Genomic DNA, 112,858 nt, shown 5'->3' with positions numbered 1-112,858 from the left:
ATCTTAGGTGGTTCTCCAAATCCTTCTCCAGTATAGATGTCACTTTAATACTGAAACATAATTAAAATCGTTAAGTTTTGTTACCCACTTTTTTTATTTTCAAGTCTGATTTACTAGCTCGATATATATTTTCTGGGCGTAATTTAATTGAATGCCTAAGAAATACGTGACCGTAAATATGTGATTCCGTAATCGAAAATAACAAAAATAACAACACTCTTACAACACATATCTAAAAATCTAAATGTAATTAATTATAACATATTGCAAAACCTTTTTGAACCCGATCAATAAAATGTCTTAAGCGAAATTATAACCAATCTTCTTGTGGGCCCATATATTATCTGATGATCTCAAAACTTTTTGTCAAGTTACATTCACAAACTTAAATTTGCGTTTACAAAATTGGATTAATACTATTTTGTGTTTAATTACTTTGAGAATAAGGTTGAAATTAAGATATAGTAACCTATGAAATTGAACATACAAGGTTGTAATGTTGTCGTGATCGGTCGACATTTTGACAATTTAGTTCCCCACGAAAGTGTCATCTCTTTTTGAGGACCACCAGGCCATGTCTCGCGCCAAAAGAGATCCTAACTCAGATAAAGATAGTTTAAATTACAATTAGTGAGAAATATTTTGAGTACCTATCTATTAGGGAAAACTATGGTGAAGAAAAAAGGTTCGTTTATTAATTTTGAAGGTATGTGACGCAGAATGCCATTATATAAAACTGAAGCGATTTGATAGCGAAGTGCAAATGCAATGCAAGATAAGTTATGGAATTAACAGAACACAGTACAGTAGGTACTAGACAACTGATATAAATACTTAAATACATTTTTTTAACACATATGTAATATACATAAGAAACACATAGACTAATTTAAACAATCAGAATAATGAATACAAATATTTGTACCTTGCGAGGAATCAAACCCGCAGTTATTGAAGTTTGTGCTAAACCGCTAGACCACCTTAGTCGTCACTCCGAGATCTCTGAGACATTTGGAAAAGAAACAAGTATAAATGCGAGAGTGTTTGTGTATATGTATAACTGTTTGTTACCTTCTAACGTCTAAACGTCTTTACGGATCTTAATCCTTGACCTGAAGATACAGTTATGATGACGGACAGAAGCTATCTATTATTAAAAAAGGACTAGATTTTCTATAACATACGAGAAAGAATATTTAATGCTATATGCAATACGTTAAGTATAATATAATTAGTTTCTTAAAACTAGGTCGAATATGTATTGGTATAAGGTATACCTTATAAAAAGTATCATTTTTTAATATTAAAAATGTTAGACGGTAGGTATTTCCGTATAAACATCGCCTACGCCTATTTATGAATGCGATCTAACAAAAAGTTAAAGGGATGCCGCCGCTGTATGAAAGCATTAAAAAATAATAATCCGTTTGAGTATCAAATAATAAACTTGGTAGCAAGTGAATTTTGGGGATCGGGTTGCGTCCTGAGCCGCCGAGCCGCGAGTAAAAAAAACATTATTTTTGATACAAAGGTTCGTGTGTTCGGAATTTGAAATTTTGAACGTGACGGGTGGTGTCAGCGGCCAATTATAAAAAAGATGACTCCAGTTTCACTTTTTAAAATAAATATTATATAATAATTTAAATATTAATTATTTCATAACGCGATAAGCCATTGATAGGTTACTAACTACTACGGAGTGCAACAATAAATATAGCCAGATTATACTTTTAGTTTTTTATATATGTAAAAGGCATAGATAGATACGTATAAATCAATGGATAGGTATATTATAACGAGTTTGTATTTTTATTTCTAAATTTATAAGACGTTTAATATCAACAGATTGAATGAATTAATCATATATATTTTTCTTTTTGACGTAATATTTCGCCGGCCCTTCTCGGATTAACAAAATCATAAAAATGCTTCCACTTAATTATGCATTCATCGCGTCTGATGCACGAAACGAAATACCCCACAACAGGTTATCGAGATAATAGACGATTAAGAATTTTATCCTATATTTTTAAACTCATTAGTCGATATAGAACCTTTTTACCTCGATTTAAAATACGAACTTCTAAATACTGGCTGGTAGATTGAGACGGCGATAACGAAACAAAAATAAAAAGCGGGCTGTTTGAATATGGAACGTCACGTCAAGTGAAACGTCAAATTGTGACAGTTTACGCGCGGGCGAGCTGCGGTGTACTGCGAGACCATTGCTCCCACCTTCTGGGAACCGTGGTTCATACACTCAGTCCCATTGCAGTTAATTAAAAACAATTAAATCGCGGTATTTTTGCTGCATCACGCTGTGTATCTGATTTCATATCAAGTTGATGATGAACATATTTGATTTATATAACAAGTCATCAGGACTTCTTATATAAATCATATAACAAGTGCTATAAAAATATTTATAATTTTTTTAATGGGTGATAATGGTATGGTGCACCCGCTTGCTCTAACGGTACCTATAGATACATTGACGTTGAAGTTAGATCAGTTAGCTCGTCGTGGCACTGGAAATTAACCAATAGCGTCTAGAAGGGATCGCGGGCAGGTCGACCTGACATGGTACTACATATTGATAACAATTGGGGCAAATCCCAATTACTGGCAATCCCCTACCCCTAATCGAATATGTTCAACCTCTTTTTTTCAGCAAATGATACACCTTTTTTTACGCGTGGAAATGTATCATGCTGTGGTTACGAGGCTGTGGTAGACAATGGCCCACGTGGTCGAGTTCCTCTTCATCATCACACCTGTCGGGAACTATTCACAGTTAGCCCGCATCTGCCCACCGTGGTGCAGCAGGTGACGCATCTGTAGTAGGCTTAGTAAAATAACATCCTATGGTAGATTGAATAGGTTAATGTTAATATTCAGATTAACAATACAGTTATTTATTTTGGAAAAGATGCAAATATTTTTTTAGAGAAATGTAACGTTGATTAAACAAATAGTTGAACTGAAAAGCTGTTATAGATTTATTAATAAATTATTGATATTTGCGAGTACAAATTACAAGGCCTTTATTGTTACTACCGGAAGAAGCAGAGTATTGCCATGTAAAAAGTTGCCAAAAACAATTGTTGATTTAAACAACCCATATTTATTACTAATTAAAGTATAAGAAATTTATTTTGTCTTAGTTGAGTTAAATAAAGACCCAGATATTCTGAGTAACCTATAAAAATCGATAATTTTTTATTCATTATTTTTTAGTCTGTCTGATTAAGGAATCTCCCTCTGATACATATGACTGTACTGTACGGACAGTATTTACATGGTATTATACAGTATGTAGTATATATATTGTGACCTTTTCAAGACTAAATGGTTGAACGGGTCTTAATGAAATTTGTCATAACGATAGACTATATTACAGAGATTGACATAGGCTATCCTTATCTTAATAAATAATCTGAGACGAGGTGAAACGGAGGATGAATATATGTGCTAACGAAGTCGCGGATAATAGCTAGTCATAAATATATTACAATTAAAATTATATTTCTACAACGTCCATAGATTAGAGCTTATTATTATTTTATTGCCGCTCCAACAGACCCATAGACAAACAAGGACGTCGCGACAGCCTTCACTACTTGCAGGATGACAGACTGACGGAAATACCATTATTATGTTATCATAACGATTATTGACGGGTATTTGGGTTTTAAATTGTTATTGTGGGAAATATTGTGAATTTCCTATTGACAATACATGTGTGTTTTAGATTTTATTTCTTTAAATAAGTAATACATTCAAATAAGGATCGAATTTATCATTGAAATATAAATACATGAAAGGATATGATAACGACTATAATCTCGCATAGGACTGATCAGAAATATAGAAGATCTGTAGAAGGCGTGATGAATGTATAGTAATTTATACCTACATTGTACCTTGTGTTTCGGATCAGTTTCTTATGAATAAAATTTTAAAATTTTTATTTTATGGTATAAGAAGTTATTAACTTTCTTTTTTCTCTTTTTATCTCACTAGTTGACCTGGAGTCTAATAGCAGAGCAGAATAGGTATTAAAAAAACTAATAAATCTATAATAAAAGTATCTGGTTGGGCGATAAGAAATTCCCGGGTTAGCCGGTTAATAACTATTTATCTTATTAATGCTTAAACAACAATCCTATTGATAATCCTCCTATTGACATAAACTTAAGGCAATTATTAAACTTACAGAGTATAATTTCCAAAACCAGGACCTGTAAGTTGTGGGAATCCTTGAATATACTTCCTTCAAATCGGTATACCTAGTCATAACGTTGGCTTCCCGCAGCCGAGTGTACGAGTACAATAGAGAGCTACGGAGGGCTGAACTGAAGGCAGTTGAAGGGAAACAAACAGCCTTCCCACACCCGCGCCGTCTGTTTAAATTGAAAATATGGAATAACTTTGTAAACATCTAAGACTTTCTTGTGTCAACTGTATAGTCTTGATCATTGACGGCCTCGGTGCAATTTAGCGGCTTTACTTCCCATGGTCGCGGATTCGATTCCTCGCACGGTGCAAACATTTTTGTTCATTAGTATAATTGTTTATGGAAATACATACAAAATACGAGTATATATAGAAAACACTCAGACCGATAGAAACAATTATATATTAATATTACAAAAACGTGCCATTCGAGCGATCTACTACATGAGAAGTCGTGACTCATTAAAAGAGCCAATTATTCTTATGGTTGTTTCTCAATTTATATATTCAAATATTCTATATGTACACAAAAATCTTCACATATTTCCAAAAAAGCAGCAATATACATAGCATTAATACTCGATTTAAAGACAAACTTTCTGTTCCTAAGTATCGTTTACAATAATATACCAAAAGATATACTGGAATTACCCTTAAATAAATTCAAAACATCTGTTAAATCATATTTACTGAGCAAAGCCCATAAGTATTACTCGTTAAACGATTACTTGAATGACGAACGTGCATTGCAATAGTTGTTCATGCACGGGATTTCCATTTATTGTTAGACATAGACCTATATAAATAATCATTGCAAATAAATTGGCTATAAAAAAAATAAGAAATTCAATTGAGATTCTTGCCAGTTCTTCTCAATTGAATATGTATATTGAACTGAAAGATAGAGAAAAAATGATAATATAAAAATTTTACGTTCATAAGCGGTTAAAATGTCCTACATGAATAAAAGATTTTTTAATTTCAATTTGAATTTATTCTTGATATTAAATCATTGTACACCTATAGAATAGTGACTTCACTGACCGCAATCTTATGATAATGACTCTAAATATGATATAAGTATCAAGATTGTTATGCGCCGTTTACTACAGAAGCCCAATGCTCTGATGCGTACTAACGAAATTACGGCGGTTTGTTAAGTGAACTATGAAAATAGGATTTCTTTGCCTTCAACCCCCGCGCCCCCTCACGTCTCACAGCCCCAGGTAACGGGGTAGGATTATGGAGATTATCAAGAATTGATATCCACGACAGATGGTAGCCGTAATTACGGAGTTTCTATTCTAACTTTAATTATTGTGGCGTTTTTATATTATTCAAAAATAAATTTAAACTTTTTAAAATTTTTGTTCCTTCGAAACGAAGAAATTCGAAGGAGAACCAAAGTGGACTCCAGAGCTCTCAAAGTATGTCAGTCTGAAGCAGCATTAGAGCGGGCATATCAGCCGAGTCAGCGATGGTAGATGGAGCAGAAAAGTTATGGTGTGGAGGCCGCGTACGAGTCGACGGAGTGTCGGATCTACCTGCATGATGGACCGACGACATCAAGAAGGTGACCGGGAGTGGATGGATGTCGAAGGCAGAAGATCGCAAATGGTGAAAGGCATTGAGATAGGCTTATATCTAACAATGGATAGATCAGGACTGTGATTATCACTATAAGACTTATCGTAAGATGTGTTTCCATTCCTGAATGCTAAACAGTTATGTCCTCATACTTAGTCATCTAATTAAATATGGCAACCTTTGAATACCATCATCAAACCTATGTACACCTACCTATTTTTGTTTATTAATTAATTTTTTTATCAGTTAATTTAGGGGACTATTTGTCTTCTAAACTAAGTGTTTCTACTCTCTAGACGATTATATGAATTATATATAAAAATACCTACAATGATTGGAATAATAAGAATGATAATTGTAATGATGATAAGTATGTTAATAATACTTTTAAAAATATTATAATGATAATTTTATATTGTAGTAATTACATAGAATCGAACATAGAACCTATTGATGTATTTTGAAAAATAACGTATATTTTATTTATATTTGTTTTTTAAATACTTTTTTAGGATATTAAGACCATATTGAAGAAATACATCATGTATTTTGTGATCGTTTAACCATGTAATAAACGCTAATATGTTGTAATTTTCAACCAATTTCCAAATAGAACGATATACTATAATTTTTCCAATTACCCAATTGGAAAAATACATTCGCAAACGGCTTTTTTTAGGAATTTTTATTCCCAATATACACATCCTTTGTATATTTATTTAATTTACTGTTAATATTTTCATATACTTACTGGATAAAACAGTGCAGTAAATAGATAAAGTATATTTTTTTTGTAGTGTATCATAGAAAATTACTTTGTCAATTTTTCTCCCACAGCAAGCATTGAACCTGCTACTGAACAAAAGCGTTGTTTACACAAACACTTGTTTACATCAAACAATAACGGCGGCAGATTATCAGAGTCCACCATTTGTATTGCACAAGCGCATAATCTTCGTAAAGGAACCGCTACTGTTAAGGTACTAATTCACTATAAAGGTGCGCCGACAAAGAACATTTTTAAAGGTTTGCCATACCATAATTCTTCGGCGGCGTATGCCTTTGTTATTGATAGTTTGTTTAATATTTTCAGTTGTACTTTATAAAAAATATAATAAACAGTCTCATGTAGTATTTTTTATTTCTTTTTTATGTAATGGATGTCAAACAAACGACCCACCTGATGGAATCATATCTATAATTATATATCACATCATAGCCTATATGTATAGACATCACGTTATCATGTGAAACCTAGTGACTACGCATACGTTGATGGGAAATGGGTTTGTTAGCAATGTGCGTGACAGGTCGACCTCTACGCGGTTCACCCTGGAAAACAAATAATTTCATCACGATGTGTTAACTATTTATCCTCCACTACTGCACCGCCCGTGTATCCTAATAGCGCAGGGTACACTATTTCATTGTCATTCAAAAAAAAAACACCTATGCGTTACTATTTCAGAGGACTAAGATATTATGTGTCTTATCCAGTAAATACACCGACGAATATTATACCCTATAGCTGACACACAGCTTACAAAGCAACCTGCTTGGACTAAAGTGTCCTTCCATAAATAATAATTTCACCTGTCACCTATAAAGGAAGCTGTTGTTAGCAAAAGTCTGAGTAAAAGGTATCTCTATATAACTCTCACGAATTTGTGTATCGTTTTTGTTGATTTGAGTTATTATGTCAACTGACCCACGCAACTTCGTCTGTATCACACTTACTTGACATATATTATTTAGCCCAATTTATATTGTATATGTTATGTATTATATATAAGTTATTCTGATATATAAACATTAGTTCCGTTCAGTTGTTTTTGGGTGAAAGAGTAATAAAGAGCCATCCAATATGCACAAACTTTCGCGTTTATAATATTAATAATATAAAGGTATTTATTGTCTGGATGTTTCGACTAGGTTGCACCAGCCATGGTCACAAGCTGACTGGAGTTCAATGATGTAAATGTTTGTAGGTACCAGCAGTTTGTGCTATGATAGCAACGGTGGTAAGAACTGATTAAATATATCATCTTAACTCATATTGTATCTCAACGAGGTTCGTGGATGTAAAGGTAGAAAATAATTAAAAAACAAAAAAATGCAAATTAAATGTTTTAGTAATTATATATCAGTGGTGTAGGTAACAATATTGAAGAAGAGAATAGAAACCAAAGACTATCGTAATCTAGAGAACACAGCGTTCTTTATTCAAATAAACTTAATATAAGCACTTTTGAATAGACATTTTTTTATTCTATCACACATTCGGAACGCAGACTCATCATAATAATAAAAGATTAAAAAGGTTTTAATAATTATTTATTAAAACCTCCTTTTATTATTGGAGTTTCCAACAATCTGTATGTATATATACATATATTAACATAATATATACCCTATTAACTCTACAATTATGTACCTACGGTGCAAATAACTTAAAAAATTGGTTAAGTATTATTTGTGTTTATCCGCTACAAACAATCAAATCTTTTCTCTTTGTAATATATTAGTATAGTCAATATTTTTACGTTTCAACATTATAATTCTTTGACAATTCTTTGCATAAATAAAAACAGCGCCATCTCTCGGGTGGGGATAAAACGGCGACCTCTGCCCTTTGACATTCGCACAGTCCCCGACCTGCTAATAAAGCATTCCACAATTCGCAAGCTTCGCTGTCAACCCTATTTTTCTATAATTCTTTTAAACTCTAGATGTCGCTAAGTGTCTCGAAATTAGACTAAACAAAACTAACTAAAAGTAATGACATGTATCTTTATATAGTTAAAATGAAGTCCCTTCTTCTAAAAGAACTATGCGACGGATTTGAATACAGGTTATAGCAATAGATATAGTGACTCAAGAAGAAGGTTAATATGTACAATACATGTACACCTATGCGAAACTTGGACGTATAGCTAGTTATTTATAAATAAAATATACAGTTGGGGAAGTTCAGTACTCATTATTTTTAAGAGTCTATTGGATATACCTATGATTGTAACTAAAGTGATGACTAAGATAAAGTTGTTGTTTTGTATATATACTAGCCGAGACGTCAAACTTTGTTTTGCGATATATATTATTTCTGGATATGCCCACCCTTATCACTTAGAATTTACACCAATCTCTCCCGATGATCGCGATTCGATCTTGCAACGTACAAACATTTGTATTATACATTTATCGGTCTGGGTGTTTCCATTTTGTATACAAGTATGCATTTACAAAAAATGTATCTATGTATTTGTATCAGTTGTCTAGAATCCATCACAGAAGCTCTGCTTACCTTGGAACTAGATGGCGCTGTGTGAAATGTGTAAACAAAATTATGTTGTATATTATTTGGATTTAATAGAGTCACATGATTTAACTTAAAGAAAGAAGATATTATAATTATAATAGTCATATTCTATTTCCAAATAACCATATTGATCATTAAATAACAATTATAAGAATGGATGGAAACAAATAAAAATAAAAGGACACAACAATAAATAGGCGCCCGTTCGCCCTTCTTGGCTTACCGCGGGGTGCGACCGACGACCCCCTTGTAATAATAGTGATGTGACGACTGTAATTTAGATGGTAAGTTGTCGATTAAAACTTTAAACCAAGGGACTTTGAGCTTTAGAGACGATAAATTTGGAACAGTTTTTTATTTATTGAAATGATGAAAAATCATTATTGTACATATAATACTAGCTGTGCCCGCGACTTCGTCCGCGTGAAATAGTCACTTTGGCCAAAAAATATTTCATAATGTCACCCAAAACAGTTAAAGAAAACAATGTCATCGTTCTAGCTACAAAATTGATGCAACAAATTTTCATCCCCTATTTTATTTAACGCCCTTAAGGGTTTTTGTTTTACAAAATTTGAATGTCATAATTACTTAGGTATATTTAATATACAGCTCAAAAAATAAGTTTCAAGCTTCTAACGACGATACCTCCATACAATCTTTAATCTCCTCTTTCAACCCCTAACAACCCATTTTTGGCTTCAAAAAGTAGCCTATGTACTTTCTCAGCATCTAGACTATCTGTGTGCCAAATTTCATTTATATCGGTTCAATAGTTTTGGTGTCAAAGCGTGACAGACAGATAGACAGAGTTACTTTCGCATTTATAACATTAGTAAGAAAGAAAGAAAGAAAATTGTTTATTTGGTACACTGAAAATAATTTTTAAAATTAAATTTACATTTATATTAATAATTAGAGTACCAACTAGGTCTCCGCTCAGCATATGTCGTGACGGGGTGCCACGACGCTGGTTTTCAGCGGACACCTTATATACAATAAATATAATAAAATAATAATAATAATACACATACATACATAAATCCAGGCGGACAACACAAAGCAAACATTTACGACATACTACCATATATAAATAAAAATCAAACATAAACAAAATAAACATAATCATAAATTCTGGTGATATATTATATTACCCCGCTCTTGGAGTGCAGACACATCACGGCACAGATTTCTGAGTGAGGAGGAGTATTTTTTTAAATTTATTTTTAAAAATCTGCACAGTTAAAGAATCTTTTATAGGAGAAGGTATATTATTCCAGCACTTCGTAGCAGAATAGCGAAAACTACCACGAAACGCTGCCGTTCTATGTGAGGGGCACATCAAATGAACGCCGCGTGAATGACGACTACTGAAATTCATTTTTTCGTAAAGATATTCGGGAATCTTTTTTTACAACTTCAAATAGTAAGCTGGCAAAGTGTAGTTTACGCCGTGTTTCCATACTCATAAGGTCTTTACTATTTAAATATGGTGATACGTGGGCTCTGCGAGGTATCGGAAAACAAAATCTTGCACAAGAATTTTGAACGCGCTGTATAATCTTTTTTGTGCGAGCTAAAAGACAACCACCTATGACTGTGTCCGCATAATTCAACTTGGATACAATCAAGGATTCGCATAGATAAATTCGCATGTCCACGGATAAATACTGTCTAACCTTATATAATACCCTCAATCTGTAATAACATTGCTTAACAATATTATTTGCGTGTTTCTCAAATCTCAGATTGCTGTCCATCAATACACCCAAATTTCTAGCCTCTGATACTTGCTGAATATTAGCATTTTTTATAGTAACCACGGGGCCGTAACTATTAATTACATCTATTTGTTTTTTCGATCCAAGAACAATGAATTTAATTTTGGACGGATTTAAAACTAGACCGTTTTTTTCCGACCACTCTGCAATACGGTCCAATTCTTGGTTAATTTTACGCACAGCTGTCTCGGTTTCAGTGGGTATGAATGATTTGTAAACCTGGAGATCGTCAGCATATAAATGAAATTCAGTATCTAATATGCATCCAGGTAAGTCAGCAGTATAAAGAATAAATAGGAGAGGTCCTAAAATAGAGCCTTGGGGAACTCCTCTATTCATAACAGCAGCGGCAGATACATTCCTTATACCATTGAGATTAGTCACTTCCACCCTCTGAGAACGATCTGATAAATAACTATAGAACCACTTCAGTGCAATATCATCAAACCCGTAATATGTTAATTTCGCCATAAGTAGTTTAGTATTTAAAGTATCAAATGCGCGGGAATAATCAAGCAACACCAGAATTGCTCCTAGTCCGACGTCCTGGCCGGCCAGTATGTCATCAACCACATTCAAAAGCGCAGTAGAGGTACTCCTACCAGCTCGGAAACCTGACTGTTTCTGAGGTAAAATGTTATTTATATTAAGATATCCTCTTAACTGCATACATACTGCTTTCTCTATACATACATACATAAATCCAGGCGGACAACACAAAGCAAACATTTACGACATACTACCATATATAAATAAAAATCAAACATAAACAAAATAAACATAATCATAAATTCTGGTGACACTAGTATTACCCTGCATTACCCCGCTCTTGGAGTGCAGACACATCACGGCACAGATTTCTGAGTGAGGAGGAGTATTTTTTTAAATTTATTTTTAAAAATCTGCACAGTTAAAGAATCTTTTATAGGAGGAGGTATATTATTCCAGCACTTCGTAGCAGAATAGCGAAAACTACCACGAAACGCTGCCGTTCTATGTGAGGGGCACATCAAATGAACGCCGCGTGAATGACGACTACTGAAATTCATTTTTTCGTAAAGATATTCGGGAATCTTTTTTTTTACAACTTCAAATAGTAAGCTGGCAAAGTGTAGTTTACGCCGTGTTTCCATACTATAAGGTCTTTACTATTTAAATATGGTGATACGTGGGCTCTGCGAGGTATCGGAAAACAAAATCTTGCACAAGAATTTTGAACGCGCTGTATAATCTTTTTTGTGCGAGCTAAAAGACAACCACCTATGACTGTGTCCGCATAATTCAACTTGGATACAATCAAGGATTCGCATAGATAAATTCGCATGTCCACGGATAAATACTGTCTAACCTTATATAATACCCTCAATCTGTAATAACATTGCTTAACAATATTATTTGCGTGTTTCTCAAATCAGATTGCTGTCCATCAATACACCCAAATTTCTAGCCTCTGATACTTGCTGAATATTAGCATTTTTTATAGTAACCACGGGGCCGTAACTATTAATTACATCTATTTGTTTTTTCGATCCAAGAACAATGAATTTAATTTTGGACGGATTTAAAACTAGACCGTTTTTTTCCGACCACTCTGCAATACGGTCCAATTCTTGGTTAATTTTACGCACAGCTGTCTCGGTTTCAGTGGGTATGAATGATTTGTAAACCTGGAGATCGTCAGCATATAAATGAAATTCAGTATCTAATATGCATCCAGGTAAGTCAGCAGTATAAACAATAAATAGGAGAGGTCCTAAAATAGAGCCTTGGGGAACTCCTCTATTCATAACAGCAGCGGCAGATACATTCCTTATACCATTGAGATTAGTCACTTCCACCCTCTGAGAACGATCTGATAAATAACTATAGAACCACTTCAGTGCAATATCATCAAACCCGTAATATGTTAGTTTCGCCATAAGTAGTTTAGTATTTAAAGTATCAAATGCGCGGGAATAATCAAGCAACACCAGAATTGCTCCTAGTCCGACGTCCTGGCCGGCCAGTATGTCATCAACCACATTCAAAAGCGCAGTAGAGGTATACCAGCTCGGAAACCTGACTGTTTCTGAGGTAAAATGTTATTTATATTAAGATATCCTCTTAACTGCATACATACTGCTTTCTCTATAATTTTTGATAGAAATGGTAGAATGCTAATTGGTCGTAGATCTTTTAATTCAGTGGGTTGACTGACTTTTGGAAGAGGTTTTACTATAGCTTCTTTCCATAGATCTGGAAAAATGCCACTAATCAGCGATGTATTAACAATATGAGTAATCACACCCAATGTTCTTGGCAATGTCAAAAGTATCATTTTTAAAGTTATACCATCTGCTCCTTGTGCGTTAGTTTTAATACTATTTATTATTTTTAATACAACTGATTCATTTATCTCTTTCAAGCTGAATACCGCAGGGCAGAATCTATGATAATAAAAATACATTAATTGAGATATACTAATACTGTCATTGCCAGGGACACCAAGAAAATGATCATTAATGAGATCAGCGTCACCAAGGTGTTGTGGTAAATCGGAGCAATCCTTTTTAAAATCAACAATATTACGTTTTACGTTCCTCCAGAGGTTACGTGGATCATTCATGTTCTTATTTATGTAATATCTATAATACGCTCTTTTTTCGTTATACAAGGCAACATTAACTAAACTTTTAAGTTGTTTATAGTACTCTTTATCGACCTCCAATTTCGTACGATGACTTTTTGAGCTTTATCTCTCAATCTCATCATATCTTTAATAGTTTGTGTTATCCATGGGTAACTCCGGTCCTTTAAATACAATGTCTTTACAGGCGCATGAATATCAAATAAGGCACTAATAAGCATGTTAAAAACAACGACTGACTCATTAATATTGCCATTCATCAATAGTTCCCATGGTATGCAGTTTACATGTTCATTGAAAACGTCGATGTCAATATCACCGAGAGGCCTGTAGGTTATCCATCGAGGCACTGGTTTAGGTTTCCTTACATTCAATTCACAAGAAATAAAGGCATGGCTACTAAGATCTGGCACATAGTCAATTATAACGTTCATAACCCTACTGCTGCTGCATATTACGTCAAGTAAAGTCTTCGAATGATCAGTAAAATGAGTTGGTTTCGTTACATATTGGCGAAGATTCATATGTTCCAAAAATTCTAATAATTTAATTGCGCTACCATCACAAGATCCTAGCATATTAATGTTAAAGTAAGGATTAGATAATACTAACTTATTTAATTTCCATACCTCTGAAAACATAACATTATTTTTATAGCCTGACTGTATTTTTTAACAACAATACAGTAGGAAATTAGCATAAAGGTCGCATGGTTGAGGATAAGTGGGATTACCGTAGCCTTTTTGAAATGTGGGGGGGTTGTTCGTAATGGGGAATAGTTGTATTATGTCAGGACGACATTCATGCGGTTCTATATGGAAACTATCGTGGTTTATTACTGGTGCGTTTGCCACGATGGGCTAACTAAATCGCCATTTTGTATATCTAATCATCCTCCGCTGATGCTCCGCCAAAATATAGTCTATGTAATTAATATAGTCACTTTAATTAAGTATATAAGTATAATTACTTTGAATATTGCCAATATTAATTAATGACATTTATCTTTGTATGGTAAAATTAAAACTTATTATTGTTATAAATGAAATTACTCGTATTGTTTTAACATATAACTAGGTAATACGGTTTTAATATCTTAAAGCGATTTATTAAACTAAACTAATTAACTTAAACTTATCTTAACTTAACTGTTGTGAAAAAAGAAGAATTTAAATAACACAACTGCCATCTGCTTAACATGGTAAATATTTGTGTATGTAGAATTTACATCATGTTACACAAGATTTTCTAAAACTGTACGGATTTCGGTTATTCTTTTTATTACATACTTAATTTTATTTAATTGCCAAATATTTTGTTGATTTGCTAAACTAAACATTAAATACTCTAGTAACTATTTATAATATTGTATAAAGAAGGTAAATAAGTAAATTAGGTATAATATAAAAAGAGGTAGATGAGTGAATGAATAATATGAACATGAATAATAAATACATGACTTCAAGAATCAAAATCGTTTGTAAGAACATCGAGCGAAATTGTGTATGTCACAACACTAGTCAGTAGGGGTCGATCCTGATCCCCGATACAATTACACTCTGTGTGTAGACTCGTTACTGCACAATCTTCTCAACACTCCTCTACGAGCCCCCGTAACCGTCACCCCAAATTACACCTTATACAACAACAATAAAGTCCACACTCCCATACCAATACTATCCCCAAACTTTCACCTCTTTCAATAGGAGTTTAAACCTAAATACCTTGCGTAGGAAAGCTTTCACTTTTCAGGAATTATTTTAGATAAAACTCCAATCCAATTTCAGCTCAACTGCGTTGTGTTTAGAAACGAAAATAGCGTGTTTTACGTGAGTTTTTCCGAAGGCGGTAGGCTTAAAACTCTCGAAACCAATTCTCGAGGGTTCCAAAGGTTTAAAGCTTCCAAACAATGGATATGATATGATGGTTGGAACAATTCGATATTTAGCCGATTATAAACGTTCTCCGTAATGCTCTTAGCGAGGTGTGATTTTTGTCCCCGATCTCTTCAAATATCTTTATGGAAACAAATGGAAAATCAACTACAGAATACTATATTTTAATGTAGCTTCTGTGACGTTATTAAAATCGTCCAACGCTTGTTTATTTTAAGATCGGATTTTCAAAATCACAGTCACAGTCACTCCGAATGCGTATGAAATTAAAATAAAAAATGTTGTTAATAAAAAGTATCATTTTTTATTATTTCTGACTACGGTCAGGTGTAGCAAATAAAAATTCGGATCAAATGTATTATTTTACTAGCTGTGTCTGCGACTTTATAGGCGTGTACATATATCGAGACAGACAGACAGATAATAATTTAAGAAATCGTTTGCATTGCGTCGATAGCCCAATGTTGCTGGATAGAATTTTAATGATTAGAAATATTTAATGTATATCAAATAATATCTACAGATAAAGTACGCCTTGAGTTAGTGCAACTTCGTCTGCGGCACAGTTTTCCTGTTTTTGCAACATTATTCTTTACAGTTCCGCTTCTATTAGTCGTAGTATGACGTTATATACATAGGTTATGATCTTCCTGGTAGTATCTGTAGCATCTATACCTTTATCAAATATTATATAATATTACATAGGTATTATACATAATTTTATATAGAAATTTCCCTTACTCCAGATTATTGGACAGTATTTCAGACAAGTATGTCAGTCTCAATAGTATAATAGGGGAGATCCATTCGAAGAAAAATTCAAGTTCTCTGCTGTCGTCGTTCTCTCTTCTATTTGTAATGGTTCTGAAATGACGACCTTAGAAGACAGTTTTCCTTACTTCTCTTCTCCTACTTATACTCTTTACTATAAGTAGGGAGAACGGTCTTCTAAGGTTGTGAACCTTCGTTCATGGTATATATTGGGTTAAGTTAAAATTCCATAACCATATATACAACAATAAGATTTCGCCGACAAAGTCTACTAGTATCTAAGTTAATAAAATATTATGTAGGACATACTTATATTTTTTCTTTGAATTATACAGCTAAAATAAAAAGTATAGGATTTATCTTCTTTATTATTAAGATGGTACGATATTCAAATGATTCTAAGTTAAATCGTGAAGAATTCAAAGGTACATTTAAGAAATGACTCAACCTAGTTGGTTAATCATATTTGGTATGATTTATCAAATTATTTACCGAGAACCTTAGGTAGGTTCTAGATAGGTTCTAGATAGTAGTTAGCAGATCACTGGAAAATACAAGTTTGAAAACACAGATTAACTTAATTTAAAATAAGATAACTAAATATTATCGGTCTTGTATGTTCACGCCATATTCCACAGTGATATGGCACGAACGAAGTAGTATAGTCAGTGCCATTGTACCTTTCCATCCTATTATTTCACATATAAAATAACTAGGGGCACCTGGCTAATTTTTAACAAACTAATTGAAATTTATTATGATAACTCGTATTTTTTTCTAAAGTTTTATATTGGAGACTAATAGAGAGGTAAGCAGGCAGGCTTATTGGATAAATTTAAGTCTTAATATAATCGAATAGATAATATATGATATGATTGTACCTATTTGTACTATAGGGAAAGCATTAAGCATGGTAGAGGTATTTTATAGAAGTAAGTGTAGCTTATTGATATATAGCTTTCAGTTTGTTAGACCAAAAGCAGACTGATTTTCTGAAAATTTTGTTTTTATTTTTTAATTTGTATTCGTCTGCATTAAAAAATAAAGTTGATGTTTTATTTAGACATTTTAAAGTGATTTATCATGTATGTGTAAACCCAGTATCCACTTGAAAATGTAGTAAGTATGTATAACAGTTTCAAATGTTGTATGTGAAATGTGTAAACAACAGAAATTTGTTTACACATTTCACACAGCGCCGTCTAGTTTCAAGGTAAGCAGAGCTTTTGTTATGGGTACTTAACAACTGATAGAAATACCTGAATACTTTTTTTTGTAAATGTATACATAATATACACCCAGACCAATACAAACAATCATACTCATGAATACAAATGTTTATACCGTGCGAGGAATCGAACCCGCGACCTTTATAGTTAAGACGGTGTGCTAAACGGCTAGACCACAGAGGCCGTCAAGTATAAACTAATATGCTCGTCCAAGTGCTGACTTTTACATAAAACAACATTTAAAATGATCCAGTCATCTCTACTCCAAAGTAGGTGTACATATTGTAGCATGTAAACTGAGCTGTAAACATTGTATTGTGCATTATTAAGTGGTGTAGTGGTTACATCTGAGTGCGCACACGCAGGTCGCGCCCGCCCGCCCGTGTAACGCAGTAATTGGGTGTGTGTCGTGTGCACTCGCCCTTATACCGAGTCATCGATCAGAGCGCTTCATGTGGCTCTATATAATAGTCGTGATGGTACAGTCAGCGAGGAAAATCACTGTAAAAATATTAACCCTGGACAATTCACAGGTTGCTATCTTGTCTCTAGCTAAGGAGAGCTTGTGTTAAATAGGCGATAGATATTATTTTGTATAATTTTGTAAATAAATATAATAATAAAAGTAATTGCTGTTAGCCTGATAGATGATAGATGTAGAAACAAATAGAATTTTTATTGATATTTGTGTAAGGAACTGTTAAAACATAAACAAATTAGGTAAAATAATCTATTTATCTATCCCAACCTATTTTATTTTAATAATTTATATGGAAATAAAACAATAAAAAGGTAAATGGGACAGTATAAGCCTACTGGGTAAATAAAAATATATAGTTAATAGATTTTTATTTAGCTAGTACTAGGTAGGTATGACACATCTAAACTTGAGTTTTGTCTTCATTACAATTCACATTACATATTTAATTTAGTTTTACAGCCGAGAATCTAATTATGGATAGGTCAGTGCGAAAAAAATAACATTTTACACAATCTACCAATAAAAACGTGATGTTTTCACTATGATAACTATAACATAACTACATTATCCTATAAATTTAAAATAAGAATCCGTCGCGTCGTTTGTGCTAACGCGTTGTAACCGCGTATTTTCATTTTTCGAACGCCTAGCGTCGGAAAAATGCCGTCGGTAGGTTTGCCGTCGGCATAGTACGCCATTCGCCCCTCCACCAATCGCGGGCCCAGTACACGCCCCAAGGAGCACGAGACGGTGATATACATGAAAGCAGGGGGTGCGAGCGAGACAGTGAGCATGCGTGTGTTTATGCCGTGGACGGGGGAAATATGATGCATCGTGTATTTGTGTTGTTTTAGTATCGGTTACTGTTCGATTATTTATGTATATTTTTATGAAATGTAAGAAGTAGATTAACATAAATTTATTTTATGTATCTTTATGAAAGTACTTACTAAATTACAATTAATAATATTTTTATCTAAGATTTAAACTAAGGTAATAAAAGTCATAAAATATTAATGTTTTAGCGATTTGAAATTTTGAGAAGAAATCATTTTTGACAAGTTTTGAATTAACCCGAATCTATACAACGTTATTTTTTTAGCGTTACAGATTAATTATTTTACTATAGAAGTTAGAGCGTTAGAATACAAGGTAGATACAACAACAAAATATCTATGAGCTTGTGTGGGTGATTGTTATGTATGTGTGATTTTCATTGCTACGGAAGGGGATAGCGCGTTTTAACACGTTTTATAATATTTTCAAATTGCTGTGTTCCTTTCGCTTTTAGAGTTTAATTTTAAAATATGTGATGCAGGTTTGATTATACGTATGTATATATCTACAATAGGTAGCTACTGTAACTTGAAAATAAATGATTTTATTAAATAAATAGCAGTCATCAATGTTTGTGCGTGCGAGAAATCGAACCCGCAACCACCGAGGCCGTCCTTACTTAGTACTTTAATACTCAAAGTAATAAGTAGGTAGAGTCACTACTATATGATTAAGTATTTATACTTAGGTAAACAGAAAATTTAACACTATTTCTTTTTGCATATACGTAACTTATGATCATTGAAAAATACCTAGGTATTATATTAAAAGTAGTAATATATATTTCTAGTAGGTATATCATATAACATATTATAGGTATTATTAATGTTGTCGCTACATAATTTAAAATGTAACTATATTCCCCTTCACAATAATTATATATGCAACATGATTATATATTCAGAGTTCTTTATTTATGAATTCATAGCTTCGAGCGGCGAAGGGTACATATCATTAGGCTGTAAAAATATTAATTCCATTGTTTTCGTTACATAAAAACATTAACGGCGTTGGTAGATACCCAGCCTTATCTACACAAAGCTTGGGTAATAATTATTTATACTGTAATATATATATATATCTACCCAGATCATAATGTTTATTAAGTTTGTTTGTTTATAACACTTTATTATACAGATATATTATATATTTTAAATGTATTTACATTAAAAATAACAGGATACAATGATCTTAAGAAATAAGTTGTACAATATCACATTTGTGATAAATCCTATCACAAATGTGATTTCTTCCAGTCAACCTTCGAATGAACGAAGTATACTAAAATCATGACTTTGTTTCTTTCTTGCTATTTTTCTCTCTATCTGTGACTCCGTTTCTTTTTTTAGATAAGAGATAGGCATTTGCTGTTCTCGTGACACAATATATCTTCGCGTTAAATTTCATTAATATCTGTTCAGTCGTTTACTCGTGAATAGGTAACAAAGAAATAAACGGACACTCTTCTAATACTAGCTGTTACTCGCGATTAGGTCTGCTATTTTTTTTATAAAATATAACCTATATCCATCCTGATACAATCTATATTTATGTCATATTTCATAGAGATCCGATCAGCCGTTTAGTCGTAGAAATATAACAATCAGAGAGACTCATTTTCTAATTTATAATATTAAGCACGGATAATGATGTATTTTTTGTACATATTGCAACCCTAAAATAGATAACACTTTTTCTATTGTATTGCAAAAGTAGTCCAAGTTGAAATAAAAAAAACAACCGCGGCTTGCGGAAGACACCGCGCGTCAAATTGGCTGCATACCGGTCTAATCTGTAACCTATCTGTGGAAAGAAACGTCCTTTTTTGATGCAAAATTGTGGTGCAATTTACAAGATATCGCGGTTCTGTATTAAATGCAATAAACTTGCAGTTATCTGCTGTGGAAAATATTCGTTAAAAATAGCCCCTTTCTACTTCTACAAGACATAAAAGATGTTTACTACAGAAAGGCAACTCGTACTAGTTATTACTGAACCTGTATCTGCTTTTCTTAGAGATAATATATATAGCCTATATTTGTCCATGTGTTACAATCTATCCAATCCGTTTAGCCGTTTAGTCCTGAAAAGGAAAAAACAGACAGATAGACAGAATTTTTTAGACGGTCGCACCTCTCTTACTGTTAATAATGAACAAAATATAATGAGGTTGAAGAGTCAAATTGACCAAACATTTTACATCTCGGACGAAGCAAAACAATTTTGAACTTGAATTTATTCAAAATTCAATCATTCATAATCATTTATATTATACAAATCATTTATATTCATGTCGGATATTTTATCCTCTTATGAACGTCAATATATTATTAATATTAATTTTTTATATTTTTATTATTAATATTATATTTTTTTCCCTACCGTTCAATATATAGATCCAATTGATAAGAACTGGCATAAAACTCAAATGATTAGTTTTTTTTAAAAAGCCAGTTTTTTTACAAAAGAGTTGGTTCCACTTGTGTTTCCTCCTCTATTATATAGCAAAATAATATTGTTTTGCAAATTAATCGCTACGTTTACACATATAAACCGTGTATCTAATCTATCGGCATGCACAAAGCATTCGTTACTGAAAGCCGCGCGGATGTTGTGAGCCGCCACTGATGCGTGTAAGGCGCGGCAGCTGCGCCAGACGCGCCTTCACGCGACTCTCTGCCCTATCGAAGGGCGATGCTGATTTATCATTTTTTTATATTGCACTATCGCGAACTATAGATCTCAATGGGTAATTTGGTTGCAAATATACATTAATTAACAAAATATCAGTTATAAGCATTATATGTATTAAGCAAGTTTTGAATGCGTCTGTTTTATTAATCTTAAATGTTTAATAAAACAGACGCATTTTGAAATAGATCTATTTGGTCTCAAAAGGAATAGTACTACTATTGTGTTACTATAGATTAAAATACATACATCGGTTCTATGTCCAAATATTCTTTTAGTTAATGATATCATCTTGTACGCAATGTTACAAAACGCTGTACAAGAACAAACCCTCACGAATGCGAAACTACAAAATAAATCTATCGATGCGTAAATTAAGGATCCGACGCTATTCACCCGAGCTACGAGTACAAATAAAAAAAAATGTAAAGAAAATGGTTTAGCCCCGTGTATCTAGATGTCCCGCTGCGGTACTCCACATTGTTCTTAGACAAACACTTTCTTTGTACAAGAAAAAGTTCCATTATTTATTTTTTAGTAAATCAGCCTCGAACTCCATTGTCGGGAGCTCAGCAATTTTGATGGTTGAATTAATTTGAGTTGAAAATTTTAAATTAGCGCCCGACTGATGCATTGTAACGAAAGCTTTTATAAACATACACAGTAATCTTTTATCTAAAACACGCCAAATAGACCCAAAGTTTTTGACCCGGGGTCTCGTTCACATGGACCAGAAAAAATGACGTCTCAATCTGAGCGAAATAACCAGCCGTGTCGAATACCGTGACATGGTATCGCGAAATCACACAATAAGTAAGAACAGGCATGAAATTTAGCCGGTATAAATTAGGGCTAACTCATTCTTCGACTGAACGGCGTGACGATAGCCGCGTGGCTGCCATTGTTGGGCCGCGGCGTGTGAAAACGTTTTGTTGATTTAAGGACGTAGCACGTTTTGCCGGCCGGCGTCGCGATTGTTGCGTCAATTAATTTTGTGTGACATGAGTTAGTTTGGACTCTTTAAATGTTTGCCTTTAGATATCTGATAATGTTCACATTATTTAAGTACATGTGATTTAAGACAAGTAAAATTTGCTTAGTCAGTAATTTGACACGAGCAATTTTAATAGATCTTTTTCAATTATTCTCTCTCTCCTTTAGTTTTTCCAAAACAGACTATTAACTATTATTTTTTCAACTTGGCTGTGAGGAAATTTACGACAGATCTGACAGATATCCTTAATAACTTAAATTAATTTCAGGAGAATCTTCTATTTGCAAAAATAAATCTACATGTATGACATTGAAGCTGACATAAATTTTACGTATATATGAAGAATGAACTTGCAAGTAGGTACTTTCTGTTATAGATAGTCAGAGAATATAAATATGTGGCTTAATCAAAATATTATAAATCATGATACTTGACCCATATTCGTGATAAAGGTAGTTTAGATATATATTTTTCGTATAATATCGTATAAAAATACGTTGGAGATATTTATAATTTGCAAAGATGGGTAAGAATAAAGATAATAAAAGTAAAAAAGTATTACAATAATAAATCTCAATACAAAAAAAATGTTGCTATATAAGTAACTGAATTTTTAATTTCAATGATGCGTAATGCATAGTAAAGTTTTAGAACCCTTTCTGCTTAACCGACAACGTTTTATACCGAACATTACTATACCTAAAGTCGTGAACATAAACATTGGGTACGAGCAGGACGACAATAAAATGTTTTATCCGCACTTTATGATCCGAATGGTTCAGCAGCGAAAATAGCTACATATACCAGTATTATTATTATTGCATTGTAATAGGTCATAAAGATGTCTTATTAAGCTCTAATATATTGCTCTCAATTAGGAGAGTAGATATGCTACTTTTATATTTAGACCACATTGATAGTATTAGCATTAATATTACCATGGTATTAAAAATCTACCTAAATCGTTGTGTTTCTATAGAGTTTACTGTAAATAGTAGCTATAACAATTTACAATTCAGTGATGGTACCTATTCATAAAACTGAATAACTTTCCTAAATAAACAAAGTGTACTAACATTGAAAATAATATTTATAAAATTCAAACAAACTGTGAAATCATCTGAACAATTTGCTATGAAAATATCAGTTTTTAGATTTCCACTGCCTTTCTCGATAAAATTAATACAGTTTACTATTTTGTCTGGCTATCAGGTAATAAATAGGTAAGTGTATATAACACATAATACAGAATAATTTCTTTACTTATATTTATATAAACAATGATTGAACTAGTGAACACAGAACAGATAAACACGTTCATTAACAATAATAACTCTTTGCAAATGAAAACTTTGTTGTTGTTCAAATGTATTCCACTAGTTAAATCACTTTACTCCTAGTAAATCCACTAGCTAACAAACCCCGTAAGTTTTATACATCATTCAAAAACTGAAAACAATGCAAGTCATAGCGAAGACGCGTACACGGCTGGCGACGAAGAGTCACAGTCTCATTGCAGACTCCGATGTAGGCGTCGAGGCGTCGATACGGACGACGGTTGCACGTGTGCGTGTGAGCCGTGCTCGTGTGCGTCACCCACCCTAGGGTGAGCCTGTCGGCACAGTGAGTACAGTCTGCCCCTCGAGGCCCCGCCCCCTGCGATGCTCACACGGCTGACTTGGAATCAGATGGCTCGGCCAGTCGTAAGCGAGCCGTGACATCGTGAACGGTTCGCAGCTTCCGAACGTGCACCACTCAATACTTAGGGCATTCGATGATTACGCGCTACATTGACCATTTGGTCGCGTTTAGAAACTTGACAAATTAAAGTATTTCGGTTTTGAGTCGTCACGCGTCAACGACTATTGATCTCGAACTGTGTAGATGTATGTTTGAGTGATTTTGTGTTGCTGACTTTATGTGATTTGCGTTGATAAGTTTGTGCCGCCGGTTCAATATTTAGGTACGTGGTCCTTTGTTTTATGCTATAATATTGTTTAGGAATTTTAAACATTACCCATGTTTTGTAGAAAATACAATAAACTGTGATACACCACTTTGTCACCAAGATGCGTAGTCAATGCGTTCGTAGATTCTACGTAGGCCTATGCTACGAAAGCTATCAGTCATATAATATCGATGACCCGTATGAACATTACTGAATTATTTTTTATCTAAAAATAACAAATAAATATTCTATATAAAATGACCTACATACCTACTTGAATATAATGTAACTATTGAGGATAATCACCAGGATGTTGGTTTTTTGATAAATAAAACGTAGGCATTAATCATAAATCATTTTTTAAATAGGGTCTGATAAAAGAAAATATATAGAATATATTACTAAAGTTTAAATAAAAGAAATATGGTACTATATTATTATTATACAATAATAAAGTAGGCTGTCTACAAATGAATCTGATACAATTCCATATACCTGGAACTAGTTGTATGTTATACGAACAACAAAAATAATTATAGTTATTTCTAGTATTTATTATTAATATAGAAAATATATTTAAAAAGAAACCCATAATTATGATGTACCTAAATAATTTTAGTGGATCGCTTAATAAATTAATACCTATTTTTATCTATCTAAACTGAATATTATACCTATTTAATCAGAATATTTTTATAAAGTTTATTTAGAAACAGAATGTGAATGGATTATAAAAGTAAAATATGTACCTATATATTTGTAAAAGGCTCATATATGTGTCAACAGCAAAATTAAACGAGCAATAGAAGACATAAATTTCACTATCATCCTAAATAAAAAATACTAATTCTGTCTACAAGGGTCATATATAAATATATTCATTAAAGTTCCTATACAGTATTCCAGTTATCGTTTGATCACTAATACATTGTTGTTTTTTTTTCAACATTAATTATTGTTCATAATTTAGTACAAAATAAGAAATGTATAGTCGTACTACCTTCTACCTGTCCACATAAAAGCCCGTATCTGTAATACGATATTTTGTATGTTCTATCGACCCACTTTTTATAATACCGACTAATCTAATAATTGCCGTCCATTGTTGGATGTAATTTGTAACAGTAAATATGCGGTGTAATTGTTAGAATTTGCAAGGTAATTCGATATGTTATTTTGGTATTTATTTATATTTGGTTTATTGTTCAACTAAAGTTTTTTAGTACACATGATACATCTGTAAAGGAAATAAATAGGGATTCATATTCTATATGTACAGTATATCTAAATAATAGCATAAATTTATTATTTTAACAAATTATTACTATTTGATAATAATGGAAAAAATATTATAAAAAAGATTTCTTAATTTAAAGAGATTGAGGTAATAGGTAATAGTAATTTATTTTTTATTTTTATAAACAGATTATTTGCAATAATTACAAAAACAAAATGCTGAAAAGTTACCTGCACCGGATACATAAAATTTTATCTATGTATACGTGTCTAATAAAACTAAGTCATAACGTTTAATTATAAACTTGCAACAATCTATAATAAATTTCATTTCATCGTTTATCTACCAATACTTTCACGAGGAAAATTATTTTTACTTGTTATGTTATGAATATTAGTTTTGTAATTATAATAACACAATTAAAATTCTTACTAAATTTTAATTGTGTTATTATAATTACAAAACTTAGTTATTCGTATGTAGAGTTTATACGTAATTCTGTGTTCTTAAGCCAATAGGTTTTTTGAAACATTGAGAACCTCACAAGAGGATTTTAACCGGCTAATTCCAAGCTCAAGCCACTCGGTACAGACTTTTGTTTTAAGTTTGCCGCCTCTTGCACTTATAACTTATTGTACCTACTTTGTTTCCCTAAACTTATCAATCATCTAGATACAAAGGGTTAGCAACTAAAATTCTAATATTTTTTAATATAAATAACTGTGCTACAAGAATTATTTAATAAATTTTTATTTTATCTCAACAAATCAGGTAAAATTATTTGTCTTAAAATAATTAAGTATAAATGAGTAAATTTTCTAATTATAATATTTACTATTTATACTTTATCTAGAATTGACATTTGAAAAAAAGAATATTGACTATCACCATAAGGTCCGTTTTTATATTGATAAAATAATACCATTATCTATTTAATATTTAAAAATTTCTTCTTCGTTTTTTTTTTGTATTATTAAATATACATTATCATTTGATATTGGAGCATACATAAATAAAATACAACTTAAATAAATTAACAATATGTTTCACGAAAATCTGTAGATACACCTATTTGCTATTGCACTATATCGACCTTTCATCTCGCCGACCGAATACAATCTACGTATTGTCGAAGCGGCGTACGTCGAAAATTCGTAATTTCGTTAAATAGAGATCTCCAGTGGCATTGTCGTGCGAATAATTTCTGTGGTAACCGATATCTGTGCACAATGGCCGACAGTGACGTGGGGTCTTTAGAGATGGCTATTTTAAATCTGGTTCCTGTACAATCCTGGTGCGTAGTGCTATTTGTAGCTGTTCAAACATGTTCTTTTTTATTTTCTTAATTTCAACAACACCTATAAATCTAATCTATTTTATTTACAGAACGTTCGAAATATGTTATGCATACTCGAGGGGCGACTTTTAAAACATGTAATTATATTATCAGTATACTGATAAGTTATTGGGGATAAGTTAGTTTTACAGATGGTTTTATTTGTCTTTTACTTTTAGGTTAATTTAATAAATTTATATATAGTTACATATAAATATATTTTATTTTTTTATTATTCATTACTTCATTAATATCATTATATTTCATTCGAAGTAAAAAAACAGTAATGCAGATTTTTTTTTTGTTATTTTCCTTTACATGATATGATATAATTACCTACCTAAAATATATAAAGTAATTCATATATTTTAATAGGATAGCTAAACGATTACAGGAATACATCTTAATAATAAACACAACATATTAAATAAATTTGTATGTAACGAAAAAAAAAACAAATAGTCCGAGCATAGTGATAAAATTTACAAAAATATGACATGAACAGAATCAATAAATCGAACCGAAGTCAATTCAAGCGTGCCGACAAAGTATCGCAAAAGTGGCACTATTCAAATGTAACAAACAGTTATTATTTATACTTGAAAAGCCATCGTGTTCGAGTGTTGACAACCCTATTATGTAACAACTCTCAGGGGTGCCTCGCTGTACTTTGATATTTTTTTCTCGTGTTAATGACACATTTTTTGACAAAGAGAGACATAACCATTGACAGTTTTGTTAGTCTCGCAGTTCTCACATACTGTCATTACACGGTACATGCTAAATTGATTTGGCTACTATTCTTGTGTGGATCCTTTGACAACTTGCCGATCATATATGTCTATAATAATTTGTTGTCATAAACATTACATATATAATAATAATAATCTCAGGACAATTCACTCAGCGCCATCTAGACCTAAGTTAAGCCTAGCTAAAGCTCGTGTATAAATAAATAATAGATTTTTTTTATAAATACATACATATTATAGATAAAAAATCACGCAGACCGATCAAATCACCAGACCAAAATAACAATAATCATGAATACAAATGTTTGTGCCGTGCAAGTAATCGAACTTGCGATCATCAGAAGTAAGGCGGTGTGCTATACCACTAAACCACCGACGCCATCATATATATGTATATTATATTGCACGGAAGTTATCTCTGTAGGTATTGTCTCATATATTTCAACCACTAATTGTTTCCTTTATAATCTGGTTTTCCGTTGAGATATGGCAGTGTAATTACAAAGTCTCGAGGCATGGTTCCTTAGTATAGAATGGTACCACATGAGAGGTATCAACGTCGTCATATGATAACGTGATGTCCATAGTGCTGTTCCTGCTTATAGGCGACAGTTGCAACTTACCGGCAAATGAAACAACTTGTTTGTAATTCCAGTTTCACAAACTAAAAATATATTATGTGTACTTTATAAGTACATAAACAACGTTATTAGAGTAGTGTCAAAAACAAATAACGTGGCGGAACCTAAGTGTAAACAAAAAATACAAAATTAAAAAAATTCTTTAAATATGTTCTTGCCTACAAACTATTAACTTATTTGTATTGTGAATAAAATATCACAAATTAATATATTTATTTTAATTTATACCTTATCAATAGTCTATTACATTTTCACGAATTTTAATACCTATATAAATTAGGTTTATAATGTAGGTAACGTTACAAACCTACTTACCTATATACTCTTAGAAAATAAACAATCCATTTAATAAACAACCAAAAATATATTACGGCTTTGACTCCCTGTCTTACGTGTCTTGATAGTGTAAAAAAATAAAAATAAAAATAATCTGTGACCGTCTCAAAATAACACCTCTTTGGTCTCAATAGCCTCACCCTTCCGACGATGAGGCTTAATAAGGATTAAGATAGGGCCTTTTTAAAGTAAAAAGCTTTTCATGTATCTCTGTTATTATATATTCTTTTATTTTAATGTCGGCCGTCTATAGTGTGCCGCATACGTTTGGGATTATTTTATGATGTGTCTGATTTAATTTTATAAATACCATATACACATACCTACATACAAAGCGATATACCTAGACACATATAGAAAACAGCGTATATAACTATACATGAAATTAAAAGATGAGTTATCATCGTGGTCCTCTGGAATGACAACGCATGAGTGGTGGCACGAGTGTCACATGATAACGTGATGTCCTTAGTACTGTTCTAGTATACAGCATCAGTTGGACCGTCAGATTGTTTGCCATTCCGATTGCAAAACATATATACATGTACAATGATAAAAGCCATTACAGATTACTTTAATGTACGAATACTTTCATATATTATTGAAAGTCATCAATGAAAATTTAAAATGACGCAACAATACTCATAACTAAGAACTCAAACTATAGCAGTCGGTTTCCTCTGCTACCTTACCCTATCGAGTTTAGAACTTGGTGTGGTGATATATATGTAGACAAAGTTATACGAATAACCCAGGGCGATCGCACAGCATCCTCTAGCTAAGCAGAATCTATGGTTATCAAGTTATATGGTTACTAAACTGATAGAAACATTTAAGACGTTATTCTAATATACACAGATAACAGCCAGACCAACACAAATAGTACCTAATATTTATTAATAAAAATTTATGTATCATGCGAAATCAAACCAATGATCATAAAAGTAAGATAGTGTGCTTAATCGCTATACCACCGGCCCGTCAAGTAAACGTTAATGATCATGTTTTTGTGACAATATACAAAATATTACTTTTTAAAGATTTATATTTTTTAATATTGAGCTTGAGGAACGTATCCAAAATAAAGTGCTAATCCATCGATTAAAATTTACGTAACATTTAAAAACGTTCGAAATATAAATTCAAATTTTAAGTATCGTTAGAGCAATGATTTCATTACACCTCATCGTGTTGTTTGTTCTTTTTTTTGTTGTGTTGTGTGGCGCGGGCGGACATGGTAGCGGTCGGGCCGAGGTGAAGATGCCTTATATTGTACGTCACAATGGTAGCAGATTGATTTATCGTGCCGACCGTATCGTGCGTGCCATAACCTACTGTTGTGTGCGGTTGTCGAATCACACTGCTGTACAGACAGCAAATTGTTTAACTTGAAAAGTACACAAGAGTGCTAATGTCAAGTTCAATGATATTTTAGTAAAACATTGATAAAAATGTAAATATTTAAGCATACTTATAAATTATAATGCTATGTTAATAATATTATGTAATTCTATATTTACGTAGTTATACATAGAGTCACGTGGGGCAAGTGTGCGCAGCGGGTAAGTGTACGCACTCGAAGTATTTCAAAAACGGTTTATAGGTACGAACTGATAACACCCCTCCTCATTAGCGCACAAAAGGCTATACTTAGTGCAACTTTTTCACTGTCCGCCGGTGAACCATTTTGTTTCCGTAAGTGAGTATTGTTTCTTGCTTGAAATATTGCGATTTTTGTCTTAAATGAGAGACTCATTCCTTTGTAATATATTTATATTTTGAAATCATGCTTTATACCATCGAACAGTACATTTTATGTAATATAAGCCGTGTTTAATCTTTTGGTGATGACGATTACGTAATATTGCTCAGTTCTGGTTAAATTTTATTTTGATGGTTTGGGGTAAGTGTGCGCATACGCATGTCGGGTAAGTGTGCGCATGCGAATACTTATTTATGATGCAATTTGTTATTTCAGAGTTTAATTATACATAAAAAATGCCTCGATTATAAAAGAAATGCCGGATAGAAGTGTTGTCACAGAGGAACAGCTAGAAGCTGTTAAAAGATTAATTTCGGAGGTTGGTAGCAAACGACAGTGTGGCACCCGCAATAATGAGTGTACCTTCGTCTAGGAATGAATATGTACGACTGTCATCCATCCAAGAAATACCGAAGTTGGCCTTAGGCATTTCTTGGATGAATGACTGTGATTCAAAATCGGCGAAAGAAAGGCAAAAAGTCAATCATTGATACTGTAAGTCCTTATAAAGTAGAATTGGAAAAACAAAAAACAAGAGGAAGAATAAATTGCAAAAAAAGAAGATACGACTTGATCTGAAAATAAATAAAATGATGAGCAGGAATTATTTTGCCCACTGTGTGGAGAAAAATACATATTTCCACCGAATGAAGACTGGATCCAATACAGCATCTGTAAGAGCTGGTGGCATGAACAATGCAATAACTTTGAAAAGGAATTATTTGAACTGATGTATTATTAGGTTGAGGATGTCTATTTTCTGGTTTATCATATGAGTCTGACTCTATTTACTGTATGTTACATGTTGCGTACACTTACCCGCACTACTGCGCACACTTACCCCTATACTTGGGTAAGTGTGCGCATTTAAACAGTTTTGATTTTGTTGATTTCCAAAGAATTTGTGTAAATGATAATTATTTATTTTGCATTTAAGTTGTTGATTATTAAATATTTTATATAATAAACCTTGTTTTGTTCCAGTTAACTTCAAATATTTTATTATATGATACTTCAAACCTTAAGTGCGCACACTTGCCCCACGTGACTCTACATCTCTGTAATTTGTAACGATGTATTAAGTAAAAAAATATGTTTCTTTATAAAGAATATTGGTTTTCTATGAAAATGTCACTAAAGTTTATGAAATGTTTAAACCAACCAATCTGAAGGTATTTTCGAAACTAAAAGAAAAAATTAAAACGTATTACATACTTTAAGTACCTATTTATAATAAATTAAATCTAGTTTCAAATCAAAAACATTTATTCATGTAGAGTCTTTTGCACATGTATCTTAGTAGACACGTCTGCGTTTTGTATTATTTATTAACTTTTCTGTAATTATTGTAGAACATTTTTACTATCTCTACTTAGCTGTCAGTTTTAAATCAACGTAACAAATCACCGGCATCAGCTTTGTGCTGAACGTACAAACGGCAATGCACCGAGAGATTGTAATTTATTTCTATTCTGACAGCACTAAAGTGTATACAGTATAGTCTACCAGCGCAATCATTTTAGTCACGTCCAGTAGCACTGAAATGTAACTATAATGAATAAGAATAATTATTAAAACTAGTGGTCGCCCAGTGGTCGATACTCTACCGTAATTAATTTAAACTATAAGTTTTAACATCATTAAGGATTTATTGTCAAAGATTTGCTTTGCGTGTTAATATAGTATAGACTAGGTTCTTAATAGCACAGAAAATCGATTCGTTGATTTGACAGTTAACAATATTGACATTATTTTACATTGACGTTTTGTTATCAGTCGTGTAATATAATAGTAGTGGATGTAATATTTTTTGTTATTGATTTAATGTAATTTATATATTTAATTCCCAAAATTGCATTCTGCTCTCCTTCTATGTCTCTTATAAACTAATGTGCGAAATTTAATGCTTCTCTGTTCGCGCAATATACGTAAAAAGTGGTACAAAGTTTTTGCTTCACGTATTAATATTATGATAAACCTATCATAGTACAAATTAATTTTAATTACACTTTAACAATGATTTTTGTTGTTACATGAATTCTAATAGAATTGTGTTTTATAATAATTAATGCATACTTCAAAACTCTTTAACACGTAACTTTAGTTTAATTTGTATTTATCTTAAAAACAAGTAGGTATTGTATAATGTTATCCATAGTAAATCTTATTATTAAGCTAAAAACATCATACGAAGTCAACGACACTCAACAATTCAAAGAGCCTACTGTGCATTGCTCCCGTTTACACTAAAACTTCGTAGACACATCACATCAATGTTAATTATGTACGTATACAAGTCCTCCCCGTTCGCATTTCATTTTTCAAAAACGTAGTGAAAAGGAAGAGGCCTGGCTTTGCCGTTCGCAACTTAAATAAGTGAGTGCACTCACTGAAATAGGTATGCGTTTTTATATAATTTTAATGTGAATATCCGAACGCACGTGCCACAGTTGCGCTTTGATCTCGTTTTAAAATATACTTACATACAGTACTTTCTGAATATCTTTTTAATTTTAAAAATGGAATTTATTTTTTGATATTTGGATGCTACTCGATATTTTGTCTCTATAATGTGTTTACGAATATACGCCTTTGGTTGTTGTTTTTCATTTGCGATATTGGCAGGCAAAGGTTTTTAGACCATTCAGCCTATTTTTCAGTGGATTTCCATTTACTTAATTTATGTTTCTTTATTCTTTATTGTACACACAATTGGTGAAAAAATAACAGTAATAAAGTAAATGTAATATACAAGGGCGAGCTTATATCTAAATGAGATTTTTCCTAGAATTGTTATAAAATAATGTGGTCACTAGTTTAGTATATACGTGTATGAGAAAAGAAAAAAAATAAAAAGGAGATTATAATTATATATATAATAAAAAGTCAAACTATAAGAATGAATAGACATACATACACTTTAAATAAATAATATATAGGGCTTTAGTTAATATATAATTGCAATACCATATCTTATCTCGTCAAGCTTTCAAGCGTGTTCTTTGGCACTCTGAGTAGATTTCTTTTTATACTTTTTATTCTTCTTCATTTCAATAAATAATAACCACATTAAACACATTGAAAACCCTAAGATCAATACAAAAGTTATACGCCTGTATGTAAATATTAGTATTGGGTGAGTATCAAGCCCACGACCACTTGACACTGATTTATCTAGTGCTTTAAACCTATTGCATCAAATATTACATGATAACTAATTAAATGTATTAAAAATAGTACTTGCATGTAGGTTCTTCTCATAATGTTTTATTATATTTACGTACTCATCTGTTAAATATTTTATAAGCACAGTCTTTGTATCGTTTTTCTCTTATTTATTTTGAGGAATAAAGTGCTAACAAGAAAAACAAATTTCCCTAAACAAAATTATAATATTCTCAGAAAATTTTCTCTATATTTAGATATTTTATAAATAAAACGTCGTATGTAAATAAACAGGAATTTGAATCTACAAACATTGTAAGTAGGAACAAAAAGGGAAGCGGAATGCTATTACGGAATCTATTCGTTGGGTAAGGAGCGAGGCATTAGCACCACCTGCGACCTGCGACGCGGTAGCTGCCGTGAATCAAAGCGGGGACTAATGAGGTGAACCCAGGCGGAACCTACCAGACATCCGATCTCGAGAACTCTATGGTAATTCTGTTAGTAAGAAGCGAGAAACTAAGCTTTTTTCGGTCATTTTATGCGCTTTTGCGGCCAGTTAAACATTTTTGCAGGCAGATTGATGAAATATGAGATTTATCTGTTTTTATCTACCGATTTTAAAATAAAAGGAGGAGGTATTTAAATCGATTGTTTTTTATGACTGTTACCTCAGAACATTTTTCAATATGAACCGATATTGATGATTAATTTTAAAAGCTAGATTTTAATATTAATAAAATAAACTTTGGAATGAACTGAGGAAAGTGTCAGCAAAGACGAAATTTAAACCTATTTCCTATTTCTAGTACTACTGTATACAATAACTGTTGAACTACCTGTTGAAATATTCAAGTAGAAATGTACAGGTACATATTCTAAAATTAAATTATATATTTCATAATTTGCTTCATTCCTGAAAGCGAGTAGGCACCTATAGATCTTATGTATAGTATTACCTACTATTAGTCATAAATGAATAAAATAATAAATTAACTTAACACTTTTACAATTTTGAAAAACAATTCAAAATAAAGACTTCAAATGTCAAATAGTTGCTAATATATCACAATATACTTACGTATTATTCTCAATAAAATATTACACTATCTCTCCAACTATATATAGTCCAGGAGCTCCACCGGCGCGACTTGTAGATGCACTGTGGCAGTACCGAGCTGGAATTTAAAATGGTTGCCTTACTTTATTCCCGTTTAGAGAGCTTTGCATGCAGCTCAGACGGGCCTTTGACGCACTCAGACAGCCACTTACTTAGCGAAACACAGATTTTTCTATATTACCCACATTTATATTACGCTATTTATAACTATTTTGAGTTTCACTGTACCATTATAATAATAACATATAATAACTAGCTGACCCGGCAAACGTTGCTTTGCCATATCAAATAATATGGGTATGAAAAAATTGGGATTAGTGATAGAATGGTGAAAATTTAGGGTTGTATTTTTTAATGCTACATTATAAAAACACTAAAAAAATTGTACAGAAAATTAAAAAAAATACGTTAGGAGTGGTCAACCCTTATCATTTAGAGGTATGAAAAATAGATTATAGCCGATTCTCAAACGTACTGAATATTTATATCAAATTTAATAAAAATGGAGGAGTATGGTAACTAACATTGAGACACGAGAATTTGATATAAACGAAGACTTCTTTTTAATACATACATAATATATACAGTAAACACCCAGACCGATACAAACAATCATACTCAGGAATAGAAATGTTTGTATCGTGCTAATAATCGAATCAATGGAAGCAAGGCACACCAAATGATTGGCCAGGTGCAGCTATATATATATTATACATGAACAACACGTTGTACCACCCACACACATTGCCTTTCTGGAGGAATAAACTGCTTGACACCTAAATTAGATGATGCAGAGGTACAACTTTATTCAAAGTCTACTTCGATGATGATTCTATTCAGCATAAGTAATGTGTAAACTTCGCATAATTCCCACACACCAGACCCTAAAGTCCGAGAGCTAATTATCGTAATTAGAACCAAGTTTTTATATATAGTAACCGACACTGAGCGCTCGCTCAAAGACGCCGAGATTGCTCTCCAGATAACGACTGATTGGCCGTGATGTATCGTATTATAGACCGCCACAGCTCGTATGTGAAATGTTTACTTTGTCTTATTTTTTACTATAAATGAATATGTTTTCAACTTTGTATAAAACAAAGTCGCTATCGCTGTCTGTCCGTCCCTTTGTATGTTTAAAGCTTTAAAACTACGCAATGGATTATAAAGCGGTTTTTTTTATTAGAAAGAGTGATTCAAGAGGAAGGTTTATATGTATAATACATGTACACCCGGGCGAAGCCAGGTAGCTAGTTGCTTATTTAAAAATTTAAGAAAATGAAATGAATATATCTTTATCAGTGTTTTTTCCAGTGCGTCCGGTGATGGAAACACCACTAACAAACCCAAGTAACAAGGGAGACGATGGTAGGTTCGGTGCTCGAATAAACATACTGGATCAAATACGAGCGAAGTGTGCACACGTCAAGTGTTGCGTTTACTTCAACACACATATATAGTTGACAATATCTCTGAATACCCCATCTGGGATAACAGAGTATTATTTATTATGTTATTAATATTTAAGTCATATCATATATTTATATGTAATATATTGTAGTAGTAAATATTAAGTAGTAGAGATAAATAATCTTTATCTAAGATAAAACGTAATATCTCTATTAGTATTCAAACTGTTATAGTTTTCCTAAAATTAAAAAATATACCAATACATCTTTACACAAGGCCAAAGCCATTGTCATGTGTTTGATTGTCATCCCTTTTTAGTCACAACCGTTGTTTTATCACCTTACTTAACACGTCTAATATATTTTAAAATGTTTATTTTAAAATTAAAAAAAGAATACTACAAATATAAAATCGACAAATTGGCAAGTAAATTTTGTTGCTAATTATTTCTTCTCTATTATTGCGCCATCGACTCCAAACAAGTTGGTGGTCTACAAACAAACTCATACAGTTCACCATTAGTGTCCAAACGCCGTCACGACATTATTGAATCCACTCGAGAAGCACTCGCTTTGAGTTGGCATCAATTTGGCGACCCCAGACTCAGTTCAGCTCTTGGGCCATTGTGCCACGCTGGGGAAAATATCAAAGTGAAATTATTTGATTCGCAGTTGAAAAGATCAAATACGTGTCTCGATATTGAGCACCTGACTTTTTGATCCGTAGGTACAATATTATATATGTAACATTGGTGGCATTCAGAGGTTGTAGGCTATTTGGGATTTAGTTTTCTACCGACTTCTAAAAGCAACAGTTTGTTTTTTTATTTCGTCATGCAGTAAAAGTAAGTCGAGGTATTTATGACAATTGAAAATTTATATGATTGTTTTCTTAATTCAATAAGACATATTTTTAGTAGAATATGGAAATAAAAATTACATAGATGAAATAAGTTTTAATATTAAGCAAGATGTAAGTACTAAATCTTCAATTTGGTGCCATAGGTACAAGTTGTTTTAGCCAATCCTACAGATAGTGCGGCTAAAGCAGTTTGCTCACTGGTGAAGTGATATAGATATTAGTTTTAGGGTACAATGCGACTGGCATGTACTTTTAGTTTGTACAAAAGTCCCTGAATTACACAGAAATGAAAAAAACATGTCCTATTATATATTTCAGTTCTAAACATTATTTAAACGCGAGATTTCGCGTGTTAAAGTTATTTATGAGTTGTCATTATTTTGAGGCGTTTCTACGTCTTGGTCACAAGTCGACTGGAGATGGCAGTGGATGTAAACAATGATTACACGCAGACAAATCTGTCTAGCCGCTTTCTGGTCTTTTTCGCCATATGTCGACTACCATTAGAAAACACTTTAACGGAAGTGTATAAGTAACTAGCTACTTGCCCTGGCTTCGCATGGATGTACATGTACTATATATATAAACCTTCCTCTTGAATCACTCTATCTATTAAAAAATCCGCTTTAAATCCGTTGTGTAGTTTTAAAGATTTATGCAGACATAAGGACGGATAGACAGCGACAGCTACTTTGTTTTATACTATGTAATGATATCAGTAAATATACAACTTATTTAATGTAGGTATTTAGGTAATCAATTCACATACCGGTACATTCACGCACAGTTGATAGAAGTAAGAGAGAAAGAGAGATGTTGTCCTTGGTGTTGATTGCCTGTGAGAGGGTATTATTGTTTATATTGTGATAATTTTCTACTAAATAAAGTGGTCTTTTAGTACTTATTTGGATCAACATTTGTTGATAAGTATAAATAGCAAATCAACGGTCAACGTTCCCTATTTATACTCAAAAGCGATGGTCTGAATTGACTATTCCATCAATAAAAAGTTTAAATAATTCGCTACTGAGTGAGAAATATAAAAAATAACAAAAGATAGTATTCGTTATTGATTAGAGTCGTCATTAGATGGTACAGTCGGTGTCAAAAAAAACCCACTCACATTCATCTTGCATTCGCATGTTTCCTGTCTGCCGCCCACAAGTGTATCGCTAAACGATCATCTGACCTAATCACCGCGGACACAACATCTCAGTCAAACAATAAAAAAACAAATGAACCGACAGACATACGGACCGACTACCGTTCGGTCGCCACGATGGGTGGTACAGCCTCCATGCTACTTATCTATATTCTATCTCGCATCTAACTTCATTACTACCATCAAATCGATCATTATCGGCACTCACGAACACCGCAACTATTTGTACTATGCAACAATAGATGGCGCTTTCCAAGTAACACAATTCAGCAAGATCATCTACCAATTAGTATCGTCTGCCCCTTTTACTTTATCTGAGAGAGAATGGGACAAAACATCAAAGGAGCGTAATGACGGGTCTTGATTGTAATTGATGATGCGATTGTCTATTATCAAGTTGGGGTCGAATTTTAAACGTGGATTTCTTTGTTCGCAGGTCACGCAGCGATGGGTTGTTAGGTGCGCGCGCGCAACCCAAGTTTGGTTTTGGAGGAGGTGGGGTACATTAGTGGTGGGTTGGTTTGTGTGGGGGGTGTTAGGGAGTAAGGTGAAGTTAGCGGGGTGGCGCTTCACGGGGGCTGGGGGCGGCCGGCGCCGGCGCCCGCGCACGCCGCCACCACGCTGGTTGGCGGACTGGTCGCGCCGCCGCGGGAACCCACCACGGCGGCAGAAGCTTTTTGGAAAATGCCTCATAAAGGTAAGTGCACATATTCTTCTGTGTATGTTCAGAGACTACAGCATGGGGTTTTTCAAGAAGACAGCTTATATATAAATTTTATAGATGACAACTCAGTATTACAAATATTTTAACATCTACCGAAGAGAGTTAACTTCAAAAGTTTAGAAGTGCACAAGTAACTGTTAAAACTGCTAGCTAGTAGTTTTCAACGTGACAGCAAAGTTCTTGGGTTCTTATTCGGGCCACAAGATCTGATTTAGTACGCTGACTAACATCAATGTCAAATCGATTTTCTCTTTAAGTAATTGGAATAGCAATCCACCTTGTGATAGCCCACCTGGTGGTAAATGGTGACCATCGCTTATAGACATGAACAGCACTAAAGAAATTACGCTCTCATGTGACTCTCATGACACTCGTGCCATTCGGATTTCCTGAGGACTCAGATATCATGCCTCTTACCTAGTAATTTCACTGCCTAATTGCACCCTACAACCACAGATAATATAACATTACATACTTCAACCATAATGGCTAGTTATAAAGCAAGCTGTTTGGCGACTGAAATAGGTGAGACAGATGATTTGAAATCCTATCTTGGTTAATATGAAAGTCAGTCTTGATAATTTGCTAGTATTCTTTTCTTGGTGCACCCGTCTGAGTCTGATGGTATACTCTGGCAAAGCATTAGTGAAAGATAAATCACTAGAAACTCAGGTCAGTTAGCCCATCTTGGGAAATTCATCAGAAATTAACCAGTGCCAGGGTTCGACCTGACATGGTAGGTATATTAAATCCGATGGATTCACTAGTACCCCTTACTACCAGGGAGGATCCCTCCATTTACTAGTATTAGTACATGAAAGCACATATTACACTGGTTTTTATTTAGTCAAAGGCGAAAATATGGTGTCTGATAAATTCAAACATCATTAATAGGAGTTCTGAATAGGCACTCAACACAAATCCTAACTATTCTAGCTTCCCGAGCTGGCTGGGCTAAGTTGTGCAAGTTTGCAAGTCGTTAAGTTACTGACCTTTAAGTTGGAAGTTTGTGCCGTCTAACCGCGGTGCTAACAAGCCACTGTAGTTCCACGGTCTTGGCGTGTATGGACGATTGTAATACGGCCTTTACAATTTGTAAACTATTACTTACTAGTATTCAATAAGTGTGGTTATGTGTAATATTTATTTATTTTATATATCCGTACTAATATTAAAACCATTATAGAATAGAATAGAAAATTCTTTATTCAAATAAACTTAAATTTAAGGCCAACCTTAAATTTAAGTTTATTTGAATAAAGAATTTTACCAATAACGCACACGTGACACGTCTGGTTTTTCAAACGTTTATAGGCGGTAAACGTTTACCATCAGTCGTATGCCCGTTCACCACCATCGTAGATTAAAAAAACGATTGAATAGTCATACTTATTTTTTTATCCGCTTATTCGGAAACCTGTCTCATCACAAGATGAACGAGTAAGAAATTTGCGAGATGCTCTTTTAATTAATTTTACAACTTTTCATTGTTATTTTGTAATCTGTGAATAGAAATTACTAACTAACTAACTACTCATTAGAGTCAAATTATTAAAAACAAAAAAGCTAGTTAAAAGTAAATAAGATTAAAACGTTAGTCGTAATGACCAGAGCCATTATGCCCAATGTTGGACAAAAAAATCTGTATTGACATACAGATTTTTTACATTTTTTAACTAACTCTTCGGTGATGTAAATACTGATATCGAACAAAATATTAATATTAGAGACGGCAGTAGACTCGACTTCTGCCACGTGAGATTCAAAATATACAAGTGAAATTTAGGTGTCATGTGTTAAGTTTAGCACATCATCGATAGTCGATATTGCCTCTGACTACCCCATCTACGATAATAAACGTACATTCTATGAATGTCTGTCTATCTGTTTGTTACCATTTACAGCTAAATGTCTTAACAAATTTCAATGAAATTTGACATGAAGATCGATTGAGATCATCGTATATCGATAACGTGAGGACAGCTATAGGCTATCTTTTATCTAAAAAAACATTATATACTTCTACAATATGTAATAGTATATGGTATATCAGAAATGTAACGAAATAGACTTTGAAAAAAGTCGTCATCATTGCAAGGACCACATGTATTTAAAAGAAAAAAAGAAAAATCTTTTAACACACTTTAAAAAAACGCTTTTATCTGGAAGCCGGAAAAAGTAAAATAAATGAAACTGATTTGACAACATCGTAGCAATTCGTTAAATACTCAGTAATAGATATATCGTATATTATTATTGAAATAAAAAAAAAAATATTCGGATTATTATTTTTCAAATATGAACGAAAAAAAGAAAATAAATAAAAAAGATATTAATGATCAGAACAGAACTTGTGTCTTGGCTCTACACGAAATATAATTATATACGGAGCCAAGCTAACGGGGCATACGACATTGTGTCACTTTAGTCGCCAGATAAAGACAAATAGTCCAGAAAAACTGTTGTTGAACGGAGACAAATAGTGTTCTCACAATCGTGCAGCAGTAATTTTAATGATTTAGAGCGAGAATTGGAGTGCTCTGATTTGAAATAAGTACTAAATGTTGGTTATTCTAATCAAGGAAGCTTGTCAAGTGCACATATTCGTCAGGCATAATTTACGGGTCCTGAGAATAATACATATGCTTACCAATTGATTAATTATATTCCTAACACACAAATATCACAGCAACAGCTTACGAACCTCTCTACAATTGAATTAAATTATAAATTTACAGTAATTAAAACTTATTGTTCTGAGGTAAACTATATTTATCTCTTAAAATAAATATATAACAATGTTCTAAAACAAATTTATTATAAGTATATATACTGCCAACATGTAACGTTACAAAAAAGAAAATATTTGGAACTCTGTTCTAAATTCAAATCAAATAACTGTCATGCAGTCACTGGGAACAAAATAATTATTGCATGAACCGTTGTAATATTTTATTTCAGAAGCGTATATTTGCAGGCATTTGTTTTTATAGATTAATTTTGAAGGTTTTGTATGCACATACATTCCCGCCTTAATTAGAACAAATCAAATAAAAATTATGAGAGAAATAGTGCAGATTTCTTTTTTAAAATTTCTTAAGGGCGGTGCTAACTTTTAGAAAACGTTCAGTTAATTACTCTGTGTTATTATGTAAAATCATAGCCAAAATGGAATGGAATGTAAACCGTGTCATCTTAATATAAAAACAGCATGGATACGATATTACGATTCATTTTGTAATTGATGATGCATTAGTGCAATACCTTCACATTTGCCAGAAAGAATTTTTTTTATTGTGTAAAAAAATATAGGTTACTTTTTAAAATAGTGAAGTGAGTTTGGTGATGCCTTTTTGTAATGAAAATTTCCTGGTTCTATGTTAATTTTATTTTAATTGAAGATCACTTTTGTTTGCTGAACTAATTCTTATGCTATTACAATGAACGTTACTAATTTATCTTGTCATGGGACATTCCAAAGAGACGAGTACCGTTTTATTACTAATCTTTAAAAAGTTACAAATAAAGACGACAAAGGCGAGCGCTTTGCAACAAAAAATTACGCCTTCTATTTATTTGTTTGAAACAATCACAGAAACATTCAATCTCTTTGCGAGTCTCAATTGTTCGTCAGGTGACAAAAGAAATTAAGCTGTTTGTGGTTTTGGAAACAAGGGAAGTTACTTAGTATCGGCTTCGAACGGTCTTGTTCATTACTTTGTTATTTTGAGAGCGTAGTGGTCTCGTGGTTTAGTACCTCGACACACGAATCAAAGATCGTGAGTTCCGATCTGGTCGACACTTTTTGCGTGATTAACATAGCTTTTGACTGCTATTTCGCTCGTGTACTAAATAGGGTATATCTACTTATAAAAGTGTATATCCAAATTTAGAGATACTAAATACTTACTATAATAACTGCCTAATTTTATTAGTTGAATCATTAATATAAAAGTTTCTTTTACCAGAAAACATTTCAAATACGTTTTAATAGAATAATTCGTTTGTTTAATGAAAATTTGGTTACCATACCGACAAATATTCAAAGATAAATATATTTATAAAAATATAAATAGACATTTTAATCTGGTGTAGGACATTAACAAAATACTACTTAATCAGATATCACAAACCTTTTTTATAAACACCATATTTCACAATCTCCCGATACACACTTAGTTCTATCACAGATAGATAACATTTAGTTCTATACATCGAGATATTGTTTGTCAATGGTTGAAGTTTTTTCGTGTATCCTCGAAATGGGCGTGTCTGGATATTCGCAATAAATTATGTCAGAGCGAAACAAATGGTCCCGCAGTCCACGATCGATGAATGAAACTAACAAAGTATATGATTTATTGAGAAATGCCTATTCTGTACTGACAGGATTGCGTATATAGAATTTAATACTGTATTTTCGTCCTTAAGTCGATTATATATGTAGCATACTTAAAATAAAATACATACTCATGAGTACTAATACTGTGCGAGGAGTCGAATCCGCGACTATTGGAAGTAAAGTGATATGTTAAACCGGGAGACCACGGAAACCTTAAAAAAATATTTTATTTTATTTTTATTTCGTTGCTATAATAAATACGTTAAGGTCGATGTTGCTAAGACATCATACACGTTAATTTTTCAGTCTCGATTTCGCCTATTAGTCTGTAATTTTTCTGCCTTATATGCATAGTATAATAGGCACGATATCTTAAACCACCGGAATGCTAACGAGTGTATCACAGGCGCTGCTAGCTGTTAGTGACTGAAATAAGTGAGGCTGAGGTACCCACTCTGAAGACCTTTTACAAAGTATACCTCGGTCATTTTAGTCCGAAATCTAACCTGACACTTCAACAGTCTCGGTGGTCTAGTTTTAGTAGTAGTAGTCCGATGGTCGTAGGTTCGATTCCTCGCACGGGACAAACATTTTGTATTCATGAATATGATTCTTCGTATCGGTTTGGGAGTTTTCTAAGTATAATATGTAGGTATTTAGATAAAAAAAGTATCCATGTATTTATATCAGTTGCCTAGTATCCATAACACATCCACTAGTAACCACTGCTTACCTTGGGACTAGAAGGCACTGTGTAAATTGTTCTGAGATATTATTATTATTATTACTCTATACAGAAAAATCTTAGTTAATAACATTCCTACTGTACACAAGTATACGTGTGTACTCAATTTGAAATGTCCAGTACAGATTATTCTAAATCCACATATGGTACGTACTCAGTTTATGCTCACTATTAATAAGCACCCAAACCGGATTTAGTGGATTCAAAATGGCGTTTATTGTCACAATTAAATTCTCCCCTATAGATTTAAGCAATTCAAAAACAGATACAAAATAATAATAAGAGGGGTATTTAAGTGGGGGTTGTCTGTCTGCCAGGTGTACACTGTCATATGCAGGGTGACAGGGCGTACCAACCCTTATGTACTATGTATATATATAATGTTATAAGTGTTTGATTAATGTATTAGACTGTTTTTGTCTAATTGGAATAAAAATCAAATTTAACTGTAGAGATAAAACAAAAGAAAAAAACTGAAAACAAACAATACAAAAGAGACCCATATTAGATTTATATAGTTAGGTGTTTATAGTAAAATTAATCTGAAGAAACATTTTTTTTAATTACCTAGGCTACTAAACTACGACAACACATTGATCTGCCATATACTAATATTATATATTATTAGTTTCACGATTAATCAAAATTTGAAGACTATTGGCAAAACGTATGGTAATGAAATTGTACTTGCAGATATAGGCAATTATATCACGAGGACATCGTTTCTCGTTTTACCCAAAAAAGGCTAACGAAGTCGCGGGTAACTAGTTAATGATATAGAGTAATTAATATACAATACGATTTATTTGCGTCGAAATAAATTTATTCTCCTAATCTAAGGAAATTAAAACAATACGCACACCTACGTTCACGCCTGAAAACATTGTACAAAAATTTGAAGAACCAACCACTCTCAAAATATTACATACAACTAGAACTACACGTGAAATTTATAGCGTCGCACCCATAAAAACGGGGATTAAAAATAAATCGCTCGAATAAATTGTACCTCTGAAATTAAAACACTCCCTCGCGCGACACGCGGTACTTTGGTCGACAGTGGGTGTGACTTCGACGCAAGTCACAAGCGATAGCGATTTGTGTAGTCAAAGTGTGATATCTATAGGCAATTAAACCTACCCTCGGTTATGTACAATCGAATAGTTGTATTTCAGTATAAATTTTGTGTTATAATTAAGTGTAGTGTTTAGTCGAATATGAACGTGATGTTTAGTGAACGGATAACTATATATCCCAAATTGTATTTAAACTTATAATTACTTTAAAAATTGAAAAATAGAGTATTTTGTAATTTATTCCAAGATCTCACTATTCTTCAATCAGATAAACTGACTTATATATTAATCTTCACGCCACATTAAAACCCATCATTTTAGTCGTGAAAACGCAACAAACACACATACGAACAAATAGAGACACTTATGTTTTTATAATATTAGTATTGATTGCTATTGATTTGACAAAACGTTCATAATGTATATGATGTACAACGTTTATGATGTACACTAATCACGTATTTGTTATCTAATTTGTTTAAAAACTATATTTTAACATCACATGTATGGTAACGGATATGGCAGAGCGGCATCTGACATAGGCATTGCTATATTGTATTAATGAAATCAAATTATTGTTAACAAAATAATTATTTTTTCATTTTTCATTTATGTTTAATTTATGTAAATTGTAATTTATGTTTATGTGTTTTTTTTATACCTGTGTAATAATTGTAGTAAGTGAATCGAGATGCTTTTCGGTTATAACTTGGACGACATCCTAGTCGCAGAATATAGGGGTGTATGCCCTACGATTGTGCATTGTTCTTATAACAGCCTCGCCTGTTAGCGCACGGCGGCCGTCGATGACGCCTAACGAAAGAGGTGTGATTAATAACGGTGTTTGGTGCGAAAAATCCATCACTTGACGGGAATTTCGCTCAAAACCAACCAGTTGACGCTTATTAATTAATAGGCATTCCTATAAGTGCTTAATAGCCCTGATATAGCCACAATTTTTTATATTACACATTTGTATTATAATAGTACTTTCTAAAAAGTACTCTGTGGTGGGGTTTCACTATTTCAGTCGCCAAGCTGTTTCCTTTGAAGTGTCGAGATGAGGCCATGATATTCATGGTGCTGTTCACACGTATAGGCGACAATTACTGCTGATCATCGGATTAGCGGCCATTTTGTTTTGGTATTACAATTAATTAAAAGAAAAAGTATTTAGGTATATAGGAGTACCTAATCTTAATTGTCAATTTTATACTGGAAAAATGAAATTCCATTTTATCATCTGCAATTCTAAAACAAAAGAAATAAGCCACTGATTCTCATTCGATGCACGCGCTCGCAAAATTATACGCGAACCACAAAAAAGGGCCAAAACAATGGACTTTCTTCCCCCACCCTTTAAGGCCTTAATCAAGACCCTGCCCCAAATTCGCCCACAAATTGCATCCAATTGTTCACTTTTTACTGCGAGGCGTGTTTGTGGGGTGTGTAAAAAGAGAATTATCTGTCCGACCAACGGTTGAGCGCATCTGATCTAACGCATCCATTGAAGAGTATTGGCGTGAAAGCAACGACGAATGGGTATAATTGGGTATATTTAATTTTGACCAAAGGTTGTGTATCGCTGCCGGTTGAAACCATGCGTAATTTCACATATGATTAAAGGCTGCATATCAAATGACTGGAGTAAATTGCTTCATTGTTCAAGACTTACTTGTAAGTCGACTTAATAAATACTGCTTTATAATTAGGCATATTTAGGCGTGAAAAGGTAAATTAACACTTCGAGTAAACGGAAATCCCCACTTATCTTTACGTGTCGCTGAACCGTTTTCATATTACATGGAAAGTGTTTGAATTCGTAAATAATATTTTGATAGTGAATTCTATATTTCTACTGTATTACGTCACTTGCTTATGTTACTTACTTGATACCTATTCTGTTAATTATGATGTCAAATAGTTTGGAATTATCATTATGTGTAAGTACTTAAGTATTTATAGAAGTAGACTTTATAAAAAGTCTGCTTGAATACTGTTTCATCTATTTTAGCCGCCAATTAACTTACTTCGTAAGTAAATTATTCAATAAGAAGTTTGGCAAATTATTCCTCCAGATTGGTAACGAGTGTTATCAGGAACGTTATGCTGTTCAAGTATTTCTGTAGGCGTAGGTTAACACTTACCGTCAAGTGGCTTATGAGCTTTTTGCTATTTAAATTAAATAAAAATATATTAATGACTAAAATGTTTATTTTAGATAATGCACGCAACTGTGCTAACATAGTATTCTAGTTTAAAACTAGGTTCTATGTAATATTCCAATAAAACAATTGATAATAGGGAAAACAGAGCTTTTATATTTGCTAGTGGTCGCGACCAGTGCTCTACATTGGACCATAATTAATTTTAATTACAAGTTTAAACATTATAAAGTTTCTATTATCAAAGACTTCGTATGTGTATGAAGTGCATAATAATGCGTGTAATGTTTTTTTTTATCGATGTAATGTATTTTTTTTTTTTGTATTTTTTATGTATACTAATCTTTTCTTTATTTACATAACTTAATTGTACAACTAAGAACCTAAAATTAAAAAGCTTAAAAAAATGTATTTTTATACATTAAAAAAATATACTAGCATTTTACACTCCTTTTTAGTACAAACTATATACAGCTCCATATTGACATTTTCGTAAAATGGTTTACAAATTTTTTGGTTCACGTGGGTATTAATATAAAGCGTATGTTTGTTACAATCGTTGTGTATTTAATATATAAAAATGGCTGCCCGTTACTACTTACTGCCTCTACCTATTTACGTTCAATTACATGCACAATATATTATATCATGAATAATTTATTATTGTCTACTCTCTTTCTCTCTTACTCGTACCTAGTAAAATGCATTCCTATAAAGTCTACAAGAAAGATGCATTTCCTTGTGGCATATATAAAAACGGTGCCTTTGTTAACAAAAATACCTTCGTATCTCTTTAAGATTAGATATTTGCGGTTTTATGGCTTGCACCCCTTTTTTATGCGCCGTGAACTTTTTTTTATTATATTCGCAAAGCCGATTATTTTTTTAAACGGGTTAATTTTTTACCACTTTTGCGGAGGTAGGACAAAAAATGTTTTATGAAACGCAAGTTCTTTATGCAGTAAATATCCTAACAGAGGGTCCACTTGAAATTAAATGAATTCTTTTGTACTTTACCGAGAGTACTACAAAGTACCTTCTCCTATAGTAGGTAGATACTAAAAATGTGCAAATAATTTGAAATAGCAGACTAGCTGTTATTCGCGATTTTGTCTGTATAAAGTTTTATCCCTTATTTTTACTACATTCTATATTATTGTTCGAGATAAAAGATAGCTTCTATCCGTCATTGTGATAAACTCTATATTCCCGTCTTTATTGGGATCCATTCGCATCCAGCCGCTTATTCGTAATTATATTACCTAGTTACGATTATATTCATACAAAATCCTAAATATTATCCTAAACAGTAAAGAATAACATTTATTTAAAAGAGCAACATGCATTTTCAGCTCGCTCTTCTTGTGATAAATGCTTTCCGAATGAGCGGTAAAATAAAAAAATATTGTATGACTATTCATATGTGCTTATATTATATGATATATTACTGTAAAGTTTCATCAGTAGTTTTTGCGTGAAAGAGTAACAAACACCCATACTCACAAACTTTTGCGTTTATAATATTATTAAGATTATTTATATTATGTGGGCTAAGCAGGGGTAAGGAACCCACGGGGCTATCAACGAGTATTTAATTAAGGAGAAAATGTTTTAAAGATTTTAATGGCCGGCCTATATTGTTTAATAGGACAACAAAAGTTTATTTATAACATATTGGCTTACAAAGAGTCTATTTAAGTTTTCTCTTTGAAACGTGACCTTTTAAAGAACGTAGTATAGTAGGCACATACTATGCGTACACGAACATAAAATATTATGTAGGTAAGCTTGTATGTATGTACCATATAATCACGTCCGCGTAGAAATTAACATGTTTCTTATTAAAATAAAAAATACTCTAATTTACTTCTTATAACATTAGCTATCTCTGACTGACAGCACAGTCAAAATCGGTTCAGCCGAAGATTCAGCAAGAACAAACAGACAAATTTATCAAAATATTTTTTTCGATGTACATATGCATTCAGTGCGAAGCTGTTAATTTGAAATTACAAAAAGATACTTCAATTTTATTTATTTTATATACATATTATATTATGTTGTATTTTATCATCGGTGACGTATAAGGCGTTAGTTTATGGTAAAAATATTTGAAGACTGTTTCTAAAACCTACAGTAAATATTCAAATTTTCTTTTATTTATTTTTCATTTTTTTTATTCAATTAATTAATTAAAAAACATTTTTTGATGATTACTTTATATCATTTGTACCTCGGCATTTCCGTGTATTACACCAGATTTTGTATATTTTGATAATGTCAAATACATGGATGTTGATATCAAGCCTAGTAGGTACTAAAATGAAAAAAAATGTCATTGTCTACAGATGAATTGATGCATAGCGCGGCTATGGGGGGCGGAGCCTTATTCGGGTGCTCCTCAGCTGGTCATAGCGGTATCAACCAGCTCGGCGGCGTGTATGTGAACGGGCGACCGCTGCCGGACTCCACGCGGCAGAAGATCGTGGAGCTGGCGCACTCGGGGGCCAGGCCGTGTGACATCAGCCGGATACTCCAGGTCTCCAACGGCTGCGTCTCCAAAATACTCGGCAGGTCAGTTGGTTTTAAGTTATTTTATTAGCAATATTGATAATGAAGAATTCGGTAGACTGTGAAAGATGAGAAGTCAAGAGTTTGTGCAAAATTGTCTGAGTGGTCAATAGGTAGGAGACTTGTCATTACGTACGTCATCAGCAAATAAAAAGTATAAAGAAAATACGTAGAAAGCCTTATTTTATGTACACACAATTTAGGTAATATATACATTTCATCAGTAATAATAAGACTACAGTTGTTTATCATAAAACGTAGACAGAACACTTGAATGCCACTAATGTGGTCAAAAAATTTTTAGTTTATTGAAAATGAATTGTTAAAATAAAGTTTTGACCTTTAAATGCTTTTTAGAAAATCTCTATATATAATAATAGAGAAAAAATAGCATAAAAATAGAGCGTTACTTTATTCATTATTTTTAGGAAGATTGTATAATGTATATCTAATGGAAAAAGTTCTGGAAATTAATCTTCACCAATCAAACAAATTTCAGTTTTGCTGACATTATATAAATGCCGAAAGGTATTAAGTACCTTTGTTTGTGCAATAAAAATACAACCATACTCGTCATAAAAATAATTTTATTTTTATGACTAGTATATAACGTGAAGTTACGTTACATGCTTATTGATCTAGTTTAAAGGTATAGATTGATAAAATATTACTATCTCTCTACTGCTAATATTATCAAGAATAATAGTATAAAATTAAAAAAATGTATTCATGTGTTCGTTAATTTACAAGACATATTTGCCCCATTCAAAATTCTATATTTAACACCACTAACGCAAGCAGCAAAGCACCCATAACAATTAAAACGAACACAATTCCATTAAAAGTACGAGTGTTAAATTATTTAGCACAAAACCTATTGTGGCGTTAACAAAAGTCGTAGGATCGATTATGTCCAACTATTGCAAGATGGGGTCAAAATCTTACGACACGCGTTAACAAATTGATCGAATTCCCATAATACCGCCCAAGGGACCGCACAATGCCTCCGCGACGCTCCCGTCGTGGACAAAAATTAAACGAATATTTCAATGACTTAATCAATACAATACCAAGTTTGCATTCCCATAGTGAATTTTTGTGTTGTATTGTTTTTGTTGAATGGTAGACGTGTGCGCCGCGGGGTGACTAGGTGGGAATCGACATCGGGTGCCAATGGTATAGGGTGCCGGGCTCTAATTTCGTAGGAAATTTTATCGTTTGATTGCGATTTTATCTGGAGATCACGGAGGATTTCAGCCCTCGCCCGCCCCGGCAGTCTCAAGTGCTTATTGAAATGGCAGTATTCAATTGTTTTCGTTAATCGAAATAAACTGACAAGTGTTAAAACATTTTCGCTCTTTCGGTGAGATTACAAATTACTGATTTAAGAACTGTAATTTTATTTTTATCACATATATTTTTAATATAATAATATTCTTAACTAATAATAATCATATCTAATGTAGTAGATTATTGAGTATAAATTTTGTTTCCCTCCTGTTTAATTCAAATTTGATGTTCAGTTTTTATTTATATATACTATTTTTCTAACGTACATATGTCATTCCATCATAAGCTAGTGTAAAATTTTGCAAAACGAAATTTATTTACTATCAATACACAGATACTTGGTTATTTGAGATTACCTAAAATAGTATTTTGACTAAACGATAGTTGTTTGCTTTACTTTTTATAGCGATCCATTAAAAATCAATGAGAACAAAAATAAAAAGTTAATTTGGAACAATAAAAAAGGCAAAAGACGTCAATCAAAGGAACTAGGTTTATTTTAATATAGGGTATTCCTTTCAGGGCTGTCCCACGACCGCCCCTAAATAAAAATCAAAATAAAACATTATTTTCTAGTAATTGGCACCCCTACTGCGGGAGACTGCTTGACGCCACTTCAAGAGGATCTTATAGGAAAATAAATTTTGCTTTGGCGACCCTATATTATGTCCCATGGGGATATGTTATTATTTTGCAATGTAACATTTGTTAACGTGTTTATGAAACAAGTGCTATTTTAAGAGGATACAAATAAGAGGGACTGTGCTTGCTTTGCTGCTGTTGTAGTGTTATACGAAAAATATTTTATATATTTTGTTATAGATATAATTAAAATTAAAAAATATGAATAATGTAATCATCGGAAACGAGCGTAAAGTTATTATCAATATCCTTTTGTAACGATTTTTACAAGAGAAAGAATTAGCCTGTTAATACTTACTATGCTAGGAAAGCGGCTTTATCAAGTTCTTATTAATTTTATCTTTATTACATTACATTTTTTGATATCACAGAAAAGAATAGTATTTTGTACATCATACGAATATTTTTAATACATATACCTCTTTTCATACATTTTTATATGTGTATTATAGAATTAATACACATAAAAAATGTACGAAAAGAGTTAAATATTTCAGTTATTGCATATTTTGTTTATTGTATTACTGCATCTTTTTACATCTGTACAATCAATTTCGAATATTCTGATCAAATACTACTAAACATCAATTCGTCCAAACCACGACTGCAAGTGCTAGCGACGTATTTTTCCCACACACCCTTCCCTGGACATTCTTATCGTGCCAATTACGACGGCAAAGGGGTTTGTGCAGTGTTTCTTAGGGTTTTTCGAAAGGGCAAGCATGGTAGGACTCCTAATTAGGGACGGCCCCCGCTGTTCGGCTTGTGTTATTCTTGATTTCGATTTTTAACCGCTTGGTTGGAATTCCCGAAGTAAAATGTTCTATTCAGTGTGAATTCATTTATGTAGTGTAAATTGCGAAATGTTCTGGTAATGTTTATATAATAATTATGCGTTATGTACTTCATTATGTATAGAACTTTCGATTTGTATTTATTTTTAATAATAATCACTAAGTAGGTATGTATAATTTCGTAAGCACAAAACTAGCTTTACTTTACAGTTCTGTGTTCTCAAATCAGATTATGTTTTTTATTAGTAATTACTACTAATATATAGTTTATATGCAGATAAATACATTGTTTATAGATTAGTATAAATACAAATCAAATTGACCTGCAACCAAAATATCAAGATTGTGATATATCTTTTAAATACATATATTTTCAATATTTTGTTTTAATATTAGATACTACATGCAGAATAGTATTCTTATTTGAATGAAATATACATGTTATTAATTAATTAATAAAAAAAAATAATTAAATAAATCGAAAGGTTTTAATAATTCATTGAAACTAGAAGTATTTAAATAAATATCTAGGATATTTAAGTAAACAAATACAAAAGGCGTAATTATAACCTAAACACTCTGCGTCAATATAACTAGGTACTTCAAAAACAATCTCTGATTTGGCCCTAGAAAATGAATTTATCTCCATCCATACATCTGGCCCCCCAGCGTTTCGATCTTATATCAAATTTGCCAGTTAAATCGCCTGATAGCCACCGATTTGCTTTTATCTGGCGGCTAGTAACCGAGTAATGAATGGGAAATAGAAATTAACGACGACTACCGCAGCTGGGATTGTATTGTCGGCAATGAACGACTGATTTCGATCAATTTGTTATTGTTAGATGCGATTATTGTTGGCGACTGTTGGAAAGCTTCCGTTGATTTGTTACCGAGTTGTTTTTTAATCAATCATGTAGTATTTTCTAATAATGCTACAGCTATTAAAATTATTAATTAATAATAAGTTTGTAAATATTATATATATAAGTATGATAGGTATCTATTTGTTATTGATTGTTTGCCACCTAATATATAGTAATTAGTAATAAAAAAATGTTTACACACTGTTTTTACACACTATATTTCGAAAAGACTTAGAGTCGAGTTTCTTAGTCATACTTTTCGTCTCAGATGATGTTCCGACCTGGGGGCGTATGTAAAATCCCAGGCAGTTCAGTTTACGGCCTTAAACTGAATTGTTCTTTTTCGTATTATGAGGGTCCAAATTCAAACCGTATTCTGCCTGGATAGTTTGTCTCTGGCTGGTTAGTTTTTCTCGCGCTATATTTCGTTGCAACGTTAAGTTGAGTTTTTGTGTGTCATTACAAAATATTAATTAAATAAATGTAAATTAAATATAGAAAACAGTAATTAAGATACAATAGTTTGATATAAAAAATATTCCAGACAGTTTTATTGAATAATTCATTTATTTGTAAAAAATTAAAATCCAAACGAAATTTGTGCATCTACTTAAAATTCCGCGCAAAAAAATTCTGATTTTAATGTACAAAAAATATATATATATTTAAAATATACCTAATGTAACGTAAGTATTCCTAACATTAATGTTTTTTTATATGCATATAAATATTTGTACATTTATCTAACTAAATTGTAGATCACGGACTGAAATCCGCCAACGTCGTGTATCGTATAATAAAATTATATTTTTTAAAATTGTGTGGCTTTAATAAGTCGAGAATACCATACCAATCGCTTGTGTGAGGACGTCGCTCAACAATTAAACTCCTTAGGAAAGTTTTAAAGACTGGAAAGGATTGTCAAGTTTAAGTGTTATAAGGTAACCATCTGAATTTTAATTTATTTCATTTAATAGGAATCTCAGTAAAATCTGAAATACATGTATCTATGCAAATAAATTGAAGTATATGTTTGTAATTTTGAAGTTCACCATACAACATATTTCATTAAATGCATATACATATATAAGGTAAGATAAATGACATTAAAAAAATAAACTTCTTTAAACAACTAAATCTTTGAAACAGCTGGACCAAATTTGAGGGATACTTTCACTGTCATATGTAATGAGAAACACACATTACTTTTATTTGAGATATTTTATTTATTTTAACAAAAACTATATCCAAACAAAGTCATATCCATAATAAAATTATCATATCCCTTTAATTATAACTACCAATAAAAGACAAATAATGTACCTATATCATTTATTATAAAAACAAATAATTAAAACATTGACCTATTAACAATATTATTATTTATAAATGTTTCAATTTCTTAGTTCCACAACTAAACAACATGGGTTTGTCTAGCAGCTAGACCTTCATTTAGTTCTCTATAAGAGCTCAAAGTATGTATCTCTAAATCTGAAGCCCAATTGTGCTCTCAATGATATTCCATGTTCTTAGTGTAATTCATTTGAGATGGGAGTAGAGGATCTAAAAAACAAAAACAACATATTATATACTATAATATTAATATTTATTTACAAAAAGTATTAATTCATTAAAAACACAGCACAATAACTGTTGTTGCTGATAAATAACTATGTTTCTAAATTACTGAAGTTTAGAGCTTAGATGTAATGATGTTTGTAGTTTCATAATAAAATTTTGTGCTTACCAAGTAATCAAATTCAAAGTCCTCTAGATGTTGCCTAATGCCTCTGCTTTGCCCAAATGTCATGAGTAGCTCCAGTTCCAGTTGGCATCCACACTTATAATCTCCATGTCAGCATTACTAACCTAAATTTTTTTCCAGATTAAGATGAAGATTATTTGAAACATAAGAGAATAACTAATGGATAAATATTATTTGAAACATATGAGATTAATTACATGGATACAGATTATTTGAAACATATGTCTAAGTGTTATGGTCATTTAATATTTAAGTAAACAATTTATTGTTAGTATATAATCTGTATAATCATTAACATATTTTGCATGTCTAAAATCTTGTTTATTGTTAATTTATATAATTATATAAAAAAGATATTAAAAGTGCTTATATTATTAAACAGAATTTATATTTCACTTACCAATTATATATTTAATGAATGGTATTGTTTTCTACAGTAATATCTCTTCTTAATTTACAATGGGGTGGCATGTGTACAGTCAAATACAGCCCAATACACCCAGCATTCCAAATTCCAATTATAAAACCTAAAATATAATTAATTTAATTTAATTAATTGTCCTCGGAGGAAAGTGCCGGAGAGACTGTACATCATCAGACTGTTGGATACTTGTATACTTGCTTTCTAAGCTTTACTTGTATGCATACATTTTACCATATATATTATCACTATATCATATGGTACGATAGATGTTTATAACAGTTGAATTGTATAGAAATAGATACCTGAATATTTATTATCTATCCTTTTGTCATTGTTGTATTTACTTTTGGAGTTTTGTAACGGTTATTTGCCATGACTGAACACAATATCACTAATGTTGATAAATTTGTTTAATAATCCTATCGACATAGTCAGATTGATTTGAAATAATTACAGTACATTATACCTTAGTTTCGGTAGGTCTGTAAATTTCGATGATAATATGAGTTCGCACGCATATTACGCACCAAATCTTTATTTAGATTATAACGTTTATTTTTATGTGAATCGCCGTTTTTCAACCGTACCATCAAAAACTCCAATACTTATTCATCACACATAATTAAAATTAAAACGAAACAAAAACAATCGAAATATATTTTATATTAATAAAAACGACATAGAAATAGAAATAATAACCAAATTACAATAATTTTTAGCATTCTATAAAAGCTAATATGAAGCCACCGTAAACTGAATTGTTAGATTTATTCCTTAGACATGTCAAATGAAACGCTCATAATACGAAATAGCCGGTCAGTTTTCGGGTAGAAGACGTTCAGCTGTCATTTGACTTTTAATACGAAATCGCCAGGCAGTTCATTTAAGCCGTAAACTGAATGGGAATAAGAGTATAATACGGCCCCTGACTGTAAAATCCCTCTCAGTTGGTAATTATTTAATTTGATTTATTATTTTTAAGAATTATTACAATTAGTTTGATATTATGGGGTAGACAAGTTTAAAAAATCCCCGAATAAAAATGTAGTAAAAAAATATAAATATATTTAGGTACCTACTTAATATACATATAAAAAAACCAGATCAATGCAATCCAAGTCATGATAATAAAAATTTCTATTGTGCGAAGAATCGAACCCGGGCCCTTCGAAAGTAAGGCGATGTGTTAAAGCGCTAAACCACAAAGGCCATCATATAGTAGTTAAGTTGTCTATCCTTCAGGTTTTTATGAAAAAATATTATAAACACACATAAGCAATATATCAAAAAGCAATCCCATTATAAACAGTAAAACCGATTACAAACTGAAAATATGAAAAATACGCACAGGATGTATCTCTATTGGATAAGGAAATTACTTTAATGATTCATAAAGAGGATAAAGCATGTAAATGCATCGGTATACAAGTATACAAGGAAAACACCTGAGAAACAAAGTTCGTTGACCTCCAAAAGTCTTGAATAAACTCCCACTCAATTAAAAGGCAGTCAGTACACCCTACCACGGTTGCCCTTGTCGAAAATCTGTTCTATATAAGAGGCGCATGTGTTATAATAACGATAAACGGTAGCCTAAGTAAATAGAATCGACAGATGACAATGTCGATTTCGATTCGATAGTGTTTATTTGAGGGTTGATCGAGTTTTGTCATTGTTGTATCTGTAGTTTTGTAACGGTTTTGCGTGACTGGAAACCTGTGAACTTTGTTTCATGATTATCGAAGTAAGATTGTTTGAAATTTACCCTTTCGTAGCTGAATTGGGTGAAATAGGTAGGTAATAGGCAATTTAAGTTTATTCTTGTGATGTTTTATCAACCGACCTCAAAAGTAGGTTATTCTCATTTCGACTTTATTCTTTATATTTATACGATTCAAAAATATCACATTTTGCATTATTATTGTTTTTTTTTATTTTATATTAGCTGCCTATGTAGTAATTTGCTTTTACATATCTTATTACGATTGCTAATATTAATGAAAAAATGTTTAAAATAATACCTATTATTGTAATAATTCGTACCGATATAAATAGAAAAAGTAAGTTAATCTATTAAAAATAGCCATTAAATATTTATTAATATTTTTCCCATGTATGAATATTTTTTTATTATTTACCGTCACGGCATCGCAAGGATGCATTACATATCATTATAATTCTCGGCGTGTTCTATATAAAACGCATATGTTATACATATATCTAAACCCGACTTTTAAATCACTCTATTTTATGCTGAATACTGCATTAAAATCTGTTGTGTAATTTAAAAGATAAGCGAACAGTCAGCCGCGGTGAGATCGTTTTATATCTACACGTGTTAATAGTTTCTGTGTAATGTAATTGTTTTGTCAACAAATCTGTTTTCAGCCGTGATTTTTGTACAAGTAGATATATATAATACGTGGTTTCTTTTTTTACCTAAGTCAGTAACAATTTTATATTTTTTTCTGTTCAATGGAACCCCTGAATATAACACCACATTCATACAAGAGTTATCAATATGTCGTTCCTAATATCGACACATGTCTATCTCTCAACAATAGACTTGCATCGAGTACATCCTGTATCCAAACCAAGATACCATCTAGTACTAACAAAAGAATTACTGAACTTTATTTTATTTAACTTTAAAGCTCAAATTCGTGTGAACGGTCTCTGTTCGAACTGCTAACATTGTTTGGTTTTGTATTTATATATTTGTATGAGTCCTTGAATCTAAGGGGATAGTTTTGGGATTATGTTCGTAATAGTACTTTAATGCTTTTTGAGTGGTGGTACAGGCAGTTGAAATAATTCGATCTGAAACAGTAATGTTTGTCTAATGGGTCTCTGAACATAATATTAAGTACTTATTACATATAGGTACCCACCTAAAGTTAAAATTCATACGATTTTGAATGCCTAATAATTACGATTGCATTAAGTATTCATATTCTTTAATCATCTTTGCTGACTTTAAAAGATTTAGGCGAATTATAATTTACCTAGTTGATTTTATTATTTACCAGCTAAATTATAAAGTTTCAAATAATCATGGGATCTTAAGAAAGGAAACCTTTTTAGTAATCTATTATAATATTATACTTATTTAATTAATTTATTAAATAAAACCGAACAGCTTAAGGTTGTACCCAGTGGCGTGATTTAGCCTTTCAAGTCATGACTTGAGAGAGATCTATGTCCAGCAGTGGACTGCAGTGGAATAATGATGAATTTATATCTAGAAAAAACTATTATTTGCTTTGGTACATCATCATACCTAATATAATTTACCATAAATATATCAAGGAACCTAACAAAGAGACACTTTCTCAAATATTACGTCAAAATATATGATTTTGCATGAACTTTCTTATAGCCAAATATTTGTTTAGTTTACAATAGAATTGTTACACTTGCAAGTTTCATATTTTGCTCTTATTTGTCAAAACGATTGATAAATCAATCTCCCGATTAGAACAAATTCTATTCAAACAAATTTTGGAACTATTATAGATCCCCACTATACGATTTGTCCATTATTATCATATAATTTACAAAAAAATATCTATATATCTATACTGTGTACATACGATCCCACTATTTTCCATAATCCAAACTAAGTTCAGCTTCACACGCAGATATTACGAGACGGGGTCAATCAAGCCTCGTGCCATCGGGGGTTCGAAGCCGCGGGTGGCCACCACGCCCGTTGTCCAGAAGATAGCGGACTACAAGAGGGAGTGTCCTTCGATCTTCGCTTGGGAGATCAGGGATCGTCTCCTGAGTGAAAACGTGTGCAATAACGACAATATACCTAGCGTGAGTAGTTTTTTCTTTTTTTCAAATTTTCGCTGAGCTGATGCACTGTATGTTATTGTAAAACACGTAGTCTAATGCTTATTTCACTTTCATATTTAATACGTCTATTAAAAGGTATAGATAAACGGGTTTTAACACGAATAATTTAATGGTAAATAAAGGTATTTACCTATCTCAACGTTTCGACTAGTTAGCCCCAATTTAGAACCTTTATTTACCATAAAATTGTTCGTGTTTAAAACCCCTTTAAATATATTAATAATGTAGTCTAATAATCAATTTTTTATTGATATGCTATGTAAATAACATTTGGCAGTGTGTATAGTTACATATAGTATATTTTACGTACATAGTAAGTAGGTAGGTAGGTATAGGTAAAAAGTATACCTAAATATGCAGATATTAATTACTAGTCTTACAATATTTGTAACTGAAATTTCTTACTCATATTGACATATCAATCAAAATAAATGCAGGCAATTCGAAGTACAAGGAAATATTTATACACTAAATTTTAAATGTCAAAACACTCACAAATAAAGGACCAATTTAATTAGATTCGACAAACATATGTCCCAGTGCCCATTGTGCCGCCCTCAAAATAAGCCGGACAAAATCCAGTGTCAATTCTTCGCTTTTAATCCAATTTTGTAATATCGAAAATTTCACTTTAGATGCGACCATATGTTACTGGTCCGACGCGGGCCCATTGTCCGCGCTCCGGGTCTTTTCAAGACGGACCCTGCTTAACATAATGCAAAGAGTCTATTCTGCGAACGTTATTGATGACGGTTTATAAAATTTTTGCTCAGAATGTTTGATGGTGCCGTTTTATTGCGTTTTTGTCGTGTCCCATACAAATAATTATCTATTATAGAATTTGAAGAGTTCATAAATTCTCGTTCAATTTTGTTGTACGACTATACGATTATATGATTCTTCTTTATTTATTAACAACAGTTTGGTAATAAAACTTATAAAATGTAGCCTAATAAACAAACATTTTCAGTTTTCATTGCAATTTGAAATCAGGCACAGTTAGGTAACAGATAACTTTGTAATTGCACAGCTTCATAGTACTTTTGCATACAACGAGCAACATTTCATTTCACAATTAACGAGACTGTAAAAAAGTTAATAAAACCACGATCCGTATAAAAATATCATGCACAAGATAAATATAAAGCTGTGTGCGAAGTGACACGAGCGGTAATCGAACCAGACGTTAGCAGCGACATCTGCCCGGCCAATGGAGGCAAAAAATAACAAAGCGGAATAATATATCTTTTTATTCACGAACCAATTTTTCTGTTAATAATGTCACAACTCTAAAATCGAGTTTTTGTGATTCAGGCATCGCGCGGCATTATGTAAACACTCGGTGACACAATGGATGCCGCGGAGTGTACACAAAAGTTTTTGTACTTCGAGTGTTGAAACTGTTGGTTTTGCGGAAATGTTACCATTTTGTATCTACAAATGGGAAAGATACAAGGCTTATAAAAAGGTTTTGATTATCTTTAGCCTGGGAAATATTATCTGGTAATAGATAAGTACAATTATAAATTGTTTATGTGTTTGGAAATCTTTATTGATTATAATTAATTAATAAAGAGTATAGTAATAAACATTACACACATACATTATATACATACCTCTATAAAATTATAAGTATACATTCAGTACCTAAAATATATAATATATAAAAATAATATTTTATAAACATCTAATTCACTAAGTTCACAATTAACATTTTTATGTCTTCACACCTTTTAAATACGTCTGTAGCGTTTTTCATGTATTATCTTCTCAAATTATTTACTTCTATAGTTAATGCTATTTATATCTAGTATTTTACGGCTAAAGAATTCTTATGACAGCGCATTACAGTGTAATAGTTACAGACTATAGATAAACGCCTATAACTAATCATAAAATACCTTTAGGTATGCCATGCTCCCCCCGCGTAACGAGAGGACAAAATCGAAATACCCCCTAGAAGATTCGGCGCCAAAAGGGGCTATTTTTATGACTGTCGTACCTACGTATTCGGCCCACTGGGCAAATAGGTGAACGGAACAAGGGATATACTTACACATGTGTAAGAATGAGAGGGGTGTTTATCGTGCGTTGCGTCGCCTAGTCATAACGGTCGAATGGGCGTGATGTTTCTTACCAACTGAAAGCGGACAAAAATACGTGGAACAATCGATTAATGCTTGGAAGCAGAATAGCGTAAAACACTGTCTGCTTTTTACGGTACACTATATTCAAAATAATATTTACCCATATTTAAAATATCACAAATTACTTCAACATTGTATACAATTACTTATGATATTCAATGCCTATATTCAGTTATCTAATTAAATTCTTATCTGTTACTTCATTAAAATTCTATTCATAAATACAAATTATTAACGTAAATTACATTTACAAAGACGTTGAAAATGTGCCAATTTATTATTTATATATATTTTTTGTAATTTATCGTTTACTTATTACATTGAAGAACACAGAATTTTTAATTTAAAAATAATAGAACAAGGATATGTTCAAAGTATTATAAAGATTTATAGCTTACAATTTTAAAACTTACACTAAAGTTATTCCATAATAATGTTGATATAAAAGGATAGCTATTTCTGGTCCCTAACTTATTTAGCTCTCTTTAGATTACCGAAATTTTAGAATTAAGATTTGATAGTCATATCTTATGACTTCCAGATAATATTTTATTATTTTACTTAATAGTTGACATTTTGAGTTAACAAATAAGTATTAGTATTTAATACATATTTAACATAATTTATAGAATATTTTTTAAACATTAAAAAAAGTAGTATTGTTTGTGTCATGTCTTTCGAAGAAAAAAGACAAATTTCCAAAAAAGCACTTACGCCTCTCTTCTTTCCGTTTCTTGTACTATAATTCCACGGTTCCGCGTGAATGGTCAGAATATTTGTTGTCACTTTCACACCTACATGCAATCCGTAAAGATCTGTATTATGTCGTCTCGTTTATTTTGTCCGAGAGTTTAATGTCAACTGCTTATGATGGCATAGGAATTGACGGTTTTAACTTTACAATATTTATGTAAATTGTCTAGATCAACTTGATATCATAATAATTATATGTAGAGAGATATTTAAAGGTACGACAGTACCTAATATGCTGCTAATGTAAAATTAGGTTTAGCAGTTTTAAGGACTTATGGATAGTATAGCAATATAACAAAATATTACCGCTAATAAGTTGCTGAGCTCAAGACTCGAAAACAGCTAGAGCAATTTTTCTAATATGTCTTCCGGTTCGAAAAAGTTTCTTAAAAAGAGAAAAGGTAAAAAAAAATACCTTAATGTTAATCTTCACTTTTTTACAAACTATTTCTAGTTATCAATTTAAATACATCATAGAAGAATGTAGTAGAATCCTGTAGAATGGGGTTAAAAGGTAGAGCGAAAAGGAGTCTTCTCTATATATAATTCAAAGTTCACTCGGTCATCTAGTTTTTAATTACAAATAGGTATCTGGCAACAAAGAATAACTCAGTCACTTCCTAAGATACAAATCGAAGATCTCCAATCAACAGTTCCAGATTCAAACACCGTTAAATACGATTTGGAGACACCTAATTTAAATTTAGAATTCATGAGTTCGATCGAGCGAGCGGGGCGGCGTGCACAGTGGGCCACCGAGCAACTTGACACCGCCAAAACGCTACTGAGAAGCATTTTCGGGGCTTCGTGTAACATGTAGCGTCGTGTGTATTATGTAACATTATGTAGATACGTTTCGTTTTCATTTACACGCCGATAGAATGTAATTGGAGATATTGAACAGAGTGGGTCGGTGTTTGAACGTGGACGGAACAATTAGGTGCTATGTTGGTGCTCTTACAGTAGTTTATTTTAGTTTTAAATTCAATACCAAGGTCGTTACAGCTGAGATTAACTTGCTCAAGTTTATTTACAAACAGATAATATAGCGCTAGTTATAAATTATTTCTGTACGTTTGTTATCTTTTTACGAATAGACTGTTTTTAATGGAATTTAATATAAATGGAAATTATAGTAGAAGACAGATATAGGCAATTAATTATCACCAAAAATAAGCTGGATAGAGGTAAGGCGAATAGGGGATAAAAGTTTACGGGGATGAAGAAACACCTTATATTATAAATACCAAAATGAATCTGTGTATTTATTATATATTTACGACTAACCAGATATAAATAAAATTTAACATTCTATATTTTACCTCTAAAAAGGCAAACAAAGTAACGGATAACAGCTAGTCTCTTATAGATATATGGTATAAATAAACAACCACTTCAATCTAAATCACCGACAACAATTTAACAGCCATAATGAACTCAGTGAAAGCTCCATGAGCGAACTATCCAATCTCAGCGCCCTCGGAGAATTGCAAAAAATCTTCCCCCTAACCAAAAACGAACCCTAGCCTGAAACCGCTTTTCACCGGGGAATCAACCCTGGGTCTCCGCGGGTTAAGCGCGTACGTTAAAATGTTTATAGATAATACCAATGTAGGTAATAGTAATTCTAATTCAGAACGGGGCGGCGACCCCTTAGTGAAACTGACGGAATTTGTATTCATCGTAATAGCTTTTGTCCGGATATCTTGTACGTATCGGTTTGATGTTGAATAGCCATGGAAAAGTCTATAGAAATGGTTAAATAGTGCAGGGGATTTTCATTGAGATGCCTCTTGAAGAAATTTGTTTTGATCTTTTTTTTGACTACATTATTTGTATAATTACCACTGGGTTCAATATAAAGGTCTGTACCTACTACTTACATATGAGTGTCCACATCTAGTATTTTTGGTATAGGTAATCTATTATAATTGTTTTCTTTTATCAAAATTTATTGGCAAATACATAAGGCTAGATTACGAACTTTGTAAAAAGTCGTCTTCGTGGATACCTCTTTCTTACCCATTTCAGCGGTTAAGCGTGCTTTGTAAGATGTGTTGATGATAAGATAAGGAAGTTAAATCATCTACCAAATATATCATTATATAACAGAACGTGATGGATTTTTTTAATGGATGATTATGTAATGGCACACCTTCTTCTATGCTAACGGTTTACGCTAGTGGGCACTAGTGAAGGATGATAAGATGAACATGAGGTTCGATCAGTTCAGAGCTGATCATGAGGAATTTACCAGGAATTTATCCAGTTAGAAAACTGGGAGAACAGCGTGGAGGTTATCCTGACATTATATTGCTAGCCATGAGATCATCAGTTAACATTACTAACAATTCCCTTTCCCCTTATAACGTAACCGTTACCACTCAAAATCAGCCGTCAGTCAAGTTAAACTAAAAAGTTCGAAATATAAAGTGAACAAGCGGGTAAACGATATATCCAGAATGTTCTCCCCCATTACAAGAGACCACCTACATGGGTGGATCTCTAACACTATCGTGTGCTAGATGATCTATCGTAGCCGACTGCGAGGTAATGAGGTGCGCGCGCGCAGCCCACGTGACACCTGTCAACTGTCACTATGACGTAGGAACGCCCGCGCTCAGAGATGATCTATTAGGGCGCTATCAGTTCTCGTCGCGAAACATAATCTGTTCAGTTTTAATTACACATTACACGTGAATATTCCGATGTTATCTACACCCGAGTCATTAAGGATTCTTTGTTCTGTTTGTAGATTGATATACGTGATAGTGAATTTTTATTTTAAAAGTTATCTAGTAATCTGAGTGCTTATTTATTCTGATATATTTAATTATTGTTTATAAAAATCTAAAGGCATCTGATAATGGTAGCTTTATTAATTAACTAAGAGGAATGATGATGAAAATAAGTAGGTACTTAAACGGAATCTTTATAAAATTTATTAAATCATCTATGTAGATGTAGGTATAAGCTATAAACATCCAAATAATACTTATATTTGTCAAGAAAATGAATGTAACAAAAACTTTTAACATCGTGTCTTTATAATAACAGATTAGATACCTATATTATATTTATATAACTTCTGATAATTATAGGTAAAAATGAACTAATAAAAAATACATATGTATAATAATATTTTCCTACAAATAATACCGACTTCTGTCAGGACAAAATTAATTCTGTAAATACATATCTCAATAATAAACAAAAAGCGTTTAATAATACGCGTAAACGTCCCAACAAAAACTAAGCAATTACTATAGTACTAAACTAGTAGCACTAGTAAGTACTACCACCTGACTATTCTAATATTGTACATAGAATTTTTTATCTCGTACTTAGAAACTTTTATGTTATTAACATTATAAAGACGAAATTGTGAGTATGGATGTTTGTTATGCTATTTATTAGATATATAGATTTTGATAAAACTTAACAGTATTATAGCTTATACAGCAGAACAATACATATAATTAAAAAAAATATCATGTCTGTTGAGCGAATTGTGTATAATAATAAATGTTAAGTAAAGTAAGTAAGTGTGTTGCAGCTAGTACCATAATATGAGAATGCCAGTCCCATCGTAAGTACTTCATATACCTAATATTATCTACATTGTAAATTAAACATCAACATTATTTATTAAAAAATAAAACTTCAACAAGGTATAGGCATGATGAAAAAGAAGGAAAGTGATATTTCGTATTATCATATCAGTTTACCGGCTCTTGTCATATGTTCGGTACCGGTCCGTGCTCGGCTGTCACGAACTTGAAATGGTGTCGGTTGTATCGTGTTACATACTTTGGCTGAGCCGTGTTCGGTAGTTGTATGATCAACGGACCAGTCATTTCTTCTTTACATTTATAAAACAACGACCAGTCCCGGCTTCGCACGGATGCATTACAAATCTTTAAATTTCTAGGCTTGTTCTATAGTATAACATGTATTATACATATAAACCTTCCTCTTGAATTGCTTTATCTATTGATGAAAGCGATATTAAAATCCGTTGCGTAATTTAAATGATATAAGCGAACAGACACTGGCGGCGAAGTTGTTTTGTACTATGTAAAAAAGATTGTAAAAATCGTGATGAGCCAAAATCATAAACAAAAAGTCTGTTCTAGGGTTAAAGTTTCACGTAAAAGAGCTGAAGGAAATATTATAAAGTATACACAGAATATGTTCTTAAACATGGGCCCATTGTTAATAGGTACTTTTTTATCAGAATTTTCAATACAGTAATTTATAAAACAAACTGTAAGAACAGTAATATATATAGATATTATAACAACACAAGAACAGTAATATATATATTATAACAGTAATATATTATTAACCACAAGCTTGAAACTTTCCATTGAGCGTATTCCATGTTTGATTCTGTTTTAAGCAGCGCCGTTTTCGCTAAGCTTACGCGTATATCCTATACATTTAAAAGCGTCCATATTTTTTTTAAATCTCGCATAAAAGCCCCTGTACACGCACACACGCAGCCCGCTTCTAAAACTGTTGAAACTTTTAGACCCTTTATACACATCGCTGATCACTAATTCGGACTGCTCGCTCGAAAAAGGGAATAAGTGAAAATAAAACAGCGTTGGTTGCTCTAAAAACATTATAACGTTTACTTTTATTGTAATTATGAATAATATATTATTGACTTGACTCTTGTGCTATTGTCCGTTCAAATGGCTATGAATTACATTTTTAAAATTCAATATTCGATTGCATAGAAATGCTAACAGAACAGACATGCTTCACCTACGGTTATCAATTCCATTTTCAAAATTCAAAATTCGATTACGTAGAAATACTAACAGAACAGACATGCTTTACTTACGGTTATGAATTCCATTTTCAAAATTCAATATCCGATTGCATAGAAATACTAACAGAACAGACATGCTTCACCTACGTTTATGAATTCCATTTTCAAAATTCAATATTCGATTGCGTAGATATACTTTCAGAACAGGCATGCTTCACCTAAGGTTATGAATTCCATTTTCATAATTCAATATTTGATTGCATAGAAATACTAAGACATGCTTTACCTACGGTTATGAATTCCATTTTCAAAATTCAAAATTCGATTGCATAGAAATACTATCAGAACAGACATGCTTCACCTACGGTTATGAATTCCATTTTCAAAATTCAATATTCGATTGCGTAGAAATACTAACAGAACAGACATGCTTAAACTACGGTTATGAATTCCATTTTCAAAATTCAATATCCGATTGCGTAGAAATACTAACAGAACAGACATGCTTCACCTACGGTTATGAATTCCATTTTCAAAATTCAATATTCGATTGCGTAGAAATACTAACAGAACAGACATGCTTAAACTACGGTTATGAATTCCATTTTCAAAATTCAATATTCGATTGCGTAGATATACTTTCAGAACAGGCATGCTTCACCTACGGTTATGAATTCCATTTTCAAAATTCAATATTCGATTGCGTAGAAATACTATCAGAGCAGACAGGCTTCACCTACGTTTATGAATTCCATTTTCAAAATTCAATATTCGATTGCGTAGATATACTTTCAGAACAGGCATGCTTCACCTACGGTTATGAATTCCATTTTCAAAATTGAATATTCGATTACGTAGAAATACTATCAGAACACGCATGCTTCACCTTCGGTTATGAATTCTATTTTCAAAATTCAATATTCTATTGTGCAGAAAAACTCACAAAACAGAGATACTTCACTCAGAACAGAATATTTTTTGTATGAAACTGTGTAACCAATTCTATGTAGCATTTTTATTTGCAAGCAATTATTTACATTCACTCATTTTAATCATTGTCTACCATAAACAAGTGCTATTTTATAGTACAATTTTTTATGTTTTAGAACCATTCCATTTTGATTTTATTCTTATAAGGGCAGTGCCAGTTTCCTTTAAATGTATTGTTAACAATTTCTTACAGTCTAATAAGAAAATAATTGTGAAAAAATACTCGTTCCCTTTTGTTTGCTTTTACGAGATTTTGCCTATATATATTTTCTTTTTTTCCTTCCATTAAATTCATATCTGTACAAGTCCTTTGTCTACGTATGTCTATCTTTATATAGTACGGCCTTTATGTTATACATTTAGATTAAAGATATGCTAGCTAATTCCCAACATATAATTTATCAAAGAAACATTTTACACTTATGTATAGGTACATATATAAAATGCGGACATTATATACCCTTCCTTTTCTGAAGTTACGAATTATGTTAATTGTTTTTTTATGGTCACGACTATGAATATTTTAACATGCTCTCGATTTTTTATCTCTACATTTTCTTCTAGAACAAATGGTACTTAATGTTTTCAGATAGCGCGACTATTAATGTACAAAGCCAATTAGTCGAACAAATTCTATGAATGTTGAATAAAAAACAACAACAGCTGCGTGCATTCTCGCGTAATAATGCGAAAGAACACACGATTAGTTGCTCGATTTCTCAAATAATGACATCTGAACAAATACCCTAGCAGATATCGAGTAAAAAAGCGTTTTAACCTCAATTCTGAACACGCGCCCAGCATATTTTTTTATTCAATATAAGTCACTAGTTATAGCTATCTTCACTAGAACTGAACAAATTTCGATAATTCTTTTGCAAATGCAAAAGTGCTTCTCTCCAGTTGTATTTAATATAGTCTAGTTATATTTTAATAGGTATTAAGAAACCATCCAAGAAATATAGTTATAGACTATTAAATTTAATGTTATACTTAGCAATTTACAAATAATATTTGTTTCGCATTTGTTATTTTAAAATATTCTGAAAAAATAGTATATTTTTATATGAATTCGTATACACCAATAAAAACCTTATTTCTGCTTAACCGTGTTAATAATCGTTTTCAGAATCGATAAATTAAAAAATAAAACCGTTAGTATTCTAATATGGCCGCGTACTTTCTTTAATCTTTTCGACGTACTTACATATCTGATTGGCCATTGCGCTGTCAGATACAGAATCACTGTTTTAAATGCACCGCTTTTATTGGTGCGCTTGGATGTTCGAATTTCAAAATGTTTTCGGCGTTTTAAAAATGGAATACCTTTTTGTAGTGCTATCTGATAATAATAAAAGCTGTAATTGGATTTGTCAATTGTGTATTTTAAAGTTTTGATCTGATGTGACCTTTACAGTGTGATTAGTGAACTGGTTTTATTTCTATATGACTGTCTTTCTCACGGCATCTTATAGGTATACGTAACTATGTTTTTTTATTTACATATGCTTAATTATTTGAATGTCAATTTGATGGTGTTACCTATATATTTTTTTATTAATAATTAATATTAATCCACGCAATATTTAGTAAAAGTATAAATGTAAGCCATGAATGCAATTATAATAAAGTACCTACACAAAAACCTACATATTACAACTAAATAGAAATGACTAGTTATGTACCGTGATGCTGCTCACATGTGTTCGGATAAAAAGTAATCTATACAATCCAACTTATATTTTTCTTGTATACCTACTAAAGTAACAAACATCTATCCTTATTAACTTTCACTTTTATATTAATACTAATACTTAAATACAGTAAAAAAGATTATCCCTTTCAGGCGTTTCAGGACGTCCCTATGATTTCGGTTTAACGTATTTGCACCTGAGTTGGTCCTATCAGCGTACACATTATCTTCCATTAGCGCTACATGGGATTAATTCAGACGTTACAGCTGCCACACACTGAAATAGTCCGCTTTCATAGACAAAATAGGTTATTTTACGGTTCCCGTATGCAAACATTGACTGTGGCTTTATAAATAGAATGCTTAAGTATTTTAAGGTTATGGGTGAGATTACGTTTTTTTTATATGTAGCCTTGTTTTGTAATACTCTAAAACAAATATAATATCTTACTAATATTATAAACATGTAAGTTTGTGAGTATGGATGGATAGATAATAGGATGGATATTTGTTACTCTTTCACGCAAAAACTACTGAACGGATTTTGATGAAACTTTACAGTGGTAAGAACACATATATAATTTCATGCGGGTGAAATAACGGGCATAGCTAGTACTTAATATTTCTGCAATACGTATATCGCATAGCAATACATAATACAATGATTCACCAAATCTAAACTGTTAGAGATTTTTTAAATGTAGGTAGATATGTATTAGTCTTACACATTTTGAGACTTATTAAAATAAATCCATTAAAAAAGACGTTATTCTAACTACTTAGTTTCAGTAGGTATTAATAATGATTTAAATATTGTTAAATCGATAATAGAAATTTACTTAATTTACTTAAATTCTAATAAGAATCAATTTCATTACGTCTACACTTATAAATACAAATCTTAATCGATCATTTACACCAACTGCATAATCCTTTAATATTCTGAAATTATTAGACTATAAATATCTTGTAAACATAAACTAGAATATTACAATTTCTAAATCGTGAATCAAAACCACTAATTACGTAAAATATGGTTTCTGAATGTACATTACGGCGATATTATCTATCTATATATCTATCTCTATCTATATATCTATCTATAGAAAATGCTAAAGGACTGCCTCATTATCATAATTTATTTTCGTCACAATACCACAGAATTAGATTACACTGTGACATAACTATTCATAAAAGAACGTTAAAACAGTCCAATGACCGATTACATCTCAAATTCCAACAGACCGAAGTACGAATTCACGATTTTGTAAGCGCATCTCCCCAAACGGGCGATTTCCCGCCCCGACACAGAGAAAAATACATTTTCGCCGTTGCCAATGGCAACAAGAAAACAGATAGATATTATATCTAGAGGCTCCCCGGGTAAAATGTATAACTATATCAACAGTTGAGTAGGTACGACGTGTTAAAATGGGCATACATAGGGTTTTATATTTGTGTGAGTCAGGTTTTTACGCATGCGTGCTTTTTTGGTGAAAGTAGATAGATATTGGGGTTTTTAGGCCCCAGAGGGGTGTTCCGGGGGCAAAGGGGAGGGATGCCCTAATCTGTGTCCCTTTGAGGCTCCCGATTGGAATTTAGTAATCATATTAGATTGTAAATTACACGTGTTTTGAACTTAAAGGGTGGGGTCGTTTGCTAATTTGTTTCCTATTAGAAAATAGTTATTTACATGTTTATTTACATTATAATGTTAGTCTGTTTTTATTGAAGATTCTTTATATATACTTTATATAAATATAAATATTTTTTTGTAGAGATCTTAAAATATCATTTATCTATCAATTAATATGAAAATCACTATAATAGAATTGGTTTGTAAAGTAAACAAACTGACCAGTAACCGTAATGAAATATTTATTGAACTAACACAAGAGTGATCTGTTAAATTATTTTTTTATATCAGGATTCCAAATCACACTTATTGCACTTATATAACTCTTAACAATAATTGTGTGTCATTACCTGTGCTGGCATTATGTACCTCCCGTGTATTCTTTATGTGTTTCTGAAGACTAAAGTGTCATGCCTCCATACCATATAATTTCTCTGATTTTCTTATTTATATCTTCAATAGGTATCATCAATAAACCGCGTGCTTCGAAACCTGGCGTCCCAGAAGGAGCAAGCGGCATCGGCGCAGAATGACAGCGTCTACGAAAAGCTTAGGATGTTCAATGGCCAGGCAGCGACTGGTTGGTGGTACCCTGGCCTACCCACCGCGCCGGCAGCGCCGACGATACCTGCTCCTCTACCTCCCCAGCTGAACAGGACGGGGAACAGCGAAGAACATAAACGAGGTAAGTTTCTAATTAGATTCCATGAAACAACCATTCTTCTGTCTTTGCCAGAAGTAGACCGTAAAAAGTCGTTTGCGTGGTTACTCTAGCCTCTCCTATTACACCCGATAAGCTTGCTTTGTAAGCTGTGCTTGTAGGGTGCAGATTAGGCAGTGAAATTACAGGATAAGAGGCAGATATCAACGCATGTGTGGTATCGCGAATGTCACATGATTATATGCTGTCCGTAGTGCTATTCATATTTATATATATATATAAACGACAGTTACCACCTGTCAATATGTGCGCCATTGGTTTTTTAATATTCCAATAACGATACCATAGCGTTCAGAAAGGTCAAATTTTTATTATATTATTGAATCTGATAAATGCCAGCACATCCGCAAAAGCAGCGACACCTAGTGGGTCCAATTGGGTTTAAAAACCATCCAGAAATCCATTGAAAACTGAATCACAAAATTTTATCGAAATTGGTCAAACAAATTGTTCTTTAAATTATAAAATGATGCATATATATAAATACCTACTATGGTGAAATGTAGCAATAATTTGAAAAATCTTTGGTCAGTTTTCATTCTTATATGTATATGAGTTGTAGCAATGTCACACAAAGTAGTAGGTAAAATTATTTTAATTAAGTGTAAATTAATCCTGCTTTAAATATCCTATTGGAATATTAATGGATTCAATAATATATGTATCATATTGGTTTTCGATATTATATATTTTAATTACCACTTAAATTTCAACCTTAGAAAATTGTAACATTTAAGAATGAACTCATTTCTTCTAAAATAGCCCGCAACGCACTTGAAATTCCCTTGGTGATGCGGGTACGTAATCACTTACCATTAGGTGAGCCACAAACCTGTTTGTCCCTAATGGTATAAAAATAAAAAATAAATTATCATTGTCCTTTTTAATTTTTTGAGATTAAACATTGTTATCTCTTATTGATTTCTATCAGTGTCACACAGCCGAACTGTTGCTTCAGTAAAATTTAATAGCCACTATATAAACAAGTTATAATATATTTTAAAATAATAATACATAATTCTATTGAAACTACAAAATAGGCACAGACAGAAATAAAAAAATCCACAAAGGATATAATCTGGCGTGCCGCAACAAGCTCTAGAGGTGTTTGGGAAGAATGCGGCAACAACGAGCCGTGCACCCCCTACTTACCCCCACCCGCCCATTCAAGAAAATGGGAGGTGGGGGTTAGACTGAGCAGGGTTACTCGCCCGTTTCACGAATATGTATAGACTACTACCAATTGTTTAGATGAGAACCACTCAATGGTAATCTTTAGTAATAGAAATAGAAATGCTTATTTTATACAATTTAGTTACTAAAAGACTTCTCTTTCTAAGCGTCTATCCTTAAAAAGTTAAAGAGCTAGATGTAGTAAGCACTTAAGTACTTATCCTAGTAAGCAATTATCTGAACACTGACGCGAGAGTTCCACAAGATCTATTTTCGTAAAAGAAAAGTTGAAAAATATGGGTCATCGGGTAAAGTTTCAAGTTCTTTAAAATATGATTATTGAAATCTTTTAATGTTTTATTTGACATTTCTTTAACTTAAAAAATCTTGTTACAATTTTACGTATTTACAATTCTAATACAAGGTTGTAATTCGCGACAAAAAGATGAAATCTCGAGACTGGAGCATAAGCTATAAGTAGGTACTATAATATATTTTTAATAAGTTTTCTATATTAAACGAATAATTTAGAACCCATTTATTAAAATTTTAGTAAATTTAGCAATTTCATTTAGAAAATGAGTAATAAAAAATTATAATGTCTAATATCACACGAATAATGATTTTTAAGAACTAAAAATATTTTCAAAGAAAAGACATAAAACTTCTATTATGATAAAACTAGTTCAGGAATCATATTAAAATAAAACACCAAAGTCTGAACATACTCTAAAAATTACAGTTTAGTGTTTTATTAATTAGATGTCATTTACAGTTAATTTGGTTTTCATAAATGAATTGGGTCATATATGAGAACGTAAGATACAGTACGAAATATTAAAAAAAATTATTAACTCGTCTTCATTTACCAATATATTATTTATTCATAGATTTTCGCAATTACCTACTTAGTAATATATATATATATATGAACATGCAGATTCATTCACTTGACAACATTTGGGTATTTTATTCGTTTAATCAAAAATGAATTATCTCAACTACCTACATAGAAACATATAAAGGAACCTAATGTACTTAAGAGAGCGTATCTTTTTCGTTCGGTGTGTAAACATCAACGAGTAGACATCCTCCCGTGACTTCACTTAACTGACCGAATTATCCCTAACGCCTTAAAGTTAAACGTTAAGTAGGATCGACTTCTGCTTTTCCCTTGCCCGTAGGTCATTCGTGCATTACGCAACTGTAGTATACGATTAGTTTAGTGGATAGATTCGTATGTATCAACATTGACAATTGTGGAAAGCTTCTCTGCATCTCTCTGTTTCTTACGAAATTTGTTAAGAAAAAACCTTTTGGGATCTTGAAAATTCAATCAATAGTCATGAATTACTAATATTATAGATACAATGTTATATCCTTTTTTCTGTCTGTTTGTTTATTACCTTTTCATGACTAACCGGCAAAACCGATATTAATCAAAATTGACATGTTTTGACGTATAGATAGATTGTATTATGAGGATCAACATAGTCTCGAAAAAAACAGACGAGGCGCAGGTAACTGGACATAAGATAATTTGTTCCAGTGATAAGGATGAAGGTGCAAATAAAAATTCGTATGTACATGGTTTAGATAGAAATAACCGTTAATGATAATTTACTTACATCACTTACCACAGTATTTGAATTTCTCATATGTAGTTTCAAAATGTCTATCACAAAAGAAAAAATATAAATAAAAGTTTTACATTGAAAGATTGAATATTGAACCAGACAAAAAAAAGATGTTATTTTATTGTAGACGAACACAATTCAGCACTCAGAATAAAATAATATCTAACTCTTTCTCTAAAGTTACTCACAAGTATGTATCGACTTAAAGTTTCTCAATGTGCGAACAGCTGAAATAGTCTAACGTGCGAATGGATTTTCACGCGCTTTTCACGTGAAAGTATGCCGTCGGTGCACGTGACACGAATGTCTGGAGACACTTCAAAGTGTAACGGGCGGCCATTTTTAGAAACTTTAGCCGGGGATGTGCGGCGCCACTCGTCTTTGATGTTTTGTTCGGACTTGGGGTACTGCCGCTTTTTATTTTAAGCGCTGCAACATTTTGTTTTGGAAGTTTCGTTGTGTTCAGTTACAGAATACAATGTTCACTTCAACGAAGTTACTTAATTGTTCCTTCGTTGTACAAATGAAACACTGAATTCTGATTTCAGACAATAACTTAGTATATCTATATCTACCTATTGCTTGATATTGTTATTTATTGTTAATTTAATAACAAAACTTACTTAAAAGTCACAAAAATATTCGAACTATGTATTATATAATAATATTCGAGTAAGAGTTTATTTATCATCGAATTATTAGTGAACCTAATGATTGCACATATGTATGAATATTTGTGTTTCTTGCATTAATAATGTTTGTTAACGGTGTTTGCCATTCCTTAAATACAAGGCTGTGACACAAGTCAAAGTCGTTCAAAGTCATATGGCCTACCAAACTACACGCTCCTAATCAATTTTTTGTATTGATTGTAATCTGTTTTGTGTGATAATAAATAAACTAATGAATTAATAAGGAATAAATTGATACGAAAAAAGGAAATGTCGAAATGAAACCTTCAAACCAAGCCGTTTACCCACCATGGTAACAGTAGTCTAAATCCTTTTCGTATGAGGCAGACTAAAGCAAAGCATTGGAACTACATATATAATTAGCTCTTATTACAATGAAAATATAGAAATATTTTATGTTACTGACGACATTGTGATCAAATTATTTCACAAAAACCATACATCCATATTCTACATATATTTAGTTCAGAGGTTTTAATTTAGCAACTGTATATATTTACGGAGCCAACGATGTCGGCTTAATTAACTTTGGCGCGCCATTCAGTCACAAATTTGATTCCCGGGAGGTGCTTGTGCCGCCCAAGCCGGCTTGCTTGTTATAATTATAATTTACCTTCAGCTGTAGGTACACCCGAACTCAATGAAATGTTATTGTTATTTCAGTTTTATTGCGATTGAATTAATTTTCTTTTTAGCTATAAACCGCAGCATCGGTACTTGTGAATAAACAAAAAAAAATTTTTAAATCCAAGCCATATCTGTCAGTCTAAAATGACCAATTACGTACTTATAAATAATTTCTATCAGTATTAAGCCAACTGTATAACAAATACGCATTGTACCACCCATACAAAGTCATATCTGAATACAGGTATTTTGATTTAATTATCTTATTCTTATATTCTAAGTACATATTTAAATAATGTCAATCAAATAAAAAAATACTCTATCCGAGATCAATGATTCGGAAGTTTAAAAAATAAAAATGACAGAAGAGGTTGACGAGCGAAAGCTCACTGGCGGCTGTAATTTACCGAAAATACCCGATACCGATATATCTATGAACCTACATTGTATTGTAATATGACGAATATTGTAACAATGCAGGTACATATACAATTTATGACGTTATCGTTAGGTACGAAAAGATTTTAAATTAATACAACAAAGCTATCGATTTTTATTGAAAACTCAACGTCAATTGTCCTTTATCTTCGGACGTTATCTCATTCAAATTGTTTCCGCTTTTATATGAAAACAAATAAATTTATTATAAAATTGTTTTATTTCAATACATACATTACATGCCCTTAATTATAGGAGAGACCGTTAGAGTCTGGTGGTTTATTCCTCCGACCGAGACATAGAATTTTAATAAATGACAACACAAAAATCTTTTTGCTAGTTTATATTTTTAACTGACTTTCTGGTGATGGCAATAGAGACCAAATAATTTAGCAGACGTACAGAGCTAAATTTATACTAGGGTCCGAATCAAACACAACCGACTACCGCAAATCGTCCGCTAATAAGTATACTGAACTAATTAGTTTAGTTTCTATCGAATTGTTAAATTGTGGTTGCAATAGTTGGACAATATAGTTACTATTCGTATTGTAGTTACCATTTTTTATTTATTATTTCCTTCATCTGCCATAGAGGTGCAGTCTACAATCTAAGAATCTAAATCTGCAATCTAGCCCACAATATTAAAAAAAAATCTTTATGAATTCAATAAAATTAGTAGTAAACTATTGTCTGTCGTATATGATTGAAATTATCAAATCTTATAAGATTTAGGAATCACTAAAAACTCGTTTCACACTTCTAGTAGGAAATGTGGTTTCAATTAGTACCAAAAGTTTGTAGAGTCACTCGCACTAATACTTTTACATAAATACCAAATATACTCAATACCAAAGAAATTCCGTAAAGATTGACAGGTGATAGAATCGTTTCAATTCATAGTCTGAAGGACCTCTTCACAATCAATTAAAAATGGTGCCATTCCGAATAATAGGTACATTTTAATTGTTTATTGAGTGAGTTTCATTGCAACGCGGTTGTGCAATCGAATCTGAAATCAAGTGTCCTCCAAGGCTGAAACAACGCGTGTCGTGGCGTGTTTAAAACATTGTTATAAACTCTATTATTATGCAGTTTTAGTGTAATATCGTAGTGATATTGTATGTAATTAATCGCTTAGAGGGTATTTAATGGCGTATTGTTAAAATATAGTGGTTAAATTACAGTTTATACTGTACTAGCTTGAATTAGACGTTGTTTGGATTTCAAAGTCTACTTTGCTAAAAATGTACGTATATATGCTTAATTATTGATTGATATTCGATACGCAGACAATAGACAGATTTTCATATAATTTTGAAAGCGTGTATAATTAAATAATAAAAAGGAAGGACTATTATATTAGTAAGTAGTATATTTAGTAGAATACCTAATGTTGTTTTCTATCAATCATGGGTAATAAATAAAAACAACATTATTAGCAGTACAAATACTCAATAATCTGGATAATCTGTATAAACAGAACCGATAATGATTCTATTACTATTTAGTGAGTAGAATGTTTTTTTAAAGCTTTTATTGGGCTGGTCACTTTTTGAGAGTCATCTAGAAACCTTGCACCATAGGCCGTAATTAAATCACAATAAAATCCCCAGCATCCCAAGAGATCATACATTAGTGCCATCAATTGACTCATTTGAACTAACAGTAATAAAAACCAAACCTCGCCCCACTGTAACTCTGATGGCCCTACCGGGGACATTAAGGGGATGGTTGATTACAAACAACCGATTTAACTTGACCTTTCCCCTTGGTGACAATAAAATAATCATAAAAATCTATTTACAAAATATATTTATTGAAAGGCCGTTAAAGATAGCATACAATTTTAATAGTCTTTGATAAATTCACAAGATTTTTTTATTATACTATTTTTATTCATGGATACCATATTTATTTTATACTGTTATTATGTTATCTATTACGATAAACCACCATTGATTTTGGCAAATCTAATGATTCTACACATCTAGTGTGTTTCGGCTAAATGCCTATTTGATCATTCTTATTTATAAATACAACTTTGAACAGCAATGCCAAATAATTAGATTAGATTAAAAGTAATTATTGTTTTTCCATATTTACCAAAAGGCATGAAAATTTCTTTTGAGGAGGCATAGCGAAATTAGGCAGTTGTGCCGTGTCCGGTTGATTGGGCCGATTCAAAAGCGATAGCGGTTTACGAAAATAATATAATATGATTTCAGATCTATGATCATAATTAATCTATTTGAAAACCTATGTAATACGTAAAAATAGACATAATTAATATTCGTTTTGTCTATTGAATTGATTCCAAAGAAATTCAAAATAAAATAATTTTGTAATCTTAGTATTTACTGTGGCATGTTAGTATGAAAACTAAAGGATATCTTTTTAGTTATGGCTCTTAATACTATAATTATTATAATTTTCAATTAGACATTTTGTCACATTATGTCTTATTAGTATTGAGTTTGTACACTTGTCAAAACTAAGGTATATACAAACAGACTGAAGTACTCACTTAAAACTTCTTGTATAACAGTTACATAACAGTTGCAAAATTGTTTAACTATATTCTTTTAATATATCCGTCCAGATACTTAATACAAATTACAATGTGACTCGCAATAAATGCGCGTATTACAATCGATTGTAATCGAATACTCTTGTACTCGATTGATTGTAAGACGCCGGTGCTCGGTGCGCGGTGTTCGATGCGCGGTGTTCGATGCTCGACGCTCGCTGCCCGCCGACCACGGGACAGCATCCCGCGGCCCGTGAGTGACAGTATCGATCTCACATAATCGTGGCGGCAATCGCCCCCACCTACGACCGTCCTGTTCGCCCCGATAACTCCAATTCCGCCTTATCTCCCCGAGTCCCGACTTTCTTCGCTCCCCTTTGTGCTTATTTTCTCCAATTTTTTCACCGCCCCCACTTTTATTTCGTTCCTTTCTTATTTTCTTACTACTATTATTTTCTCTTATGTATTTTTCGTGTTTCATCCTCCCTCGGCCTTTTTGTTGAATATCGAGGAAGTTTTTTCTTCAATCATTTGTAGGTCGTTATTGGTGGGATTGTGGCTAAGTGCCGTCGACTCGAATCGATTTTTATAATGAATTCTTCCTTTATATTCCATAGTACGCTGCTGAAACAAGTAATAATAAGTGATTGATAGAATTCTTGATTACTGTACAATGAATTACAACGAGTGTTTTAGGATTTATATAAACATAAAATTTAGTAAGTATTTGTATTTTTTTATAAATGGGTAAATAATGTCCATTCTGATATAATAAATGCGGAAGTGTCTGTCTGTTTTTGTTATTGTTGCGGTGAACAGATATCTAAAATCAAATCTTTTGTATTACAAGGTCTCATTAGTGGTGCCGTCACGCGGTAAAGGCGTGAGCACACCGTCGCAGTTGTCGAGTGATCAATCAAAATTGTCAACCGATTGGAAAGTTCGCCATGTTTTGCTGAGCGAATGTCCCGCATCAATCATATTCGAGTGAAATGGAACGCGTCTCGGGTGTGCGCTTATGTGAAATGGAACGTTTTGTCTTGTAGTCTAATACAGGCTCGCGAGGGGACTGTTAGTACTGTGGACTAATAACCATTAGCAATGTGGTTATACCTTTAGCGCCGATGGGTGCAATTCCATTATTATGCATTAAAAAAAATCATGACATCTTATTCGTCTAAAATGGGGACGCCTCATGCGTAGCCATTCTTAGTCACAAGAAAATGTGATATCCGTAGTATAGATCATGTATATAGGCGGTTATCACTTACCATCAGGTGGGCCTTTAGCTTATTGGCCATTCCAATTATATGAATAATATCCTTACAAACACACCACATAAATTAGACACTTAAATTGTAACTTAGAACAAAATAATGCATATATGAAATTATGCTACTTTACATTTCAGCAGTTTCTTCCTATTCTTATTATCCCTTTTTACACTTAGAGTCATCTAATGATTACTTAAGTAAATTATAGATTTAAAAAAAAAACACTTAATTACGAGCGACCCTACCTAAAATTTTCCAGCATTTTCTATTGTATATTTTTTACTACGAAATATAATGTAAAAACGTACGAAATTTTTGTACATGAAACTGACGTACCAAACAGTTTTCAGGACAACATTTCAACACTACAGGTGGTTGCATAGACTCAATTTAGGTTTCATTTTCCTGCGGAAGTTCCGAACTAATTTAAAACGTAATGTTTATTTACTCTGTGGTGAAATTAATACGAATTATTTTATATGCTGTTTTAGAACTGAAAGATATAATTACTGCATAGAGGTGTATACTACACCTCTATGCAGTTAAGTATCATTATGTATGAATATATACTAGGTCTATATTAATAGTATAAAAAGGAAAAATGTGATAATTTGTTTTAAATGACCTCCGAAACTACGGGACCGACACGAAAAATTCTTTTATCATTATAGAATATTTTCGAAAACGTTAGGGATACTTATGTAAACTTCGATAACTTAATATATCGTTACAATTCTAAAAGTGCGTTAATATTTTATTTAAATAAGTAAATAATTTTAATTTGCATCTCAATATTGTAATAAAGTACATAAATAAACTGTAGTAGTCTAGTATAAAATACTTGACGCGGTCATTATTTATATGTATAATTAGTAAAAATCACGGGATCTTACCACGTTTTATATTTATTCAGCTGAGTTCCCTATAAATATAAAACGTGGTAAGATCCCGTGATTTTTACTAATTATACGTATACATAAATAAAGTAGGTCATTTTTAATTAAAATTCATAGTATATTTGTAGACCTTAATTTTATGTAAAGATTATCTAACTTTTTATTTTAATTACCTATTCAATCCACATATACCTTATTTACTTATATAGGTGCCATAAAACTAGCGTTTTTATTTGGCAGTAAAACGTCTCATGGCTGTATTCTTGAGAGTTATAACCTAGGGTTGGATGTTGAGGATAATTTATATGTCAGGTTTTTGGGCCGACGAGCAAAAACGCCGGTAACAATACTAAAAGGACGTGAGATAAATAAGAAAGATTATATAAGTAAATATATTAAATAATTACTTATATTAACAATAAATAATACCTACATGTTGATTATATTAAACAGATTTAATTATTTAATAACCACACATTATATGTCATATTATGAGTCATATTCATGTACATATATATCAGTAATTACAAATTAACTCACTTTTAATCGATTTCAAAAAAGGAATAGGTACGACCGCTGTGTTTTCATAAACATAGCCATAAAAGAGACAACAGTACTTTTACAACACTAATTTTGATGCAAAATATGCAATCATATGAAACAATTTTGAACAACAATTAAATGTAAAATAGAATATAATAGTATTCTCATTGTTCTTTCGGTTCGTATAAACATTTTTCTGTTATTACAATATACACAAAATTCTCAAATTGAGATTGAAATATCTTTAATTTTGCTACACCTTGTATACGATTATTCCCATTTTACATAACCAAAGTTTCTAGGGATTGTAGTTGAATAATAAATCTGCATATCGCCAGGGATGTTCGACAAGCAGACTCTACTCGTACTTAGTGATTGGTACTTACATGAGCACATGCCCATCTAAACAGCGTATGATCAGAAAAATGTGACAGATTGCGTAACAGTCGGCCCATTCAGTGCGCCCATCAGCCCGTGTACACATTACTAACTCGGGAATCGAACCCAGACTGAAGTGGTCCGACCATAAAGCAAATTAATCAATTAGCTAGGGGCATGTCGACAGCATTACGAGTAACATTTAATTTTGCTACCGCCCCAAGTTACTGCCACTTGGGGTATACGACTATTATAAGTAGAACCCTTTGGCAATACAAATTGTACCGTCGTGTAGTTCAGTGGATCGTTTAGAGATAATTTTTGTCTGTAATTCTGGGGTAACAATTTTGTGCAATTCTGCTTACGCATTTGCTTGATAGTTGTCGAGAGCAACGTTTTGTTGGAGTACTTTGTGTTGATAGTTTATGATGAAGACCCTTTTGATCCGACTTCAAAAAAATACATAATTTGATTCATAGTTAATCAATTTGCAACTGATTTTGATTATTCTCTTATCGATCATATACTTGACCCTAGATGATCAGGTTTTGCGCGAATATTTTAATTTTGTATTTTTTTTTTATAATAGATGCTCTTCAATCCGAGGCGGGGTCAGACGGCAATAGCGAACACGCGTCGTCAGGAGACGAGGATTCGCAGATGAGGTTACGACTGAAAAGGAAACTGCAGAGAAATCGGACCTCCTTCACCAATGACCAAATAGACAGCCTGGAAAAAGGTAACATTCATCTATGAATAAATATAATCTAAATATAAACGCGAGTAGCACTGACTTCACATAAACTTCACATAGACTTCACGTAAATATACTAGCTGTGCCCGCGTTTTCATTTTTATCAAAATCCGTTCAGTAGTTACAGTAGTTCCATACTTATAAACTTTCGCATTTATAATATCAATAAGATTTGGTACGTACTCTAAATTCATAAAAGCTGCCCAGTCAGTAATTTATTAAATCGGCCAAGGACTTTTGAGTTTATCTATTTTAAACAAAACACCAAATGTAAATTTCAGTTCAGGCGTGTGCACCATTCTATGTTGATCTATTAAAAAACAAATTATTAATATAGACAATTGGCTCTCAGCACAAATTACTTTAGAAGAAAGATATTTACCTGTCCTAGAGACAGGTAAATATCTTATTTCTTCTAAAATAATTTGACTCGATTTTAACTCGATTATCTATAATAATCTTTATTTTACTGCTCACAAGGAATTTTAGCATGTAAATAAATTATATTTATACTTTTAATTTATTCCTTGTGAGAGTCTGGTGTCTGAACAAGGTCGAAACCTGTACCACAGTAATGTGTATGTTATATATTATTGATTGATGATCGGGTAATTAGGTTATTAGGTAGCAAACGGAACTAAAAAGAACTCCACCTTATAATATTACTAGCTAACCCACGTGACTTCGTCTGCATAACGCTTATCATTATATATCGCCCAATTGACATAATATCTTTTTGAATTATAATCTATGTGTTATTCTGATGTATAAGCTACGTTTCTGTAAAGTTTCATCAAAATTCGTTCAGTAGTTTTTGCGTGAAAGAGTAACAAACACCCATCCATACTCACAACACGCTATATATTAAATAGTTAGATTATATTTTGAAACACTTGATGTCAAATCAGTAAGCCGAAAATCTGGTACACATCGAACTGCAGCAAGTGCTCCCTTGAGTCTTAATAAGCTCATTTCTCCCTTTCATCTTATTTATTGTTTGCTTGCAGTGGTATTAGTAAATAAATATTGTCCCGCAGTTATTAGAAAATAAATAAACATCAGTGTTTGTAGAACTCTCGTCGGCTGGCACTGGGGCCAATTATTGTCTGTGGACAACCGTAATCTCTCTGTTTTTATTTGTTTTATTGCATTATCACATTTGCTCCAATAGTAATAACAGTTTTATTGTAGGTAATATAGATGTATCAGGGATTTCCTTTCCTTAATATTTATAGTAATAATAAAACATTTTTTTATATAGGATACGATAAATCATACATATGTATTGTTTATGAGGGGAAGAATAACTTTGACGGCCTCGATGGTCTAGCGGTTTACCGCCGCCGCCTTAATTCGAATGGTCGCGAGTTCGATTCCTCGCACGGTACAAACATTTGTATGTATATTAAGTATGTATTTACAAGAGTTGTCTAGTACCCATGACACAAACTTTGCTCACCTTGATGGCGCTGTATGAATTATCGTACAATATTATTTTATTATTATTAATAAAGATTTTTAATTGCATCATACCTACATATTATTACAATATGTAGGTATGATTTTTAATTGTAGAATACAATTAATAATTGTAGAATACTTTTTACCCAAATTCTCGTGGGCAACGTGGCGAATTATAGCTGGTATAAAACATTTTCCTATAATATTTCTACAAAATTGTTTATTTTATTCACTTTGTGTTTATGTTTGTTTGTTCTTTCCTGAGGTATACCGCCAATAGTTTCAATATCACAACACACATATCTAATTCAGTTTATACGTTCACAGAATTCGAAAGAACCCACTACCCCGACGTGTTCGCGAGGGAGCGACTTGCTGAAAAGATCGGATTGCCTGAGGCACGTATCCAGGTAAAATAAAATCCAGTTTAAACAGCGGTAAGGTGGCTGTATCGATACCATAGATTAATTGTCCATGCCTCGATCACTAACAACTGAATACGAGAGCCACGAATACATAGACAATATGGTAAGACTGGTATATCTACTGGTAATATATATAATATTTAATATAACTTATTAATTAACTAGTTATAATTAATAACATACTAACAATAATAATGTTTTTGTAGAAAAAATTTAAATTCTATATCAAATATCTAACTTAAATTTCATAGCGCTGACAATGTTATCTGATTGAACAGAGATTAAGTGCGTAGCGGTTTCTATGTTGATTGTCGCATGCCTAATCCTTGTTGTTAATTAAATATAAGTAAATCAATATTTATTTAAAAGAGCAACACACAAGTTTCTTGTTTATTCTTCTTATGATGAATCTGCATGTCAAATAAGCGGTAGAATAAAAAACTTGACTATTCAGTGCTTGTAGTTCGAATAATGATTATTTCTATTTCTAATAGATTGGTTAAAAACTCAAACTTTAACAAACTCATCTTAGCTTAATATATGAGATAGTCATAAACTTATTAACGTTTTACAGTTCACTAGCTGACCCGCGCAACTTCGTCTGCATGACACTTACTTGTCATTTATCATTAGATATAGTTCGCCCACTTTACATAGTATCTTCTTAAATTATTGCCTATGTTATTCTGATGAATAAGCTATATTAGTGTAGAGTTGAATCAAAATCCGTTCAGTAGTTTTTAGCAATGAGTAACAAACATCCATTCATCTATACTCACACATCATACAAACTTTCGCGTTTATAACGTTATTAAGATTGTTATTTCCGAGCTAGACTTTGTACGAAGTCGTATGCGTATGTACCTACCTCTGTCTCACCTACATCAGCCACCAATCAGCTTGTTTCGTAATAAGCGTTTCGGTTCAAGGGTGAGATATGGGAGTGAAATTTTAGGGTACGGCATGACATCTTAGATCTCCTGAATGGCAACGCATAAATAGTATCCTGGACGTTACTTGATGATCTTTTATCCGTTACCATTCAAGTTCAATTATATGAACAGTGCTTGCCAATTATCAGGTGGACCTTGAGCATGTTTGCAATGCTAGTTACATAAAAAAATCGAAAATTTCTTTTACATTAAGAAGCCCTAATGAGACAGAACTGAAAATACTTGTATATCTAAATTAGATTTCTTGGAGTTTATAGTTTTTTCTTTGATGGATAGACCTTTATTTATAAAAATAACTTAATACTAACATATCGTAGATACTAATATTTAATATTATGTCTAATTTTTATGGTATATGGGTTGAAATCCGCAGAGCAAATAATATACATGTATTTTGTACAAGGCTCACAATGTTATACGCTATATGCTATAAAATCAACGATACAGTAGAGAACAGTTTTTACTACTTTTCTAACATATTTAATGTCTTGTTTTCTATTCAAAAATATATGGACCAGATGATAGTTAATTTTTTTTAATATATTTATTCGTTGCAGTTTATTTCATTATCCAAACAAGTCTTATAACTATTTTTCAAAAAAAATATAACCGAATAACGTTTTGACTGCATAATAGTCAAAACGTATTTCAGTTATATTTTTTTCCGTTCAAACAAACGTATGTACCTGATAGTATAGACAAAAGTTAATTGATAAATGAGGTCGTATATATGTCAATCAGGGAACCTTACGGTTTTAAATAACGCTCACTATGACATAGGCGGTTTAATAAAACCGTTCATAAGGGTCTGTTTACACTGTATGTTTGCGTAGGCGCGGGCCGCATGTAGATGCGTCTTCAGCAAACAAGCTAAAAAAACAAGGGTGAAATCCCCGTTAGGCGGCGCTCGCTTCGCAAACACACATATTTTGACCCTATAATATATATTTATATGCATATGGATATCTTATTGACGCATTTTTTATGTTTATATTTCCACTCCCCATATTTTATATTTTATGTATAATAAATATTTATTTTTATTGATTTTATGTGAACTTCCTTGTTCTGTTGAATATGGATTTATCTCACTTTATTTGCCAATATTAAAGTTCACCATTCTAAAAAAATATTTAAAAAAATTACTATATTTTTAATTACTTACTGTACGACCCCTCAAAATAATATTCTATGTAATGTTACTTAGAATAAAGCAATAAAATCATCATTAAATGAATTTTAATCCAACGTCCTAAATAGAATATATATTCGATATCACAATAGTATATATTTTTAATATCAATAGATTATGTAAAGGGTTTTTAAATACCCGTGCCAACCACGTCACAACACAGGAGTTGCCAACAATTTAACGTTTTATTTATCAGGGTGAGAAACTTTAGACAACTTTTATAAAGACTCCCAAATAACCGCAAATACAACCAATTCATCAGAATAACCCAATTCCAATCGTTCTTCTTATTTAATCTATAGTTTTAAGTTGCACAATAGTACATATTTTTAATAAAAAGGCTTTAAGTTATCCGGTGCCAACCACGCGGTCCTGTGTTGCCAACAGTTTAACTTGTCATTTATCACGGGGCGAAACTTGGCGCAACTTTTATAACGCTTTAATGTAATTTTGACTGCAACCTTTTAAATGTTTTAAAGCACTTTAGCGCTGATTTAAAATAAATCGAATTACGTTTAGAGTGTTCGGTGATGACGCCATTTTGAAAAATTAATCTTAATTGTTTTTTACCCTTTCACTATTTAGAGTGAAATAGATTTGAACTAAGTTTACTTAAAGTATATACTAATTGTTATTGATAAATGTAAAAGTGATTTGTGTATTTTAAATTACTTGTAAGTACTACTTGAGAATTTAACTAATTCAAAATTAAATAAAATGTTACTCTAATTGTTAGGAAATTTATTATGGTTATTCCATTTGAAGTAATAAAAGAAGATTTACTTCGTCTAAAAGACGTAGATTATATAATCTGCCATTACATTTGGGTTACGTAGTCGAAATCGTGAAAAATACTAGTAAATCGACAAATTCCCCTACATAAACACTTTCAGAAAGCTATTCAACTTTGTACTCTATGAAACTTCTACGAAATTAAATTAAGATCTATCTCTATCTACTTAGGGTCTAAAAATACTAGACGTAAATATATTTCTCTAAGTAACAATAAAAGATTTCTGGGAATATAACTGACATGGATATAATTCAGTCTCATTTTTCATAAATATGATAATGCTTAAACTACATGTAAATTAATTCACATAATAAATATGTTGATATTTAGTATTGGTACGTATTTAATAATTAACGTAAGAGGCTTCAATTGTAATAATCAACTTAATGGATTCACTGAAAATGTAGTCACGCAATGGATAATTAAGCGATATAGGTGCTACAATAGTACAAAGACAAAACTCGTGCATAACATGGAAAGTACGAAACTTTCGTGCGCAGTTTCCTTGTTCAGATGAAAAAAGGACAAAATGGCGGCGACATTGTTTTCGGCGACAGAACGGGGCTAAGCTGTTACATTAACCTCTCGACGGCGGCTGTTAGTTAACATTCGTGGAAGTACGCCGGTGCAATGTTAGCTCGTACGGTCAACAAGTACCCATCTGTAGGGTTGTCACCTGAAGGAAATTTCATTGTTACCTAGCCGACCTGATAGACATTGTTCTGTTTTATTGAATACACGAACTGTCACCAAATAAGACAAATGTCAAACGCGAATAAAATAGTTGTTTACTTTTCTGAAATATTACTTTTTTTCGCAGTGTTCTTAATGATTCGTTTCGAAAGAACCATCACTATACAAAATACAAAAAAACAATAAAAATATATGAATTAAATTACAAGTTAAGCTTATAAAAAAGTGTATTTATACATCTATAATTTTGGTTTCATAATTTGTAATTGTAAACACGACTGATTTTGACAGTTATTAGTGTTTTTGTGTGTTATAATCTGTTGTTATTAAACACAACAAATAACACACGAAGCAAAATAATATAATAATTATATTTTAAGATATCCAAATAAAATCGGAACATTACACCTACTGTTATAACCCTACATGGAAATTCCTCTACAAACTTTTAATAACTTTGCATTTTCTGCTCTATTGGGTAGCAATAAGGTGCAATATTGCTTGCTACCCGCATACAAGCTTTAAGGAGTAGCGTGAACATGATTTGGTATTCAGTAGGACTCCACCACGTGTTGCCTTGGGTTCAAGGCCTGTAGAGAAACCATGATATTTGGCTACCCGATGACATGAACGAATCCTTGTGCGACCGCTGCGCATACGTAAATAGGGTTAGGTTAAGGGTGGAATATCCTACCCACATATTGCTGTCTTATATACCAAAAATTTGAAGAAAAGGTTTTTAGACACTCTCAGTATTTTTGGGGTAGAGAAAAAGCACTGAAATCTCACTGAAAAATAAGTGCCTCGATTATATTTCAGTGAGAATTTATGTGATGCCACATATATAAATAAACCGCTACTAAATTCTTTGCATATAATAAAGAATTTCATGTCTCATTAGATAATAAATATATAAAAAAAATACATACCAACATTTAAACGTTTCATTTAAATAAGTCTTTATTTAGATTCTAATGAAATTTACCCAAAATGGAATACTTACATTTATTAGAGTTATTCTTTGTAATAAAAATAATAGACATTACGGAGACTAAATTCCATCATAATTAAAGAAACTACTAAATCAACCATAAATCTTTTATAACTCTTTATTATATACTAGCTGAACGCACCGCTTCGTACGGGTGTACATGTAGGTATTATTATTCATATAAACCTGACCAAATGACGACCTCGGTGGTCTGGCGGTCTAGCACACCGCTTTACGTCCGATGGTTGCGGGTTCGATTCGTCGCACGGCACAAACATTTGTATTCATGCGTATGATTGTTTGTATCAGTCTGGGTGTTTTCTATGTATAATATGTATATATTTACGAAAAAAAAATATCTATGTATTTGTATCAGTTATCTAATACCCATAACACGAGCTTTAGCTAGCTTAACTTGGGTCTAGATGGCGCTGTGTGAATTGTCCTGATTATTATTATTAAACCCTCCTTTTGAATCACTCTATCTATTGTTAAAAGCTGCATTAAAATCCGTAGCGTAATTTAAATGATCTAAGCGAACAGACAACGGAAGCGACTTCATTTTATAGTATGTAGATACATAGTATTTACCAAAGTTTTACATATACTATAACTATTTAAATTCCCAATAATTTCTACGGGAGCATTGCCACAGCAGCCAAGGGTGAGGTATCGATCCCGAGCCTACAGGAAGCGGGCGTGCTTCCGTTCGGGAGGGGTGTGTTTTGAAAAATTGGCATCCACCGTCGGTCCACAGCCTTTTTACTTGCAAAACAAACTAAAATAAACCTTAACGTCCACAAAATAAAAATACACCAAAGGTTCTAGACCTCTGACTTGAATAACTACACAGATTTTGTGGTGTTAGAATGCTGTTCTGATTTATCTTGTTTTTCTGTTTTTCTTCAATGTAGGTACTTTATTGTATTCATTTATTTAAAGGCACGTACATTATGTATTTAAGATTACATACTTTATTAAAATGAAGTAAACCGTAATCGTGATATAATGAAACTTTAAAAGAAGTTAAGATCAGTTTAATCTAAACGTGAAAATGTTAGAAACAATCAAACAGACAGAGATACCTTTATTATTTATAACAGACATTTATTATTTAGTATAATATATAGAAATATATATTCATAATGAGCTCTAGATAATAAAGAGAAAACTTTATAATGACGCGGAAACAACCCTTTCGGTATTACAGTCCATAACAAACACGCAAAACTGCGAAAATGTTCATTGTTTTAAATTTAATTTAATTCAATTTCTTTATTTAGTATATTAAGAATTGACAAATATATATATAATCTTTAAAATATTACTTAAGAAACCTGATTATCAAGGCAAATAATTCTCAAATAATCAAATTACTTAAAAATTACAAATTATTAGAATAATACAATATTTTATATAATTTGTGATTAGGTGTAAATTACCTTGCCAATATTGAAATTATATGAAATTTAATTATTTATTATTTTTTTGTCATTTAAATACCAATGCGAGTACATTACATAATAAACAAAATTAAACATTCCTTTGATTATTCTAAATTGTTTAATAGTATGTAGTCATTTATGAAATTATGAATGGGATAAAGAAGAGAACGGTTGGTGATGATTTATGAAATGATATATATATATATATATATATATATATATATATATATATAAATATCCCCTTGGGCACTTTGTGGCTCAGACGTGCCGTATAGGTAGTTTTTTGTTGATCCATTTTCACTTGTTGATCCGGAGGCCTTTTGTTGATCTAATGCCAGCTGACCATATATAAATGTTGATCCGTTTTGAGCCACAACTGTCACGACGAGTAATAATAATAATTAAGCGATTTATACACGATTTTATACAAATCCACCTTTTTGGCATACGAGCACTTCTTGATCCAATTCAAACGGGCCAATCAGGGTGCAGCATTTGCCAAGGGCTTCCTCATTGGCACGTTTGGGCTACTACATTATGGCTACAGTAACTTAATAATGTCTAGCTAGTATTTCAAGAATAATAGTCTATCTAATCTAAATATTTATAGAAATCAGTCTGGAGTAACGTGACTCCAGATCAAACCTCAATACTTATTTACTTATTATTTTTTGGACGGGAATCTTTTCTTTTGTAACAACGTTACTGAGCGAATAAAGAGAAGACGCAACGGCGTATCCATCATATATAGTATGGGGGCGTCATGATCTCCCCCCCCCCCCCCTTAGCCCAGGACTTAGGTAGACCACTAATTGAACTAAAAAATAATGAAACAGCAAATTTTTTGCACGATCGGAGTGTTGGTGCAGTAGTATTAATTATAATTAAACATTGTTACTTAAAATATAACAGTTAAAGTACTATAACACTAAAAGCAAAATAGGTATTTTCAAAATACTTTTTCAAAATAAATTACCCTTTGAGTTTTTGTCCAAACCTCAGATATTTTATTTATTTTAGGTATATCAATCATTACATAGTATAGTATAGTATAAAACAAAGTCGCTGTCGCATCTAACAAGTACATAAATAAAGAAAGAAGACTTTTTGGCTCTGAATATATTTCAAAAATCAATTACTTGTGTTAATCAATTTATATACTCGTTCTTATTTCATAGTACTTGTTTTGATCCGAATATATACAGATACCGTAACGGTCTATTAATTATGAATTTATTATACCTAACCTAGATATTTTATTTTGACGAAACTCCGTGTAGTAGTAGTATCCGATAAGGGTATGCGAACCCTAAGTATTATTTCAAAATGACCAGTAATTTCGAAGAAATAAGCCTTTGAATTTTGAATTTTGATTTTAATAAGCCTTTGAATCAACTTACCAAACGGACGCTCAAGGTTCGATTCAATATTCCCGCCACCGATTTTTTTTTGTTATTTTTTTTTTTGTCTTTATTCTAATTTTAAATTAACTATTTTAATAATTAAATGAATTTAATAGAACAAAACGTTGTTAAGTATTCAATTAATTTTAATTTACATTACCTATTGTACTTTCTAAATTGTAAAGCAGCTAACAATTATAGTAAGATCTTATAAATAACTAACACAACAAGTAAAACATTTTAAATGTATTTTCTTTATTATTACAAATATTTTTTATGCATAATATAATATAATTATAGCGATATAACAGAAAGATGTGAAAAATGGAGAAGGACAGTAAAAAAGTTACAAATTTAAATAATGTTGCCGCAATTTCTGTTTAAATGAATTTATTACATTATTATATATATTAGGCATACGACTAGCCTTATGACTGTTACTTTTTTTTTAATCTATACATCTATACATGTAAATAAAATTTGAGTGTCTGTTTGCAATATTGAAATAACCGTTTTTACTACTTGCATATGAATATAAATACGGTACATACACCAAAATAACATATTTTACAAGTTTTGTCTGTCTGTCTGTTTGTTCCGGCTAATCTCTGAAATAGCTGGACCGATTTTGACGGGACTTTTTTTGGCAAGTAGCTGATGTAATAAGGAGTAACATACGCTACTGTTATTTTAGAAAAATAAAATAAAATTTCACGCGGACGAAGTCGCGGGAACAGCTTGTTTTTAATAAAAACATCTTTTTTGTGGTACTTGAGAATGTTGAAGCCTGTTGTTTGTAATATTGAAATAACCGTTTTTTACTACTTGCATATGAATATAAATACGGTACATACACCAAAATAACATATTTTACAATTTTTGTCCGTCTGTCTGTTTGTTCCAGCTAATCTCTGAAATGGCTGGACCGATTTTGACGGGACTTTTTTTGGCAGGTAGCTGATGTAATAAGGAGTAACTTAGGCTACTTTTATTTTAGAAAAATAAAGTTAAAAACCACGTGGACGAAGTCGCGGGTACAGCTAGTGTATAATATATTAGAGATACCTACGTGTTTTTTTATTGATGACTAGCTGTACACGGGATTTCGTCCGTGTGGAATTTAACTTTATTTTTCTAAAATATAAGAAGTTAAATTCCACGCGGACGAAGTCGCGTGTACAGCTAGTTGTCGGTAGTCTAGCGATTTAGCTAGCACACCGCTTTGATTCCTGCTTGGTGGTCGAGGGTTCGATTCCTCGCACGCTGCAAACATTTGTATTCATGAGTATGATTGTTTGTAACGGTCTGGGTGTTTTCTATGTATAGATAATATATATGTATTTACGACAAAAAATCTTTGTATTTATATCAGTTGTCTAGTACCCATAACATAATCTTCAGCTAGCTTAACTTGGGTTTAGACGAAGCTGTGTGAATTGTCTTGAGATTACTATTATTACTATAATAAATCTTTTCAAATCAGCCGATGTTTATTTTTGCCATAATACGTGCTGTTACCATGTGATAATATTACGTACGTACTTATTAAACTATTAACTTATTATTAAATTATTAACTATTTATACTGTTTTAAATGTGATGCGTTCATTATTTATATTTCCTTTGAATTAAAGACAAATGTATATATGTATATACATTTATATAAACTTGCACACTTAGTTGATCCAGCCACGATCCGTAGATATTGCTGATTCCACTGTCTCTCTCTTTCTACCACTATCTTTGTATTCTAATATGCGATGTTGCCGTTCCGGCCGAGACCATGCGTTGTTGCCAAATGTATTCGTCGATAGTAGTAGATACTCGATATATATTTTTTCAACAATTTCCTGCAATAGTGAATCCGTATCGGCAAAATTTTTTAAATGCACAGAGATTTTTTGGCTCTGAATATATTTAAAAATCATTTACTTGTGTGTTGATGAATTTATATACTAGTACATGAAGTACCTAATACTTGTTTTGATTTGAATAGGTAGCGATATTATGAATTTATTATACGTAATCTAAAGATTTTGACGAAATAAAAGTAATTAGTTATCTGTTAACCTTGACTTCATGCTGGCACCAATATTATCAGATGATGAACATACTCTTCGAAAACTTACAGCAGAAATATCGTGTTTGGACTCATTAGATAGGTCTCGATGAATAGAGTTTAAAAAACTTAAAATAAATGGTAAATTAGAAATAATGTATAAATACCCCTTACGTAAAATTCAACCACTTTAAACTTAATAATAATAATAATTAGGAAAAGAGAAAAGCTATACATGCACTGAAAGTAATTGATGCCTTCCACACAATATTTTCAGTATTAAACAACTCTGTTTGTTCAGTAAAAGTGTAAATACACTGGTAACCTTTAATCATATTTTATATGCAAACATTACATATACAAACCCTAAAGTTTTATTTCAGAATAGCCAGTAGTTTTCAAGAAATAAGTCTTTGAAATTGTACGTGTAACTTATATATATACTAGTTTTTTCACCATAACAAACAACACCAATATGGCCTAGTTAGTAGTTTACCTGTGTACCAATTAATAATAATAGTAATCTCAGGACAATTCACACAGCTTCATCTAGACCCAAGTTAAGCTAGCTGAAGATTATGTTATGAGTACCAGACAACTGATATAAATACAAAGATTTTTTTGATAAATACATATATATTATCTATACATAGAAAACACCCAGACCGTTACAAACAATCCTACTCATGAATACAAATGTTTGCAGCGTGCGAGGAATCGAACCCTCGACCACCAAGCAGGAATCAAAGCGGTGTGCTAGCTAAATCGCTAGACTACCGACAACTAGCTGTACACGCGACTTCGTCCGCGTGGAATTTAACTTCTTATATTTTAGAAAAATAAAGTTAAATTCCACACGGACGAAATCCCGTGTACAGCTAGTCATCAAAAAAAAAAACACGTAGGTATCTCTAATATATTATACACTAGCTGTTCCCGCGACTTCGTCCACGTGGTTTATAACTTTATTTTTCTAAAATAAAAGTAGCCTAAGTTACTAGGTAGTAGCCTTATTACATCAGCTACCTGCCAAAAAAAGTCCCGTCAAAATCGGTCCAGCCATTTCAGAGATTAGCTGGAACAAACAGACAGACGGACAAAAATTGTAAAATATGTTATTTTGGTGTATGTACCGTATTTATATTCATATGCAAGTAGTAAAAAACGGTTATTTCAATATTACAGACAACAGGCTTCAACATTCTCAAGTACCACAAAAAAGATGTTTTTTCTATCAAATAAACCGTTTTTATTAAAAACAAGCTGTTCCCGCGACTTCGTCCGCGTGGAATTTAACTTTATTTTTCTAAAATAAAAGTAGCCTAAGTTACTCCTTATAAATCAGCTACCTGACAAAAAAAGTACCGTCAAAATCGGTCCAGCCATTTCAGAGATTAGCCGGAACAAACAGACCGACAGACAGACAGACAAAAATTATAAAAATTGTTATTTTGGTATATGTACCTTATATATATTCATATGCATGTAGTAAAAAACGGTTATTTCAGTATTACAAACAGACACTCCAATTTTATTTATATGTATAGATGTATAGATTATTATTTATTTATTTATTTATTCATCCAAAATAATACAAATTGTGTAGGATAACGTAATAGTAACATTACAGTAAAATTTTGTCAACAACATAATAGTAACTTAAACATTAAATCTCGGTATATCTATAGACTAGCTGGCCCCAGCGACTTCGTCCGCGTGAAATTTTATTTTATTTTTCTAAAATAACAGTAGCGTAAGTTAATCCTTATTACATCAGCTACTTGCCAAAAAAAGTCCCGTCAAAATCGGTCCAGCTATTTCAGAGATTAGCCGGAACAAACAGACAGACAGACAGACAAAACTTGTAAAATATGTTATTTTGGTGTATGTACCGTATTTATATTCATATGCAAGTAGTAAAAAACTGTTATTTCAATATTACAAACAGACACTCCAATTTTATTTACATGTATAGATGTATAGATTAAAAAAAAAGTAACAGTCATAAGGCTAGTCGTATGCCTAATATATATAATAATGTAATAAATTCATTTAAACAGAAATTGCGGCAACATTATTTAAATTTGTAACTTTTTTACTGTCCTCCTTTTTTCACATCTTTCTGTTATATCCCTATAGTTCTCTCTATATTTTCTGTTTTTCTTACTTTCAATTTGAGACTGTACTTATAATTTGATTATCGGATCATTATGTATTTATTTATACATTTATGGGTTATATATTTATGTATGTATATTGTTATTTTTTTATAGAAATGTATATTTTGCTTATCTTTATTATCTTTATAAATCTTTTTTTGACATTTCTTATTTATATTAGTGCACCGCCAATAATCTTTCGCTGCACCACTCATGGTTGCCTGGTAAATAACGCGGCAAGATATTAAGTCCGCCACATGTACAAATTTTTTTGTGCATTAAAGTTAAATAAATAAAAAAAATACAATACTGTTTAATGAAAATGCGTATTGTCTAGTGCTTTGAGATGTATCAAAATAAGGTCAACAAAAAAGTCCGTGATGGTATATGTCTATCTCTCAAGGATAACCAACAATAACCATTTTTTATCTTTTACATTTTACGGGAATTTTTTTTATCGTATGTTTCCCTTAAAATCATGTAAACTATGCTATTATGTCATAATCTAAAGAAATAATAATATTTTATAGTGAAATATCCACTATAAAATAGTAATGTAAGTAGCAATGTAATTCGTTACGCGCGAATCAGCTGTTATAAGGTCAAAGGTCGGTGCACCCCGCGTATTTGATAAATAGTGCTTCTCTGGATGTCTTTAAGAGAAAATGGCAGTATGTACGTGTATATGTACAAGTCCTTAAGTGTTAAGTTTTTCAAATGTACAATAAAGAATAAATATTTTTAAGTACAGTACTTACGTACATTAATATAATACCTACTTTTTACTTGTATCTATTGTCTATCAAAATTAAATTATAAGTTCTTAACTTGACCACGACTATGTGACCCTCTCTTGGCGCCAAAACGAGTGAAAAAATGAACAGCATACGACGACGACGCATACCTATAGAGTGGAGCAACTGCTTATTCAGTTTTATTCAACTATTTAGTCCCTCCACCGTTACAATGAATGGAGGCGGATATTATAATGTATGTAGCATTGCGAATATAAAATATCTAGATTAGGTATAATAAATTCATAATTGATAGACCGTTACGGTATCAGAGCCAAAAAGTCTTCTTTCTTTGTTTATGTACTGTTAGATGCGACAGCGACTTTGTTTTATACTACACTATGTAATGATTGATATACCTAAAATAAATAAAATATCTGAGGTTTGGACAAAAATTCAAAAGGTACTTTATTTTGAAAAAGTATTTTGAAAATACCTATTTTGCATTTAGTATTTGAAATACAAAACACAAAACTATTTTTGTTTTTAGAGTGACATTTCTATGAATTCACTGTCGATAGCGAGCGGTGCGATGGAAAAAGATAACCGTTTATAAAAATATAATAAATAGCCCTGGACAATTAACACAGACTGATACTGAACTGATATAAATAGATATTTTTATTTTGTAAATACATATATAATATACATATAAAACACCCAGACCGATGAAAACAATCGATGACCGATGAGTACAAATGTTTGCACCGTGCGAGAAATCGAACCCGTGACCATCGGATGTAAAGCGGTGTGACCACCGAGGCAGTCGAAATATATAAATAATCTTATGAATTTAATTTATTCTAATTTGTTAGTGTGCGCGGGGTGCGGTGTACGGTGCTCCCCCCTGCCTCCACCGTTGCTGGAGCTTGCATGTATGGAGCATTGCGAATATAAAATATCTAGATTAGTAAATTCATAATTGATAGACCGTTACGGTATCTATATATATTCGGATTAAAATAAGTATCGCAGTAAGGACCAGTATATAAAGTGATCAACACAATTAATTGATTTTTGAAATATATATACAGAGCCAAAAAGTCTTTGTGTATTCAAAAAATATCTAATTTGTTTGTGTGCGCGAGGTGCGGTACGGTGCAGGGGGGACCCTGCCTCCACCGTTGCTGGAGCTTGCATGTATGGAGCATTGCGAATATAAAATATCTACATTAGTAAATTAATAAATTCATAATTGATAGACCGTTACGGTATCTATATATATTCGGATGAAAATAAGTATCGCAGTAAGGACGAGTATATAAAGTGATCAACATAATTAATTGATTTTTGGAATATATTCAGAGCCAAAAAGTCTTTGTGTATACCAAAAATTTAGCCGTTCGGAGCCATTCAGTCACGAATTATTAGTAAAAAAAGTGTCGAGTATATCATACTATCGACGAATATATATGGCCGCATCGCAAAATAGAATGCGACGTTGCCATACCGCCTGAGATATACGCGATAGGTGTGAAGTTATTCAGTGCAAAAGGTGGAATCAGCAAGTGTTTCGCTTGTGGCGTGATCAACAAAGTGCCCAAAGAGGTGTTTATATATATATATATATATAGATAGAAACCACTCTACGCATTTTTAAGTATACCCCAATATTTATATATCTATTAATTATATGTATTTTGTATTTGTCTGCATCCATTTTGGTATGACGTCCCGAGTTATAACAATGATATCTATTAGGTACAGCGGAACAATTACGGAGGCGGGTACTTGTTGAGAATAACAGCATTATGGTGAATCCCATTTGGTACGGAACCCTTCGGTAACTTTATTTCGTCTCAACTATGAGGGTAGACACCAGGGTTGCCAATTTTAAAACATTTAGCGTCGCAAAAACATATAAAAAATATTAAATTAATCCCAATTAGCTCCCTAACCTTATATTTGTAATTTGATCGATTTCAATAAGACAAAATGTCATACAACTAACTTATACGAGCCTGATAATATGTATGTACTGTATGTAGACCAAGTAATCTCGTACAGCTGACACCCCTGTAAGGCACACAATTTATAAGGCATAACGTTGAGGCGGGAAATGACTGTCATCGCTGTCGAGGAAAAATATCTATAGACAACTAGGGAAAACGTCATATTTTTACCGAAACGTTAAGCTGGGTACACAGAGATTATTTCGCGTCTGTACGTAGGATTTACTTGTTTTGTTTCATGATATTTCAGAATCTATAATGGATTCGTATTTCGATACTCATTAAATGTATATAATCCACATATTTTTATAAGGAACTTTTTTAATTAGTAACTTTTACGTATATAACATAATTTTTAGCTACACGTTATATTATATACTTACTGTCGTGTTTTTTTAATATCTTTCCATAGTACATATTATTTAAAGTAAATTAGAAATCATAATTTCCTAGTATGATACAGATTCATTATTTTAGTTTAGACTAGCAACCGTCCCGTCTTCGGTTAAGTAAAATTATCTAGATATATCTAATGTATTATAATGAAATAACAATCTATTTGTGTATTAATTGCATATAATATAAGTTAAACAAATTTTAAGATCGAGAGAAGAGGTTTGTTTTTAAACAATAATAAAATTCGTCCTTATTATTATATTACCTTAGATAACTAAAATAAATTGAAGAAATGTTTTTTCATTTTCACTTCAGTAAATTATAACACAAAGGTACATACATATAGCCAGTATAGCCACGTCCCAATGAACCCTGCCTATTTTCGCGAAGGGTTTTGCGAGGGTTCGAATAAAATATTGTCGGCAACATTCTACCGATTCTGTTGGAGGCCGAAGCAATAATATTATGACATATTGCCTCTTGTATGAATTGCGACCTCTTTGAACACGGCCTGCTCGAAAAAGTTATTTTTGCTATAATATTTATGAATGTTTGTTATATTTTAGCTAAGTAGGATCCACCTACATATAGGGGGTATTATTTCTACATATTTTTTTTTATATAATCGAAATGGCAAACAAACTGACAGCCCTCCTAATAGAAAGCGGCAAACCGTCGTATCGTATATATATACTTACATGAACAGCACTACGGCCGTAACTTTATCGATGTACCACCCGTGATACCACTCCTGCGTTGCCATTCCAGAGAAGTAAGATGTCATGCTTCTTATGGTATAATTTCACTGCCAAATTTAACCTAGTAGATTTTAGTTTGACTACATATAGTAGGTGTTGCGGGTAAATGATACGATGTTGTTGGTCGAGACGATGTATATTACAGATGATAGTAGACTGACAATATGTACATAGAAATAATGATCTTATATACTAAATAACAATAGGAAAATGTAAGGTGGGGTGACACAGTTTAGACACAGCAGTGCTTAGTACACAATATTGAATTTGTCTTACTAGACATTATTAAATGCAATTATTATTTTGATGTATCTAGGTAACTGTGTCCCATAGTAGGTATATACATAGAACATACAATAAACCTGAATAAAGCCATTGCAGTGCCTTTATGTACGTAATAGTTTATTTTTGATTATCTACATGTTAAATTAAGTTTAATTATATATACATTTTATCTTTGTTTTTGTTTACATTGTAACTGAAAATCACTGAATAGATATAATTATTTCTTTCTATAGAGCTTACATGTCCCAATTTTCCCCGTACGTTTAAAAAATATAATACGTAGCTTAGCTAGCTGGTTACATAAGTAAAATATTGATGGTGTAAAATTTTGTTAAACAAGTATGTCTGCATCTATCTATATACGCATTTTTTTATGAACTCTCCGAATCAGTTTAGGATCTAAACCTCACTTTCGTTGGCAAATTGCCAAGTTTTTCGTTTATGTCTTTATTTTAAGTACGTCACGTAGGTACAGTAGTGGTAGTACCTATGTACCTATGTTTTTACACAAATAAGCGATAGCAAGAAATAATGATTAAGTAAGTAAATAATTCGATTCCTTGGTAACTTTATAATACTTGTCATTGGATAAATGGCTTATTTTTAATAACTGATACTTTTTGATGATATATTAACATTTATATATTTAGAAATTTTAAACAATAATAATAAACCCGGATAATTCACACAATGCCATCTAGTCCCAAGCTAAGCACAGCTTACTAGACGATTGATATAAATACTTAATTTTTTTTTTCAAAATACATACATAATATGCATAGAATAGACACAGATCGATACAAACAATCATACTCATGAATACAAATGTTTGCACCGTGCGAGGAATCGAACCCACTTCCATCGTACATAAAGCTTATTAAATAATAGAATACTAAAATTACTATGTATTTACCTACATGTTTGAAATATCACTACTGATCACAGCAACAATAATTTAGTAATTATTTGATAACAAATAATACTTATAAAAGCGTTCACAATATGAACAAGGCCTTTCTCGTTGGCGGGAAGGCACGAGCGCCATATTGCCATCGCCATGACAGTCAGCGGCGGAAGTGACGCGCACGTGAGGCTACTTCCGGGTACATGTTCCGTTTCACGCAATTCAATGTCACAATATTTTGTCCATTGAAACTTCTCCGTAACTTATATAGGCTTTCGGCTTTTATCTGTAAATGAAAAGCCAATTTAACGATTTCATCTATTTAAGTAAAATAGGCTCAAAATATGCATACTTATGTGGTTAAGTTATTATAATAATCCTGGACATTTTACACAGCGCTATATAGGTCTATGCTAAACATAATTTGTGTTATGGGTGATACACATCAGTTTTTTAATATTATAACAAATACTCAAATATTTTTTTTATAATTATAATGTACATATATTTACTACGTACCTACTTGCATAGGTTACGTATCTATAGTTATATAGCAATATACCGTATAACATTAGTTATAGTGCGGATAAAATGTTGTATTAAAGTGATAATATTTTATGAAGAATATTTTTAACAGTTGTTACTCTACTACTACTATTATACCTACCTATAAATACGGTCAGAAATGTATTATAGTATGATTAGATTTAGTTTTAATATAATAATTATATACCATAAAATACTCTAATTTCCACTGAACAACAAAAGTAATCCAGTAATATATATATTTTTCATAATATAAAATAAAGTCGCCGCCGCTGTCTGTTCGCTTGTACCTTTTAATTTACGCAACGGAATTTAATTTCGTTTTCAGCAATAGATAGATTTAAGAGAAACGTTTATATGTATAATACATGCGTGTTATATATATAGTACAGAACAAGCCGAGAAATTCAAAGATTTGTAAAGCAACCGTGCGAAGCCGGGACGGGTCGCTAGTTATATTACGCACACCTAAGTATAATTATCTTTGTTCATCAGGTTTGGTTTTCCAATCGGCGAGCGAAGTGGCGCCGTGAAGAGAAGCTTCGGAGTCAGCGGAGGGACGCCCCAGCGGCATCACCCCCCGCACCACCCGCACCCCGCCTTCCCCTAAATGGGGGGTTCAACTCCATGTACAGTCCCATACCGCAACCTATTGCCACCATGGGCGATTCCTATAGGTAAGTAGTCGTTGTACGTAGTTTTTTTTTAAATATAAAAAAAAACTTATTTTCTATATTAATCACCTTTGTCTCAGATCAATTGTCATGCGAATATAATGGTTCATTTTATAAGATTTATTTAATTAAATGCAATGTTATATTAATATGTAATAATTAATTTACATTACTTTGTTTTCGTATTTTTATTGCAACTACAATAAATACCTAGTTTAAGTTGTATGTGAGTAACAGTGGTTCTATTTTCATAAAAACCTGTAAAAATAACAAATACCGGAGAAAAAATAATACACTGCTATAGCTACTGCCATACACATAACGTAGCGCCATCTATCATCGAGCAGCGACACTAATTAAATTGCGCGCGAAATCGACCGGCAAAGGTCGCGCCTTCTTACGTTTCCCGCCATTGCACCGAGACGTTCCGAAGTTGTGAACCGAAGGTCGCTCGACTTTCCACTCGAATTGATTTTTAATAGTGAACTACGCTTTAGCTTTTGTCGTCGAACAAATTAACTTAGTCGAACGAGAAGTTTCTCCTTTAGTTTGCATCGTTGAATAAATTTACACTTGTTAGTTTTTCTATGATCACGACACCTGATTTATCTCAGGTCGTTTTTTTTTTGTAAAATTACAAACAAATAGTTATAAATTATTTTCCGTACCAAATATACACTGAGATTTTACTTTTTCAAAATAAGAATAAGCATATATTAATGAACTCGATATATCAAGGAAAAATAGACATGGTTTTTATTTGTAACCAACGAAAATTATAATGTAATATAAATTTTTACATGTTTTTCGCGGTATGGCAAAATCATATTTCTATCACCATACTGAGGTAGATTTTATACCAAAGCGTACCGAGTCATATAAAGCTGGTCATATAAAATCGAGTACCGAGTACCGAGTCATATAAAATCATATAAAGCTGGGTGTCAAGCAGCCAGCTTTAAATGATTTCTTAGCAGTGAAATTACATATTGCGGAGCAAGACGTCATAGTCCTCCGGAATGTCAATTCGAGCGTTATATGATAACGTGATGTGATAACGTGATAACCGTGATGCTATTCATTTATATAGGTGACGGTTCTCACTTATCAGGACTATCAGTATGTTTGCGATTAAAAATAATTTTTTAAATCATTATTTATTGTATACTACGAAATATCAATACGAATTTACATTTTGTTCTTAAAGTACGAGCGTGGTTCTAATTCATTTTTCTATATTCACTGTGCGACGTATTGACAGTGCGCTTGGTTCCGACAGTTCGATGTCGGGCGGACTCACGTCGTCGTGCCTACAGCAGCGTGACGGGGGTTACCCGTATATGTTTGGCGACGTGCTCGGCAGCGGGGGATATTCCCGAGCGCCGGCGGCGCACCAACAACACGCTGCCTACTCACAACCTCAGGCCACGGGTGGCACCGGTGAGTGGATTCGATGCTTTGCATCTTACTAATATTATAAACGTGAACATGCACGTTTGTGAGTAAGGATGGATTGATGTTTATTACTCTTTCACGCAAAAACTACTGAACGGATTTTGCTGATACTCGACTGAAATATAGCTTATACATCAAAATAACACAAGTGCTATGAATTTCATGCAGGTGAAACCGCGGCCACAGCTTGTACAGTATATTTAGTTGTAGAATATAACGTATGCTATTCACGGAGAATGTAGTTATCTATAGACTTTTTTAGGATCAGACAATTTGCTTTAAGTTTATTCATTAGGCGTATGTTTTTTAAATATTAGTATAGATAAGTACGAAAAGGCATAAATAAGTACATCGATGTACTTTTACTGTAATTACACTGATTTAAGACAATGAAAATTGGAAATAAAAATAATATACCAAACCGCGTGGCCAGTATAGTAATAGTGGACTGAAACTTCCTTCCATCTATCTATCTCTCAGAAGATCTGCTGTGGGATGATAATGGGTAATTGCAATCACGATGCTAGTACAACGTAATAAATACCTAATGCCTACTGAATTAATTGATAAACTTAGTTATTTAAGTTACATTTTACAAGTAAAAACAAACACAACCCCAATAATTCATGCAATTATACAAGTTACACTTAGATAAATAATACTGAAACTACAATAGTATAAACATTGTTCATCATTAAACAAGCGCGCGCTCTCGAAAAATGGGAAAGAAATAAATTTGATTTATCAATGGAAAAGAAACGGGGAACCTTGAAATATATTTACCAACTTTGTAACAAAATGTAAAAAAACGCTGACACAAGAGCAAGGGGCGTCTGTATCGCAAGACCACGACACGGCGATGAAACAAAAAAAAAAATAAGGAAAAGAGAGAAAAATAGACGCTCACGGCCCGATTGGATTTGCCGTTGTCTGTTCCTTGCAAATAGCTTTTAAATTGATTTTGAATATTGAACCGTTTTCATTAACAAATACGTTGTGAAATTGCAGGGGACCTATTTAATTTTCTATCTCTTTTAAATGATTATTTACATCATGCATTGTACAGAAGTATATAAGTGTCACGATATGCGATCTAGTACCTATATGTACTTCGGTTGTATATAGTCGCTAAAGTTAGACTCGAGTGTCTTTTAAGTTCTCAGTGTCTCAGCTGTAACTATATGCTGAACTCACTGTACATTTTACTTATAAGTGTCTGTAATAGACAGATAAAAAAAGTATATCTTAATGCGATTTCATTTGAATCAGTTTTATAAAGATAGAAAGGACTTGTCAATAATATGGGCCTATTAATACATAAAATATACTGTTTCAATAGACATGTTAATTTACTTTATCATATTGGAATACCGTATATAAAATTTTAAAATGTGTTTTTAAAGCAACTTTAATGTTAAATACATATATTTAAAATGTTGGTTAACCATTGACAATGATTTTGTAACTTTAACATTACAAATAGGTACATTTCAATTTACATAAATTTGTAGATAAAAATTATCATGATAATTTTCTACTATAATTTTTACTAAACACATACATTATAACGATATAATCTTTACGAAGATGACTGTATTATAGAGACGTGTAGTTGACCTATAATAGTATAGAGGAACTATTACTATATGAATATTTCTATGCTAGCAGTAACATGTAATATTAGGTACTCTACTTACTACTTAGAATAAGGTTACTGATTGACATAGAATTTTTGATGTTGAGGGTTGATTTTCTTTGAGGGATGATAGTGGAATTGTACACGCGTCTGCGCTAACGGTACATGCTGGCGAGGCACCAATGAAGGATGACACAATGAGTATGAGGTCAGGTCAGTTAGCCCATCTTGGCAAATGGCAATTTACCACGATGGTTTCCAGGGGCGGTCAACCTGACATGGTCCATTGCTAGCAATGGGGTTACTAAACCAGATTACTAACAACCGTCTTCCCCCAAGACTTCGGATTATATTTCGGTTTTTTATCCAATACTTAAAAATGGTAGAGATGATATTTAATTTTCGCCATATTATTACGAATTAGGTCAATAAATTTCGCCAAATATTTAAAAATAGAACTTACAAAGAAGACTCATAAATATAATAAATTCATACAGAAAACGAACCAAGAGGCGTTGGTGTTGCCATTGTTTTAAAAAGCAGTAACTTTTCCATTTAATATTATATATCATGTGGCGGACATTTTTAGCCGTAGGTGGCGGAAAGCGGTATGAATTATTGTTGTTAGGGGCGTTTCGCGGCATTGTTCCACTGCCGAGTTTTCAGCGCCGACCGCGAACAAAAGAGTTTTTCACAATTCAAAATGCACGCTCGCGTTTCATTTACCCTTTTGCGCTCTTTCGACGGCTGCATTTCCAGCTTCGTGCGGTATTAAATAATGCGGATTTGTTCTACTTTTCGCTTTTTAGCATCATTCTTTTTAGGAGTCTATGGAATATCTACCTACTTTCCATTTAAATCTCTTTGCAATTAGGTAGGTATAACTGATTAAGGTTAATTAATTAAATATATTTTTTTAATAATGTGAACATCTATGTAACAAAACATTAAATATATTATAGTCGTCCAACCCAATAGCAAGTAGGTGGTGGCCTACATATATTAGTAGAACTACGGACATTTCTTTATCATGTAACGCCAGTGACGTCACTGATGTGATTCCGAAGCGACAGGATGTTACGCCTATACACATCCTGGATTTCACTGCATTATTTCACCTTTCAACCGAAAAAAGCGAGCTGCTTGGTGGCTGAAGTAGGCGAGATTGTTACTGTTACTAGATTATTATTAAATAGGTTACAAGTAGTTGCTTAATACAACTGACATGTACCAAAATACTAATTAAACATTATATTTAGGTGTCTCAACGAAATGAAATATATTTTCTAAAATTAAATTCTTAAAATATATCTAAGTATGTACCATATGTTGAAGGGGGAGATGTTTAGAGTAATATTTACTAGATTATATAGGATAATTTTGTCAGAGAAACATAGAACTACGAGTACTATAGAGACTATTACTACAATAATAATTTAAAGTATCTACTTCTATTTTAATATTTCATTATATTTTTTCACGTAGTGTTAACAAAACTTTATAAACAAACATATAATAACGTGTACCTCTTTGTTGGTTCAGCAACGTATAACACACTTTATTTATTATATATACTACATAAAATAATTAAAATAGTAGATAAATATACATGACTTATATAATACAAAAGGAGCGCTCCCTAAATTTCATCCAGATTACGCTTAGGTGGATAGAGTGGTAAGATAAGAAAAGTTATACTTTATTTATTACTACAAAAAATATTAAAATATGACAGCTCAACATAAAAGGAAGAACGATAAAGCAACAATTTGCACACACAACATAGTAAGCGTCATAAACAAGTGTGAGGGCATAGACACAATCCATTGAATAAACGAGTCTCGCAGGAGCGTCGCGTCGGTTAGAGCCGATAATAACGTGTAATGAATGTAAACGGTACCCCCTTCGCGCGACGCTGCGCTGCCGGAACGGAACCAGGGTTGCCATCCTTAAACCTGTACAACTGATGGGAACGGAATATTAGTAATATGTACTAGAACTCAAAATCATATGTCTAATCTCCTGGAAACCATTTACGCAAGCGGAAGCTACACTTAATTTTTTTAATCCATGTTCTTTAACATGGATTAAAAAAAATATCTGTAGCTTGTACTAGTTTTATTTCTTGTCTCATCGCAATTGGCTAATTGAACTAAACGGTTGGGATCTGATGTAAAAGAAACTACAATAATTTAATGTTCCTAATGTTCAATATGAATTAAGGATTATATATCTTTGACTTCTTGCTCATATGAAGAAATTATTTGGTTCTCCAAAGTCGTATTTTTTTTTAAATAATAATAAATTTAAAATATTTAATAATTAAATTGTGCCTGCAATGAAATACTAGATTTACATTTACTAATACATTTCCATACATCAAAATCTCCTACAAATCTGTACAACGATTACAATAAAAACCCTGAACAATTCACACAGAGCTATCTCGTTCCACTCTAAGCAGAGCATGTGTTATGGGTAAAAGACAACTAATATAAATAATTAATTAAAAATATAAACACTATTTTTTGTAAACATATCACATAGAAAACACATAGGCCGATAAATACTGTCATACTCATCTGCGACCATCAAATCAAATCAAATCAAAAATCGTTTATTCGTGTAGGACATTTTAGCCGTCTAGTTTATTGTATATTTATCCCTACTGACCAGTTCATCGGAAGTCAACCGTCAATTATGTCCTCGTAGGCTAGTAGGAACTACCGAAGATTAAAAACCTATTACCCATATGAGGAGTCTGTTACGGTTGGCATCCCTGAACGGAACTGTTATCTCGGCTCCGCACGCTGTGGGGGCGCGCTAACCGATCGGGGAAATAATCATTATAAAGGGGCAAGTTTGTTTGCCCCAAATGCAACATACAACTCTTCAACAAGAAGTGACAACAGCTTAGATTTTCTTTTCATTCATTTTTAACATGATAGTTTTATTCATAAGCCGGTTAGAGGATTGTTAGTAGGTAATGAGGATAGTAGCCCCATTGCTAGCAATATATTCTAATTCGAACTCAAATTCAAGAATCGTTTATTCATGTAGGACATATATATATCAATTTCAGGTCCATCTTCACGCGGTCCCCCTGGAAACCATCGCGGTTAATTTCTGGTAAATTCGCCACGATGGGTGAATTGACCTGACTTCATGCTCATCCTATCACACCGTTCCATTTAAAATAGGCATTCATTTTGTAGAGTTACGTCCTCCGACCTTACACATCGCATTGCATGACCCATTTGCGCTATTGCTTCTTTTTCCTTCATTCTACCTTTTTTGATAAGTGTTATGCACTGATATTTAGTGATCTGTAGCATTCCACAATAATCGGTCTATTTACATGCAATAGAAAAAAACCGCGATGTCCAGCATAACGCGACATATTTAATATCGAAAATGTATTTATAAATTTGATTAACATAACTCTATGTTTTATAATTATAACGTTGAAAACGCAGCCTCCCTAATTCCTCCAATTGTGTACATGTATATACACGTCTCGTCACGTCACAGAGCCGTTGATAGCTTTATGACGGGCGCAGCGGGACATAATCAGAGCCGGTGAACACCACGCCAGATAACGCGATTGTGTGTAATAAACGGAATGCAATCGGAATCCTATTAGACAGACGCCGATACTGATACATGATGTTAATAGGTTTCGTATTAGATACTGCGAGCATGCCGCTCTCCTACATTGCACATATCACACATTGTAATACTGATGAATTTGATTGTTAGCTTGAACGTGTTGAGATTAAATGATTTTTACAATTTATATTAGTAGGTACTTTAACTTCATTGAACACGGGTAGGCTGGTTAAATAGAAAAAAAAACAATTATTGTTGGATAGACGAATTAAAGAAGGCTATTATAAATCACGCTATGACCAATCGGAGCCGAGTATTAAAAAATGTTGCGTTTATGTTGATAAGTCGTCGTCGATAAACAATTATGTATTATTGCATGATACTATGAATTGTCCACATGGACAAATTTTATTACATCAAAAATACACATATAACTTACCCTTATTTTTTCCAAATATAATTAATACATATAATATACCTTCACCATTTTTATGCCAGACAGGCTTCTCAGAGATATGACGATGTTGTGGAATCTGTTATTTCGCAAGTTATTTAATATTAATTTACATTGTTATCAGAGTTTTACATCAGTAGAGAGTTAGTAGAAAATTTATCGTTATTAAGTTTTTTAGTATCGACCAGATTCGATCACACGACTTTGCCTTGACTCTTGTATATTCCGGAGTGGTAAATTATTAAGCTACAACTCTCTCTATATTGGAACAATTATATACATGTACAGATATACAAGTATAAAAGATCTGGTATTTGCTAACAGTGTATTTACTTTTGTTTCTTTGTGCCGTAGGTGTAATATCGGCGGGTGTGAGCGTACCAGTGCAAATACCTTCGCAAGGGCCAGACCTCGCGTCTAACTATTGGGGCCGGCTTCAGTGATCTCAGCTATTCGGGTTCCCGCATCGTCTACTCACGATGCCTGAGAACCCGACGGGCGTGCCCGAATCCCCATCTGCCGGTGAAATCGCGCACAACTACGCGGACTTGTCTATGAACGCTCTAAACATGACTGCTGGACATGACGCCAACGTTTTGGCGGGAGATTTGCAACAAGAACAAAACAATTCTGTATCATAAAACAATCAAGATATCAAATAGGTTTTTGGTTACCAGTGAGTTTTATTTTTTCAGTGGCTAAATGGTGCATATTATTATTTAATGTGAAAACGTTACTTGCATTGTAAATCATGGATACGATATTATTAAGATATGCAACTGATGATGTTCAAACCTAGTAGTAAGCAAGCGATCATAAGCAATGAACTGTGTCATAATTAATTAATGCTGCAATTGATTTTTGTACTTAAAATTAAATTATGTTACTTAATCTTTTAATTGATTAAAAATCTAAAAGATACATTTCATTGCTTGTGTTCAAAAAAATAGTAAGCTAGAAAGAAATGACGGCGCGGGTAATGTAAATATTGATTAGCGCCATCTATTGTTGAGTAGAAGAAGTTTCATACCGCGAGACTTAAGCAGAGGGATAGTCGGCGGGAAAATAAAATATTATAAATTGTTTGTGCCAACATTTGTAATAATTGAGTGTTATGGGCCCTTACGAGCACAACCCTTTATTTCTTTGATGTGTGCGTTAGGGTGCAAAATATTAATGGTACAGTGGAAAGAACGGCAACAGGCTTCGTTACAGCGATTTGTTTGACATCCAACCCCTCTAAAACAAATTGTCGAATGAACTAATCATGTTTGTATAATTGTATAATAAAACTACAATAATCGATGTTGTGAGTGACGTGTTGATTTGCCACTATTAAACACACAATGGACGTTAAAACGAATTAATTTATTATATTTATTAGTTATATTTGTAAGATCAATTTTGCTGTGATTAAAATGTAGTTTGTATAAGAGGTTACAATAATTTTACAACAATACGAAGCACATTAATAGGTAAAATGGTGTTTAAGGTACCCGTTACAATGAATGCTACGCGGAGTTAAGGGCTACTGTATTAATTTTGTATCAAAATGTTCTGGTGCCATAACGCACAATTAATCCTTTGCATTTTGATTCATTGAATGTAAAGTATAATATATTTTCATTAAACTTAAATGAATGCAATATGACGAGGCGTAGGTGATAGATAAATTAAGGTGTAATTAGTGTATTGTAAAATAAATTATTACTAGTTTATAAGTGCATATAGATGAACAAATTACCTACAGTGAAATTTATTAATAAATATTGCATTAACCATTGACTTACGTTTTATTACCATTGTAGTTTATGTAGTTCGTGAAAGATGAACTACGTGAACTAGTTCCTTACATCTTTCGCTCTTTATTTCCTTAGTTCGTTTTGATTATAATTAAAAAAAAACAGAAATATTTTTGTGAAAAATTACTTATACGCCTAGAGTTGACTAGCCTTTCTCTGACTGAGATCAGAACGAACAAGTTCACAAGCGAACTGAATCGTACGATCCCAGTAACGAACTATTATCATTTCAAATGACTAGTCATAATCGACGCTTGGGTATTATTTGTGAAGTGCCCATAAACAAGACAAACCCCAAGTCATGATCATTTAAAATGACGAATGCGTACACTCGACTGTGTCTAATATTACAACAATGTAGAAAATATTATTAATAACCTATTGGGTTCCATCCAGCAGATGTCGCGGGTGTATCACGAAATTCAACCTTATTGCCGTACAGTGTTGCGCCCCGAAAAACGTGTTGTCCAGGAAATTATGCTGTTAACTGTATTTGGGCGGTACATATTAATTTTGTGTTGGATTTACTGTTTTATATATACACACACAAACGCAAGTTACCCCTCTGTTTCAGGGGAGGACTCACAACAATGGGATGGGATTAACCGTGTTGCATTGTAGGCATTATAGTGATCCAACTAGCGATGGGGTGTGTATACAGGCTGTTTAAATTTGTTATAACTCTTTTTACTATGTTAAAAATAAGCTGGCATTCATTTCAAGAGGATTCAATAATGGTAAGTTATTAAATTAATATTATTTCTATATATTTTATTTATTATGCGACTTCTGTTATGTACACCAGGTGATGTATATCGAAATTATTTTGTTATTAATGTTCAAACAATAATATGACGTTTGTGTATTAGTATTAATCATACAGTAATTCCAGCTTTAAAACTAGACGCAGCATTT

The 112,858-nt window shown here is 32.3% G+C and overlaps 2 protein-coding genes across 3 annotated transcripts; one reads left to right on the top strand and one right to left on the bottom strand.

Moving 5' to 3' along the window:
• Positions 1 to 13,587: 13,587 nt before the first annotated feature.
• On the bottom strand, positions 13,588 to 14,127 carry LOC131853919 (uncharacterized). The gene has a single exon (XM_059205008.1). It carries the CDS (start codon positions 14,125 to 14,127, stop codon positions 13,588 to 13,590), a length of 540 nt encoding a protein of 179 aa, XP_059060991.1.
• A 24,682-nt stretch (positions 14,128 to 38,809) lies between these two features.
• Positions 38,810 to 111,625, top strand: LOC131853966 (paired box protein Pax-6). Of its 2 annotated transcripts, XM_059205066.1 has the most exons (9): positions 38,810 to 38,874; positions 49,578 to 49,803; positions 59,211 to 59,403; positions 71,904 to 72,126; positions 82,940 to 83,089; positions 84,893 to 84,975; positions 102,809 to 102,990; positions 104,267 to 104,427; positions 110,496 to 111,625. In XM_059205066.1, the coding sequence occupies exons 1-9, from the start codon at positions 38,862 to 38,864 to the stop codon at positions 110,582 to 110,584; spliced, it is 1,320 nt and encodes a 439-aa protein (XP_059061049.1). In that variant the 5' UTR covers positions 38,810 to 38,861; the 3' UTR covers positions 110,585 to 111,625. The 2 variants fall into 2 exon arrangements, with proteins under 2 accessions (XP_059061049.1, XP_059061050.1); XM_059205067.1 differs by lacking the exon at positions 38,810 to 38,874 and having other exon boundaries at positions 49,562 to 49,803; positions 59,223 to 59,403.
• Positions 111,626 to 112,858: the final 1,233 nt, after the last annotated feature.

Source organism: Achroia grisella, unplaced genomic scaffold (assembly GCF_030625045.1).
Source record: "Achroia grisella isolate CSIRO2021 unplaced genomic scaffold, CSIRO_AGI_Agris_v1 utg918, whole genome shotgun sequence".
Classification (NCBI taxonomy): domain Eukaryota; kingdom Metazoa; phylum Arthropoda; class Insecta; order Lepidoptera; family Pyralidae; genus Achroia; species Achroia grisella.
This window is presented reverse-complemented; position numbering and strand designations above follow the sequence as displayed.

Bases quoted from the DNA above. Each gene is read 5' to 3' on its own strand.
- LOC131853919 (XM_059205008.1), bottom strand. From the start codon at position 14,127: ATGCTAGGATCTTGTGATGGTAGCGCAATTAAATTATTAGAATTTTTG.
- LOC131853966 (XM_059205066.1), top strand. The intron at 59,404-71,903 runs GTGAGTAGTTTT...TATCTTCAATAG, and splicing joins ATAACGACAATATACCTAGC to GTATCATCAATAAACCGCGT. The intron at 102,991-104,266 runs GTAAGTAGTCGT...TGGTTCCGACAG, and splicing joins ACCATGGGCGATTCCTATAG to TTCGATGTCGGGCGGACTCA.